Source organism: Vitis riparia, chromosome 12 (assembly GCF_004353265.1).
Source record: "Vitis riparia cultivar Riparia Gloire de Montpellier isolate 1030 chromosome 12, EGFV_Vit.rip_1.0, whole genome shotgun sequence".
Taxonomy (NCBI): Eukaryota; Viridiplantae; Streptophyta; class Magnoliopsida; order Vitales; family Vitaceae; genus Vitis; species Vitis riparia.
In genome coordinates this window covers 399727-542669 of record NC_048442.1, presented here as the reverse complement: position 1 = coordinate 542669, position 142943 = coordinate 399727, and the positions used below count along the sequence as shown (strand labels likewise).

Below are 142943 nucleotides of genomic sequence, written 5' to 3'. Positions count from 1 at the left end.
AGATTTGATTTTTCGTAAACCATCTTTTCCAAATAAAGAGTCATACTTAGAGTTTTCTTTTTTATTTTATTTATTATTTAAAAACAAAACAAAAATAAGTGACAACTTCAAATCATTTTTAAAAAAATAAATCATTTTCAAATAAAAAACGAGTTCGCTATCGAGTAAAAGCACATGAATAGAAATGCGAGGTCCACAATTTTATTTTTAATCATTCCTCATATTAAAAAAAAAATGAAAACAACTAATATTTATATTTTTAATTTGTTTTTATTTTTTTGTTAGAGAGAATATAAAACTATTATCGAAAACAATTTCGAAATAAGCTCAATTCGTTTATCATTTTTGTGGTGAAACATATTTTTTTTTCCTTTTTTGTCCACCGTGAACCATCTTTTTGGTTTTTTACACGACATAGCTGACATAAAACTATTTTGAAAAATAGTTTTCAAATCCGTCCTAAATTTAAAATTAAGAAATAAAATAAAAAATAAAAAACATTTTCGACAAAGATAGAGTGATGATGATGGAAGCGTTGCTTTCAATTTTAGTGGGCGTAGTCCACCGTGTAAAGTTGATATGGGAGCAAACGAATTAATGACCCATCCTAATAAACAAGTGGATGTGGCTGCGTGGCACATGTGCCTAAAGTGGAAGCAATGGCTCCTTATTTTAATAATTTTTGGACACCCCATAAGCTGGTCGGTCCAATTGTAAATTATTCATTTTTTTAAAAATAATTTTATTTTTTCAGTTTTGTGATTATTTTTAAAATTATTTTAACTCTCATTAGTGAAAATTTTAAAAAATCGAAAGAATAATTTTCTATTTTATTTTATTTTTAAAACTTGTTTCTAAAGAATAATTTTATTTTATTTTTAACATGATAAATCAATCATTGTTAATATATATTTTTATAATATTTATAAAAAGTATAATATTATATTATTAATATTCGTATTTTATTAAAAACTATTTATTTTTAATTTATTGATATATATTTTTTTACGTTAATTAAATTTACTTTACATTATATACAAAATCAAAATTTATTTTTTAAAAACAACTAATCTAAAAAAGTTTTTATTAGCATTTAAATTTTTGAAAAGTATTTTTAAAAATAACTTATATTAGATAATCAAGTGGAATTTCATTTCCATTTGAATTATTTTCGATTTCATTCTCATTATCATTTAAGTTATTCAAACACGAAAATGAATGAGATGTCTATTTCCACTCTTTATTATAGTGTACCAAACATGCCCTACGTTCAATGTCAAGTTCATATATCAACAAAGACATTGTGAATTCTATGATGGTTTAAAAATATGAAAAATAAAATAGGAAATTAACTATGATATCTCACGGATAAATGAGAAAGTTTCTGACATTATATAAGTATGAACTCTTTTTAATTCTGTAAATGTTTTTTAAAGCTGTGAGGATCCTTTTGAGCCCATAGCGGATAATATCTATAAATTGGGTGCAAGTTGTTATAAATAGTATTAAGCCAATCTTTGACCCCATGTGTAGAGTTTGTTTGACCCTATATATGATGTTTGTTGTTTGATTTCATAGAATACAACAGAGATGTGATGTTTGGATGGGGGGTGCTTGTGATATGATAAATGAGAAAGTTTCTCGTACTATATAAATATAAACTTAGACATAAGGGTCTATTTGGGATCAAAGCGAACAATATCTATACGATTGGTTCCAGGTTCTTACATTAACCTTCAACAAATCAAAACAAAATAGATCATAGAAAATTGACTAATATTAAAAAAAATTATTTTCTCATATTTAGTTTATTATAAAAAATAATTAAAAATAGTCACAAATTATATATTTTAAGTGAGTTAATATTATATAATAAAAAAAAGCAAATAAAAAAGAATGTAAAAATAATTTATTAACTTATTTTTTATATTATTTTTAAAAATATTTTAAGAATAAAATATTTTTATATATATTTAAAACTCATTTTACTTGTATTTTAATTTTCCATATAAAAATTAAATAAAATTTATAACTAATTTTAAATATACGCAATCTTAAAACCACGTTTCTTCGATGTTTTCCTTTCATTACTTAAAATAAAGGAAATCAAGAAAAAAAAAAAAAAAAGAAGAAAAAAAAGAAGAAAAAGCATTAGGTGCGAATCGCACCGTACACGTGTCAGAAAACCCAGAATCACACAAAGTCCCTGAGCCCACCCGTCACTACACCGCCAGAGGTACAGTTGTGTGTGGCTGTCTCGATTTCTCCGCCCCCTTTTCCAAATGCTGTTCACCTGCCATTGCTTCTAAATGCCCCGTCACCTTCGTCATTTCCAATGCTCCGTTCCCGTCTCCTTCATTTTCCTTCCTCCCAAATACCCCCTACTCCATTGATTGATCTCTCCACCATCTAATACCCATTTGAGTTTGCCTCGGTTTTCCATCACAGAGATTCACCATGCCTCCCATGAAGCTCAAGCAATCTCCCTCGCCGCAAACCCTAGCCACATCACAGGATGCGCGGTTGCTTGCTCGAGAAACGCTGCGCATCAGCGCGAGTCTTGCTTCATCGCCGGCGCCGTCCGCGGTTGCGTCGTCTCCGGAAGCTCGTAACCTTGGGATTGTGGATGAGCAGTTCGTGGACGCGAGTCTGAGGTTGATTTGCTGCGAGGAGATCAATGGGCGGCGGTGGAACTACGTGGTTGATAACGAGGGCGGCAATGGTCAGGGCAGAAACGGCTCTCTGCGCGCCGTCTGCTCGCAGACTCCTCAGGCTCCGGTTGATGTAATTCTGAATTCGATTGCTTTTCATTTTATTGTTCATTTCTTGCTTTTAAATTTGATTAATTTATGTTGCTTCAAGATGTTGATGGGTCTGATGCTGGAATTTGAGTATAGAATCTTGAGCTTTTCACTGTTTTATGCAGGAAAATTATTGAATTATTGATTATGGTCATGCATTGCTTACATTCTAAGCAATTGTGAATATAAGAAAACTGAAAAATTTTCCAAATCTTTTTCCCTGCAAATCAGTATTTTTTTTGGCATGTTATGGTCATTAGTGGTTAATATATACATTTCATTCATGATTTGATTTCTGTTGTGTTGCCTACATTGCCGAAGATGCAGATGTGCTAATAGGTTTTGATCACCCGAAAAAATTTATGCTTTAGTAATGATTAATCATTAATATAAATCAAGATTGGTTATTACATATATCAATGCAATTTTTAAAATTTCGGGTAGCTCTAAAGCATGGGTAGCTCTAAAGCATAATAAGAATGCATGGTCTATAATAAAAATAAAAAAAATCATTTTTTTTAAGAAGATCATCTATTTGATTTGGGGTTTTGTAATTGTTAATTTTATTCATAAATCAATGTCTATTTAATCATAAGAAGAGATTGAGATTTTGGTATCAAAAATTAGGGAGAGAAATTGCGGTCGGTTGGAAACAGGGACACTTGGGCAATGTATGATATTTCCAATTGTATGGGGTGGACAGGTGTATGTTTTGTCCTTTTCTGTTGAAACACAATTACATTTTTTTGTTTTCTTCGGTTATCGGAAGATAGAGGTTTACGTTCATGTGCAGCTTGTGAAGTCAGCAGTAATGTGGCTTATATGCTAAATTTGGTGTGCAGGAGTTGATGTCATTCATAAGATCCTATGTGGTGCCCGAGGGATTCCCGGATAGTGTTACTCCTTCATATGTGCCATACATGTCATGGAGAGCTTTAAAGGTATTCTCTTACGTTTGGTGCTATACCATAAAGGCGGGCTTTTTTAGGAAATGAGAGCCATCTCATATTTGGAGAACACGGATATTATGAATATTACAAAACATTCTACGTCTAATTTATGTGAAGTGGGGTTGCTGCCCTAAAATACAATACTGATGAATTTCATGTTCATTGTAGCACTTCTTTGGCGGAGCAATGGGTGTTTTCACAACACAAACACTTCTGAATTCAGTTGGAGTTTCTAGAAACCGATCTGCTCCTGGGGCTGTTGCTATCAACTGGATTCTCAAGGTGCACATGACATCTGTACATTTGAAATTAGCAAATAATCTAATTTCATTTTCAAAAAACAAGTTTTGTTGGTCTTCTAACATGTTATTATCCTTTTTTTGATAGGTACTAACATGTTATTATCCTATTGGTCATGCTATATTAATATTAGTTTTTCTAGGAATGCCCTTGTAACTACAATTTTATTATCATTGTGGAACTATTTTTGGGAAGCCTGATTGCTTGCCTTATTTTTTTCCTGTGGAATCTGGCAATAGTAATCTCATAAAAGAAAATTAATTGATGCATGTTTAGTGTTTATTCCCTTATTTTAATGGATAAAGAGTTGAAAGTTGAAAAAGGCCAAAGGGGCCACAATCAATGCATACAGAGAGTATTCTCAAACTGTGCCATATCAAGACTCCAAAGAAAAGCAAGAGACAATAAGATTCTTTCTCCCAAAGTATGACCCAAGTTGCTGATGGAGGCACCTCCCCCGCCTGAATACCCTACCTCAGGCCATGCTTATACCTAGTGTAGTAAAACTTCCTTCAACTTGGAAATACAATTGAAAGTTCTGATATATTCTCTCTCCAGATGCAGCCAGCTGGAAAAGGAGGGATGGTACCCCTAAATCTTTCTCCTGTTTTTCTTCATTGATTTACCACGTCAACTGAGGCATAGCTCCTCCTATGGCTGTTTTGCTTATTATCATTTTTTATAAATATTTCCTGGTTATCATTACCTCTCAACAACTTGTGTAATTTAGTTTCCTTTGTATCTTTGGCCTTGTTGGAAGATTATATCATCTTGGTCCCTTGTAGAGGAGAGTATGGTATCTATTATTCTCTTCCGATCACAAAGAATGATTCCACTTTTAGTCTGCTATTTTAGGACCAAAACCTTAATTACAGTGGTCCCGCCTGCTCCAACTCAGCTCCAGTATGAGATGGGTTTTGTTCATGAGGAGAGGAGCTCTCTTATCCATCATGGGTCGGAATAAACTACTGTTATTCATCTGCACCTTTGCTGTCTTTATTTTTATCTTTTAGTTTTTCTGATTCAACTGAACTCAATTCACTAAAACCATGACTCGGGAGATGAGCCTACAGGTTGGGGTTCATAGATGAGCTTCAGGAGATGTTATACTTGTATAAGTTTTTTTGTTCCTTTTGTATAGCCCTCCTTGTATAGTGGATGTTTCTTCGAGTCTTTTGACCAGTTTTGTATATCATGGGGAGGATTTCTCATCCTTCTCTTGTTTTTATTCACTTTTAATTAATACATCTATTATTTTTTATCAAAAGAAAAACAAAGAAAAAAAAACCTTGACTTAGCTACTTGGGTTCAGTCATGTGAATCCTTTCTCATTTATCTTCATATTGAGCATATTGTCGTAAATCCTTGGCAATCTATGTCTCTTCTCATTACTTTGACCCCCTCCTTTTAGGCTTCCTTTTTATCATTTCTTTTTATTTCAGCTTGAATCAATTACTCCTCCATGTTGGTGTAATGATGGGTCTTTGTATCACATAGCCAACTATTTTAGATGGCTGTATCTCATGTTGTCTCAAAAGTGTCACCTTGAATTTCTAGTGATGAATTTACTTTTGTTCTAATTTTTTCTTACATTGCCATTCATCCATATTGATGTCCTATTTTTGGTTAAATTTATGCTTAATAGATAATTTTCTATAACTTTGAATTAGATGTAGGCAATGTTTTAAAAGGTTATAGGTGGTGTTGAGGTGTTTTGCCCAAATGACTTGAAGCATAAGCTTTGAGGTGGAACAAGGTGTAACCGTCCACTTAAAAAAAAAAAAAAAAAATCAGAAAAATACTAATAAAATCACATGAAAATTAAATAATAAGAAAACCTTATAAATCATAATAATCAAATTAATTATAAGTAATTTTCAATTTATATATATATATTTTTTGATAAGTAAACACGACATATATTAACACAAGGCAAAAAAACCACATAGCATACATGGAGTATATAGAGTGGCAAAGGCCTCACAACCAAAAAGAGACAAAAAACATACCAACCCTTACTTGGAGGCTAACCACTCCAAGAAGCCTATTAGGGAGCGTGTCTCCACTCCACTATACAATTTTGCCCAGCCTCACACATTACAAACAAAAGAATTTTTAAGTTTCTGAATAGCTAATCCCCCCCTCCTAAAAGCTAGTCTATTCCTCTCCTTCCAAACCGTCCAAAAAATAAATAACGGAATGGATCTCCAAATTTCTTTTCTTTTTTTACCCACAAAAGAGCCCTTCCAGCTGAGTAGAACCTTCTTTACACTTTCTGGAAAACCCACTGGGCACCGAACAAACCAAGAACAATCTCCCACAACACTCTGACCACTGTACAATGAATGAGCAAATGATTTACATTTTCCTCTTTGCTACCACATAAAAAGTATCGATTAGGAAGCTGCCACCCTCTCTTTTGAAGTCTATCAAGGGTAAGAACCTTCCCCCAAACGGCTTCCCACGCAAAGAACGCTAGTTTAGTTGGGACTCTATCCACCCAAATGCCATTTTTGGGGAAAACAGAGACAATGGAGCTGATCAACAAGCTGTACGCATTCTTGACCCCAAACTGCCCGTTTTTTCCTCCCTTCCAAAAAACCAAGTCTTCCTCCAAGGTAACCCTTTGGCCCCTTAATGCTTGAAGTAATTCACCTACCAAATTCAACTCCTAATCGTTGAAATCTCTGAAAAACCTTAAATTCCAGCCTCCTTGACCAGAATTCTGGTCCCACATTTCTCCCATTGTGGCATTCCTATGGACAGCCACGGCATAGAGCTGAGGGAATCTTAGGGACAGCTCAGCACCCCCACGCCAAGGATCAGTCCAGAATCTGATTCTGGTGCCTTTTCCCACATTGAAAGCCATATTATCCCAGCACCAATCAGATTCCTTCAGAATTTCCTTCCAAATCCCGACACCAAACGCCCCATTTGCCTTCTTAGTCCTCCAACCAAGGCCCTCTTGCCCATATTTCGCCATGAGCACTTTCTTCCATAGCTCGTCCTTGGCCCGAGCGAATCTCCAAACCCATTTACCAAGCAATGCTTTGTTCAAGAGGACTAGCTTCCTCAAGCCAAGCCCCCCCTTCTCCTTACCCGCACACACCACCTCCCAATTTACTAAATGAGCTTTTCTTTCCATATTTCGCCCTCCCCACAAAAAGTCTCTTTGCAACTTTTCTAGCCTTCTTGCCACTATCTTAGGCATACGGAACAGGGATAGTTGATACAAAGGCATACTAGGCAACATACTCTTTATGAGGGTGATTCTTCCACCTTTGGAGATATACTGCCGTTTCCAAAGGGCAAGTTTCCACCTCACCCTCTCTTCCACCCCATCCCACACGGAAGATGCCTTATTTGGCGCCCCCAAGGGCAACCCCAAGTAGACTGAGGGTAACTGGCCTACCTTACATCCAAGCTCCACAGCCATCTCAATAATCTCTTCCACCTCCCCTACTGGAATAATTTCACTTTTAGCCAAATTAATCCTCAACCCTGATAGCTTCAAACCAACATAAGATCCAACTCAAATGAGTCAAGTGGTCCTTCTTTGCCTCACAAAAAACTATTGTGTCATCTGCAAAGAGAAGGTGAGAAATATTGGTAGCTGACCCACTACCCCGCCTGATGTTGCACCCAGAAATAAAACCCCCTCCACAGCCCTCCTAATGAGACCACTCAACACTTCCATTCCCATGACGAACAAGTATGGGGATAGGGGATCACCTTGCCGTAGCCCCTTAGAGCTAGAGAAAAACCCAGCAGACACTCTGTTTACCAGAACTGAAAACTTGGCAGTTGAGATACAACTCCACATCCATTCCCTCCACTTAGACCCGAACCCCATTTTTTGCAAAACCCTCATCAAGAAATGCCAATTAACGTTGTCATACGCTTTCTCAATATCCAATTTGCAAATTAGGCATTTCTCTCTCCTTTTTTGCCAAGAATCAATCACCTCATTTGCAATTAATGAGGCGTCCAAAATCTGCCTACCCATGACGAATGCATTCTGATCCGGGGAAACCACTTTTCCTATCACTTTTTTAATCCTATTGGCCAGCACCTTAGCCAATAATTTGTACAGCCCCCCCAAAAGACCGATAGGTCTGAAGTCCCCCAGTTCTTCCGCCCTTCCTTTTTTGGGTAAAAGAACCAGAAACGTGTTATTGAGGCTCTTGAGGAAAGAATTTTGCTCATGGAACTCCTCAAACATCTCTAGAATCTCCTCTTTCACGAACTCCCAGTAGCATTGCCAAAAGGCCACAGTGAAGCCATCCGGTCCTAGAGCCTTGTCCCCATTCATGTCCATTATAACCGAATAAACTTCATCCTCAGAGAAGGGAAGCTCTAGAATTTCCGCTTCTTGCTGACTGATCTGATTCAAGTTTATCCCCCCTATATCCGCCTTCCACTCCGAGTCTTCCGTGAGCAACTGTTTAAAGGCGTTGACAATCCCTGTCCTTACTTCTTGCTCCTCTGACAACCACACCCCATTGATTTTTATTATGTCCATGGAGTTCCTCCTTCGGTGTACCATTGCCATACGATGAAAATAACCCGTATTTCTATCCCGTTCCCTTAGCCATAACTCCCTTGATAACTGTCTCCAGTGTATTTCCTCCAGGTTTACCCACTTAGCATAGCCCTCTTTGGCTTCTTTTTTACTAGAGATTTCCTCCTCACTTTCCACCTGATCCTAGTATTCCACTTGCTGAAGAGTTGCAGATTTATAACATTCCAGTCTCCCAAACACATCCCTATTCCAGGTTTTTAAATTATGTTTAATCACCTTCAACTTTGTAGCCAACTTATAACTAGCCCTTCCTCTGACCGACATCCCCTGCCACCAGCTCCGTATGAGGTCTTTAAACCCTTCCACTTTAAGCCACATATTTTCGAACCTAAATGGTGAAGGACCTCTTCTTATGCCACCCCCCTCAATTAGAATAGGAAAGTGATATGATATGGCCCGAGGCAGTCTTTTCTGGATCACATTGCTGAACTGATCAAGCCAGCTGGGAGACACAAGGAATCTGTCCAACCTGGCCCAGGATTGATTATAGAGACCTCCACTCCAAGTATATGATCCTCCTTGCAGGGGGAGGTCAACAAGCTCGAGATCATCTATAACCTGAGCAAACCTCCTCATAGCTGAGGTAATCCTCCCTTGTCTACTTCTTTCCCCTTGGGATAGAATAATGTTAAAGTCACCCCCTACATACCAGAGTTCTCCCCAAATTCCTCTAATTGCCCCAGATTCATCCCGCAGGCTCTCCCTTTCCTCTTTGGTGAAAGGACCATAGACTCCTGTAAACACCTAGACTACCTCGTTTTCAACATTCCTGAATTTACAGGAGATCGAGAACTGGCCCTCCTCCCAATCCAAGATCTTCAGAGATCTTTTATCCCAGCAAATCAAGACACCTCCTGCCGATCCAGAAGCATCTAAAGCTCTCTAGTCTAAGAATCTTCCCGCCCTTAAACTTCTCACTACCCCTTCAGGCAGTAAATGAATTTTTGTCTCCTGGATACAAAACAAGTCCACCTTCTGTCTTCTAACCAAAGACTTGATTATTTTCCTTTCAGAACTGTCATTCGTTGACCCCCTCTGCCCTTAAGATGACAATTCTTCTTAATTTCCCCCTCATAATTGATTGAACTCTCCAGCCTCTTAAGCTCCCTTTCGAATTTCGATTTCACCAAATTACCTTTGCTGTGTATCCTTTCCCGCCTTTTCCTGATCTTGATCAAAAAACCCAAGATTTCATTTTCCAGGCCTTCTGTTGGAAATCCCAAAAGTTACTAAATTTGGCCAGACTGCTTTCCTCCCAATTAATATCCTTCCCGCCTCTGATTTCTTAGGGCTCAGCCCGAGCCGAATTCCACTCCAAGTTGTCTGCCTCGTTTGCGGCACAATTAACCTCAACCAAATCCTAGCAACCCTTACCACTCAATGTGGACCCTTCTGCAACTGCCAAACTTAGCATATTTCCTTCCTGAAGATTCTCCATCCTCGCCCCAGAATGGTTGTAAACACTCCCCCTCTGGAGTCCGACCAAAAGAAAAAGGAGAAGAATGAAAAGGCCTCGAAACCCTTAAACCCCAAGAGTTTAAATCAGACCCATACCTTGAGGCTTCTTCCACTAACGCACAGTCTGTCATTGAACTTTGGGATTCCAGCTGCTGCTTCCTCCTTTCATCCTTCTCTTGGCACTTTAAAAATTCCATCTCCAGGTTACACCCAAAGCAAGCCAGGTGGGCTGGGGAACAAAACTTCAAAGGGAGCCCTCTGTCATGGGGTTGGGCCTGAGAAGCCCCAGGACAGCCCCTAAGCAGGACTGAAGGCCCACAAGGCGAAATCTTTGACCCATCGGCGGCCCACCCCTTAGATGGCCCAACACCACTAGACGCAGCCCCCTTTAAAATAGCTAAAGGGCCTTGTGCGGGGGGGAGGGGGCCATCAGCCCACTTCAAACCCACGAGACCCTTAGCCAGGCCCGACTGGGTCAACCTAGCACCCGAAGATCCAGAATAAAGGCGGGTCACTGGCTCGGCCCGATATGGGCACGGTGTTCAAACTCTTCACTACCCGCCCCCCAGTCACATCATTTGAGCGAAGCTGCTCCTCGGGCCCCGTAGCTGTCATTTCTCCCACACGCAACCCAGCGCGTGTTACACCGTCATCCCTAACCTCCCCATCCTGTCGCCCAGGCCAGACTCGACAGTCCTCCGGTTTCTTCCTCAGCGACGGTGAGATCTCCCACCACAGAGACAAGGAATAGATCCCTTTCTCAACCCCGATCTCCAGCGAACTCGGTAGGTCATCACCACTCATTTTTACTAGAATCCTAGCCCACTCAAGCTCCTCCATCCTTTCCGTCTGAGGATCGACACCTAAAAACCCACCGCACGCTTCCCTCACTCTTCTCAAAATTGACGGAACCCACAACGAAATTGGGAGACCTAGAATCCTTACCCAAGCTTCATTCCTAGCTTCTCTCTCAGTTGAGCACCCTGATTTTGGACTCCATCTCTCCAAACCCATTTGAAGCCCTCCCACTGATCTCTTCCCAGAGGCGAGGACGTTTCTAGCTTCCTCCACAAATTCAATCTCCAGAAGAACACGTCCCTTTCCCAGCCTTGCCAAACTTAATTTTCCTTTCAATCCCCACGCATCTGCCACTAACCACCCTAATCTCTCCAAATCTTCTTCTCGTGCTGAACTAGGGTTCCAATTTCCTACCAAGCAATGTTCCAATCTGCTCAGATTTTTACTTATTTCCTCCCCCTTTACCTCTACTCTAACCCTCGTAATATCCCTGCTCCTTGGTCCCTTTGCCACTTCCACATACGACCTTCCCGTGGCCCTCTCTTCTTGCCTATTCTCCTTTTTATCAAAACAAAATCCCATATTTCGTAAGGACTCCACCATGGAAGCCCATCCCCCCTTCTCCCCCTTGCCTTTCGGAATGAAGATACTAAATCTCCTCTTCTCCATGTCGGTAACCCCTAAACGAAGGAAACACCCTGCCCTGTTGGCTTCTCTCACCAGGGAGTAACTTCTCCCTTTTTCCTTCCATCCCCTTTCCCATCTTCCTTCTTTCCCGTCCCTTATGCACTGTATCAAACCTTCTGTAAAAAACCTCACGCTCGCCGGCCCCAGACGGACCCAAGACGAGACCCCTCCCTTGCTTTCCACAATGTTAACTTGGATTTTGCCTTTTCTCTCCTCGACTCCTACTTCAAACACCTTCGATTCCACCACAAAGCTACTCCCCTTCCTTTTCCCACGATTCTCCGCTCGGCTTTCACCCTCATTGCCATCGCTCACTTGCTCACTCTCACTCTCTCTCATCGCTCGTGAATATTTTCTAATTTAATTCCTCTTTGTCTCTTTTACTCTCTCATGCCTTTATCGAATAATTTCAAAAATGTCGTCATTATCACTAGTAGTATCCTCCAATGTAATTGTTTTATTGTCCTCTCCATCAGTGTTAATGTTACAACTCATTTTTCTTTATCATCCGTTAATTATGGTGTTCCTTTTTCCTTTATCTATTAATAATAAGATAATAATCATATATAAGCTCAATCACTACAATGACCTATCCTTTGTTTCTTCTTCTCAATCTTTTCTTTTCCTTTCCATTTGAAGGGTTAATTGGTAGCCAACTAAGCCTTTATTTGTTAAAAGGTCTAAACCTTAGTCTTAGATGCAAGAGAAAATTTATAAATCTAACCAAAATACTGTAAAAGCACAACTCATTGAAACCAATGAATATTAAGGCTTAAAACTCTTATAAAATGTATGTAAAAAACCCATAAAAGCTCTAAACCCATCAAAACCTTTTGAATATTTGAGGCTTTAGCCTTAATAGCCTTGAGGCTTGAACCTCAAGGCTATAAGCCTCAACAAGGTGAGGCTTAAGCCTTGATTACCCTATACTAAGGCTATAGCTTCAAGGTGTAAGCCTCTATAGCCTTTTAAAACACTGGATTATAGGTCACTATCAAAGTTGTCCTGACATCTCATCATGAAGATCTGAATCATTTTTATAAATGATTCTTGTTTATGGGTTTTTGTATTATTTGCGAGGTTTTATTTTGAACTTCCTATCGTCCTTGACCTCAAACATTTTACTACTTGTATCTAGGAAAGAAAAATTTATCCCTAATCCACATTTATACTGACTGGCCAGTCAACCTGTTGTGTAGGCTTTTGTCAATGGTCCTTGACCGAAAAGTGTTCTATAGTAGACTCTGGCACTGTTCTTTTGTACCTTGCCTTACTTTCTCGGCATTTTTTGTTTTGCTTTATGGCCTTCTTTTTTCAGTTTGACTTTAGCTTCATGGAATAATTGCATTTGAAATGATATTTATTGAATTTAAAGTTACATTATATGTGCAGGATGGTGCTGGTCGTGTTGGGAAAATGCTTTTTGCCCGGCAAGGGAAGAAGTTTGATTATGATCTAAAACAGGTAAAATTAGTCTAAGCACTAGTTGATTTTGAAGTCAACTTTTACTGGACTGAATTAACATATATTATTCATTTTCTTAAAATTTGTGATGTGTTTCAGCTACGATTGGCGGGTGATCTCCTTATGGAGTTGGGTGCTGGGGTAGAGTTGGCAACTGCAGCTGTTCCACACCTTTTTCTGCCTTTGGCTTGTGCTGCAAATGTTGCCAAGGTTTGATGGTTTTCTTAATATGCCAGGTATATGTTGTCAAGTTACCACTGCTGCTTCATATTCGTATTTGTTTAATTGTAGAATGTTGCTGCGGTAACGTCAACATCAACCCGCACACCAATTTACAAAGCCTTTGCTAAAGGAGAAAACATTGGAGATGTCACTGCTAAAGGAGAATGTGTTGGCAATATTGCTGATCTGGTACGCTTGTTAAACTTTCAATCTCCAAAGATGATATGCATATATCAAGGATATGAATACGGGTTTGGGTGTCTGGAAAGCAAAATGACATATGACATGCTTTTGGAGCCTGAAATAGTTTTGACACCAGAATGTCATTGCGTGTGATCAAAGAAAATGTATGAAGATTTGTGTATTCAGAACCTAGCTGATGACTTAAACATTCTAGAACAGCTCTGTAAATGTGTATGGATGAAAAAAAGACTGAAAATTTTTCTAAATTTCAAATTATAGGAACCATAAAAATGATGTTGAGATACAGCTCAGAGGATTTCTTTCATTTTGATTTGGGGTTTGTTGTGTTGTTTGTTATACACACAAGCACATCTGAACACACACACATACAAGCTTTATTAGGTGATTAAATCCCAACCATTGTACTCATTTCATATAGGTTTAAGAAATAATTTAGGTGGCTCATGATCCCCTTGGTAAATCACCAAGTGTGCTAATGTGTGATTACGTCCAGTTACATGCCCTTTCTTTTTTCTTTTAGAAATAAAGTGTTCCTGTTATATTAATTGAACTGTTTCTATGTTAGGAATTTATGTTGTTGAGGAATTCTTTTTTTTTTTTTTTTTTCCTTCTGAGTACTGTTGTTTAAATCTTTTTGGAAATCTCTTTCTATTTTAATAAATAAAAAAATTGGTAGTCTGAATTGTTACTCTTTTTTTTTTTTTTTTTTTTTTTATCTTCCTATAAGAAATTTGTCATAGAACGTTTCAAAAAAAAAAAAAAAAAGGGAAGAAAAAATTAAGAAAAGAAGTGAAATGAGCTAATTATGCTTACAGGGAAATTTAATAGAAAGACTCAAGCTCAATTCTTGTTAGGAGTTTTGGGATTTTTTTAATCATCTTTAGTGCTTTTCGATACTGGTGCTGCAAAGTTGTTATTGTTATTAATTCTATTTATTTATTTTTTTAAGTATGAACATTGTATCATATTTAACATGTGTGTGTGTGTGGTAGATTTATTAGTGTAAAATGTAAATATTTACTTTTCATTTCAACTATTAAGACAATCTGTTTGAACTTGAAATTGCTTTTGGTAAGAATCTTATGTGTTTCCCTTGCATATTCTTCAATTTGAGTTCAGTAGTGTGATATTTTTTTGAGTGGAATGACAAACACTAGCGACTTGCCTTCACTTAGCTTTCCATGTGAAAAGGAGTGGCAGTTATTCTAGGAAATATCAAAAGAAATAATTGTTCTCACCTTTTCAGTCAAGTTCGTTTGTGTCAGGAGAGCATTGCAATGATGGTTAAAATGATTCAATGCGTGGGAGAAAGTATGTATATGTAAGATTGATTGAGAAGAAACATATGAATTGAGGATGACCTTGATAGTAATTAGGATTATCGAATATATACTTAACATGAAACATATGCACACTACATTTCTTGGGAAATTAATCAACATTGTAGCGCTCTTAATCAAACAACTATTGTGTGTAGTGTTGTGTGGCTTTGTTGGTTATGTTTCACTTGATGGAGGAAATAAAATGCAAACTGAACCAAACTATGAATTGTGGATTAATGTAATATTAGGCTGGTAATTATATTCTGTTCTCTGGTGTACACTCTTAAGCATGATATATTTCTAACTCGAATTTAATGTGAGTAACCCTTCTGTTTTGTGAAGCTGGGAACTGGACTGAGTATCATGATCTCCAAAAGAAATCCGTCACTGGTGACCACATTTGCACTCCTTTCATGTGGATATGTCTTAAGTTCTTACCAAGAGGTTTGATTTTGTATGAGCAGTAAAATTCCTTTTTCTTTTTTGTATTTTTTACCAAATCACTCCCCCCCCCCCCCCAACACACACACACACACACATATTGAATTTCTAATCTTGTTTGTTAAAAGTTGATACTTTTGCTAACAGCTAATTGCTTCCATATGGTCTTTTCCAGGTAAAGTCTGTAGTGTTGCATACATTGAATCGTGCTAGATTTTCTGTGGCTATAGACTCTTTCCTTAAGACAGGTTAGGATGGTTTTTTTTTCCCTTAAAGATTCATTTTTCTCCTTAAGTTACCATGGTCTTATGGTTCTTTGATTAAATTCTTACTAGAATTCCTATACGTGAGCACTATATGGGCATTTTCATTAATCTAATGGCTTAATTGTGCTATATTTCCTTTTGCAGGGCGAGTACCCTCATTGGAGGAGGGCAATATGAAGGAAAACATATTCAGTTTTCCATGGTTGGAAGATAAACCTATTGTTCTTGGTATGTATGGGAATTACTGTTTATTCTTTTCCTTGTGAGTCATGATGCTTTGTTCTCCTCTGATTCGGTTTCCATGCATTCAATCTAACGTTTTGGCAGGATCCAGATTTAAGGATGCTTTCCAAGATGCTGGTTCATATCTCTCCATAGAGCCTCTGTTTGAGGTATACTCCTTTTAGGCACAAATGTATCTCTGGAATGGGAACCTCTCTCTTCTCTCTCTCTCTCTCTCACACACACACACACAGAAGGACTGATTCAGTAAAATCCTCTTTCTTAAATGTGTAATTTCTGTCACTTTCATGTGGAATGTGTATATCCTCTTTGTTGGTTGGTAGAAAGAGAAACATCTAGTGACATTTAAACCCCTCTCCTCTCTCTCTCTCTCTCTCTCATGTGCGTGCACACACACAGATGGATTGAGTAATATCCCCTTTAAATGTGTAATTTCTGTCACTTTCATGTGAATTGTTTATATCCTCTTTGTTGGTGACAGAAAGAGAGATATCTAGTGACATATAATCCTTCGAAGGGTAAAGTGTATGCGTTACTGAAGGATCAGGCAAAGTCAGATGACATTCTAAAAGCTGCTTTCCATGTGAGCAATTTGTAGATATACATTTTTTTTTTGTTTCCTATACATATTACAGTGATGAGTAAAAATTTTTCTTCACATATTTGGAATTAAGATGGATTTAACTTCTGCAACAGGCGCATATGCTTCTGCATTTTATTGTTTCATCAAATGGGAGTGAATCTTTTCCTACGAAGCAGCAGGACTATGATTCTACACATCTTATGCCCTCAACTGCTGATCTTGCAGCTCATATTGCGGAATCATGTAAAATGGTCTCCACTTCGTATGGCCTTTTCAAGAGTAAAGCTGCTGAACAGGTAAGTAGAAATCAAGATGTCATGATCTTCATTGTAGAGTTATGTGACTCATAGTTAGTTTGTGGCTGTGTCTATTCCCATTGCCAGCTTACCGTTGGGTGTCTTTTTTGATGATGAGCTTTCCGCCCCACCTAATAGGAAGCTTACTCTTGTGGTACCTTTTCCTATATTTCTTTTGGAAGTTTATGACAATTCCTGACAATGTCAAATATGGCATTTATGCTGTAACTGAGAGATTGTGAAATGAGTGGTCCCGGTTGATATATAGCCCCAAATAGGCTTCTAGAAATTACTGTAGCAGTCATAGTACCACTGGATTAAAAAGTGTGGAAGTAAAAAATAAATGTGTCATTTTCTATTCAATATTGCAGCATTACTATATGGGTGGCTACAGAGAATATGCCCATACGGCCTGTTAGAAGTTATCCTTTGAGCTGCCTGGAGATAATGCCCAAATGACACCTAGGCACCTGGGAAATAATTGTGTCTGGTCATTGTAGTTGAGAAGCATATGGCTTCTGGCTTCAACTGGGCCAACTTCAAATACTAGCCTACTTAACACCAAAGCCTCTTCCCATCAGCAAGCCATGAAGCTTATGTTTTGTATTTCAATGTTGCTGACATTACTGGACGGGTTATGTTTTATGATGATTCTCGAAATGCTATAAATGGTTATGCCTTTTTTCTAACATTCACTTTATCTGACTTCTTGTAGGGGTGGACAATGTCGGAATCACTTCTTAATCCTGGCCGAGCTCGGCTTGTATTAACTGGTTAACTGGAAAGTTATGTTCAAAACTCTTAAATTTCCATTCCGAGTTGGGCATGCCATACCAAGTGCTGAGACTACCACTGATACTCTCAAACTGTTCCACAAACAAAATCATGAAGGCATGGAATGAAAGTGCACATTACACCAATGGGACCATGGGAACCATGGCATTATAAAGCTGGTCAGTTCTCTGTATTGAGCACCCAATTCTGTCTCAGTTCATGCTCTCTGCTCAATCCAATACATATTAACTGCTTTTGCCTGCCTCCTATATGCCGCCACAACTTCAGACGAAACAGGCTGTTATTATGAATGTAATACTACACAAATACACATCAACTTCATTTGGTCTTTTGAATAGGTTTTGGAGGTCTTCTGGTTTGTGCCCTTCTTGTTTTAGGGTTTTGGGGTTTTAAGGTTTCTATTTTTGCCAATTTTCCTCCTTTGAAGTTTTAACCCACTTTGCCTTGTTATGTTTAGAGAGCAATGTAACCTTTTTTCTGATATCAATGATATTCTTCTTTACCCAAATTCCAAAACTTGATTTATAGGATTGAAATCTCAAGATGGAGAACTATCTATCCATGATGTGAGACACTGTTATCCTAGAAGTCTGAAGAAAAGGCCAAAATGCTACCCTCCATAACGCTAAGGACAAGGGTCTCACGGCATGGACAAGGGCTTCAAAATAGTACTCCCATCAGTTCAATTGACTTACACACAGTCACATCCACTCTTTGTCCTAGCTGTCTGCTGCATGCCTATCACACTGTGTGAGTCTGTTTCTATACTGTGAGGAGCGGTTAATCCTCCTTTATTTTTTAATCAGCACCAACCACTGATTTGTCTTCTTAAACTACCTCATCATTGTGCTTCTCCTACAAAGATTTGGGTACTTAACTCTCTGTTATCATTTAAATGTTGGTTTGAGATGCTCTCTCTTTGTGGAAGATTGTAAGGTAGTACTTGGGGTTAAATGTGAACCCTTCAATGAAGGTACAAACAAATATAAGTTTAAGGTATAAACAAATAATTTTTTTTTTGATAGACAAAGAGATAAAATTAAAACATGTCAAAACAGGGGGCACTCCTACGTATACAGGCAGTATACAAAGAACGCCAAAAACAAAACAATAAAAGATAAACAAATAAAATTAGACTAGAAAGAAATGTAATTCGGTATAAAAAATGAGATTAAATTAGAAAATAAAGAAAATGTGATTCACTATGGGTGAAATTTGGAAGTAGGGTACCTTCATTGTCCATGGCCTAATAATTGGATCTATATTAATCATGTTTGGAAGTACTTTGATGGAATTACCTTCCAAATCATGGAAAAATCCAAAAGAGAAAAAAGGAAAAATTTATTCTCCTAACCTAACTAGTGAGGGAGGGAGTGTTGAAGTTTTGGAATTTTGGGAAGGCCATGTTAAATCCTTGGTGACAGGAGTGTCATAACAAGGACCTAGAACCATGGAGATTGACTTGACCATATACAAAAATGTAGACATATACTCACATTATTATATGGTTGGTTCGAGTTTAGTGTGACATTTATCCAATTTTTTGGGGTAGATGTAGGCAGATGAGTCATTTCAGGGACAGCAAAGGTGTATTAAATATGTCCTCAAGGGCATATTAAATATGGGCTCAGAAGATCATGGTTCCATATTTAATAGGTCTCTTAAATGTTGGAGTGAAACTGAATCTGTTTTTGTAGTGTAGATATAGGGTAAAAAAGTTGCAGAGGTAAAACCAGTCTCATTCCCAAAATAATTGTGGGGGCTTTGGGGTTCCTTTTTCCTCAATTTTCACATCCTACATGGTAGCTGGTAATTTAAGATCCCTATTTGTTTTCCTTTTTTTTTTTTTTTGGTAAATTATTAATTTCAACAACACATGGCGTGTGAACCCAAAAGTTCACAATGGAGAATTGGGTTTTTATTTATGTATTCATCTTGGTGCAGAGAAATGGTATTCTTGTAAATTTGTAATATAAAATTACAATTTATACCATCATAAACATGGGTAGTAAAGCTATTTGATTAAAAAATAGGAATGAGGAGTACTCTTCCCCTTTCGTCTTAACTTGAATCTATGACATTGGAAAAGATTTTCAAAACAAAAATAGTTGATTTAAAATTATGATTTATATCATTGTAAGAAACAATGGGGAGGTTTTCGGGTCAAAAATGACAAATGGGAACATTTTCCTCCTAAGGAGATTTCCTAAACACAAATGGGTCATATAAAATTACGTTTCATACCATTACAAACGACATTGAAATTGTTTGATTCAAAAATGACGAAGAGATATATTATTTTCTTTTGAATTTGAGGAGATACCAAAATACAAACGAAGTCATATAAAATTACAGTTTATACCATTATAAAGCTCGACAACAAGCTTTTTGATTCAAAAATGATAAATAGGCAGAACAATGTAGCACCACCTTGTTTTAGCTTGAATTCCTGACATGCCCTAGTTAGAGGAGATTCTTCCCATAACTTGATCATGGCCTATTGAACTTAGAAGCCTGTGAAGTAAGGCCAAGGCTATTATAATTGAAAATTATCTTGTAGATATACTTCTTCTATGACCAGACAAAATAACATTAGCTATCCATGTGAAAAAACACAGGAGTTATAAGACTGGTAGAGTTAGGCAGGGTCTTAAACCTCATCCATTCAATGAAACATGTGATGATGATACAGACATTATTGAGAAACTGATCATGAATTATGCCCACACCAGACTTTGTACACCCAATAGATTGTGTCGATTCGTCGATGAATGCAATTATTAGCACATGTCGTGCATGTGAGTTAATGAATATCATTTGTCATTTGCAGATCAGACTGATGAAACATAAGTAAATCACCATTGCAATGCTTCATTGAGGTTTTAGTGAATTCTTATGCCTAATCATTGCTAATATTGGATGGTTTCATGCCATTATTATTACTATAATTGAACATAACTTGATTAATTAGCATTGCCCGCGCTAGATGCTTAATCCTATATTAGGTGAAAAGTGTAGTTCAAGGTACTTAGTGCTGGTGTTAAGCACAAGTAATTTGGGGGCTTAGGGTCCATCTTGATTAGCAAATTAGGATTTGGTGTGAAGGAGAAGTTAGGGAGTTTGAAGAGAATTGAAAGGGGGGAAGAAGGGATTAAATTAAGCTAAGAAACTTTTGCCTAGATTACAATATTAATACATAGAACAACCTGAAAGAGTATTCCAATCCATTCCTACAGTGAAGGGATTGGACAAGAACATAACCCACAACTGAAACCCAATTTGCCTAAAGCTACATTACATGGCCCATATTATTTTTTTTTTCTTTTCCAGCTCAAGAAACAGATCCAAATGAGAAGGAAATGATATTAAAAGAGGAGGGAGAGAGAGGAAAAAAAAAAGACTTTTGAGCTAGGTAGCTAGTAGAGGAAAGCAACAGATAGTAAGTAAAATGGAGAATTTAATCATCAGAGGAGGGAAGGGGGGTCTTCTTGGCTAGGTTGTGCTTGTTGTTGTGCATCCAGACCTTGAGGACTCGTCTTTTGACACCAATCTCTTGGCAGAACTGTTGCACCACGGCTTCTTCTTGCTTCTGAATTTTCCAACCAACTTTCTCTGCAAAGCTGAGCATTTTCTCTTTTTGTTCCTGGCTGAACTTTGTTCTGAACCTTTTCTTGACAAGTTGGGGAGGCCTGGCAACAATACCACCACCACCATCTTCTTGTTCATCAGACTCGGAGGGGAGGGACCCCATGTTGTAGGACATTATCATCTGGTGGGGAGGAGGTGGTCTGGAGGAGATGAGAGTTCCAGTAGGGTAGCCTAAAGCTTCTGGACCTATGATATTTTTGTGGTGGCCCAAAATGACTTTCCTCCCGACTCTGTTGAGGTGTGGGGAGTGGAAGCAGTCACAGGAGGATCTCTCACCTTCAACTTCTTTTCTGTGGAAGTTTCTGTGGCAGTGGCAGGCTGAGCAGTTGAGGGCTTCAAGGGTACCTTCCTCCCCACCAGGCATGAACTCACCACACCCATCGGTGGCATTCCCTCCCATGGCAGCTGCATGGTTCTTCAGGCATTCTCTGTACCTCACAGCTTTTTTGTAGGGCACATGGTCTTCCAGAGTTGAGGGTATGGGCGGGCCATTGGAAGGTATTTGGGGTGCTGAAGAATGAATTATGTGGTTGTGGGGAGCAGGATCATGATGGATCATGTGCCCATGTCCATGCCCATGCCCATGTCCCCCACCACCTCCATATGCACTGTTTATTGGAATTGGGATCTCCCCTTCTTGACTTGTTAGTTCCATTTCTCTCTCTCTATAGCTACACTACTTCCTCTCTTCCTTGTTCCTTGTTTTTGTTTCTGTCTTGTTACTTTGTTTGGAGACCAAAAGAGAAGGGAGGAACAAGACACCAAAAGAATTAGAGGGCCTTAATCATTAAATTAAAAAAGTGGTTGCCCTGCTAGCTGCCCCAGCCCTTAAATTCCTAGGAGTTCTCTCTTAACAAACTGCCCACTCTTTTAGGAGCAAAAGAGAAACCCACAGTTATGAGGACTCATCACTCCATATGTCAAAACCCCTTTTCCTCCTTCCAAACCCCAAAAACAATGACCCACTCTAGCCACACAATTTCAGACACAAGCTTTGGTCCCAGACAATTGAATTGCAGCTGCTTTGGACATGTGAGAGGGAGAGCTGGAGAGACCTTTTCTTTATGGGGTCTGCTGCACCCAAAGGGACACTCCACAAGACCAGACCTTTAATGGAAAGAAGAAAGCAACATTAGGGAGTTCCTTCAACCGCCTAGATTTTGAATATCCATCTTGTTTCCTCTAAGGTCAGTGACAAAAATAAAAACTAACTAGAAAATTCAGCCAGCAATGTTGACTGGAGCTGGCAATGAGAACAACACCAAGATAAGGAAACAGACTAAACTAGCTAGCTCCTTCTCTCTCTCTACACTATTACCATTGAAAGGGAGAGAGAGAAGGGTGGTCAACACAACAGACTAGCTAAGAAAAGAAAATGATGGATGGAGGGGAGATGACTTGTGGAAAACCTTCTTTATTCTTTCCCCAACTAGAAATAGAAATGAAGACAGAAGGAAGAGAGAAAAGAAAATGGCATCCAGACCATTGGAAAACAGCAGAAAGAAGATTAGATTACCCAACACCGGCTTCACTCTGATACATAGTCTCTTGCGACCTTAAACACCTTCCACAGCTAAAGACAAAGGTGGTAAGTGAAGAGAAGGCAAAGAGTTGGGTTAGGAGATGCAACCAACAAAATGACAAGTGGGGGTGGTGAGAGAGGAGAAGGGAGGAGGAGGGTGTTAACGGAGGAGGATGTGAACGGAGGAGAGAGTTTTGGAGGTGGGTTTTGCTAGTGAAGCACTAAACAAGAGCTTATAGTAGTAGTGAGGGCCAAAGAGAGAGAAGAGAGAGAAAAAAAGCAGGGATTTTTTTTACAGACAAAGAGGAATACAGTGAGTTTTAGGGAGGGAGATAAAAAAGGTGGGGTGCTTGCTTTGCTTGCACTATCAGGCATCAAGTTTACGCCATATAGAGAGCAGTGTGTCAGAGAGTGGAGAGGACAAAGGAAGAAGAGAGAGAGAGAGAGAGAGAGGAGTACCCACAACATAATTCTCCAAAACAAGTGGCCTTGAAAATAAATCATCAAAACCCTAAACCCTCCTTCCTTGAGTAAGTTGACTAACCTCTAAAAACAACCCATTTGAGTGGAACATCTTTCCTCAAAACTACCTCACTTCTATCATTATCCTCCCACACTCAGTCCTTGGTATACAGATTGATCATGTTTTCTTTTTTCTTGGCTGGTTGGGGATGAAGCTATATTTCTTGAACCCATTTGAAGGGTTGGTACTTTGGATGGATATACAAAAACATTAAGTGTCATTTCATGTGATTCTGTTTGTTCTTGAGCATGAGTCAAAAATTCAATCATTTTTCTTAGTTTGAATGTACCTTTTATGATTTAATTTCTAATGATTTTTTCTGAGAGGAGTTTTGGATGATAAATGATAAGATATAGAAAAATAATTAAACTTAATGTTGTACACTAATGATTCTCTGATGAAAAGTTCAAAGACTCGTACATTTTACATGTGTAGACTTCTTTAAATAGTTGAAATGAATATAATCCAACACTATTTTTATAAATGTGTGGATGAAGCCTTGTTAAAGATGATGAGAACTGACCCATCATATAAAGTTTGTTAATTTTTTTTAATTACTTTTTCTATTATATATTCTAATATCATTTTGAATAAAAAATTCTTTTAAGTGTTTAAGTAATTTTGGAGAATAGTTTCTTCACACGATAAATCAAACTCTTTGAATTTAATTTTTTTGATATTTAAGTGATGTAAGATAGAATAGAAGTCTGGCATTATCTAAACCCGAGCATCCATAATATTTTAATGATGTAAAGTAAAAGGGAAAGTTAGATCCATATCTCTCAAGTTTAAGCTATGTTTTAAGTGATATAGAATAGAAATGATTTGCTTCACATTTATCATGAAAAGAAGTACTTGTGAAAGAGAATTTGATCAATTATGAAGATAAACAAATAAGGAAGTAGTTGTATAAACATTAAACTCATGGTGAAAAGGGCAAGATAATTAAGTCTTTAGCTAAAAATAGAAAATCGTGGTTAGTGGGTTCTCTTTTTCTTGCTAAAATTACACCAAGGAGTTTTCAAGAAAGGTCCTTATTTTTTGGTAAATTCATGAGCATATCCTCACCTTCTCTTGTTGTAATTATTAGAATTGCTATTCTTTTGGTGGCTTGCTCTTCTCTCTCCCCTCTCTCTCTCTCTCTCTCTCTCTCTCTCTCTTTTATTTTTATTTTCATTTTTTTTTTTACTTGTAGTGTTGTATAATACTCAATATGACAATGATGTTCCATTGGAAAACCAAGGACCAATTCAGATTCATCACATGAAAAGGTTAATAACTTGTGGAAAGAAATTCAAACAGAGAGAGAAAACTCAGGGGAATTGTGTGTGCATTTGTGCTTGAGATTTATCAAATTAAAGGGGAGAGAGATTCTCTTCAACTATTTAAAAAAATTCGTTGTAATCCCACATTCGGCAGATTAATAAAAGTTTTCATTCTTTCAAACACTTGCTAACAAACATTTATCTGACTGAACTACAAGATTTACAAAGATACTTATCATCAGTCATTTTATGAAATATTTGCAGGTGGGTCATATTATCAGATTTTGTCTAGGTATTAACTCCATAGAAATAAAAGTAAGGTTTGAATTTATTTTGATGGGGAAATGGCAGGAAAAAAAATCTTAAAGGTGCCCTCAGACTTTTGTTTGGAGTTTTAACATAGGATACTGTTTGTGAAGAAACCCTTCTTCTATTTATTTATTTATTTTTTTTTTTGTGAGATGAAATTCAGAGAAATGATTTTTAGGCCTGCCCCTTTATTAAATTATTATCCAAATCACTTTATTCTTCATTATCCTTTCCTTTATTCCACCCTCCACACCTTATTTAAAGACTCTTTATCCCTCTTTAGTTTTTTGTTTTTATCCCTCTTGTCTTTTCTACTAGTAATTCTCTATGACCTCCCCTTTTTTTGGCTTCTTTTTTGCCCTTTCCCAAGTTACAAAATTCATTTCAAATTGGTAAAGATTATTCCATTTTTTTCAAGGTTTGTAAATTGCCTTTCTTAGCCTTTTTTTTTTTTTTGGGTTTTCTCCCTATAAATGCAGCTCTTTAAAGGTAATTTCTCTTCATATTTTTTTTGTGCTTCTTCTCCTCTTACTTTCACTGTTGAAAAACAATAAAAATATTGAGGGAGAAAGTGAAAAGAGAGGGAAAGAGGGAGAGATGTGTGTGTGTGTGGTTTAATTATGGTACTGGGCAAAGGGGCCACAAGAATAAATGGTGTTGATGACACAGGGAGATCACCATTTTCAAGATGTTGAGAGCCAAAAAATTTTATCATCCTTTGAGAGAAACACACATATCCTTCCATCCCAATCACTGCCAGCCCAAATTATCTGTATGGCTTTTGGGTCTTGAGCCTTACAAACTTTAAAGTTTAAAGATAAGATGTGCCCTTTCTCCTCTCTTGTTGATAAATGGTGTACATGGGGAGGCAACAACACTGTTGTCTTCTTCTCAATTCTTATCTTTACCTCTCCCCCCCCATCTCTGTATCATCAACTTGCATCAAATCTAATAAATCCGGGTTTTATCGATATACCCGTCCCTCTTTTTATGTATCAAAGTTGATGGAATGATAATTAGTATAGATGATAATGCTATAAGCTGCATATTTACTATAATCAAAATTGGCTTATCATCCTTACTTAAGGCCTGCAGGGTTGGGTTGAGGCTGCCAACTATAGTAAAATGTAGAAGTTTTAAGGAATTCTTGGACATAGGGTTGTGACACCAATGTTGGATTGATCTTAAACTAGCCTTTTTACAGCAGAAGCATCAGAAATTGCCCAAAAAAAAAATCAAAATTAAGGGGATATACTAAGATTTTTAAAGAGAACTTTTAGTCAACCCTCTTTGTTTTGTTCTTTACAAGAATATACTTCATCATCTCCATTGGTTGCTTTATACATAAAATCCCTTTGGTGGGTTATCTTAGATTCTATTCACCGAAAGAAGGATTAAAAACAAATGGCATAATCACATGCAAACAAATTTATAGACGACATGATGCGTTATCAAAAATTGTTAGAAGCTTATGATGAAGGATGGGATTAGGCCAATTAGCAAGGTCGATTACGCTCATGAATATGCTTAAGCTAGGACAATTTTGTTAGCTAAGAAGTAAGCTTTTTTGTTTTTTCCTTCTGTATACTAAGGTGGATTTTGTTGGTTTAGGGGTATAATTTGATAGGATAAAAAGGGCTCCTCTCAAACATCTACTTTCAACATTCCAACCTTGGCTTGATTATCTCACCAATAACCTTATTTATCCCAATTCCCCTGTCTTAGAAAAGGTAGCCAAAGCTTCCTTTTTTAAAATGCCAATCATTTCCATTTGCAAATGAATCAGCTCTCTCCCTCTGCATGTGTTATGGGACTTTTTAGTTATCAAACAAATGATGAGGTTTTATGAGGAAAATGGTTTGAGAAAGAAGATTGTCTTGCAGCCAATTGTCCCCTCTCTAAGCCACAATATGGTTGTATTGTTTTCATACATTTGTTGACTTTTAACATGGAGGAACACCAATTATGCTCTGGCACAGAGAGGATGCTCACCCAAAAAAAATGAAATATGCTTACAAAATCATATCATCATTAAAAAAAATATTATGACTTGCATAAATATTATTTGATTTGAGTTTAGTAGTTTTCATGGTTTTAAAATAGTTTACACAAATAAAATAAAATAAATTCATTTCATATAGGTACATAATATCTACAAGGTTAATGATGGGCCGACTACAACTAGTTCTATTATTAGTTGTGATAAATATTATCCATTTGAACTCATCTTTATGATTTTAAGACATATCTATTAAGATAAAATAAAATTTATGAGAATTATTTTATTTTTCGTAAACACTACTCTTGTATGATTAAAGGGTGAACAACATTGAAACACGTATTTACATACAAATATTTAAAACTTCATCCCAAATATTATGAAATTTAATGTTTTTTTTGTTTGGTTTTGTTAATTGGAATATATATATATATATATATATATATATATTTCTTGTGAAGGCGGCAAACACAAAAAGTTTTCCATTTTGAGTGATATTAAACAGTAGATCTATATATATATAGAAGTTGCTTACAAGAGTCCCATTTAGGCCATAGCTCTTGTTTGACAACTATTGAGCAACAATATGACACTGTACTAAAATATTTGGTAACAGTACCAACAGTGACCACTGAGCCCCTACCATGGCCATCATGCTTGCTAACTTCATACTCCTGTAGCCACTTTATATTTCTTCTAAGTTTCTAGTGTCTTTTTTCCCCCAACATTTCATTTCATTTCTAGTACTCTCTCCCCAGTTGTGGGTGGCCTCATTTTTTTTGTACTTCCAAGAGTTAATAGCCAGGTGGGCATTGATTTTTTTCTTGGTTTTCAATATATATATATATTTTTCCAATTTTTTTCTTGGGTTTGAAATGGTGAAACTGTGACAATCTCTTTCCTTGCACTGGTGAGATATGAAAACTGTCAGACTATCATTTTAGCTCATATTGCACTCATGGAAGTTGAATGATTTTGTTTTTCCTTTTCTCTTTGTCTTTTGAAGTTGTTTTTATATTCTCAAACTTGGACTATAATTTTAGTTCTCATGCTTCTATTCAACTTTTTTTTTTTTTAATTATTTATTTTTCAATGAAAAGACATGAGATGCACACATGGGTTTTCAAGAAAACACATTACTTATGAGTAGTGTTGCTTGCCTAGGGTTTGAAGCTTGTTTTGCAAATGTATTTTTTGTATTGTACCCAAAGCAAGACACCTTATTTGAAGGCTTTATTTTTTCTTGGGTGTCAATGTGTCATATGCATGCATACTTGAGAGTGTTTTTCTCCTCTTTTAATCTACTTTTGGCAGCAAAAGTGCTTATACTAATGATTGATTGAAGTCAGGGTTTATAAAAAATAAGTCTCTTCTATTACATTCACTACTAATTTGACTGAGAAAATTTAGATTATTATTTTTTTTTTAAGTCAATCTTGATTTTGACCTAAACAAATATTTTGGGGAGCTTTTATATGATGCTTATTTTGATGATAAACCTAAGAAAAAAAACAAGGGTAATGAGTAAAAATATGCAAAAAACAAGAGGGGAGAGTGGGATAAGGGAAAAGCTTAAGATTGTGGTGGCATTTTGCAAGCTCAAGTGAAATGGACATGTGGGTAGGTGGTGCTTTATGTCTCCTTGGGGACCTCCTCCTCATGTGATAGAATCTCTATATACTTAATTTTGATTTTTTTTTTTTGAAAAGGGGAAAGGAGTAGCCGTTGGGATTATTCCCGCCACTTTTAAAAATTTGTCTCAAGCCACATGAAGAACCCAAAAACAAAGAAGATGAGCAAGGCATGAGATTCAAAGCAAAGGCCAAGAAAAGACTGCCTTTCCTTTTACACAATACGTTAGTATCCTTCTCTCTCTCTCCCTCTCTCTTTCTATCTCTCTCTGCCCCACCACTAGCTTCTAAAGTTGTAACCACTCATGATGATTATTGAGAGGAGAATGTCATCACAAATTTTAAAGGAAAATCAAAAAGCAACTTGCATGCCTTGAATTCTCTGCAATTTCCCTACTTTGTTTCTTGTATCTGAATATTCCTTGCTTCATTCCCCTCTTATCTTTTTGTACTACTCACAAAGTTTGTTACATTAATCTTGATCTCCTTTTTCTTTTCAAGATGGGAAAAAAGTGCATCCCTCAATTGCATGGTTGATCTTGAGTCTTGACCTACTTCAATGACAATTTGGGGATAACCTAATTGATTAACTTTGTGCAAGGCAAAATCAATTTGATTTCTTTATGGATAAAAAACTTGTTATGGTTGTTTTTATTAATTGAAGAAATCATTAGACAATTAATTTGATTTAAAAATGTAAACCCGTTAAATGATGGTATACTAATAAAGAATATCAAGTTGATATGAACCATAAAGCTAACATTCCATCTCACCACAACTTTCTTTGGACTTGAGAGTAAGTTCAAGAACCTTTTGTAAAACAAAGTTTTAATACTATAAGAAGTTATCAATTGACTTCTTTTAATTGATAACATATATAAAAATAATATGAGTTATTATTTCAAGAGATGTGACAACAACGGATTGATGTTGTGTAAATATAATGAATTTTTCTTAATTATATAAACTTATTTTAAATTAACGTATATTTTGAGTTCAATCAAATAATATTCATATGAAAAGAAACAAATTGTTACATGGTAATAATATCATCTCCTGCTTGATTGAAAGTGCATTCCCTTCGTAGGGCTAATTGTTAGATTTTATAAATCCTATTTAAAATAGGGATGACTTGATCACATATCGCTTAGGGAGAGAAGTTTTGACACGTGATATAATGAGGTTCTATTTATCACCTAAAATAAATAATATTTATATTAATAAAAAAGGACGAAATCCAAAACATATTTAATCTAATATTGATTAGAGAAAAAAATATCGATAATTTATATAATTAGGTTCTAATTATTACTTGAAATATACAAAAATAGAAAAAAGGCAAAATTCACAACACAATATTTAGCCGAAAGAAAACAAGTGGTTGTAGGATTCCAATCGGGTCTATTTCAAGTTTTGATCAAACTAATATATTACAATCAAATACAAATTGGTGTGTTACAATCAAACAAAAATAATTGAAACCCACTATTCATAGGATTCAATTTAGCATATCAAGTGATGTGAAGTTTAGATGTTTGCACTCCCATAAGCCCTAGGCTGACAAAATAGAAACTCAAGTAGTACATACTAGATGAATACACCTTACAAAAACTTTGTTGAGTTTTGGAAATTTCTACTTAATGTACAACACAAGATGGGGAGCATGAGATTGGCAGCAGCAGCAGCAGCACAAAACCCCATACAAAACCAATATGACAAGTGTTATATTAAGAGAATATTGCTTTGTTTATCTTTTCTTTTTCTTACTAACATGATGTCTTTCCTTACATTCTCCCTCCTCTTTGTTCTTCCTTTACCAGACCTCCTAAATGGCCCATGATAAAAGAGAAGCCGACCAAGCCAAATCACAAACTTCAAGGCACTTGTCAACCCCATTTGGTTTTTCATTTTCTTTTCTCTTTGTGATTGTTATAATTATAAAAGGAAATTTTAATTTTCTTTTTCAAGGCACTAGGTCAACCCCATTATGTTTGTTAAATGTTTAATAAATTAAGTGCAAAGAAAATAAGTAGAAGTACAAAGAAACTTGTAGTGGAGGCAGTCTTTGTGTACATGTTGACAAGCATATTAAGTGTATGCCTCTTTTTCATTGACTTTGTTTCTACATATATACTTTGCATTAGCACTTTTTCTTTTTTGGGTACAACAGAAACAGTCTACTATTATGATTATTAAGGAAGGAGATGTACATGGAAATATGAATAATTTTTTTTTTAATATCTCAAAAGCAATGATGAATGTAAATATTATAAGTTAATGTATTAACTCGCTTGAGATTTGTTTTGGCCAACCTTGTAAGTAGTTGCTATTTGAGATTAGTGTATTTTTTTTATTCATGGAAGCGAATTGCCACATGCTTTCAAAAATATCTCTGAGTGTGCTTCTTCAACATACTTAGTAACGTGTTACGTAAATTTTTATTAAATCTTATCTAATTAGAAGGCTATTGGATCAAATTCAAAGATAACTTACCTGATCGAATTAAGAGGTAATCATAGTCAAGATCACTTTCCACTTTGATGAATGAATATTATTCATTTTGAATTTATTGATCTTTTAAGACTTTAGAGGATTGAGAATTTCATCCACCCATAATTCATAAAATATAAGATTAAGAACATTCATTTCATTTTCATTCTTTTATATGAGCATGACATTCTCATCCATCCATAATTTACGAGACATTAAATTTTGCATATTTTTGATAGGGAATTAACTCCAATACCATATATCAAATCTCTACACTAAAATAACTTTCTAACATTTTAAAAACAAGTTTACACATTTTAACCATGTCACACTTTACATATCGTAGAAGTACGGAAACAATGACAATAAACATATAGAATTTGTTCCTTCAAAGTTAGGAGTGGTGAGGGCAAAGTGCAAATGCAAATGAAATTAAATGATTAAAGGAGGTTGAAAAGGACAGATTTGGGAGGGAGAGACAGAGAGAAGCAAAGTTAGGCATGCTTGGTTGCCAGCATGAGTCACAGAGAGGGAATTAGCTTTACGTAATAGTGGGGTCCTACCCATGGCTCATTTCCCCTCTAACATATTATACAGCCCCTTTTGTTTAGTCCTGTTGATTCATGTTTGTTTTTAGAGGGGAATAAAAAGCTTGTGATTTTCCATCACTTTGAATATTTATCTCAACCCCAACTCTCTCTCTCTCTCTCTCTCTCTCTCTCTCTATTTATATATATAGGCAGAGATAGATAATATGTATTTTCTCCTATTTTCTACATTAGCTATCATTTCATATAGTATTAGGTGGTGAAAATAATCATGTGATAACATCAACTATACTTTTGGCTTTCTATCTTAAATAAAGGTTTTTTTAAACTAAATCCATGGGCTCGGTTATAGTTAGAATTAAGTATTTGTGATAATCCTTGCAAATATTGTTATCTTTTATGTTAAATCAAGTTTTACAAATTTAAAATACATTTATAATTATGAGATGAACCTGTAGGTTGTTATGATGAATTTATCATTTATAACTGTTATTTTTTTTCTTAGATGACGTAGCATATCACATTCACTCTTTTATATAAATATGTTCTCATTGTGATCTAAAGAATTCCAAACTCATGTGGAAATTGATTGCAAATCAATCTATAATACCTTAAGCGAAAGTAAGTTATACCTAAGAGCATCATAATCAATTCACTTATTAGGTTGAATGCCACATTATAAGAACAACAATGATATTGTAGATGATATAAAATCTTATTATAGGATTATGATATTCCTTCCATTAAATCGAATTTTGATTATTACATCAGAAAGTGAATTAATGTTCAATGAATACAAGTCAAACCCTTTATGATATTCGACATTATACTTCATGAGCCTATTTTAAAAGTCATTATTTAAATGATATATTTTTGAGTTAAAAAATAACATTATTAGACCTAAATACTTTCATTATGAAAAGCTTGAATGTTAAATCTGACAAAAGGGCAAATATTTGATAAAATGAAACCATGGTCATCATAACCTATATTATATTGAGAGAATTTTTTATGCTAATAAGTAAGATTCATCTAGTATATGCATAGATGTCTTTTGAAATTATGAAGATCTCTAGACTGAATATCTAAATTGCTTTGTTTATGTGAAGGTTTGATGTGACAAATATCTTTGATTTTTATAACACTACAAGACTGGTAGATATTTTTCTGAAAAAAAATGAAGAACAATGGGAAAGAAGCCATCATTTTTGCAATAAAATACTAATGAACACCAAATATCCAAAGTGGTTATGTGGGTTTCTCCTAGAAGCATTAAAGAGAGAAAAAGGCACCCACTGAATCCCAAAAGTGGAAAGGAGTGATGCGGGCAGTGCTGCTAGCCTCTGCTAAAGTGACAGCAATTGCAGGTACTTGGAGGTGCTGAGCTGAACCATGTGGGTAGAATATATATGCATATCTATATATCTATATATCTATATATCTATATATAATAATAATAATGAAAAATGATAGTAGATGGAGGGAGGGGGTTGCAACTTGTAAGGATAGTTGTGGCGTGTAAGAAAACCACAAAGAAATGAATGGAAAGTGTGGGGTTCCACTTCCACCAGTACACCTCTGCAACAGGGGCAGCAGGCAGCAGGCAGAAGGCAGCAGGCAGCAGGAGCAGCTACTTCACCTATATTCACTCTTCCACCCACTTTGCATGTTTCTGTGATAACAGCTTTCTTACCCCCCTGCTTTCCTCTTACATTAACCCCACTTATACTCTTGCTCTTCACCCTTCTCTAGGCCCCCCCCCATCCATCCACCTCACTTCTCATTCTTCACATTACATTCCTCTCTTAACAAAAATTAAATCAAATTCAACTTCATTTAGTTATCATATTTCAAAGATAATTTGATTAGATTGCTTCTTCAGGTCTCATGCATCTTCTTGGCAAAGATATATTGTTATAACCCTAATACTACAGTGATGACTCAAATTATAACCAATTTGAGTCAAATAGACAAGTCAAACTTCTGTTGACTTTCAAGATCACATCCATCCTAAACCCATAATAAAGCTCTGTTCTTATTTCTTGAATGGGTTTTGATCATTTCATTTAAAAATCAATTGGTGTTTTGGACTTGTTTGATGTGTCAGCCCACCAGGGTCAACTAAACCCAACCTTCCTGACCTAAACTTGGGTGTTATCGTTCAAGGATTTAAGGCATTAAGTCCAATGGTTGTGGTGTAGTTGGGTCTGAAAGTTTGGGTTTGTGGGTGAGGAGCAGACACCAACCCATACTAAAATGTGTTGAATTTAAGCCTGGCCTGAATGTGCAACCCCACATTACCTACCGTTTCAAAAAATTCAACAAGGCTCCATAATTTCTTTGAATTGAAATTGAATAACAGCTGAGTATGCCTTTGCAGATATTTCTAGCTATTGTCACATCAACATCAAAAGGCAATCCTTGCTGCCTACTTGCATGCTTCACATTTGTAAGTTTGGAGGGCGGTTTTCAAATTCAAATCCCGTCTTTGATTCTCCAAAAATTTGAAGAAGAAAAAAAATAATGAGGGAAAAAAAAAAGGTAATTTTTTTTTCTTATTTGGTAATTTATGAAAATATAGGGAAAGAAAAATTAAGGAATACAATTTCTCCAACTTGAGTTTGATTCTTGAAAAATATTGAAAAAAGAAAAATAGTAAAAAAAAAAAAAGGGGGGGGGGGGGGGGGGGGGGGATTTTATAAAATGCTTCTTTTTTTGGTTTCAATAGAAAAGTTGAAAGAAATAAAATAAAATAAAATTACTAAAGAATGTACCATCCCAAGCTTTTCTCATCTTTGTCTAAGAAAAATCGGAACAAAAATCTTTCACTACACTCGTACATTGATATTTTCTTAGCATCAAAACATAAGAAAACAATTTTCTTTTTATATTTTACGAATCAAAGATAATTTTTAAAAAATGTGAAAAAATTATTTTTAGCACTTTCCATTTTTTTAAAATAACATTTTTTTTTTCATTTTTTTTCTATGATATCCAAATATAAGAATATAATTTTCCCTATTTCTATTTTCTAGGAATTAAACATGTAAATACACTACCTGCTTTTTATTTCTAAAAATAGAAAATAACAGTGATTTCTATACAAGATATAAAAACTTTTAAAAGCTTGCATTGAAAGGGTAGTAGTATTTGATAATTGATTAAGAAAATCGAGGTATTAAAAAGATTTTATTACATCAAATTTAAAAAAATTTAAAGTAATTTTTAAAGATATAAAATAAATCTATGCTTTCTGAATACTGGATTTCCACTTTCTATTTTTAAAAACAAAAAAATAGGAAGTGTATCCAAACGGAACCTTAGTCATTTTCTGCTTTGAAGTGAGTTTTACTTTGCATGGCAATTTCATTTCACCCCTACATGATGAATGCTGGGAACATGAAAGGTGTGAAAGTAGCAATCTAGAAAAGGAAATGAGCAAATGAGACATTTAAGGCATGGCATATGCACTGCTCTTTCTTTCTCTTCCTGACTCAATTTAATATGGATTTCACAATGAAACAGACAGAAACATCCAACCGTACCTGAAGCCTATAGTCATCAATGAAATGCTAGACCAGGTGGGGCTCGCATTCATATTGTTGGATACAAGGAATTTCTCCTGTTGTGATCCTGTCCTTTCCCGTTTCCGAAAAGTCCATTCCAGACCTTGCCATAACCTTCCGTGGAGCTGCCATGTAATTCACCAAAGTCATTAGTTTAGTAGCATGCTCAAATAGATAAAACAGAGAGGAGCTGCATCAGATACATACAACTTCAAGATCCTGAATATGCATATTTCACTTCGTTCCTGACGGACACAACCTGCAGCAGATGATAAGATTAGAAGAGTTAGTTTTTGTTTTCTACTCGAGTGAGCCCACATCTTGGTAGATAGGTAGCTGAGACATCCAACTCAAAAGAGCATCAGCAGGACCTGGTTGGAACATTCAATTGGGCAATTATGGCAGTCTGGTCAGAGTGCAACCGATTCTTTCTTTATGCCAAAACAGGCATTCATTTCCTGGTCATAACTGTGTCGACATTGCAAATACAACGTTTAAAGGATTATATTGTCATTAGGGGGTTTTTGTACATTGACATAATACTATGATAATGGTGAGTTAAGCAAGAAACAATCTCAGCTGGTGTTTTACATGAGCCTCTAATTCACATCCATATAACCTTCACCATATTAATGGTACGCTAAATATAACTAACTCTTTAGGAGCATTTTCCTGAACTCGTCATTAGATTTTGGCATCTCGTCTGTCTCTTCCTCAGTTTTCTTTTTCTTGTCAATCCAGCCAAGGGGTCTGACATTTCTTGGCACTGCAAATGTGTTTCTTCCCTTGAGCTGGAAATTGTCATCTCTACGTGCCTGAGGTGCCTTGGACGAGGATATTTGACCAGATTCTTTTGAATCAGATTCCCCAACTGTACCAGTTTGATCATTAGAGTGCCCTGCTCCTTTACCTTCAACAGTAAGAGAGAAAATTACTAGGGAAGAAAGAAAAGATTCAGTAGCAAAGCTAACACTACATTATAGTAAATCACAAGTGGTAGCATAAGAGGAAAATTTTGATTCGCCATGCTTTTTCATGTCTAATATTTAACATATTTCTTCACCATTTGCATAAATATTCTAATCTTTGTCCCAATTTTGGTATTGTGAACAGGTTGTAGAAGGCAAAATCTCATGCTATGATGCACAATATACACATTAAGTTTGTGATGTAGATTTGTCATTGGCATCAAGGAGGACAGACTCACTGCACACAGATACACATGGAGTAGATATGAAACACTTCCAGTTATCATAACTTGTCCGGTGTGGTTGCTGGGATCAGCTGATCCTTTCTTACCTTTTTGCTTTGGATCTGATCGTGCAATGCTCAATCTCTTTCCCCGCAGCATCTTCTTGTTCTTTGCTACAGCCGCAGCAAGGCGGGCATCATCTGAGAAATCCACATATGCCAGTCCCTACAAAGTCCATAGATGAATGTTAAGCATCAAGACATGCATCAACATGTAAAAAATAAATTAGATTTTTTATTTTTATTTTTTTGAAAAAACAGAAAGAAACAAGAACCAACTTTTCAGCCAAACCATCATATCATATTCCCTTAAAAGTACTCATTTTTGGGAAATATTATTGAAACCCAACTACTTTCACATGTTTCCGTTGTCATTTTCAGTTTTTCCACTTTCCAAAATAGAAAATAGTTATTTTTTTGCTACTAAACAGACACTTATGGTTCATAGGACCTGAAACATTGATCTGTACAAGGTATCCAAGAAGTTTCATATCCCAGTTTCTTGTCACCAGATGTAAAATACCACAACTATAAACTTAAGTGCAAGATGGAAGTGAATATAGCAGCTTAATTGGCCAGTTGAGTTCTCATTGACATGTGACATGCACAGGGGAGACAAAAATAACCAGAAGAGGGGTGTGTGTGTGTGTGTGTGTGTGAGAGAGAGAGAGAGAGACCCTTGATTTTCCAGTGAACTTGTCCTTCAATATTCGAATAGCTGTGACTCCACCAACATCACTGAAGAAATCACGTACATGTTCATAATTTGCCTGTGGAAATCAGTAGTCATTGCATCATAGGTTCTGATATCACTGAAGTATATTGCACTGCTTGTATGTGTATGTGTTTTTGTTTGGGCAGGGCAACAAAGATTCAAACACAAGGGGTAAAGGGGGGTCAACTTGCCTCAAGGTCAAGGTTTGATATGAATGCAGTGCACTGGTCCAAGTACTTGTTCTTTTCATGGCTGGGGCCTTTCATTTGTCTTTTGTTCATGTCATCTGGCTTGTCATCTTTAGCTTTAAGCTCTTGCTCTTCATTTGATGCAACTATGTTCTCCAATTCAATTCTGCCTTTTCCATCAACTTTCTTTGGGTTTTGAGCAGTATCTTTCTGCCGCTTGGCTGGAGGTTGTTCATCAGTTCTACTGGAGCTTGACTTTCTCTTCTCACGGGCATTTTTCTTATGGGGATTCTCTATCTGATCTGTTGATGCAGCTGTACTTTTAGACTCTTGTAACTTAAATAACCGTAGCTCTGCCAGACGAGGTGTAACCTAGGAAGAGGGAACAGCATCAGAGCATCTTTAATTGACTATCAATTATTCTCCAATCTCTTTCTAGCAATGGATACACAGTTTAATATATTTAAGGTTGCCTTGCTTCTGTTAGGGTACCTCCATGATTTATTGATTGCTTTAAAAGAAAACCAACAATTCAGAAAATTCTGAGGCAATGAGAACTTAAAAGTAAAATTATTGGGGATCATTCAGAGATTGACATAGCCATCCACTTCTCACAAGGAGCTAAACATATCTAAACCATTTATTGCACACATGAAAAAAGTCCAGTTGGACAGGTTAAGACATCAACCAATCATGGTTGGATTTTGCTGAACTCTAAAAATCCCAAATATGAAATAAGATTTATTTAGTGGAACTTAATAGTTGAGATAATACTAGAGTATCTTAGCAAGTGAGGAAAAATTCTAGGTCCAAATGACAACCACAACACAATAAAATGGAATTCTTTCATGTAAAAAACAGCAGGAAAATTCTAATAAGGGGCTTCAAAGTAACAAATTTTTTTAGAGACCCAACATCAAGTTCTTTATTCAAATATGCACATGGACTTAAATTCACAGATTATTCCAGAGCATTCAAATTTACTAGATTGAATGGCCTTCCTATTTCACCGATTAAATAATACTTTTTGTTACCAGTTCCTGTCTTTCAAGCCTATAGAATGGTAGAAAATATAAGATTCAAGAGAAATATTCAAGAGAATAGGTTCTCATTGTTATATTTCCTTTTCTATTAAAAATGAATCTAAGAGAATTTCCAGCAAATGTTAGTTCTTTTTGGCACACTTTCTTCCATTAATATAATCATTTGGTTCCCTAAAAACCATGGTTATGCTGATCACATTCAGGTGCTGGGAAATGCATGCACATCTGAATTGCCAGTATCCATTAAAATGCATTAAATACGTCAAACAAAAACTACACATGGTAAAATTGGTAAGCAACGGTTAGAATATGACAGCAGCAGGAAAGCATACCTTTCGTACAGCATGCTCCAAATCTTCCAGTGTGCCAAATTCCCTCTCAAAGCGCAACCAAGAATGACATATGTCCTGAATAATTCTGTTTTTTAGGAAAGGAATGTATCATCTAATCTACAAAATATTACATACCATTTGAACTGAACCTATATAGAAGTAACAGATCTGAAAGGGCAATACTGCTGACAGGAGACAGTTTATTTGAAATACAATAAAACAAAAACCGACAATATTGAGTCACTATAGATGCCATTGAGACACTGAACTTCAATGAATTATATAAAGCTCTATTGAAGTGAGAAACTTGAGAAGGCAATAACCACTAACATGTAACAGTTTCTTTAAAACAGAATAAACTGAAAATAACAATGTTGAATTGTTTTAGTGGTTGGTTTCAAACTTCTATGAATTTTCTTTTTAAGGTCCCTGCTTCATAATTGACAAAGTTCTGGCCCAAGCATTGGTTCTTCAATTTTTTTTTCTCTTGCTATAATAACTCTAATGCAAGCTAATCAAAACAGCCCAATTTTAATAGTAAATAAGCTATTTCAATTTTTTGACAAAGAATAACAAGGCACTTTATGCAAAGGTAATACTTCAACAAAGAAGCAAGAAATATACCTCTGAACCTGTCCCAGCAAACCTTTTACTGTAGCATCTCTTATATATAGATCTAGCTTCATTTATATGGCCTGCTTCAAGTTCCATCGCAATATAGCCTTGCCAGGCTCCGAACATTGAACCACTGCATGAACAATTGAAGTAATAAACAAGCTAATAAAAATGAAAGAGATCATGCTAAGTTTAAAAATGTTAGAAGGAAGATAGAATCACACCTGTTCTTAAGTAAGCTCTCCCAAACTCCACGAGCTGCAACTAGATCTTTATTCAGATTTAGCTCTAAACGAGCCCAATAAGCATGCAATCGCACCAAATCATCTGTGCACTTTAGGTGTGGTGACAAGTAATCTGATGCATACTGGAATTAATGCAATACATAGTTACAATTCAAGTACATGGACCAAAATGACCTGCTTGCAAGCCCAAATACAAGAAGCCTACATAATTCAACTGAATTGGAACGACATAAGGGTTATTTAATTATGCACTGATTTTTTCAATTAGGCCTATCTAGCATGTATTCCTTCTTTAATGAGCTTGTTTTGAGTTTTCCATTCTATTGAAGGTCAAATTCTTTAAATTAGACTGACTTTCCAGACATGATCTAAATATTTCACCCACTTATTACTGAAAGATGGGTGATTCACAATTCAATCTTTAGGATCAATTTGGAGGTTTTTTTATTTTATTTTATTTATTTATTTATTTTTTATAGGCAAAAGAATATATCAAAAGTGCCAGTCAGGAAAAGAGGTGCACCCCTAGTTGATAGTCAGTATACAAAGGGGCCTAAAAGGCAAAAAGAGGCACAACCAAAAGCCCAGAAAACATTTTAACCGCTTACAGCACAACCACTCGATGAAACCTAGAAAGCACAACCATCAAACTCTAAAGCAGACTAGAAGGATTTCATTGAGAGATTCCTACTCTTACTAGCTTTACCAGAATATCCTCCTCCCCGTTACATGTCCTTAACACTTGAAGCTTCTGCAACAGTTCCTCAATTCTATCCATCTCCCAATCTTGGAAATATCCTTGGAAACATGGATTGCAAAAGACCTACTCACCCTCTACCACCCTAAAAATAGTCATCCAGGCTTCTTTAGAGTTGCAAAGGAGAAAAGATAAGGAAAAGAGTCCTTCAAAGGAGAAACAATGCACCAAACATCTTATCATATCTTGATTCTTGTCCTATTGCCTACCACAAATCTTGTTTTGGCCTTAAAAGTTCCCCATCCTCTTTTAATCGCCTTCCACAAGCCAATACCATTCCCCTCCCTCCCAATTGACAGCACCATCCTCCTTGCTCTTCCCTTAACTTTCCCACCATGGTCCTAGCCCGAAGGAATCATCACTCCAAAACAAATTTCCAGCACCATTATCCAAGAAAAGCTTTATTGAGAGAGGTCAATACTTTAATACTTAGACCCTCCTTTTTCAATGTATGCAAATCAATGACCATTTCACTAGATGAAGTTTCTTCTCAAGAACCCCTCCTCCTCATAGGAAATCCCTTTGAATTTTTTTTCAATCCCAATGCAACCACCTTAGGAATAACAAAAGGGGCATTAAGCAAATAGACAAACTACTCAGAGTGCTTTTTAGCGAAGTGAGGCTTCCTCCCTTTGAGAGGTATTGCCTTTTCCATAGAGCTAATCTTTTAGAAAAAATCTCCTTTACCACATCCCAAACAATTTAAGATTTGAAAGAAGCTCCCAAAGGCAGGCCTAAATAACTAATAGGAAGCTTCCCTACCCGACAACCCAACATTAAGGCAGGCTCCTCCATATTAGGCACTTCCCTTGTTGGAATTAATTTATTTTTATTAGCACCAATTTCTAGATTGTTACACCCCTCTTTATTAGTTGTCGCTCAACCAACGGATTCAATTATGATTGCGAGTTTCTGCTCTTGATTTATGAAATCCCCTAAAGGGGGAGGAGAATAAGAAAAAGAAGGGGGGTGGGGGTGTTGGTTGTTGGCTTGGGGTTCAAATACATAGTCCAAGTAGTGTAATCCAATCTTTAATTCATCCAAGTTTTAACATTCAATTGATTTTATCAATGCTGCAAGATCAAATCAATCACACATAAGAACACCGGATGTAGATGAAAAAACCACTTACAAGGTTTCCTAAAAACTACATACATGTAAAAAACCAAGAGTTGAATGACGACAATGAAATCCATTAAATATGAAAGAAGGTGTACACAATTTTACCTTATGCAGATGCACCTATTTTCAAACTAGTTAGCACTTACATGTCTTTTCATGTCCTCAACGTGACACTCCATACTCCTTATCGAACACCTCAACCTCATGTTGAGGCTAGTAGATCATCACACTCTTCTTCACCTAAATTTCTTTCAAGATCATCTTAAAAGCTTTGAGAAATGGAGAACTAGGGTAGAGAGAATGACTATATTCTTACGCCTATTTTTCAACTTTGAAAATTTTACATTTATATCAAAACCCTAAGAGAGCATTTTGGAGAGATTTTCCAAAATTAAAACTACCAAAAAACCTTTAAAAATGTGAAAACAGGCTAAAAATATGTAAGCAAAAGACCCAACATTTGTATGAGACATTTGGACGCTGGTGGGGTATTTGAATGGCCCACAGTCAGATGTTTGAAGGTCCCCCAACTAGATGTTGATCATCTTATGAACATTTGAATGTCCCATGCATGGCGTTCTAACATCCATGCCCCAAATAGCACTTTTGGGTCTGTTTCTCAATATTCTTTCTAAAATTTCATCTTGCACACATTTAATAGTCATTTCTCATACTCTAACACATCTAAAGTACAAATATCTTAAATATGAATTGACTCTAAAGCAACTCGATCTCGATTCTAATAAAAAAGACCCTCATAAACATTGGACTCAATGCTATAATAGAGCAAAATTGTCAACCTAATCTAATAAATCTAGAATGATGCATCGCCTTTCAACATGTTTGGCATTAATTAAGCTAGTTGATCCAGTTACCTATCTTCTTCTCCACTGGATTGCTAAAAGATGAGCTGCAATAGTTGGTCAAATTGCAAATTTTGGACTCCATGGAAGTGGGAAGAAATTATTGTTATTGAGGAAGCCCCATGGCTTCTATGACAGTGTGGGGATTCAAGCTGTTCTTTTTCTTCTTCTAATTCATCATAGTAAATGGTGACTCCTTGGATCCCACTGCATTCAAAATTCCATCAAAAAGGTATACAAAGAGAGTGCATAGAAAAATGTCTTTGAACAAGTCAATTTCCAATCTCTTTTGATGCTATCCACAAGAAAACTAGCCTATGAATAGTTGAAAGAAATAAGACAAATAGAAAATCTAGCAACTATGAAAGTTCCTAATATTTTTTCAGGATAAAGATCCTAGGATTTTTTTTTGGAACAAAAGGAGATTGACTAGAGATTTGTAAGAGAATATTTGCTTTCTCACAATCCTCTGGATGTTGGTCACCAAGGAGTTTTCCAAAGTCTCATTAAACATTTCTTTTTTGGATTGGAGATTTGCTTTGCCACCATAGGAGAGTGGTGGAGATTCTTGTTGAGTGAGCTTCTCCACCTCCAACTACTCTAAAGCTCAACTTTGATGAGCGTTCCTTGAGTAACAATTAGATGGATATTGGCGGACTCATACACAAACATATAGTTAAGTAGGGATTATTTGAACTTTCTTTAAGGTAGTTGCATTTGAGCTAGATATTGAAGCAAAGAGACATGACTGCTTGGGCACCTGATAAAATGCAAGGGAATTAACTGTCAAAGGACAGCTTTGCTGTCCACACTTCTTTCCTTATTTTAGCCCACAATTGTTTCCTTATTTCTCCATTTATTATTCTGTACAATTAGCATACATTATTTGACAGATTATAGTTTACATATATAGGGCTAGAATCATGCTGGAATTTATTTGCTTTTATTTGCTTTCCATGTATAGCATCCTTGTAAAGTCTATATATAATATACAAAACTTAAGGCCAAGGTATTTGGCCATTCATACAATATTTTGACATGGTATCAGAGCTTGTGTTCTAAACCTAGAGTTTACACGATTTCTAGTTTTTCTTTGGGTTTTCTCGGATTTAGCCCTAAGGGCTCTCGGATTTAGCCATAGGGGCTCTCGGATTTAGCCCTAGGGGCTCTCGGATTTAGCCCTAGGGACTCTCGAACTCTAGCCCAGCTTTTGGGTTCTTTTTTTTTTTTTTGTTTCCTAGGCTATTTCTGTCTTCATAATGTCTGGAGAATATTCTATTGTTCGTTTTAATGGCAAAAACTATCTTAGTTGGGAGTTTTATTTTAAGATGTTTGTGAAAAGTAAGAAGCAAGACAGTCTCTAAGTCATCTACGAAATATGAGTACCGGGCGATGTCTTTTGCTTGTTCTGAAATCATTTGGCTTCGAGGTTTGCTTGCGGAGTTAGATTTTTCTGAGACCGATCCTACACCTCTACATGTTGATAATACAAGTGCTATTCAGATTACGACCAATCCTGTCTATCATGAGCGCACAAAGCATATTGAAGTGGACTGTCACTTTATCCGTGAAGCCTTTGAAGCTCGTGTTATCACTCTTCCACATATTTCCACTGACTTACAAATTGCTGATATCTTCACTAAGGCTCTCCCTCGTCATCGACATTGCTTGCTAAGTAGCAAATTGATGCTTGTTGATCAACCTGCATCAATTTGAGGGGGGCTGTCAAAGGACAGCTTTGCTGTCCACACTTCTTTCCTTATTTTAGCCCACAATTGTTTCCTTATTTCTCCATTTATTATTCTGTACAGTTAGCATACATTATTTGATAGATTATAGTTTACATATATAGGGCTAGAATCATGTTGGAATTTATTTGCTTTTATTTGCTTTCCATGTATAGCATCCTTGTAAAGTCTATATATAATATACAAAACTTAAGGCCAAGGTATTCGGCCATTCACACAATATTTTGACATTAACGCCTCTAATCCTTTGCTTGGGCTAGATTCAATGATAGATCTTTCTTAGGTGGTTCCACTAGAAGAGAGTCATAGAGATATGAGCACCAAGTAATAAGAATTGCGGGTTTCGTAAAGTTTTGGGATGTTCATTCTCTTGGAACCCTAAATCAACAAATCAAGAAATATATAGGTTGTTCGGGAAGGGAGCCATCTCCGTTTTGGACTACATTGGGATCTCATGCCCCGTGAGTTTGGTAGTGGATTGGTCTTCCAAATTGGGAAGCCTAAGCGGTTTTGCAAGAAGCTTCCCTTCTCTTTTTTGGACTAAATTGGGATCTCATGCCCCTTGAGTTTGGGTGGATCGGTCTTCCAAACTGGGAAGCCTGAGTGGTTTTGTGAGGAACATAGCTTTCCTTTTTCACATGACTAGTCATGATTCTTTCCTCAAAGATCTTTTATCCTTCTTTTTACATCTTTCTGCTAATAAAATATCAAGTTTGGTTGCTTATCCAAAACAATCCCAAGATTTTTAATCGATCATTAAGAAATCTTTTCTAGTTGAGAACCTCAAAATTTACACAGCAGGAATATTATATTAGATAAGTGACACTGATAATGGTATGTGAGGGACATAGAGACTCTTATAAAATACATTTGTACATGGAGACAAACCTGAAAAGCGTCCCGTATCAATGCATAATCTAAGACCTCTTCTTGCCCAGGTAGTGAAATTCTCCTCCTCAAGCCATCTACTCGAGTGAGGAATAAATCGAGGTACTGCAACCAATCCAGTGTCATTTTAACACTATTTAAATGCAATAATAACAATCCAACAGCATTGCAAAACAACAATGAACTGAATACAACCACAAAAATTTTTAAGCAGCAATGCAAGAATTCAAAGATGCAAAAGGTATCATATAACACAACTATACTCATGCTGTGATCATCTCACCAGGGAAAGTCTGAGACTGATAGTCAACCGGAGGAAAGGTAGTAAATTCAGAAACAGATGTTTCTATTGTTGACAGAAACTTGAGAGAGTTAAACTGTAATTGCTTTTACGGTTAAATCCCACAAAAGGATAGGGAAGTGAATTATCTGAAAAGAAAACACAAAAACTAGAAAAATGAAAGAAACCTAAAGACAATTAAGGTGTCATCTATAGATTTAGCCACATATTATATGACTCAGAAAATAAGAAACTAATTCCAAGATTAGACTACCATAGGAGAAACTTTAATTAAAATTTTCCTTTTTCTTAAAAAAATCATAACTTTGAATATCATTAAATGAAAGAAGTACAGGGAAGGACAAAGTCTCCTTTAAGCAAACCAAAGATGGTAGAAGTCCAAAAAAGGCTGCTACCAGAAAAACAAACTTTGAGATAAGAAGAATATTTCTTTTCACTTTTAAGTTAGTCACAACAATGATAGCTACATCTTTGGATGCTATGAATGCATATAAGAATAAGATCAGAGATTGTGGAAGTAATACCTTCATGTTTCTTTAAATGCAGGATAGTAATTTATTTATTTTTATCAGATATATGCAGGATAGAAATAATTTATGTCCAAATTGAAGAATGAGCCCAAATAAAAATACTTGTATAAGTATTTGAGGATGTTTTTATGTAATTCAGCTATTTAAATCTCTAAGTATAATTCTTGAAATATTTTTTTGAAAACTAATATGAATTAACAGATATAAAAGTATGCCATATAATTTTTCACAACATCAAGGGCATTTGAGCACTACATTTTCTCAGAAAGTCTATCCTAAAATATATCATTCCTCATACTTTTTGGGCACTTGTAATAGAACTTTTTGGGCACCCTGTGATTGAATCTAATTCTCAATTTATTCTATGACAACAGTGACTCATTTTGGTTATAAACAAAAAGCATGCCTGCATAAACAGCCAAAAGTTAATCTCTTACCATCTATAATAAATCCCTAAGGACCAACAAGTCAGTCCCAAATGATTACAGGTGCACACACAACAATGGATATAAAATAAATAAACAGAGCCCACAACAATGACCAACAACAAGGAGATTGACATAAAAGAAGCAAACACATATATAACAAAGAAAAAAAGTATGCAAACAAAGATTACAACAAATGACAATAACTATTGACATCAACGACCATCAAGACATGAATGTGTATGTACCTCCTCAAATCTTGAAAAAGTGCATTGCAAGGACTTGTCAAAAACCTGAAATTTAAGAGAAAATTTAAATTTCAAATCCACTTGAGTAGCCAAAAGTAAAATATAGAAACTCCCTACACCCAACAGAACAGATTTGGATACTGCAAATGGAATCCTTGTTCTTTTTAATCAATAACAGGAGAAAATATTACTCACATGAGGAAAAGCAAAATTCTGCAGAGGCTATTCTATGTTGACACCTCAAATATGTCCAAATTCTCATGTTGGCACATGACATATATCTAATAGGCCTACTAGTTGTGCAGTACAAATGGGTGAGTCCAACAAAGGAAACACCAAACAATATTCCTAATTCAAAGTATGTTACCTTAGAAACTCCAACAATATGTTCCCTTGTCGCATGGATATTTGCAACAAGTTACTCTAAACATGTTGGGGAGTCACTGGAGCTACCCCTCTGCAAATCATTCCCTTGAGCAGCTCGTTCCAAGACAAGGAATTGACCCCGTACTCCGGAAAAGAGGGCTATGGGGTAAAGCTATAATCCATCTTTCTATATAAATTAAAGATTTGGTTTGGCTAGAGCACTTTGGAATCAACTTGATCAAAGTATGATCCCATGAGGCAAGCTTCTATCAACAAGAGGCTGATGATAGCATCAATAAGAACAGGTTTCCCGACCCAAGCTGTGGCAGACAAAGGAAAAGCATTAACAACTGACCTGCAACTGGTGATGACTTGGTGAAGGTTCTCAAATAGGACTTCAACCAATGTAGAGCCAACGGGTTCAGTCGAACAGTGTAACCATTTGGCTGACTGTGTGTTGTATGTGATGGATGGCATTTCTCTGACAGGAGCACTGTACTCACGGTCCACAAACTCTAGTAAAGATGAAATTGGGGGAAGCAAAGTCGATAGACTTTATTGAGATTAAAACCAAGGGGAGGATGGACAAAAGACAGGATATTAATAGAATACCTCACCCTTTCATTAGTTGTCTTGATCCATCAGTTTATGTTACATAGATACCTCGTTTTGATGTGGGGGATGAAAGGAGAAAAAAAACGTGTAGTTTGATTATCTAGCTATGTTGTATCCTACAAACTGTGGGATGCACACCTGTACCTAATACTCACGCATAAGCCATGCAACATAGGCAGAGGGAGAAAAAGAAATAAAAAGAATGAGCAATGTGAACCTTCTAGAACATCATGTGGGACATTCAGTCATACCCAAGTAACCAATAAGCAGGGCAAATAATACAGATTTTTTTTTTTTTTTTTTTTGATAGATAAAGAAGCAAATTGTATTAAAAAGAGCAACCCAAGGTATACAAGAAACAAATCTCCCACCACCTCCAAGGTAGAGCAAATAATACAGAAATGATAGGCATAGGTTTTAAAAATAGGTCTAGGGACATCAGAGTGCCAATATATACTTGTATATGGATGTGTATGCACATTTAAGCTAAGTACAATCATTCCTGAGAGAGTGTCCTATGTGAGTTGCATTCACATAATAGAGGCTCTGGTTTGCATTTGGATTGTGATTCAGTGGTTTCTCAGGGTCATATTTTCATTCATTGCTATAGCTCCATCCAAACACATTCTTCAAATAATGATTCTTGTCTGACTCCAAAAGTGAAATATCAAGTAATCAATGGCTTAAAAGTATAGTTTATATGGGGCTGGAATAGATTGTAGTTACTCCTATTTCCATCTTATATAATTGTCTTTCTAGACTTGCAAAAGGATAATTATCTATATTTTATTAAGATTCCAGGCATAAGATTCTGCAATCCTCTTGCCAAAGAGAAAGATACATTTGGCCCTATATTGCAGTTACATAGGTATGCTATAGGTATAATTATTGCAAACAAAGTTGAACTATATCACTCATTATTAGAGGTAGCAATGATCGAGTAAAACATACTGTTGATATCTCTCTCTCAGAAGCACGTGCACGTTCCAAGGAAAGCAAGTACTGAACCCAAAGCTCTCCAACCCAGGGACAGTTCTTTACAGCCCTGGAATATACATCCCTAACAACATTGGCTACCTGAAGTATAAGAGAAAAAGAATTATTCAAACTGCAAATGGTTAAGCCTCAACAGACTTAAGAGAAATTAGAAAAAGAACCTTCAATGTTTTGTCCAAGTACTGAGTATAATCAAGCCAGAGATCCCTTGACACTGGAAACTCGGTAATAGCACGTTCATACAGAATTTGAACTCGAGCTGGATCACCAGAAGACTGTTCAAAATTCAAGTAGTTCTGCACAACATCATAACCATCATCATTTTCAGGAAATTAAAATGATAGCATAAGCATCAAAGTTTTTGAAAGGAAATTGAAAGACTTTAGAAGGGGAAAAAAAGAGTTTACAAGAGACTGAATTGAATAAGATCAGAAGAAAAAAAAAAGGAGAAAGGCTTCAATAAGACAGAAGCAACACTTAATTGTTATGAGGATCATCATACTACAAAATGAAAACAGAAACTCTGCAAAAGGTTAAAATAGAACGAAAGAAAAATGTGAGGAGGATACGTAACAAATACCAAATGATAAAGATCATAGTTAGCATGAAAATGTGAAATATTGACACTACTTGCCCTTTAGTAGATAGTGAGAAAAATGTGAGGAGGATAAGTAACAAATACCAAATGGAAAAGACCATAGTTAGCACAAAGTATGTTTCACGTTTTCTTTTTAATAATAAGGACAAATCCATTGATATGGAACTAAAATGGACAGAGAAGGATGACAAAAATCCTTCCAAACTACACAAAATCATATCAAAGAATGGAAGAAGTATGAACTATACTCTAACCTGAAAGCAAAACAAGCTGCACAACTAAAAGAGCCTCCCAAATCTCTAGCAGTATTCATGGACCTCTTCCCATATTTGCACCAATGCAATGACAATAGTGGAATCACCTCCATCTATAGATTAGAGGTGGCCTCAAAAAATGTAGCATCTCTATTGGATAGCAAAACCCTCTCCAACAGGTTTTGAAACAGTAACTATCCATGATAGCATAACCACTATGCTACAATAATTTCTAAGAACTCCAATTCTTATCCTCACTATCCTAGATTCCCATCTTTGTTTGATATTTCTTGTTGAAAAGCTTGGATACCTGACCATGGTTTGTTGTTTCTCTTATCCTTCTACTTGCCTTTTGGCGCTATTTGTATACTCCGTGTTTACGTTGTACACCTTTCCCAAAAGCTTTTAATTCACTTGCTTATTTACCTAACAAAAAAAAAAAAAAAAAAAACCGATTTTTGGGGGCAAATAGCAAGCCATGGTCATTGGTACCCTCACTTTTGGGAACTCTACTAGACAGTAGACTAGGAAATGAACATAGTTCAAGATTTTTTTTTTCTTTTTATCTATTTTGTAGTTCTAAGAGTAAATTGCTCAAATAAGTTGAGTTAGAGGTTAGCAAAGAACAGAAAATTCTTAAATTTTTTTATAGGTTCTTGAACAAGACCAAACAAGGAATCTTTCCTGGTAGGGAGGTTTGGATACCATGGGCTCCTACTAAAGTCGGTTTGCCTGCTTGGGAGTTGATTTGAGAGAAAATTCTTGCCTTGGATCAGCTTAAGAGACGAGGATGACCTTTACCTAATTAAGAAGGATGAGGAGTCAACATATTATAATAAGATTCATTGTGGAAAGGCTTGCATTTCGTCACATTTGATATGTCCTTTCTTCAGTTTTCTTGGGTGCTACCAATGTTGCATTTTGGTAGTTGGCCTTTCTTTGCTTGATTTTGTCTCTTTGGGAAAAATGAAATATAAAATGTTTTCAGAGTGTGAAGAGTTTAGAATTGTGATGAGAAACTTGATAAATTCTTTGTTTAATTGGGGTACCAAATGTAACTTCAACACCATTCTTAATTTTGTACTCTTTTGGTAGGAGTTGAAATGTTCTTATTGTTTAGCTTCAATACTCTTATGCATACTTCATGTGTATTAAGGTTTTTTTTTTTTTTTGATAAGTTTCATGTGTATTAAGGTTGTTCCCCCTTTCTTTCACTGAGCACCTTTCATTAATTATCTCTTGCTAGTTACCCATAAAAAAATTTTAATTTTATAGAACCCATGGGAAATGGTTTGTACATAGGTTGTATTTCCTATCAATCTTCTTGCAACTACAAATGAAGTTCCAATCTAACGAAAAGAAGGTGAATGGAGTACCCACAGAGATTTTAGAGACAAATGCTGATAAAGAGGATAAGAAATGTACCAACCTCCTTATTTTGCTCAGCTATCTGCTAATGTTTTGTTAAATTTAGGTTTCCAAGCAAAGCAACATTTTTACATCTCTTCAAAGGTCAAAAATTTTAAATCTAAAGGTTAGATTTCCATGACATTCTCCTCCTTTAGGAACTACATAGAAAGATACTTGTGCCAACCTTCATCCTAAACCAATGTTATATGGGTTTTGGATCCAAGTGTCGAGTGCAATTCTTTGTCTAGTGTATGATCCTTCACATCTCAAGATTCAACCAAAAAATGATTTTGAATGATACTTGGATATGATAAAATAAAGGTAGAAAATAAATTAAAAGCAACAAATTAACATATCCTTGAAAAAAGGACAAAATTATCTTTCTTGTCTCTTTTATCCTTACTTTTAAAAAAAGAGGAAAAAAATTAAAAATAATAAAATTTTCAAGCAAATAAGAGTATCTGAAAAGGATCCCCACACCCTTGTCATATTGTGTCTATGTGGGTACATTTGGTTACATTGAATGGTTCAGGTATCATGATTTGATAATATACATTAAGATGCCTTTACCAAATCTTTTAACAAAGCATGATCCACTACTTTAATAGCCAAGCCAAACTCCATACTAAAGCTCAAAAGAAGCCATCTCTTGCCTCCTCTTCCAAACAGAATTATTTACCCCATATTCAGCATCCAATTTCATAATTCCACTCTAATTCAGTGCAGCGCGGTATAGATATGAGACACATCACTAAAACCCCCATTTTGATCAAGAAGCCATCCTCCTAATTAGATCTCAAGAAAGATCCAAGATCTCCACATCCAATGATTTTAAAGTAGGGGTCATCTACATCTAAGACTAACTAGTCTAACCTAAGTAGTGACAACAAAGAAATCTTGTTAAATGAAAAGATATTAAAACCCATAGCTATAGCCTCTCTAAAACCCTCCAACTTAGCTAAATCTCACCCCAATAACTGCTCACCCTTTTTGACATTGGAAACAAAGAACCACATCGTCATATCTTCTATAAGAATACCTCAAATACCAACTCAACTAGGATTACCCCAAAGAAAACCTATCAAAATTAGGCCTTGAAAGGCAAGTTTGCTTTGGGATGGGGTGTAGCGGTGATACAAAGTGTATGCGCTTAATCCTCTAAGGCAAACACCACCCAAGCCATCAGAAGGATGCTAAAGGAGTTCCATCAAACTCTTTGGTGATTGACACCCAAAGTGTAACGACCCGCACCCAACCATATAGATATTGTCCGCTTTGGGCCCAAGGGGGCCCTCACGGCTTTAAAACGCGTCTACTTGGTTAAGAGGAGTCTCTACATATATAGCGCCAGGAACATTCTCCCCTATCCGATATGGGACATCACAAACACCCCCCTATGCAGACACAACGTCCTCGTTGTGTCCCACAGGATTGCGGGGTCAAACAGACAAACACCCCTTACGGAGCCAAACAAACCCCCACATCGGGGTTGGGGATCGGCTCTGATACCATTTGTAACGACCCGCACCCAACCATATAGATATTGTCCGCTTTTGGCCCAAGGGGGCCCTCACGGCTTTAAAACGCGTCTACTTGGTTAAGAGGAGTGTCTACATATATAGCGTCAAGAACATTCTCTCCTATCCGATGTGGGACATTACACAAAGAGAAGTTAGAAAAAGAGTCAAGTCCTAAGATTATCCACCAATTCAAGTAGTCATTAAAGATCTTCGCATTTTTCTTCATACAAATTATTCAAATTACAACTAAAATATTATAGGGCCAAAGGACCACATTTTTGTACATCAACCAAAGCCTCAATAACCATCATATATCTAAAATCCCTTTCCAATAGAAACCATCATATTTCAAATTTCCCATAGGGCCACCAATTAGAGACCGACATAGGAGAACAACCCCTAACAAAGCGCAAGCAAAATAAGGCAATGGATGAATAGAAGATCAATAGTTTTCTCATTGGATAGACACATAAGACACCCATTTGTGCAAAAGGTTTCTCATTTGTGTTTACCTTATTAAGCCTAGTGGCTAACAATTATGGACTATAGAGCTAAAGTATCATGGTTGAGCGCCAATCTCAAAAGGTTCCGATCCTTTGCCTTGCTTCATATTAGGGAAGAAAATTTAAATATGCAACACTAAATATTTTGATAAACAAAGAAACACATGCACATCTACAAGTACAATTTGATATAATTTGTAGCATGAAAGATTACAAGAAAAAAATGCATATAATCAAATTGCTAAGATAAACCATTTTTTATCAAAAGACCCTAGTTAAGTCACATACTAGGAATTGTTGATGTCTTTCTGAGTCAGAAATATCCTGCCTCACTATTTGTTCTTCAAGATGGGCACGAGCATCATACATATCCATCGCCTTCCGGTATGCAGAGGCAACATGAGATGAAATCCCATCCATACTGCTAGAATTTACATCAAGAACATTGCCTTGTTCCACTTCCCAAGCCTTGAAGGCAAGAAGTGTTGACCTCATGTTAGCAAGGGGAACAGACAATTGACGATGGAATATGTTTCGGATGCGCTGGACCTGCTTTTCTTTTGCCTGCAAGAAGGAAATAGCACACAAATGTAGATCTTTAAAAAAAAATCATATGCCATTGCAACGTCCTTTTTCATTTTTCGATAGGATGATTATAACTACATTCCTTTTCCTTTTCTTTTCTTTTTTTCTTTATCAAAATCATTATAATTCCTTTAGGTAACAAAGGATTAGGAACTACTAAGGAAAATGACAACCATTCCTTTAATTTGATGGCTATCCACCGATCATATAAACACTTCTCCGTTTCATCCATTCTATTCTAATTCTATGGACCAGATCCACCAATCTCCTTTCCTAGAGGATGACCGATCTACATCCACAGCTTTTATGATGACACTACCAAATCAACACATACTTTCAGTGCTAACTCAATTGATCATTAAGATAAACTAATACAATAAAAACCACCATTTGCTCTTGTTGGCTTTATTGGAAAAGTAACAATTTACCATTCATTTTAGTAGCTAATATATAGGCATGTAAAGGTTTTAAGAGAAACTTAACACTAAGAAGGTTGTAAGCATGGTGAGTGGTTTGAATAAGCTCCTGCCTAAGGTCTTAGCCAATAGATTGAAGGTAGTAGTGGGAAAAGTGGTCTCCCAATTCTAGAATGCTTTTATTGAGGGAAGACAAATACTAGATGCAACACTTATGGCTAACGAGACTTCACTCCATGCAGAAGTGAAGTTGCAGTGGTGTTATTTGTAAACTTAACATTGAAAAGGCATATGACCATGTCAATTAGACTTTTTAGTTGTCTTAGAAAAGATGGGATTTGACCCAAAATGAATTAGATGGATCAATTGGTGCATATCCATAGCGAAATTTCAATGCTTGTTATTGGACCCCTTCTGTTTCTTTTCAGAGCTCTAAGGAGTTAAGACAAGGAGACCCTCTTTCATAGTATCTATTTGTGTTGGCCATGGAAACTTTTGAGTCGTCTTTTGGAGAGAGCCAAGGAGAGTGGTTATTTGTCGGGATTTAGGGTGAAGGGAAAGAACAAAGACGGTGTGGGGGTGTCTTATCTTTTGTTTGTATTAATAAGGATTCTCAAGATCGGATGGTTCGCTAACGTTAACTAGTTATGTGGTTTGAAGCAATTTTAGGGCTGAAAATAAACTTGGAAAAGAGTGGATTAATCCCAATTGGAAGGGGGGCGGGGGAGTTGGTGATAGAGTTGAATTACAAAGTGGAAGAGAGGTTTCACAAAAGATTGTTGATGTGGAAGAGATAATATATCTCTAAAGGGAGAAGACTCATATGTTCTGAAGCACATTATGCATGTCTATTTACTCTATGTCTGTATTTTTCATTCCTAGAAAGGTAAGGTTAAGACTAGAATCACTAGATAAGCTACATATCGTAAGATGGCATATTGTGTACATGGACAGGAGCAAGGGGGCCTTAGGCCTTAGAAGTCTGTCGCCTCTTAATCAGGCACTTTTGGGTAAGTGGAGTTGGAGATTCGCGTCTCAAGGGAAAGCTTTTTGGAAACAAGTCATATAAGGAAAGTATGGGAAGGAAGAAGGGGGATGGAAGTCTTGTGTAGTGGGACAAGGGAATGAGGTCGAAGTTAGGAAAGCCATTAGGCGGAACCTCCTTCATAGTAAGGTTGTTTTTTAAGTAGGTAATAGTAGAAGGGTTAGGTTTTGGGAGGACATTAGATGTGAGGAGGTACCCTTAAGGGTGTCATTTCCTCCCTTGTATGCTTTAACTTTTCTAAAAAACACTTGAGTGGTAGATATATAGAACGAGACCAGGACGAGAGGTTATTGGAATCTATGTTTCTCTAGACACTTAAATGATTGAAAGTTGGGAGTTGGGAGTTGGGAGCTTGCAAGACAAGTTAATGAAGAGGATTTTGATCAAATGATTTGGAAGGAGCCAAATAAGGGTGTTTTTTTAGTGAAATCCCTATACTCTCTCCTAGAGTTGGGGATATCAATCCCCTTCCCTCTAGGCGTTGTTTGGAATTCTTAGGTCCCTACTAAAATGAGCTTTTTTGCTAAGGAAGCCAATTGGGAAAATTTTAACATTAGTTTAGCTTCAAACACGATGATGGTTGTTGGTGAATATACCCTTGTTCTTCATTACACCATATCAAGGGTTCTATGACAATTGTTATTATCCTTGTTCAGTGTAGTTTGGGTGCTTCCTTCCATAGTAAGAGAAACTCTTAAGTTGATATGACCCTTCTTCATTTCCTTGTATTTTTATTTATTAAAATAAGAACACTAGAAGTCAAGGAAAAAAAATAGGTGGGAAAAAAATGCCAAAATAAGAGATACATCAATAGTGTGCATGTAAATTCTGACCTCATTGTCATTTTCATCTATAGTAAGAAGGATAGCTTGCTCGAATTCCCTGTATACTTCCCATATTTTACTTCCTTCAGCAACATGCAGACCAGCTGCTGTAAGTGCACGCTCAAACAGGTTTCTTGCCTTCAAAATCCCTCCAGATGAACATTCGCGAACTGCTGGATCATGTTCTTGAACAAAATTTAAGTAGTCGCACCAAAGAGGGACAGACTGCATAAAGAAACAGCAAATCAATTGTCTTATTTCTCAAAGCAATACCTAAATCAATGTCTGAGTTCTGAGCTCCATATTCCTTTAACACTAGACCTTTCAGGAAATCACACAGAAGTATGATAATCTGAAAGTTTTCATTCTGATTTTTACAAGGCAATAAATGTAAAGAGAAATCCTCCCCATTAAGTTCGAAATCCAAAATACACTCTCAAACCCCAAATTATAGGGAATTTTTCATCTCGCAGAATGGCTTGTAACCAGTTTACTAAGACCCCACATGATCGCATTGCACTTCAAATATCCATGGTAACCAAACAAGAGGCTTTCATTTTACTCAATAGCTTTAGAGACGGTAGAGTGTTTTGTGTTAAACACTAGGGTTACAATAAACACTTCATTCTCTAACTGATGTGTAATAATTATTCAAAAAAAAAATTTATAATTTCATATATTAAGAAGCAAAAGCCAACCAGGTAATCGAAGACTCCTTTCTCATAGAGCTTCTCAATTTCAAGAAAAGCCTCAGGCCTGCAAAATCACAGCAAAGGCATTAGGTTTAAAGACTGACATGTCCACTTCAACTAAAACTGCACAAATTCGCATTTGCATTTGCTTTCTTATAATCCTCCATTTTCCCAGCAACCAAACAGAAACATAAAATACAAGTACCGAGCCGTTCGCTCATCTCGAGCCCATTCCTGCCACATGAGAGGGGTCAATGGATGGAGCGCGCTCATGGCCTCTCTGGCTTCTCTAAGCTTCTCGATTTCGCCCAATTTGCGAAGGCACTTTATGTACTGTCGATGAAAGAAATGGAAAAGGCAATCATCAGCGAAGAAAACGCAATGAAAAGAGAGAAGAAATGATGGTGAGGAGAGTACTTCGACATGAGCGTCGTATTTGGAGGGGTCGCTGGAGACTTCGGATTCTAGGGTTTGGAGTCGGAGAAGCTCTTCGGCTTCTCCGACGTCGGAGTCGGAATCGGAGTCAGAGGAGCTAGGGTTTTGAGCAGCGGAGATGAGAGCTTCGTTCTCCGGAGAGCCCATTTCCGAGTCAGAAGCTTCCGCCATTGTAGCCCAGTTTAGCTTCTGTCTCTCTTCTCGTCCATATAGAAGCTTCAAGCTTGATGGGCCTGGGCCTGGGCATAGTCACAGTCCACCCTGAATTTTGGTGGTGGACCCCAGCTGACTTGTATATGGGCTGGGCCTGGACTTGGATATGGACTAAGCTCTGCATGGGTTTGACTTGTATTGAAAATAATGTTGACCAGCTAACTGGGGCATGTAATTGGGCCGAGTTACTTTTCATATGTAATCAAGTCCATGGAGAAAATTCTATACAGTAGTTTTGCAAATGATATTTTTGCAATAATGATTTATTATTTAATTTATTTTGTGAAAAAAATAAAAAGTAATTATTAAGGTGTCATTTGAATGCATTTATTGTTTTCTATTCTTAAAACGCTTTAAAAATGATTTCTTAAAACAACTAAAATACAATATTAATGTCATCGTCATCCATCACCCGTCACCTATTACCTGTCACCCTATTAATAGTTAATAAAAATAAAATAATAAAATGATATTTAATTGAATACTTAATATTATTAAACTATACTTAGAGTTAAATTAAATTAAGTTATATTTAAATTTAAGTTTAAAAAAATAAACAAAAACAAACATCACCTTACCCAAAAATTAATTTTTTTAAAATAATATAAATTAATTCCATTTTGTTATATAAAAGATATTGTGTTTTATATAAAAGTCTATTTTTAAAAACAAAAAACATTCACTTCTTTTTAAAGAAAATATAAATTCAATCAAACATTTAAGAGTTCGAAAAGCGCTTCTATCTCAAAATACTTTTTGACAAAAAAATATATATATCGATTTTTGACAAAATTTAAGAAAGATTTTTAATAGATTGAAAAATCACTTATTGTGACGGGTAATTCTTTTAAAATATATATATCCAAATAAAACACTTATACTTCAAGCATTTCGAAAAGAAATACCGTAAAAAATATTCTAAATATTTTTCAAAAACACCTTTTTGAACTAAAAGTAATTTTTAAAAGCGTTATCAAAATAAAGTCGGAGAGAATCTTATGGAGATGACTCTAAATAATGTAGAGAGCCACTTTGATCCAACTTTAATTTAATTGGAAAATAAATGACTGAATCTGAACAAGATGCATAAGAATGGGATACGTCATAGATTAAGACATGAAATGAGATTTGGAGAAGATAGCATCCACCTTTCGGCTCTGAAATTGGGGCATCACATATCTGTAAAACGCGTTATTGCGTCACCTTATTTAAAGCACTCTGCTTCAGCCTTTAATACTTTAGAAAACAACTTCTTTTTTCCTTTTTCTTTTATTTATTTATTTATTTATTTTAGAATTAAATTATGCACTTTGTGCTTTGCATACTCCTTTACAGTCTTACATAAAAAAAATTAAAAATAAAATAAAAATAAAAGGACAAAATTTAGTCAAATGCTTGACTTTATTCATGTGATATGTCTCAGATAGTGCTTAATAATTTAATGCATGTGTTAAGTAGTAGAAGAAGCAGGGTAGTAATTTTGAATTTTTATAATTTTTAATTATGAAAAATATGTTTATTACATTGTGACCAAGGAAAAATAAGACCTGTTTGATTAATTTTGGAAAAAAAAACTTAAAAAGAGTTTGATTTAAGTAATTATTTCATATTTAATAAAAAATTTCTAATACCAATGTTTTTTTACACTTTAGTTTTCACTTCAATTTTCAATCAAAAGGCAAATATTAGAAAGTTATCTTAAAAGGATTTTAGATATATTATTTTCAAACCGAGTTAAATACACTTTCTGTACTACCAGAAAATGAATAAATAACTTACTAAATTAAAAGGTGAAACATATGTTATCGACGTTTAAAATTGTCACACTTCGTGGTTGCATGAGAAAGTCATAATTTGTATGTAAAAGTCATGAACAATCTTAAAAAAAATGATAATTGTGATTGTCATGTTTAAAAAATATTTGAAAATTTTCAATTCAAATGTGATTTCCACCAAGATCTCTTTTATAATTTTATAATGGTTTAGAACCACCGGTAGTTGAAAGTTTAGGAAGTAAAATATTGAATTTTGAATACGAAATTTCGGGTATTACTTATAGCATATGAGAAACTATTTCAAACTAGCTTATAAGTTATAACCTATTGGAATAATTTATTTTCTCAACTTTTGATGATGAAAATTGAGTCATTTAATTTGGGGCTGTAAAGGGAGAATCTTGGAATGAAATTTATAGAAGAAAATAACAAAGTGATTTGGAAAGTACCAGCATTGGTTGAGGCATGAAGGATGGTTGGTTGGTTGGTTCAATAGTGTGATGAATTAATAAGATGTGATGATTGCTGCACTTGGCCTTTGATGATTGCTACCTATTTGGCCAACATTCTGCCTAACTAGATGAGGTATGGATTTGTTCATTTGAGCTCAACTCCAATTTAGAAAAATGAGTTTAATCTCGGATCGATTATTTATTAATTCAGGTTGAGGTCAAGTTAATTATCGAACCAACCTAACCCACCAAGTTGTAGCCGAAGTACAAACAGATACAACAAGTGAAGTATAAAACAATGAAATCAAATTATATGCATGATATATTGTGATTAATTTCGCTTTTCAGTGGATGCTAATTCGATTTTATGTGGGCCCTATTTAAAAATAAATTGTCGATATTCTAAAGCAAATTCTATGGTGTCATTATACATCCAAAAACTATTTTCCCACATGCAATAAATTTGCAATGGGTTCATAAAAGGTCTTTTGATTTGAAGGATCACTAACTAACGCACTTGGTAGGCTTTTGGGCACGTTAGGGTTCACATTTCCTTTCTAGTAGAAGCAGGAAAGGTTGGATTGAACATTTAGGTTGGTAATTACAATTAAAAAACATTAGGTGATGTAAGTTGGTTAATAGTGTCTCTATGATTGAAGATGTGAGTTATTGTGTGTTCAATATGCATGCTTTAAGGAACTATTTGGAAATGTTTCCAAAACAGTTACTAGAAGATGGTTTTTTAAAATAATTTGTAAAAATAATTTTTAATTTTTTTTAGGAAGAAAGTTTTACTAAAAAACTCATATATGAAAAATCATTTTTTTTTAACTTATTGTTGATGAAGTTATTGTATACTTACGCATGATGCAATAATTTTCAAAATATTCTTCATCTTATTGATCATTCCTCAAAATAATATATAAAAAATAATTGAAAGCACATGAGATTTGTTCTAAAAAACAATCCATTTGCAAAATAAGTTCTAGAAAAACTACTTTCTACCACGATTTGTCAAATATATTCTTTGAGTTAGAAAAAAAAACCGTTTTTTGCTCTTTAAGAATGGAAAAGTATTTTTAAAAACAATTATCAAGCAAATTCTAAAAGTTTTTTTGAGAATTTTTTTTTAGACTAAAAAACATATTTTTTAATTTTTTTTTTTTGACAGAAAAGAGTTTCTTATTTTGAAAAATAAGGTATATTTTGAAAACAGTTTTAATTATTTTCACTTATTTTTTAGGGATTATTTTAAAAAATAATTATACAAACATAAAAAATGATTAAAAATAAAACACTATATATAAATTTATTTTTAAGAAATACATCGAAAACAAACAAAAAATATATAAAAAACATTCTAAGTTTCAAAACAAACTTTTATTTTAAAAAACATCATAGAATTATTTAAAAATATATATATTTTTTCTTTTGAAAACATTCCCAAAAAACAGATCCTAAATTTCTTTATACCACTTTATCAATATTACAAAAATATATATATAAATATTACAAAAAAAGCTAGACAGATATAGCATGTACAACTTGCATTTCCCAATTAAATTGGGGATGGATTGAACGAGTCTCACCATGCAAGATTAGGCATGTGATGGTGAATACCATGTCTTAATCAGTTGGGTTTTGTGAGTATGGACACCTTAATTGATGTGGTCATTTTGCTTACTCTATTTTATGTCCTACAAGTAACCCTATGAGGACATATGCCATGTGTGTGGCTTGTCATTTTGTCCCTTTGTCTGCCCCACCACTCACTCACTCATCCCCACTCTTAGATGTTTGGCCACGTAAATTATCTATTATGAGCTTGTACTCCACAAAGAATTCTTATCATTTGCTTCCTCATTGATATCAACTTCAATCCTTGTTGCCAAAATTCACAGATCAAATTCAATCCCACGATTTGTAAAACATGTTCAAACCAAGAAAAACAAACAAATAGCTCGTATGATGGTTCAATTAATTGTCTTCACTAAAAATGATTGATGATTCGAACAGCTCAGATGGTAGAGATGAAGTTAATGCTAGATATGCATCCCCCGAGTGAGATTCTCCTCAGGGTTAAAATTAAAATTTAGGCACTCATATTTGGAAATTCAGCCATAACAAGCTTACCTGTTCACAAATGGACTTAAAGAAAAGGAGTGGTGAGTGGCTAAAAGCAGAAGTAGTAGTAAAAAAAGAGAAAGGAGGGAGGGCAGGGCAAAAAGAGAAAAAGAAGGACAGGGATGGGAGGTGAGAGGGTGGCACGCAAGACTAAGATGCCGCGGCATTGGGGTCAGAATCTTTCGCTTTGGCAACACCGACACGCGGACTCATGACTCATTACTCATCACCATCGCTTGATCCATCCTCTTTAATTCACTCGTACCTGCCACCAACCCCCTCCTATGCCCCAATCCCAATCCCAATCCCAATCCCAATTCCCACCTCTTGCATTTTTATATTTCATGCACATTTGATGTGTTGTGTGTTTATATTTATACCCCACCTTCTTCTTTAGTCTCTACTTCATTTCAAGGCCATAATGGTTTCTTTACTCAGGACAAGGTTGTCCCAATTCTCCCTTTTCTTTACTATCTTCTTCTTTTTCATTTCTTGCAGTTCTAGTACATTTGCTAGCAGTTCTGATGAAGAGGCTAATCTGAAGCTTCTTCAGTCTCAGTGTTTGGCGGTTCCTTCCTCGGCTTTCATCAGTTCACTCAAGTCCACCATTGATGTACTTCGAGAGACTATGTCAGTTGTGTCCCAGTTCACTAAAGTGTTCAATGATTTTCGGCTTTCTAATGCCATTTCAGATTGCCTTGAGTTGCTGGATTTTGCAGCTGATGATCTGAGTTGGTCCCTTTCTGCCATTCAGAATCCTAAAGGTATATACAAGTATGGTACTTTTTTTTCTGTCTTTCCCATGTTAGATTTCTAGTTCAACTAGCTAAAAAAGTTGATTGTAGGTAAAGATAATGGTACCGGCGATCTGGGGTCGGATTTGAAGACATGGTTGAGCTCTACTTTCACTAATCAGGACACATGCATAGAGGGATTTGTTGGTACAAATGGAATTGTCAAGACAGTGGTAGCAGAAAGCCTGAGCCAAGTAGCTTCATTAGTCCACAGCCTTCTTACTATGGTCCATGATCCAGCTCCCAAAGGCAAATCCAGTGGCGGTGGTGGCGGTGTGAAGCACGTGGGCAGCGGTGATTTTCCATCATGGGTTGGCAAACACAGCAGGAAGCTCCTTCAGGCCTCATCAGTGTCACCAGATGTTACAGTAGCTGCAGATGGAACTGGGAATTATACTACTGTGATGGATGCAGTCCAAGCAGCCCCTGATTACAGCCAGAACCACTATGTAATCTACATCAAGCAAGGCATTTATAGGGAGAATGTGGAGATCAAGAAGAAGAAATGGAACCTGATGATGATCGGAGATGGGATGGGCGCTACTGTCATTACTGGAAACCGGAGCTACATCGATGGCTGGACTACATATGCATCTGCAACCTTTGGTATGAGTTCATTGAGTTGTGTCTTAATTTTTGGCGTGCCATTTTCTTCCACCATGACCCGATGCTTTTGAATATAGAGAAATAGAAATTAATGCTTTGCATTCAAGTTTAGGATGCAAAAGACTAGGAAAAATCTCTGCCCAACTACCAACCAAGCTGGAGTCAACCTAAAAGTTTTAACTAATTTGGCATAATGAAATGCAGCTGTTAAGGGCAAAGGATTTATTGCAAGAGACATGACATTTGAGAACACGGCAGGACCAGAGAAGCACCAAGCGGTAGCATTGAGGTCCGATTCAGACCTTTCGGTCTACTACAGATGCAGCATGAGGGGATACCAGGACACACTGTATCCCCACACGAATCGTCAATTCTACAGAGAGTGTAGAATCAGTGGCACCGTCGATTTCATATTCGGTGATGCCACGGTGGTCTTCCAAAACTGCCAAATCCTGGTGAAGAAGGGCTTACCAAATCAAAAGAACACCATCACCGCCCAAGGCCGCAAAGACCCTGCTCAGCCCACAGGCTTCTCAATACAATTCTCCAACATATCAGCAGATTCTGATCTTCTGGCTTCAGTGAACTCCACACTCTCGTACCTTGGCAGGCCATGGAAGCAATATTCGCGTACCATCATCATGAAATCCTACATCAGTGATGCCATTAGGCCAGAAGGATGGCTAGAGTGGAATGGGGATTTTGCTCTGGATACACTCTACTATGGTGAATATATGAACTATGGACCCAGTGCAGGCCTAGGCAGCAGGGTCCAGTGGCCAGGTTTTCATCTGTTGAACAACTCCGCTCAGGCCGCCAACTTCACGGTGACCGAATTCATCGCCGGAAACCTGTGGCTGCCGTCGACCGGGGTGAAATATTCAGCAGGATTAGCAGTTTGAAGCAGTGAAAAGAGTATATATATATATATATAATGATACTATTGAGTTTGCAACTTCCAAGTCTCTAGTGTCTAGTAATTAATTGATTTCTCTTGCCATGTTACCATATATTTTTGGTAAATTTTAATGGTCCCAAGGGTCTTTGTCTCCTATAATCGGACCCCATCTCAACCACATTCAATGCTATCATGTGATTTGTTCTCTGAGATACATGCATTAATTTCTGTACTTATGAATAGAGTGATGGTAGAAATAGAGCAACTTGTGAAACATGTCTACTTGTTTTCAAATTTAACCCATGGTGCCTGCATTCATCTCTTTGTTAATAAATTCAACCTAGAATAACGCATAGCAACTTGGATGGGTTGGTGGGTTGGTCCAAACCAATCTGAACCCATTTCAACCTTTCCATGAGTTTACAACCGTAATATTAACTTAAATTACATCCTTTTTATTACGTTACTTATAATATCACCAAAACCATAAAACACAACACACCATCAAAATCATCATCTTCATCATCCAAGGAAACAGCGTCTTCACATCTCACTCTTGGTAGCCATAACATCCTCGCCACTGTTGGTTTCTTCCGCAATGTTAACAACCTTAGCCTGCTTCTTCCTGTCTTCTGCCAGCTTGGGGATTGTGATCCTCAACACCCCATTCTCAAGATGTGCCTTAATCCTATCCAAATCAGCATTTGCAGGCAACCTGAACTGCCTCCAGAACTTGCCCGTAGCGCGCTCGGAGCGGTGCCATTTCTCTCCTTCCGCCTCCCCCTCCGCGGTCCGCTCGCCACTGATTCTCAGCACTCGGTTCTCTTCGATCTCGATCTTGATGTCTTCCTTCTTCATGCCCGGCACGTCCAGAGTGATGATGTGGGCGGAGGTGGTCTCCTTCCAATCAGAGCGGGCAAGGGCGATAGTTTCGAGCCCTTTGGGGACGGTGATGGGGGAGTGTTCGAGAATTCTGAAGGGGTCGTCGAAGGGGAGGACCATGTCCCAGAGGTTTCTGGTGTAGGGCATGAGGCCCTCTGCTGGGATGGGGATCAGCACTGCAGCCATGGCCGCTAAAAACAAGGAGATTGGGATGATGCTGGGCTTAGCCATGGGGTCAGGAATGGAGAGGAAATCTAAAGAGATGGATGAATGGAATTAGGAAACTGATCTTGGGTAGTTGTAGAGGAGACTTTGAGGGTCGTATTGGATTGTTTTCTGATGAAGAAGATGGAAGGGTTTTTATAGGATTGGATGGTGTTTTCTGGAGTGTTCTTCTGCCTTCTTTCTCTGGATAGTTCCCTTTTCTACGTGGATTATAGAGGTTGCATGGGTCTAGAGGTGTGTGGTGGTTTCTAGATATTTCCTTTGGCAAAGTTAGGAAATAAATTAATAATAAATAATCATACGTTTACTATTTATGGTTTTAAAAATAGAATTTTTCTTTTTCTTAAAAAAATAAATTGAGAGTAGAAACTTCTAACACTCGTGTATTAAAATATTATATTTGGTTTTCAAAAATTTTGGGAGAGTACAAAAAAAAAAAGGAAATAAAGAAAAAAAATAAAAGAAAGAAAGAATAAATACTAAAAAAAAAAAAAGATTTTAAATTAATAAATTATATTTTATATTTCTTTCTACTTCTTTAACTTATTTTTTCTCTTTGATACAAATATCAAATAGTATGAAAATACATAATTTTTAATTAATTTTTATTATATTTAATTTTCTGTCATATTTTTCATAATAAATTAAACTTTTTACACCAAACATAACTTAAAAACTTTATTACTTTTTGCAATCTCTCAAATATTTAGGGTTTTTTTATAATTATTTTTTTAAAACAATTTAAAAAAAAATTTATTTTTATAGAACAAAAATCTATTTGAAAATTTAAAATATTTTTAACCTGATTTTAATATTTTTTTTAAAAAATAATTTTTATATCTAGTGTTTTATTTTTAATTATTCTATATGTTTGTATAATTATTTCTTAAAAGAACCCTCAAAAATCAAATAAAAATAATGAAAAACAATTAAAGTATATTTTTTGAAAATGCTTTATTTTCCATTCTTAAGAACTGAAAATAGAAAATAATTTTTTATTATCAAACATGTTTTTAATGTTTTTTATTATAGAGAACATAAGATCATACTTTTTGTATGTACTTTGTTTAATTGTGGGAAAATTGGTTAGATTAGATTTTTACCAAACTCAAAATAACAACCAACAAAGTGATGTTAAATACACTCATCTAATCTCTCTCATACCCACTAATTGTTATATATATATTTATGAAAGGATAGAAATACCTTCAAGCTCTTGTCTTCATAATCTTAATTCTACTTATTTCAACTAATTTATACTAAAAATCTATTTGTAAGAGATTTTGAGAAGGTTAAAACCACTTCCAAATATTTGAAAGTGTTTCCTAATGGAAATTAGGACCCATTTGGAAACATTTTTTAAAATAGATCTCAAAAAAAAAAAATTTTAAATAATTCTCAAAAACAAAATTTTATTTGAAAGCTCAAATATATATATATAATAGTTTTTCATGATATTTCTAATGCAAAAATTTAAGTATTTTTTGTATTTTCAAATTAATTATTACCCCAAGAGTACTTTAAGAAAAATAATTAAAAATATCTAAAATTTGTTATGAAAAACAAACTATTTTCATTACAAATTCTTAAAAAACTATTTTATTTTAAAAGTTTATCAAAATCATTTTTTGAGTTAGAAAATAATTTTTTATTCTTTAAAACAAAAAACCATCTTCAAAAACAATTTTCAAACAAGATTTAGATATTTGACAAACTTTTCAAAATCACTAGAGGAATCACTTGGAGATGCTTCTCCTAAAAATCACTTACTTTTTTATTTTTTAGCATATTATGGAAAAAAATATCCCAAAAAAATATTTATTTCTTTATTTATATATTAATAAATGATATCGTAAAAACCATGATTTTAAAAATTGGATTGGATCGGCCGTGGCCAGTCCAACCAATTCGATCATCGATCGGTCACGATTTCGGTCCGATGCTATCAATTGAACTAGAAATAGGTCAAACCAGAATCAAATCGGTGGAACCAACGGTCCGATCCGTTTTTTTTTTTTTTTTTTAAACCCTCTCCCGGCACCGCAGACCCTCAATGAATGAAAGGACCTAAAACAAGTAAAAGATAGATACCTCTGTGATTCGCCGAGAGAGAGGGAGAGGGAGAGGGAGAGGGAGAGGGAGGGGGGGCGGCGGGGGGAAGAGGTGGGTAACCTTATAATAATAACAATCCTATAATAATAATAATCCTTGTGTTGTGTGCCCAAAGATAATGATAAGAAGACAAAATTCATTTTGCCCAAAAAGAAAGATTAAAAAAAGACACAAGTACCATCTTTGTGAACTTCGTATAATAATGAAATTCAGATTTATTATTGCACCACTTCTTGATTCAAGTATTTTGTTTTTTTTTTTACTTGTTCCAAGCTTCTTCGTATAGTCATTCAAATGAAGATCAAGAAATAAATATGATTTAATAATAAAATAAATATTAAAATTTTAAATTTTAAATTAAATTATGATTTTAATTAAGATTTCTAATTTAAAACTAATTTTTTTATTTTTAAATAAAATTTTAATTTTTAAATAATATATAAATTATTATTTTTTTTATAATTATTTTAAATTTTAATAATTTATAAATTATATATTTATGACATCGGTTCCACCAATGAACCATAAATCGGTAACTTTTTCGATTCAATAACCAATCCGATTCAATGACCGATTCGAAAATGAAAACATAAATAAAAACACTTTAATAAAAAACATTTTCACCACCGTCAAATACCCTTAACAATACATGTAATAAAAGCACTCCTGACAAAAGCACTATAAATTAAAAACCATTTTAGCCCAATCACTCCCAAACACGCTCTTAAGTCTCTGACGCCATGCATGGCATTTCTATAGGGAGAGAGGAACCTATAAAGAGATCCAAACTCATTACCTCCCACAGATTAAAATTCTGACAATATATTAACCAATCAATTTGATCCACAAAGAATTCAATCTTTCAAGTAATGGTCCTTCCTAATGGCTAGCTCAAACAAGAACACTACTAACAACAACAAAGATGTAAGCTTCAAATATTAAAATATTTTCATATTAGGCAGTTCTGGTATCCATAACAAGAAAAAGGAAGAAAATAAAAAGTGAAATATCAATGAAGACAATATATAGTTTCATTAAGATATGGTTTTGAGACTATCAAGATAGAAAGGTGAGAAATATTTCAGCATAGTATGATTTGAGAATGTGAAATAGGAGGCAATTGAGAGGACATTGGGCTGTAAAGTCTTCAAGACAGTCAAAGTATGAGATAAGACGGCATTAACATACCAGTGGTATGGATTAGAAAAATCTCACATGATACTGAACTTTTGAGCTTGTAGAACTGGTAATAAGATTGGTTCATTTCACGACACCTAAGTCGCGAAAACAATGAATCAGATGTTGTAGAGCAATTCAGTTACTGAATTAAGTCTTTGAATTTGATGATGCAATCTAATGCCTGACCAAATTCGCTGTCTTCCAAAGCAAAGGTGAAGCGACAATAGCCAGGGATTCCAGTCCATGAAGCACTGTTGATACCTAAGCCAGTGGCCCTCAGAATGGCTTCCCTGATGTTTGAGTCATTGATCTTGATTTCATAGGCAGTGGTGGTTTCAGCGCTGCCTCCGTCTTTTGATGGATGCTTGAGCTTGATGACCTTGTTGAGGTAGGCAGATGGCTTTGCCACCATTGAAACACCAGCATGGGATTCAAGCACCTCCCAACCACAGCTCTCAAGTGTCTGTAGCAAAAATATCCCACAAAAAGAAATTAAATAAGAAAAAAACCAGGAGAAATTACTCATGACTCTAGCCTGCAAGCAAGCTACTTTAGGAGAGTTACAGGTAAGCTCACAGTATAGGGTGCAATGAAGTTGAACTAACAAGAATAACTAACAAGAATGACGAGCAACAAATATCTCAATGATTATATCCAGTCAAACAAGTATCTCAACGCCAGAGGGTTGTCTACTGTGGAATTCGAAGGTGTTGGATAAGAAGGAGAGTTTGTGGAAGAGCTTCTCAAGGAAGAATTGAGTGCTGCAAGTAGTATGTGAGAGGTGGTGCATTAGAGAGAGGACTTCTAATCGTGTGGTTTCCAAGAGAAGAAAGCCAGTGTTAGGTTTCTTAGCAATGAAGGAGTTTTCAAGTTCCATGAAGGATTTCTCTCCTGCAGATTTGCAGCCAAAACAAGGGCTATTCACATGGCCAAAAATTTAGGGGAACTCTTCAATCCTACATTGGTCACTCTCGTGTAATGTCATGCTGGGAAAAGCTTTTTTTTCTTTGGATATCAAGTAACACATGCTCCTGAGGTTGAGATAGAATCATTTTTCCAGTTGCTGGATATTTGATGTCTATGTAGGTGAAAAACTAATAGTAGATTTAAGAACATGTGGATGGAGGAGGGTGGTTTCTAGTCAGTGGGAAAGTCATTTGTTTCAAGATTCTCATTATGTACTTGCCAAGAAGCTTAAAGCATTAAAAGAAAGGAATAAGAGAAAATTAGAGAGTACAAAGTAATTGATTCTCAAATTGATGCAGACTCTGTCAAGCATGGTCTTTCTTCTATGGGTGGCAAAGAGTAATTCAATCTCTTTCTTTGACTTTGTTGATGATCTTGGCTATAAATGAGTAGTAGGTTGGGTGGTGGTTGGCTGGCCTTCCATTGGTTTCATGGTTTCTATGGGTTAAATCATAGGAAGAAGATGATAGATGGAAATCCTTCTATAGATATGATCATATAAATTCATACCTGCTTCAAATGCTTAGCTCTGCTGCATAAAATTCTTTTATGTTCTGCAACAGCATCCAGTAGGCCTCCTGCTTTCTGCTCTCGTAGACCTAGCAACTTCTTTACAGTATATTTAACAGTACTATGAGGTTTGCTTAATCCTGGAAAGCTATAAAATGCATCAATCAGAAGAGGCTGGTTTAAAACCAAAAATCCGCATGTAAGCCCTCCGGTAAGCATCTTCAAAGAGAGTCCTCCAAGCAGTGATACACAAAAAGACGGTTTAGAAGAGGAATACAGTCTCACCAAAATGCCTTCCAAATCCCAGCCACCACAACCCTCAAAGTCATATTCCAGTCCGGAAAATGAAGTGTCTAGCACAACTTTTGCCCCAAATTTAGCACAAATAGATAATATATTTTCCATCTCTCCATTGCTGTATACCAAGCCAGTAGGGTTGATTGTTGGACCAGAAATGTACAACCATGGGTTATTCACACTCTCAAATACCCCAGCAAGTGTCTTCTCAGACAGCTTAAACCCAAATTCAGAGTTGGTAGGGATATTCACAATGTTTGCTTTCAAAAATTTAGCAGAAGATACATGGTTCCCATTTGAGCCAGCTGGGAAGCACAAGGTACCACCTTCTTGGATGCAGCAAAGAACCAGCTTATTGAAAAGGGCTAGTGAGCAGTCCGCATATATAAATTCTGTTCCACTACTTGTTGGGAACCCGTAGTTGCTCTTAATAAATTGACTGATGCTGGTGGTGATATCAGTTTCTGACTCAGCCATGTTCTGTCTTGAAAAACTCTCGAAGATAGAAGCCTTGACTGAAGATGGAAATGGCAAGAAGCTTTTATCTACGTCCATGTGGATCACTGATGAGTTTTCTGTCTCGGTAATTGACAACTCAGCATTATCAAGGACAGAAAGGGCAGAACTAGCAAAGCCAATCATCTCAGCAGGTTTTTCATTTTCACATACCCTCTGAAGATCATTAGTAAAAGTCAATTCAGATATAAAATTTGTCCTCTTGAATAATAAAAAAGCGAGGTGCTTGCAGTGCTTGCGAGGGTAATGGCATGTAGCAATATTAGTCTTTTCAGGTTTCATGCTGCAAATCATGACCCAAACATGGGATGATCGTGATCAAATGTTGACCTGATTCTTTCCCAGGAAAATAAAATATCATGCTTGACCAGAAACGGAAAATAGATATAGGATGCTAAAAATGACTTGAGAAAGAGATACTTTTGTTGCCTTCTCTAATATAATATCGTTGACAGAGAACTGGCTTTCTTTCTTGGTCATGATATTGACCACAAGCCACATTGTCAAATGGAAGGGTTGATTTATCAAATATGTGAAGTTTCTAAAACAATCAGATATTCAAATGCATATTAAATGCAAATAACTTCAAAAATAAAAGAAAGAACAAACCTCTGCAGGTGGATGTCGATCAGCAAGCTGAAAAGCCAGAAGCTCGCGGAAAAGGCAACCATAATAATACTGACTAATGAGTGCAGTATTCCCTTCCAGTAATTCCACGGTTTTGGACAGTGCCTTAAAGATGGCCTCCTCTTCTGAAATGACAAAAGCTACTTCTAGATCTGAATAAACCTGCAAAGAGTATTTAGCTATCAATAATAAGGAAAAGGAAATAAATACAACAAACTAAGGTATCAACTTGTAAGACAATCTTGGGATCAATTTGTGACTCCTTGTTTGATTAAATGAAAAGAAAAATGGTCAGTACTTCTAACATTCTGACTCGGTATGTTTATAATACCAAAATGAATAAATACCTGATTTTTTACTAGGCCACATATAACTGCTGCATGGGAGGGCAGAGGAGTTCCTGACAGATATTTTAAGACTCCGTTGGAACTTGGAAGGCTGGATAACTCAAAGTGATCAGATATGTCTAAGAAAAGGCGAGATCCAATTTTTCCAGTAATATTTAAAAGGTGCTCAAAAGCTGAGCTAGTGACAGCCTCAAAATGAGCAATCCCAGTAACCACCACCTGTGGCTTCAACTTTTTGATGAGCTCTATCATTAAATCTGACTGGCGTGGGGCTTCAATCACTGTGAGTACATCCTCTGAAGGATTATCTGTTTCCGCACTCTACAATAAACAAATATTTGTAATCATTGTTTGCATAGGTAGCATAGACAGTCAGCAACTTATAACCAAGCATTGAGGTGATTTCTATTAAACTACCATTTGCTTCAGAAGTTTGAGTTAATAGGGAATGGACTGATATTGTATCTCAAACTAACACTCTAGCTTGTTACAGATCCAATCAACAGGCGGAGAGGCAGACAACCAATCATAAACAAATAAATGGGGTACTAAATAGATTGAGAGAGTTTGTGTCTCCCTTGGCTGATTTTGGCCTTTGGCACCTTGCATACACTCTGTATACTTTTACGCTCCTTTTTGTTAGGCACTGTTAATTCAATTGATCTTAACCTATCAAAAAATAGATAGAGAAAATCCAACTCAAAGCACCTAGGAACTTGACTCTATACCATATTAAACTACAGTATGCGCCAAAAGCTTAGGCTGTTAGGGAATGTTCCAACAATGCATATCAAACTAATATCCTCCACACACAATGGGTTACAACAACAACTGGCCAAATTAACAGACTAAGAAGGCTCAACTCAAGATCTTTAGAAACTTGGCTCTAGCACCATGTTAAGCTACTTGCCACCTCAAAATTTTAAGTTGTTGAGGAATGAGCCAAATAATATATTAAGCTAACAGTTTTGATTCCCCATAGACATTGCATGTTCCACTAGTTTTCTTTAGCATTTAAGGGCACAGATTTCTTCCTCCATTAATTAATTAGGGAATGAGAAAAGGCATCTTAAAGAAAGTATCTTGAAGAAAGTTAGAGCCATTACCAAAATAATCATCCTATAAATAATGTTAAATGAACACATTCCAATTACTAGAACACATACTAAAAAACATATCAGGACAACACATGGATGGAATTGTTAAAAGATGAGAAAAGTACAAACTTACATGATTAATGGTTACTAATTAGTTCATGTCCTTAACTAATGTTTTTTGGTAATGAGGGAAAGACAAAAAATACAAACTAGAAATGCAATAAAAATGAATGAAAATTCACTGTTTATCAAGACAATATGAGACGGCTTTTAACTGATCCACACTAAACAAAATTGCATGTTTATTCAAGATTTTATTGCCTTGGACATGATTTTGAGAAGTAGAAGATGACCATGATGACCATATGTTGATATTTTTTAAATAAATGCTTCCTGTCATATATAATTAACCAAGGACCATTAAGCTGTCCCCTTATATCGGGGACATCAAAGGCATGCAGCTGACCATTAGAGATCCTGGAATCACACGTGAAGATTAGACCATCTGGAGGGATATTTGAAAACTACACAACATCCATTCCTCTTCTCTCTCTTCTAAAACTGAGACATCTTGTTGCCTAATTAATTTCTATTCATAGAAATGACGCACCAGTTTACTACAGAAATTTAAGGAATCTTACCATTAACAAAAACTTTCCACCTCTAGAGAAGATGTACTCCATAGGAAGCTTACATATATGTGAATGTGCAATCAATTTAGTAAAAAAATTAAAATCATGGTGAAGCTTGGACATATAAAAATACAAAGTATAAGAGTATAACAAATTAGGGCATACCTCAATTTTCAAGGATGTTAACCACTGTCTTGGAAGATGTCGTGTCAGATTTTCATCAACAATTGCAAGACGGGGTGAGAATAATCGAAGAGCATTCTCAATTGCCACAGCCCTTGAAGGAAATATGACAACATTCTTGCGCAAGAATTGAGAAAAACAAGTCAGAAATGAAACTTGCTCAACACAGTATGAAAAAAAAATTCAATACTAACAGATAATGAAGATTTTTAGAACTCCCTAAACAATGAAATTGTACATTTAAAGTGGACTATTCTACAAACTAGGGCAGCCGATTCCTGCTCTTCTGCACTTCAAAATATGTTTTGTCTAAGTGATAAATGTGGAATTGATACATATCTGAACTCCAATATACTTTACAAAATTCTTAAGCCATCTAATTGTTCAGAATTGAAATTCTGAACACCTAGAATAAACAAGCAGTTAAATAAGCACTTGCTGGCTCTGCCCAACTGATGGAAAACTATGTGAGTTTGTTTCTTAGCATAGCTTCTCTAGCATTCACGAGCCAATACACATCAAGCACATTCATAAGATTCCACAGCAATAATGCAATAGAAAAGTGATACCATTTTACATGAGCAAAGAGTATCAACGTACACATCAAAATATCACTAAATAATATCTTAGACTATGCACTATAAACTGAATTTCTTTTTGATAGGATATAGGCTGAATTTCTCAGACCATGCCCACACTAACCACACACATATAACCTGTTAAGACATAGAACAAATGGATATTATATTCAACCTTCAATTACAAGTTTTACTCACATAAGATGGAACACTGAACCAAATATCATATAGCACAATTAAGGGAGAATATATTGGACAAAGCTAGAGCAAATGGACCTATGTATTATTGTTTTATAGAGGTCCACTACACCAAGTAGAAATGGTTCAATCAATTATGCTTGTTGAATAGTAGCTATTGAAGAGAGCAAAAAACAAACATATACAGCAGCATGGCTAAAGACAACAAATGATGAAGGCTTCTTACATCAGCATTGACTGGAACATGGTGATATGTTCTCATAAAGCCTGCAATGAGATTACGGAACCGTTTGCTACCAGCTGGGGGCTCATATGGGAAGAATGAATTCCCTTTCAAAACACTGGCAAGATAAGCTAGGAATGGAATCTTTTCATCAGCAACAGAATCATCTTCAAAGAATAAATCTAAGGAACTGCTGATCTCATGGAAGCCATTTTTGAGAAACTCAAAAATTGTTTTCACCTGTTAGTGTATTCCATTATTATCACTATACTTTCCTGCCCCATCAGTTGCAAAATATGTCCACAGGTAAATATGAAAATGAATTTCAAACCTGATTTGGTTGACGAAGTTGACAGCTGTAAACTGATAAAGCATGAGAAATGCGGCCACCAGCCTTCCCATAGGCCCATGCTGTTCGAGCACAAATGGGCTGATCTCCAGCAAGTCCCATGAAGAACTCAAAGCGGTGAGGACTATTCTTCTCGATTTCGACTAAAGCAGAAATATCTGTATCAGCAGCCTGTAATAAAATTTCATGAGGAAAGCATTTTTGGTGGAGATATAATCTTCACTAAAAGAAAGGTTTACTTGCCTGAATAACTTTGGTCTGCCAAAGCCTAGTAACACGGAAACCACGGCGCTCAAACAAGCGTTTACAAACACCTTGTCCTGGTCGACCTCCCATATTGAAGATCATGATGCCCATTGGTTTGATGACAGCTATTCCTTCCTCAACTGCTCTAGCAATTAGACCCAATCCAAACTGATCCTCGACAAAACCCTATAGAGAAAAAGATTGTGAAAAGAAAGAGAGAGAGAGAGAGAGAGAGAGAGGAAAAAGAAGAAGAAAAGGCAACAAACCCATTGTAATGGATAACAATTTTTCCCTTTGGAAAATCTTAACTTAAAGAAACATAGGTATATTGTCATCAGGAGCTAGAAAAAACACAAATAAGCTAGCATACAAATCCACTGCTATAAAATGGGTAGATCATTCAAATTCCATCAGAATCTAGACCAGAGTATTGCTGTTTTTCAATTGACAAACACCTGGGACCTAAGGTATATTGAAGCTGGAGTTCACTGAAGGTTTTACATTTTGTAGTGCACATGTTCATTATCTAAGGAACCTTACAAATACATGACAACATCAAGTAAAAACATATTAGATATTTAGAATTGTGGGACTAAAATTCTAGCATGAGAACAATTCTCTAACATACATCAATTAATTTCAAAATAGTTAAAATCTCTTCCATCCTATCAAAAAAAAAATCTCTTCCAACCTGAAGTGCACAATAATTACTCAGTGAATATAGAAATTCCTCGCTGGCATTTTCTGTAATCATCTTAGACATTGCATCAGGATTTGGGTTGAGAATCTGCAAAGAGAACAAACAGGGGAAACAACAAATAAGTCAAAAAGCTGATACCAAAAACATAAGAGCTGATGATGAGTGGTAGTTCAATATTTTATCAGAATTTGGCTTCCTAAGGGTATTGGGTTCAACCCTCTCTAAGACTATTTATTTTATAATCTGTTGTTAATTTGATACCTACTTTTGTCTGGCTTTCCGCTGGTGGCCTGACACTACATGTGATAGGAGGTATAAGCCTGGTATATATAGTTGGGCCATTTCCTAAGCGCAAGCCACACACATGAGGAAGAGCATTATCTTGATGTAGTGTTTTGATCCATTCCCTCAATTTAGGCCTTCAGGGCAAGTTTGTGATTTAACACTAGCTTTGCAATCAAATAATGTTATAGAATAGTTTATAGAACTTATCATGATATTTAAAAAAGAAGCAAAGGTAAAACTTTTGTCAATGAAATTATCATAACAAATGTAATAATTTGTGACAATACCTGTGGTATGCATCCAACAATCCTTTCAAGTTCTATACCACGATCTCTACAGTAAGCTAACAGATCAGATTCATGAAACTCCACCCTGTCCAGTAGAGTTTTATTTTCACCATCATAGATAGGTTGACCATTATCATCCAAAGCATTTAGATACAAGTTTATCCACGAAATCTTTACTGCTCTTGGATTAATATCAAGGCCATACACCTGAAAAAAGTTAGGGGACTGCTTAGACATTTCATAGATGTATAATAGCATCAGTCATGGTCCTTAACCAACTAGAAGGACCAGAGCAAACTTTAACCATCTAAGTATTCACCAATTTCCAAAAAGAGATGACATGCAATTAATTGACACACAGGACCACAAATGTTTTTAGTTCTAGATAGAAAGATGAATCATCAACAAGCACTGGTGAGAGCAGTCTCATCCTACCATAATGGGCTAAAGAAGAAAAACCTTTAAAGGTGACCATTTCTCAGCAATGGCAATAGATATCCATCCATTTCCACAACCAAGCTCCGCAACAGTCTTGTCCTTGAAGATAGAGTCAGGATGTCTGTTCAGACCTTCATAAAAAGTAAAGGACCAGTCTTCTGGGATAAAAATGCTAGGGATCACCATCATTGTCAATTTCTTCCTCCCGCAGTAGCCTGCAGCATGTAAAAGAGAAGTGTCAAAACAGTTAATTCAAATCGGACAACAAACAACCACATCAGTAATCCTTAATCATCAGATAAAACAGAAATAAAATAGTTAATATTTATGGTGCAGAGTGTTAAGCAAAGAAACCATGCTTATATGATAAATGTAGCAAGATCTACATATTGACACTGGCAGAGCCAGCATGTGATGTGCCCAGAGGGGGCAGATGCCCCCCCCTGAAAAACTAAATTTCCAAGAAAAAAAAGAAGAAAAAAAGGCTTAACATTAAGCCAAATTTAGATCTTGATATCACATTGCCCCCTGTCCTCATTTCTAGCTCCGTCAGTGCATATTGAGATGAACGAGCGAAAAAACTAAGAAAAATAAAAAATTGTAAAGTATGCATTTCAAAATCCAAGAATAAGTTGCATTAACAGATAGAATAAGGGGCTAGCAAGGCAGTGGATGGTTGAGATGGTTAGAACATTTCCAGTGATCCATGATGCTTCTGAAAAACTCAACAAATAAGAGCCTTAATCCCACACCTTAAATGAACTTCCAGAATCTTATCCTCCCTTGATGCCATCTCCACTATTTTCTTAACAATGCATTCATTAATATACAAAGCAGTGCAAGTCAAGGGTACTGCGACCAACTCATTGGTTCATAAGCTGACGGTGTTCAAAAGGTGAAGCACCATAAAAATGGATACAGGAGAAAAAAAAAATGGAGGAGCAACATTTGAGTTGCCAACAACAAATAATAGGAATAAGATGCCATTAATCATGATTATCATACTAAATTTGTAAATGGCTTAGAATTGTAGCACTGAATCAAAACTAGAAGTAAGCTAAATTCTCAAAATCTCAGACACTGTAGATTCTTGACTTTGACTAAGGCCCCATTTGGACACACCCTTAAAACATGGTATTGTTATTTTCAAAAGAGAACAAAAACAGGAACGGCAGAGAAAACACGCCAGGTGAGAAAAAACATGATAACAAGGGCAAAAAGGGAAAAAAATCAGGACCCAGCGAGGAAATAAACTTAACTTAAGAAAATAAAATACTTAAATAAATGAAACCCCACCTAACCAATGAAATATCTTGGAACCAAAGTAACAAGAAAACTCGGTACTTTCCCCAGGACTCCTAAAATGGAAACTGAGCAACATGGACATTACGCGCTAAAAATATTCACCGACGCAGAATAAAAAAGTTTCTTCCCCAAAACTAGAGCTTTTCAATTTCCTCATCTTCCAGTTTTGCCAAGATATTACACTCTTTAGGTAACAATTTCAATCGATAAACAAAAATAAACAATCCAAACCAAGTTCCCCTGTTTGGTCACCGAGAAACGGGAGGAAAAGAAAAGTCAAATCGCAATCTTACTATCTCCGCTGTTTGACTAACACAGGAAAAAAAAAATATCTCAGCTTTCTCGAGAACCAAATAAAAGTGAGAAGGAATTGAGAAAACGACCTTCGTACTGGTCCAAAAAGATGTCTTGGATCCGGAAATGGAACGTACTGAGGCATTGCTCGGAGGCCTCTCCGGAAGCGAACCGCTTCTGGAGATCGGACAAGAATACCCTCGCCGGAGCTCGGGTGGTCGGATCCTCGAGCTTCTCGAGGAGTGATCGGAATGCAGTGTAGGCGGAGTCTCCGGACTGCCTGCACTGATCCAAGAACCCGTCAACAGACCAAGCAGAATTCTCCATCGCTGAAATCAGATTTTCCGGAGAAAATTGAAGAGAAAGAGGCTACAGATATTTGCAGGGTAGAAGAGCGGCAGAGCACTCCCGAATTCTCTTATAAATTTATAATATTTGGTCGAGCGGGCCGCGGCGCTTTACAGCCCTGTGGGGGTAAAATTTTTAGCCACGTGGCGTTTTCTTGTTGAATTTTGTTTTTGGCCGGTGTTCTATTAATATCCCGAACATTTCGGCAAAAACAATTTTAGAACGTAAAATAAGGAATAGGAATGAGAAATCAATTTAATTCTTATCCGGTCACTAGTTGAATTAATTTTAGGACGAGAATAGAAATAAAAAAAATTATTATTATGTTAGTAAAATCTTATTTTCAGAGCTATTTTGGTTCCTTTCTTTTGTCAATATTATGATTTATTTTATTTCTATTCTTATTCTTATTTATTAAATATAGCGAAAGTGGCTTTTTTAAAAAGATTTTTTTGGTTATTTTATTAAAAATAATAACATTTTAAAATTAATTCAAGTTTCATACCATTATAACTAAAAGTTAATACTAAAGATGATCAAAAGTAATACTCAAACATGAAATAATAATTATTTTAAAATGAATGTTTTAAATTTATATATTATAAATTTGGATTCTTAATTTATGATTTTTTTTATATGAGTATAAAAACATACTTTTGCCTTTTCCTTAAGCTTAAAATATTTTCCTTAATGGACGAAGATTTTATTTTTCATAAAAAAAAAATGTATTAAAATATTTTCAAGATTAGAAGTACTTTTTGTCAAATTTTTTAATTTAAAATTATTATGAAAGGCACTCTTAATTTTAGAAAAAAAAATTAATCTAAAAAGTGTTTTTTTAAGAAAAATAAGTTTCACTCAAAAAAGTCTTAAAGTCAAACCCAAATAAGTTTTAGAGTCCGTTTGATAATGATTTTAAAAAATGATTTTAATGGATAAAGTGTTTTTAAAGAAAAAAATTAAGTGTTTGATAAAATTTTAGAAACACTTTTAAAAATATAAAAAATCACTTGCTGAAAAATCATTTATAATATTTTCTAAAAAAATATTTGATTAATAATTATTTTAAAATCACTTTCACTGAAAACATTTCAAATAAAAATAATTTGAAACGCACCCTTAATTACAATGAAAGGATGATAACTTCTATCATCATAATCATATAATAGTTTTAAAGTAACAAAAAAGAAAAAATAATAAAAAAAAGTTTTAAAATTAATAAACTATTCGTATATATTATTTAATTTTTTTTTATCTCTGTATAAAGATTAAATAATTTAAAAATCTATAAATTTTTTAATAACTTTAATTATATTTTATTTTAGTAAATTAAATATGAAAAAATACATTTTTCTTAACAATTTTTTTTCTTTTTTTTAGTATTTTATGAGAATCAAACTTAAGTTAACAATGGATGGTAACATCTTTTAAATAATTTTTTTAAAATTATTATTATTATTATTTTTAAGTAAGAGGGGCATGATGAAAAGTTGGATTTGGATGGTGGGCTCACTATAGAAGATTCAAGAAAATAAAAAAAGAAAAGAAAAAGGGGAGAATGTGGGGACCAACTCACATTATCATCACACTAAATTTCTTAGGTTTGGGGCTTCTTGAATTCTTGTTGGGATCTTGTTTGCCATATGGAGGACATGGAGCATTTTACAAGTTCCATTTTCACCCTTCCCCCTTTGGTTTCTTCCTAGGACTTTTTAAAAAAAAATAATAATAATAACAGAAATAGTTTTAAAAGTAGTCTTAAAAAAAAACCAACTAAGAGGATCTAGAAGGTAGAAAGTAATAAAATAGAAATACAAGGAAATGATAGTGATATTTCTTTTTATTATTATTATTATTATCTTTTTCTATGGTACTAAAAAAAGGTATCATATTCCTACAATATTTGAAATAATATTTAAAAATAATTTTGTTATGTCATCAATTTATTGTTGGAAAATATATTTTAACATTTTTTTTAAAGGCAGGATAATTTTGATATGTTTAAAATTTTAATTAAAAAAATCTATTTCTTTTATTGTATTTATCTACTTTGAAATTGCTTTATTTATCAAGAAGAGCCATAAGATAAACAAGAAACTTCATGACAAATGGCATGTTTAATAGTTTTCTACTCTTTAGAATAATAAAACATGTTTGACAAATAGAAACTGTTTTCTATTTTTATTCTTAAAAACAAAAAACAAAAAAAATTGTTTTCAAATAATATATTTTAGTTGTTTTCTATTATTTTCACTTGTTTTTAAGGGCTGTTTTAAAAAATAATTATATTAACATATAGAATAATTAAAAACAAAGCACTAAATATAAAAATTATTTTTAAAACATATTTAAAAATATTAAAAATGGTTTAAAACTATTTCAAGTTTCCAAACAGATTTTTATTCTACAATATATCAAAGAATAAATTTAAAAAATTGATCTTAAAAATTAATTTTTAGAACAGTTATCAAACAAGACAAGTAAGTTTTGTTTTGTCCTTTTGTTTGTTTTTTTTTTTTTCCTTTTTTTGGGGGGAATTGAGATGAAGGTGCCAAAGGGGTTGTCCATCAGTTGAAGTGTATATTATATGTTAGTTGAAAGTAGAAATTGAAAACCATTTTCTTATATTTTATTTCACTAAAGAAAATATAAAAGAAAGAAAAATATAATTAAAATTAATAAAAAATTTATATAAATTTAAATTATTTAACATTTGCATAGAAGATGAAAAATTAATAAAATGAGTTTAAAATAATGTAAAACAAAATTTATTAACTTTAGATTTTTTTTTAATTATTTTCACTTTTTTTCCTTCTACATTTTCTTTCTTTATTTTCTTTTCCTCGAATTTTCCAAGAATCAAATATAACCTAAAAATCTTGAAAAAAAATGGAAAAAATACAATTGTTTTTAAATTTGAGATATACCTATTTATATCTTTTTAGATGTTGAAGTTCATCCATTTGTTCACTTGTTTAAACTTTTATATATTAAACTCTTGTAATTCACCATATATTTTTACACCAAACTATCAATATTAGTAAAAGCCCATTAAAAGGAAATTTAAAAAATTAAGGTAATGATTGTGATAATACAAACCCTTTATGAGGGAAAGGAAAAAAAAAAGATAAAGAGAATGATTTATCATAATTATTTTAAAAAAATAAAATAAATAAAAACAAAAACTATAGACTTGGGTTATGATTGCTACTCATGCTATTCAACTTGGAAGACATCTCATGACATATTTCACTTTAGGGAAGGATGTGGAGTCCCTTCCATGGTTGAAAGGGTGAGGTCCCCTGTTTCCATGGAAGGTAATGGACCCTAAAGAAAAAGCAGAACTAGTTTTAAAATCCTCTTCAACTTCAAAGTAAACAAAGTTAACAAAACAAGTACAAAGCACATGCACCAAGGGTCCAAGACTCAAATTGATGTGCCATTTTACACCCTCAAATGTCAACCTTTTCCTTTTGGGTCTTTTCATAGGATGGAATAGTGGGCATCTTATGAGGCATCTTTTCAATATCCTATCAAAAAGAAAATCTTAATCCCATATTTAAAAATATAAAAAAAATGATGGATATTAAATATTGTATGTAGATAAAGTCTAGATTTTTTGTTTATTATTTTTTATATATTCTATCATAGAAAGCAATAAGTATGATTGCTCCTCATGTTTCAACTTGGAAGACACCTCATGACATTTGACTTTATAGGGAGGGATGTAGAGTGAGTTCCTTGGTTGAAGGGGTGAGGGTAATGGAACCAAAAGATAAAGTGGCAAAATAGTATAAAAATCCTATTCATTTCAAAGTAAACAAAGGTTATTCAACAAGTACAAAGCGCATGCACAACACCCAATTGATGTGCAATTTTCCTATAGTATTGTTGACTTTGATTTTGTAGCAATATGACACCATCAAATACCAACTTTTTCTTTTGGGTCTTTTCATGATGTGGAAAATTTGCTATCGTATGAGGCACGACATCTAATGAGAAAATTTTCAATATTGTATCAAAAAAATTAAGTAAAAAAAAAAAAGTGTTTTGATGTACACTTTTAACAAATAAAAAAGTTATTATTTAAAAATAATTAAAATTTCATGAGCTCCCGATTTTGGAATTACTTTAACTTAAAAAGTACATAAAATCTTAATTATTTTTCAATAAAAATCAAAGTGGTCTTGCAAAATGGAGTCACATCAACAAGAATAAATGACGAAAATATGGAAAAGAAAACCAAATTAAAAATAAAAATAAAAATGAGAGACTTGACAAAAGAAATGGGAGCAAAATCTATAACAAAAAAGAATTGATTTATAAATGATCACATGAGGAAAAACATCTTTTGTATTTTATAAATGATTTTATTATTTTATATCTAGTTCTCATTTGTTGTGTAATCTCATAACAACCCACAGACTTAGTAGCATCATTAAAATTGTAATGATTTGCGTTAGTAGCATCAACCCACAGATAGTCCATAACAAAAAATGTGGGATATACTCTTATTTTATATATTCCACCGACCACCCACTTCCTTTTCAAGGATGTTGTTCAAGAAAAAGGCATACTTTCCATTAATAAACTTTATTGAATTGGGGAATATGCTATCAGATTCCAATGGGTGTCACATATTTTGATGAGACTGGTTGACTTGGGAGGGGATTGGCTGATTTTTCTAAGGGTGTTGAAGGCTTAGGCCTAAGGGCTCAAAACCCAATGGAGGGTTGTATGGTGGGCTTCTTCCAGATAGCCTTATCCCTATTCCCCATGGATAAACCCTTTTCCCTAGAAAATGGATAACTGATACTCGGCTAGAGTTTAAACACTCTGATTTCTTTGAGCCACCTCTTGGCCCTAAGAATTCATTCCGAAGTGATTTGATTAAGTTCTTAATTCAAATAAATAACTGTTTTCATTATAAATACTTTTTAAAAGAATCTTTTTATAAACTAAAAAAATGATTGATAATATTTATTTTCTTTACCTCAGGTATTTCTTGAACTAATAAATAGAGGAGAATTTTTTACATTTTCCTTTATATTTTTCTTTTCCTCAAACTTTTTGAACCAAAAATAATGATACTTGGGTGGCACTGGCACTCCATGCGATGCAAGTGACAATAAATGATTAACTAGGGTTCTTGACATCACATGAATCACGTATGAAACAAATGATAAGTATGGTTGAGTAAGAAGAGGAAGAGATATAAAGAATTTGCAAGTTAAAAGGAGACATGCAAGTGTAGTTCTATGAAAATAGAGGTAATGCATGCTTAGGTCTATTCTATAAGATCCTCCTCACCAATATACACTGTTAGATGCTAGGAGGTCAAGTCTATTATTAGCCCATCTCTTTGGCTTTAATAATTTTTGCTTTATTAATAGAGTTGCAACCATATGGTTTGCTCAATTCTTAAAGCAATTAAATTTTTAGTTGAGAGCTTAAAGCATCAAGTGCAGCTATAGCACTAGCAAGCTTAAAACACCAAATGTAGCACTGACAACACACCAAATTGACAATTCATAACTTCAGGCTCCTAGAGATTACACAGAATAAAATTACCAGGCCTCAAGTCCATGTCAAGAAAGCTTTTATTGAATACCCCACCCAGACAGAGAGGGAGTCGACTTCAAGGTCCAAATTTTGCTCCTTCCACCGAGCATTCGCCTATGTCATCATCATAGAAGAAACAATCAATTCCAAAGATAATATAAATTTTGTATGGAGCAGAGAAGAAAACTAAAAGAGAAGAGAAATTATGTTTTGTTTGTTTGCACCAGCTTAATTTGTCAGGTTCCCAATCAAGTCAAACCCAATAGAGCACGTTATAAAAGGTCAGTATGGCTTTCAGATGAAAAAAATTTCCACAAAATATCACAACTGCCCCCTCCATGCTCTATATTGCTTGCCTTGACAGAGGACCAAACAACCGACTCTGGTAAACCATGCTTCACAGGGAAATGGAGCCCTATTAAAGACCCCAAATCAAATTAAGAAACCAAAAAATTAAAAGAATATCAGTCCTTCAACGACTAATGATATGAAACCACTGATGGCATGATATCATGCACTTGCATCTTTTAATCTTCCTTGCAGTTTTTTGTGGCCTTCGGGTTGAATTCATTTCATTCAGATTAATAGAAGTAATCCAGGAGGTAAAGAACTCCATTATGTGCAGAACCTTTTTTTAATAGGTTAGGTGAGAAAGAAAAGTAAAAAAATTCTCACCCTCTGTATGGGAACTAAAAGGGGATTTAAGGGCTTTAAACAATCACGAAGTGTAGAGGGATGAGCAACTACCAATTTCCAAACCACTGGGCTAATTTGGCACTGAAACATGCCTCATAAGGTTGAGGTATTAACTGGGTTAACCACCCATAAACGGGTAAACAAACAAGATGCTCCAGAGTAGAACAGTGCATGAACCCCAATATTGGGGTCATGTGTGGAAAGGATGGTAAAACCATTGACTACTTAAGTTTAGTATCACTGAAGAAACGAAATTTATGATAAGTGAATGAGAGATAAAAGGGAAGAAGAGAAATCCTTGATAAAGGGAGAAACAAGTGAGGGGCTCTAACAACACTGCTTGCTAGATTTGGTCAACAGGTCTTAATTTTCAAAAGTTGGCATATTGACGCAAACATTAATATGAAAAATTATGTCAACATGTCACATGATGTATCAAGGTATATGTTATGCAGCAAGGTTAATGTTCAAGAGTTTCTCTTAATAAGGGATTGACTATTTTTTTTTTTCCCCGATAAATAAGAGTGGGCATGAAAAAGCACAACTAGCGCACAAGAGTACACAGGTCGTATACAATAAGGGATTGATCTATTTTAACCCACTGCATATCCTCACTGGTTTTTACATTAAATTTGCAATCTAACCATCTTCAATTACCTCCTCTTGTTCCTCCATTCTACATCTTATCTCTACAAGCAGTCATATTCTCCATTGACTCCTCAATTTGAGAATGCAATTCATCATTTGCACATTCCTTAAGAAATTCAATCTAAAGGATGCTTACTTTTTCTTTTTTCTTTTTTTTGATAGACAAAGGCATATTGAATTAATAAACGCCAAAAAAAAGGGAGCATACCCTATGTATACAGGCAATATACAAACAAAACCCAACCAGCCTGCAGAAAGGAGAAACAAGACCTACAATAGGGAGGAGGAGGCTAGTCTCCATTAAGGACACCCAAAAATTCAAAAATCTAAAGGATGCGTGCAGAATCAACAATCTAACATTGACCAATTAATCTTTCATGCTTTGTTTTTAACGATCACAAACTTAACGACTAAGCTAATTCAGTCCATATATGTGCCTCCTAAAGTTAAGACAATCAATAAAAAAGCACACTAACAACACATCACAAGATAAAAAGTACACAAAGCTTTGTCTCCTAATATCTGCATCATGTGTAGGAAGGAAGGCCATGTCATACACTGCATAAAACACTAATTTGACAAAACAAATGAAATGTACTAAAAGTATGTGAGCCAAAAGATGGGAAAAACATGTAAGAGGCTCTAATACTATTATGTGATTACTGGATTTGGTCAAAAGATCTTAATTTTTTTAATTCTGTTCAATTTTATGCTACAGTAGTTCTAGTCAACATCAGAGATGTTCTCTAGAAAAGAGAAGAATGCATCTATCCATGCTAAAAAGGTGAAGGGATTGAACAAGACTATTGTTTACCTTTTCACAATATAACACATGAACTATAGAAAACAAAATAAAGAAAAACATAGAACCTTTTTCTTTTCTTTGATATGCAACTACATGAAGAAATGAAGGTTTTCAAGCCTGTCCAGATGCAGGAACTTGGGTTTCTGGTACAATCTCCAACATAAACCTATTGAATTATGTTTCCATGTGTATGACAACAATGTCCACACCCACATAAAAGGACAAAATAAATAAATAAATAACATGAAAAAATGCTCAAAATTGCTTCAAAATGGTTATAAAAGTTGGTAAGTTTGAGGCAAATGGTAGTTTTATGATAAAAGGAAGATGTTCACAACATTTTTATTTTTCCTGCTATGATTTACTTATTCCGTCTTGGCCTACTCTAATTAGAATGAGGAAATGGGAAAGAAAAATGATAACAAGAGGTCTCCCTCATTACTGCATTTTATTCTAAAGGCTTTAAGCTTCATTATCATTCGAAATAGAAACACAAGATACAATTGAATTTTCTAATTAAAATTCATCTCCCACTCATCAATTGCAGCATGCACCAACCTTCTCAACTAGCATCATCACATCCCAAATATTTGGACATAATGGAATTCATTTGACTTTGTCCCCATTCTTCCCATTTCACACCCAAGGCTTTAACATTTACTTCTTTAAACACATGTTTCTATCATCGGAGTACCTGTGGAATTTTTACTAGTTTGATTGCCACCCCTCTGGTATATGTTTGATTGTTCTTAAGAGGAAAAAAGTACCCATTTCACATTGGAAGATGGCAGGTTTGCATTGAGGCAATGTATAGCACAAAAAGAATGTAACAAGCCTGTTTTCTCCTGGGAATGAGAGGTTAACCAGAACATATGACTTAATGATTAATTACAATCAGTCTCAGCGTGCTTGACAGACTTCTGTGTAGCTTATGCTAAACCATAATCCAAAACAAACAATTCATATATGATATAAAGCTTCAAATTTGATCATGCTAGACAACTGTAACCCATAGTTTCAATACATCCAGTGGAAACTGCATAATCATACCATTCAGATAGGAATTCAGAGAGAACATCCAACAAGAATCTTATATCCGCATTCTGCTCTAGGTAATCAATTGACCAAGGCTATGTTTGGTTCCTGAAAAATGCTAAGTAAAATATATATGCATGCTAGGAAAACGATTTTCTTATGTTTACAAAACGAAAAAAAGGATTAGTAAGGAACTCATTTTCCCAAAGAAAAGGTAGATAAAATTTCGCAAAAGTGCAGAATTCCTCCTTTCATGACAACCAAACAAGAGAATTTTATTCCTTGCCGTTTTCTTTCCTTATATTTTTCCGCCCCATCTTCTTTATCTCAAACTTTCCGGCAACCAAACATATCCCAAAGATAAAAACACAACCTTTATTGCCTATCATGGTAATCAGCCCCATTTCAATTCAAGGGAAAAAAAACCCTAGAAGCAGATTACAATTTGATCACATATTAAGAAATGAATGAAACCGTAAACCCTAAAGGCCCTATCAGAGAGGATTAGAAGATCAAAAACAATAAAAGACACAAATCAAATCGGAAATCATAAAGAGATGAAAAAGGAGCCCTAATCGGAGAGTAGACAGCGGACCTCAGTGAGATTGAGGAGAGGTGTGGGAGTTAGAATGGGAAGGAGCGTATAGCTTGTTGTAGGCGGCTTCGCCTACGAGGTAGATGCTGAAGGCGACGATGGCGATACCGAGGCCGGGAGTGGCGTGGCGGAGCTGCTTGTTGAGCATGGGGTGCTTCCTCCACTCGTCCCTCCTCCTGAAGAACTCTCCCGTTGGTCCCAGCGGCTTCCCCATCTTCTCTATCTCTTTCTCTCTCTACTGATTTTCTGATCTGATTTGCAGTTGAAAATCCTGTTTGGGCAGCCAGAAAATGAGCCCTTCCTATATCATATGTCAAAGCGGGCGAGTTCACTCGTTGAGTGACACAGGGTTTTCGAGTTGCCTTATTCAGTTTTTTTGGTTAATTTAAAAAATGATTAATTTCACCAAAAGTTTAAAAAATGCAAATGAAATTGACCATTTTTTAAAAACTCAAATATAAAAATTATTTTTTTATTAATTTATTTTCTTTTTTCTTTTTTTTTTGAAGTAAACATACGAAAATTTCATTAAACATCATAATGAAGACAAGAAATAATACATTGCGGGGATGTATAACCCCAAATGTGTAGACTAGTAAAAGAACCTGCACCCTTGGCTAAGCAATGGGCAGCAGAATTAGCTGATCTACGGGTTTAGTATTAAAAATTTTCAAAATATTTTCCATATTTTTAATTTTTTCTAGAAGGTTCTAAGGGTGCCTTAAAATACCTTGAATTTATTTTTAATAATCTATTTTCGAAGTAAGCTCTTAAAAAGTTATTTTCCATAAAAAAAAAATAATAATAAATTAAAACAAGTTATCTAAGAGGAAAAAATATATTTTATGTTGTAAATAACATAAATAATGAAACTATTTTTTAAAATAGATATGTTTATAAAAAAATTTTAAAAATAAATTAGGATATCCGACATAGATCAATGAGAAAGTTTTTTTAATTATATAAATATAAACTCATCTTAATCAAATAAATGTATTTTAAAGCCATCAAAGTTCATTTCCGTTTATATGAGACAATTTACGCGATTTGGATTGAGTCAATATAAATGGTATTGAAGTTAATTTTCAACCTTAATACAAATGATATTGTGTTTACATATGACTTTTCAGATAGAATAGAGGAGTAAATTATTGACACTATATAAGCATAAATTTTTCTTAATTAAATAGATGTATTTTAAAAGTGTGAGAGCTATTTTGAATTCAGAATGAACAATATCTATACGGTTGTAATACGTCTATATAAAATATACTTAAAATTAATTATCAAAATAATATTTTATCTTGTATTATCTATTTATAGTTTAAAAGTTACACATAAATTTCTTTCCTAACTTTTGATTGCAAAATTTCACAATAAATTATTTAGAAAATTAAGAAAAATATATTAATAAATATGTTAATAATATCCTTAGCATTGAAAGTTAAGGAAAATATATGGAGAAAAAACAAAGGGAAATGATAAGATAAGAAAAAAATCTAAGGGTACGTTTGATAATTGTTTTGAAGAATAGATTTTTTTTTTCATAACAAAAAACAAAAAAAAAACACATTTGGTAACAAAAAAATGTTTTAAAACAAAAAATGATATGTTTTTAGAAAACATTTTTTTACTATTTTTTTCGTTTGTTTTCTGGGAGTTCTTTTAAAAAATAATTGTACAAACATATAGAATGATTAAAAATAAATCATTAAATATATATATTTTTTTAAACATATTTAAAAATATTAAAAATAGGTTTAAAATATTTTAAGTTTTCAAACAACTTTTGTTCTATAAAATATTTAAAAAAAAAAATTTCAAAAACCTTTCTTAAAAAATATTTTTTAAAACTATTTTCGAAAATAATTATCGAATAGATAATAAAAATTTTCATTGTTTGGTCATGCATAGAGAAATTTAGAGAAATGTTTTTTTTTTTTCTAAATATGCACTTTCCATAATTGATTAATAAATAAAAGATGAAAAAAATAAAATATATACAAAATGATTTGAATAACAGTAGATAAATACCATAATACTCAAATTAAAATGCTTTGAAAGTTACATTTGAACTAATATTAGAAATATCATTAATCTACTCTCAAAATATTAAATATTTTAAGGTCTAATATGGAAAAAACTTTCTATTTATTACGTGCTTTGAAACTTGAAATTGAAACCAAAATCACATTTTTTTTTTTTTAGAAATTAATCGTTTTTATAATAAGTGATATTTTTTTAAAATTCTTTTATATATTTGAATTGAAAATTTTGATAAGAAAATATAAGAGAAAGAAAATATTAAAAAAAATAAAATTAAAAATTAGATTTAAAATCAAATAAATTATTTTTATTATTTAAAATTCATTTAATTTATTTACGTCTTTTATATAACGATAAAATAATTTTAAAATATATAAATATTTTATTTATATTAATTATATATATATAATAAAACCAAACCCGAGAAAATTCTCCTTTTAAGTTTTAAGTCAAATGATATGAAATTATGGGTTTAAATTTTCACATATGTTTTATGATCAATTTATTATCTTTTTCCTTGTTATTTATTTATTTATTTATTTATATTAGTTTCATTTCCAAAATAACATGTTAGAATACTGTAGAATTTGCCTAGAAACAATTTGGCATATCCAAAGAAGATTGAAAGCAGGCCAAAAGGCAGAGCCGCCATTTCTCAGCAACAGCAGAAGGAGAGAGAAACATGGGAGTCCTCAAGCTGGACATTGCCTCCTCCTACTCTTCTCCTTTGCTGTTGCCAACAATTTCCCAGATTCCTCACAAGCCTCTTGCTTTCCTTTCCACTTTCTCCCCTTCCAAACTCTCTCCTTTCCCAGGCAAGTCTCACTCATTCCCTCAATTTCACCTTCTGTTTGGTCTCTAAGAAAAGAAAGGGAAAAAACCCAGAAAAATTAATTAGATTTTTTTAGTACATCTAGAGCAGTAGTCTTGTCTCATCCATTCCTCAATTTCACTTTCTGTTTGGTCTCTGAGAAAACCCAGAAAAATTGAATAAGAACGAGAATTTTGACTACATCTTAAACAGTCAAGCCAAAAATAAATTTGCGAACTATGCAATCCCATTCCTTTCCCGCATTTTCTGATCTACCGAACAGTGCATAATTCTCCTTTTTATTTATTTATTTTTTATTTGGGTTGTTCAGGTTGTCAAATTGAAGTGAGGAAAAGGGGGAGAAGTGGATCATCAAAGATAAGTTGCTCTGCAAATGCTGGGCAACTAAACGAGGTTAGAGTTGGTAAATGTTTCATGTCATTGATTCAATTCAATATATAAAAATTCTGAATTTTTTTTTTGTTTGTTTTTTTTGTTATTATTGATTGGGTTTTATGCAGACTGATTTGGTTGTGAAAGAGAAGAGTGTCTCTGTGATTCTTCTGGCTGGAGGAAAGGGAAAGAGGATGGGTGTAAGTTTCTGTCTTTATATTTATATATAGTTGATATAATTTTGGCCAATGTTGCTTTCTTCAATGTTTAGGAGGGTGGGTTTTTTTTTTTTAACTTTCTTTTTTTCTTGATTATTATTTGAAACAATGATGAGTTGCTAATTTTCTCAAAAGCTTAAGCCATGTTTAGTTCATGGAAAATTTGTGGAAAAATGTGGAAGAAGAGGAAAAATAGAAGGAAAGAAAATGTGAAAGAAAATAAAAAATGGATTTGAAGTCAATAAATTAATTTTATATGCCACTTTCAATTTTAACTTCTTTATATAAAGATTAAATAATTTGAAAATAAATAAATTTATAACTAATTTTAATTTTATTTGATTTTTTGTTTCATATTTTTCATAGTATGAGAAAATCATTATCCTTAATTTTTTTTAAAAAAAAAACTCTCCATAGTACTTTCCTACAAACATAGTGAAGATTATAGGATTTGAGTTCATGATATATGTCAAGCTAGACAACACTGGTTGCAGATAAATCACACATTTATGAACACAGATAATTAGGCCGGTAAATAATGGGGGAAGGACTCGAACTTGAGACCTTAGGGCTCACAATGTATATCATACTCCATCAAATGACATTATAAGACTTTCACTGATTGATTCATTTAGGCTCAGTACAAATCAACTCTTACCATGAATCTGCCAGATTTTTTGTTATATTGTAGGCCACTGAGTTGTTCTAACCTTTGTCCTCATGCTTGCAATTGGTTCAACCTTAATTGTAAGTACATCTGAGAATCCTTTCTAATTTGTTGGTTTTTCTTAATAGGCAAGCATGCCAAAGCAGTACCTTCCTCTCCTAGGCCAACCAATTGCTTTGTATAGGTAATGGCTATAACTAAACTCGAGATGATACTATACCAAATGTTTGGGGTAGGCTTTGGACATTTTTAGATGACTTCTGGAAACCAAGGCTATGATTGGTTCTTGGAAAATTTGAGGGAAAGGAAATAAAGAGGAAAAGGCAAATGAAAGAAAAAGTGAAGGAAAATAAAAAAAATAGATTTAAAGTCAATAAATTATTTTTATATGCTACTTCAAACTCATTTAGCTTATTTTAATTCTTTTATATAAAGATTAAATAATTTGAAAATATATAAGTTTTTAACTAATTATAATTGTATTTAATCTTTTGTTGTATTTTTGTAGCAAAACCAAACATTAACAAACCATTTTCCTTAACATTTTTTTCATTCCTTAGCATTTTCTGAAAACCAAACATAGCTTGAGTTTCTCAATAGCAGGTTGCCATAGGAAGGGACAATAGGTGTTATGCTTTTACATTAATCAATGAAAATGATGAGATCTGATGCTTTGACATTCCCACTTGGAAAACACTCATAGGCCGGATAACAATGGAGTAGGCTCACTGTAGCAATGCGTTAAATTTGTTCCTTCACACCTTCCAGGTGAACATATAATGCATAATAGTACCTTAGCCCATGTGGGTGCATATGTGATAAGCTGGTTAGTATCATGCAGAACAGTCTGCTTGATGTAAAAGGTCTCACAGCTGGGGTTATTGAGTGTGGGCATGATGTCTCTAAGGTTAAAACAGATTTTACCTGGCTCATATCTCATTGCTTCTTGGTGAAGTGGGACTAAGTTTTGACCATCACATTTAGCACATTCCTGGTTTTTCTTTTCTTCTCTTTCTTCACTTATTGATATGGTATCTTGTGTTGTCTTAACATAACTATATCCTGGTTTGCTGCAGTTTCTACACTTTCTCACGCATGAGTGCAGTGAAGGAGATTGTTGTAGTTTGTGATCCCTCATACAAGGATATTTTTGAAGGTTTGCGGGTTTTCTTTTCATGTATTTGATATTAAGAGCTTGCATATGAAGTGACATCCTTTTGAACAAGTACTTGCATTTTAGCTGCACAAGTGTACTTGCTGGGTTTTATAAAAGTCTTTTTAAATGAACATGTTGGTTTTGTTCTTAGATGCCAAAGAGAATATCCATATAGACGTTAAATTCACATTGCCTGGAAAGGAGAGACAAGATTCCGTCTATAGTGGACTTCAGGTGCGTGAAAAATGTTTTAATCATGAAAGTCCTATAATTTTTTTTTTTTTTATTACCATGTTTGGTTCCAGGAAAGTTTAAGGGAAGGAAAATGGAAATGAAAAATGTAAGGTAAGGAAAAGGTAAGCAACATTTATATAATTTTTCTCTTGCTTGGGTATCTATGTAAAAGTTGAAGGAAAATTAAATTGTTGAGGAATGCATTTTCCCTAAACTTTCCTCAACTCTATCCAAGTAAAATAGGGAGGAAAATCTTTTAGTATTTTACTTTCTCTTTCCCTTTATATTTTTTTCTTCACTTTTTTCCATGATATCCAAACATAAGAAAATTATTTTCCGTATCATTTTTGTCCATTTTCTAGTACTTTTCAAGAACCAAATATAGCCAATAAGAAACAAACTTTATTGAGAAGAGATCAAAGAAACTACCAAAAACGAGTGCCCCCTAAGCAAAAGAAAACGAAGGCAACGAAACTACTATATAAAATATTTTGTCTCTTCTCAGAAAATGTTTTTGGTTAATTGTCTAATTGCTGATGCTTCAATAAGTATTTTGCTTGCATTTCTTGATGACACACATTATTAGGTTTTAAGAGTGTGAGATGGCCACACTATCTAGGTTCTGCTCTTAGGGTTCAAATTCATTGATATTCTCTAGGATAGGCTTAAATGGATTACAGGAGTGATTGCATACAGAAACAAAATAGCAAACTTATTCCTAAGGTGTCTACTCTTACATATTCTTTTTATGTGTGCTCACATTGGTGTCGTATGCCATATGCAACATGCCATAAATTTGTATCTGATGCAGTGATGCTTCTAGTGATATATTTGCTCAAAATAGAAGTATGACTTGTACTTGCTTTACCTTGAATAAAGTTTGTATGCATAAATTGACTCTCAGTTTTGGTTCTTATTTTTAGTTGATGTCTCAGAATTGTCAAAAACCATGGGCTATGTTTGTTTCCCAGAAAATTTGACGGAAAATTCTAGGGAAGGGAAATAAAGAGAAAAGGTAAAAGAAAAGAGAAAGTGAAGGAAAAAAAAAAAAGATTTAAAATCAATAAATTATTTTACTTCAAACTTATTCCAATTATTTTAACAACAGTATATAAAGATTAAATAATATGAAAATGCATGAGTTTTTAACTAATTTTAATTATATTTTATTTTCTTTCGTATTTTTTATGATAAAACCTACACTAGGAAAATTATTTTCCTTAATTTTCTTTCTTTAATACTTTCCTGGAACCCAACATAACCTAAGAGAATATACGTTGCCATCATCTATAATTTATATTGGTAGTAGGTGTAATAGACTTCCTCATCATACTTTCAAGTTTGTTTTCTTATTGTTGAATGCTACTTTTGTGTACAGGCAGTTGATTTGAACTCCGAACTTGTTTGCATCCACGATTCTGCAAGACCTTTGGTATCTACAGAAGATATAGAGCAGGTTTGGGCTGAGGAATGTTAATGTACAAATGAATCTAGTTCATAGGATTAAGTTGTTTCTTGGAGACAGCCATTGATAAAGCAAATTTTTCATACTTGATAATCATTACTGTGTGCTAGTGTGTTTCCCATTACCCTTTAGGTGTATTACTTAAATTATCCAGAATGCTTTGGATGTATAGTTTTCGGCTTTTAGACAGCTATACCTAGCCAGTTTTGAACTACATTCTTACTGTGATTTCCCAAGTTAAGGCTGATCAGGTATTTCTCTTTTTTGTTATTAGGTCCTTAAAGACGGACGGCTGAATGGAGCAGCGGTACTTGGTGTTCCTGTTAAAGCTACTATCAAAGAGGTAAGAATGCACTTGGAAAACATTACCAAAGGACAAGAAAATTAATCATATAAGCTCATTCTCAGCATTAACATAACTCTGATAATTTTTTGAAAATAAACTCATGGGTATGATTTATGATAGAGTTCTGGCTGATGAAAACTCAACAAACTGAAATTTGTTCAAATTTTTCTGTGCAGGCAAACAGTGAATCTTTTGTAGTAAGAACTCTGGACCGAAAAACACTTTGGGAAATGCAGACCCCACAGGTTTTCTGTTGAAGAGTTTAAAGAACTTGATGTTCAATAAAGCCTTTTTGCTGAAGTAGCTGCTATATTGATATTAATATCACTATATTACTACTAATTTTTGTGTAGGTCATCAAGCCTGAGCTGCTAAGAAAAGGTTTTGAGCTCGTAAATAGGTATCTAACCATTCACAATATGCTATTTTACGGGCTGTGATTGTTGTGCACAAGAATTGTTCAAGGAATGCTGAAAGAACAAAGAAAACTAAAACAAAAGGTTGAACAATAGCCTTAGCAACAACTAGGAACAATTCAAACTGTTGATTCGAATTGGAAATGATACAGAAAAATTCCCTTCTCCAATAAGTCCTGCAACCAAATAAGCTCAGCAGAGCAGGCCTCCAAACTTTCCTTTTCCCCTCAAAGACAAATCTGCCCTGCCAACTAGACAAAGAAACCTTCATAGACTAAGGCACCCATGGGATAACAAATGAGGATAAAAGTGAAGACTCACAAACTATGAGCTGTTCCATAATGGTTTAGTGAGTGATTTGCAGACTCCTCGCCAGGATCCTACCCTTCTGATGAATTGGTTGACAGCCAGAATCTTTTGTGACTCTACCAATATGTAGGAAACCTGATCACAGAGGGAGTCTTTATCCTCCCTACACTGAAAACAGCCAATTCAAAAAGATTGAACATAGAAGATTCCACCAACTCAAGCTCCAAATCATATAACCTTCTGTGAAACCTAAGATTCCAAGGCAAAGATTTCCATACCAAACATCAAACCAAAGATTTAATGCGAAAGCAATAACATAACATACAATAGACATTATACAACCAATTGAATTGCCCTTCTCATGGACTCCAGAATTACAGTGCTTTGTTGAAACCGGTGATGCAAACCCTGTTTAATAAGTTCAAATCTACATTTCCTGAAAAAACTCGTGGAATTTGCAACTTTGTGGAACTAGAAATCTACCCTGTTCACCATCCTCAACTGAATTACAAACTGTCGACCAGTTCTCTGGCCTGGAAGGCAATTCCTTGACTGGTTCCAGGGGAGGAAGGTCTTAAAATGTTCATTTCTTCAACTAGAAATGATTTTACCCTAGAGTTTTTATAGGAAACAATGGAAGCATGTGGACTTAATATTTACTAGTTGTCTAGTACTGAACCATTCTCATCACTGTGAAGTGCCACATGGTTCTATGCATGAAAATGAGACAAGGGAAGGCTGAGATGTCAAAAGTAGTGCATGAATAAGAGGAAGGCAATTGAGATGAAAGCCTATGATTCTAAAAAAGATGGCCCAATTGAGGAACAGGGTGACAAAGGATTCATATGACCTCCAAATAGTTGGAATAAGACTTTGATGAATTGAGTTTTTCTTTAGCTAGAATTTCTAATATAGGCCGACATTGCCATTTCTATTCATATGCATTTTATTCCAATGTCATTATTGTTTACTACTATGATTAAAAAAAACCCAAGTATAGGAAACAAATTTGAGTATTCATACTTTTTTCTACAGAGAATGCCTTGAGGTCACCGATGATGTGTCTATCGTGGAGCACCTTAAGCATCCTGTGTTCATCACCGAAGGATCCTACACTAACATCAAGGTAGCGGAACTCTCTACATTGATCGTATTCAAAGTCTATTACATGCATGATTCACCAAGCATTATTTGAATTACAAATCAATGTGCCCTAATTCTTTGATATGCAGGTCACTACTCCTGATGATTTGCTACTTGCTGAGCGGATATTGAATCTCGACTCTGGAGAGGAGTAAATTTTGTTCTTCGTTACCTTGTTCCATTTTGTAACTATAAACTCCAATGAGAATGTAGTCCATTTTTTTGAAAAGCTAAAGCACAATTATGAAGGATTCTAGCAGAGATGAATGAAGATTTTGACTGAATAATGTAATAAGTTATGTGGGGGGAAAAGCTGGATTCTGAACCGAACCGATTGTTTTCTATGGTTTCATAAGTGCTTCCCTACCACGGGAAGCAACAAGTTAGCTAAGCATACTAGGCATCTGGATTTAGAATCTGCTTTCAATGGCATCTTACTTTGGCTATGTTGAAATATCAATTTTTCAAGAAGCTTAAGTTTATAGGATTTGAACCCGATATTGTATGTCATGCACTTTAACACCTTCCTCACACGTGACCCAAAATCCACACGTGGAGACACGATCCCATAGGCAAACAACCACAATCAACCACTTTTGGGCTTACATGCAAGCTTAATTAATTAAGATAAATATTATGCAATGAGGTTCCAATGGATGACTTCACACCACACAAGGGTTTTGATACCATGTTTAATTACAATTTTCACACAAAGTTTAAACTTTAAAAAAAATTGATTGTCCAACATGGTGTCAAGACCTTGTTTTGACGAGAGATCATCTGTTCAAATTTCAATCCTTCATTTATTAAGCCTAAAAGAGGCTGATTGCAGATGTTTATCTGTAAGTCTACCCATACTTGCATATGGGATTGCACGTGAAGAAAGATGTTATTGTGGGCCCAAATCCTTTTGGACTTAGCAACTTAAGCAATGCTTATTAAGGTTTTTGATGCGCAAAACCCCCGTTCCGGTCGAGTTGAATCTTGAATCATAACACTCCATTTCTCCTCTTAGTAACAAAGCAAGAGTCTGAATTTGCTTAACATTGTATTCTTCCCTTCTTCCTGAATACAAACATGGGGATTAACATCTACATCTATGCTGTAGATGTCTATTTTTCTCTTCACGATTCAGCCATCAATGTGAAATCATGCTCTAATGATCAATGAGAAAGTAATAACACCAAAACTCGAGACAAAAATCTTCCTGATGTTGGCATACAGAGTTGGTTGTAGGCAGTTTACAAACCCTAATTCAACAAAATGAAAGAGCAATTGAATACCCAGTCTTGGAACAATGCCTAGAAATACATGAAAATCTAGCAGCGACCCATGTTGATCTGAGAAATGCTTGTAGAGTCTAGGATCTTTTAACCTTACCGTCTTTTCTGCGAGCCAAACAAGGTCAGAATAAAACTGGTCTTTTGTTTATTGAGGCCTCATTGATGGAGAAAGAACAGAAGAAAATATTCAAAGTTTTTTGCTGTCCCTCTTTTCCTTTATTGATCCCAGAAAAATTGGCTGGATCTAAAGAAATGCAGAAGGCCAAACACATTACATTTACATTAATTTTCTTTTTCCCCCATATTCCTGAAGAATGGCTAAACTGGAAAAATAAATACAGAAGAATAACTGAATTTTCTGGGTTATGTTTTGAATCTGCTGTCTGTCTTCCTTGATTTCCCACACTCACCAAAGCATGGGAATCGTCCTCGTCCAACTTTGGGTGATGGAAGAGGAGGCCGTTGTTTAATCTGGTTCAGATACACGAAAAAAAGGGTATGCTTCATCAAAGTGAAAGAAATTTTCTTAGATACAAGGACAGCGAAAATATACGAGCAGCCAGCCTACCTTTCCCCTTTTAGGAGGTTTGTCGTTATTCCAACAGAAAAAGCTGTTGCAACCTACACTTCCAGTCCCTGATTCATATCCCCTAGATACAAACACAATGAGCAAGCGCATTAAACAACAGATAGATCTCCATATACTCACACCTAAGCATACCAATGTTTCCATAGAACTCTACAGAAGAGTACACCAGGATATACTGTGTATAAACTTTTTAGAAGTAAATCTCATGTACACCTTCAGCTGGTAAATCAGCAGACTGCTAATAATGAAATCATGAACAATAAAATGAAAACGATTGTGACAGAACATGTTAATGGAATAAGCTGATGTTGGAACAACCTGAATACCATCTGTTGCAAGTATTTCAATCTCATTATTCTTAATTCAAATATAATGACAATAGTAAACATTCGAAAATTGCATGGTAAAAACCTAGTTCACATAAATATTTTTTTATGTGAAGCCCATGAACCTTGCAATATTTTCCTTGTAGAGGAAGTTCGCTCACTTTTTAGTCCGGGATTTTCAGGATTTTATATTGCATCTAATACAAATGCAACCAAATCTAGGGAAGCAGCTAACCTAGTCTATTTTCCAAGTTTCAAGCAATCATGTGGAAGAAATTTGAGGGTAAATAGAAATGATTATGTCATGAACAATCATCAATAAATAAATGTGGCAAAGACTTACATGCTTTCTTTGTTGAAATTGGCCACAAAGCTGCTATCATGAAGTGAGCTTGGAGATATGGGATAATGATCGACTCTTTTACCAACTGGGTCCTTCTGAAGGGCCCTTCTATCATTGATCTTCAAAACTTTGATTTCATGGTTTAGTTCATCTTCCCATTTCTGAGAGGGCACACCTACTGAATTCATGGATTCAACTTGATTTTGACGATAGCTACCATCTTGGGGAAGGATTTGATTCTTCTCAGGTTTCAACCGACTCATCGACCTAGGTGTGCCTTTCTCTGCAACCTGCAACCATGCAGTTTCTAATCTCTGTTCGCGAATTATGGAGTCAATCCTATGCATTGGAATCTCCTGATTCCTCTCTTTTGTACTACTTCTTTCAATGTGCCCTTCAGCCAATTCATCTGTAGGTCCAAATGTTCTATCTAGCAGTGGAGAACAATTAGAAGGATCTCGTGATCCACCTCTCAGCTTACCTTCAGAATCATTAAAGCTTCCTCTGGATACTTTAAGCAGCTCCTGATGTGAGGAGTCTAGATCTGAATCTATTCCTTTCATGCTGAATGCTTTTCTTTCCCCTTCGACTGCTGCAGTTGTTTCCCTTTGCTTCAGGCCCAAAGTATCTGGCAACCCAACTGCTTTCATGTTCATAGAAATTTCACCATCTGGCAAGAGGATTATTTTAACTTCTACATTACTTCTCATAACTATCTCAATTGAGTTTGTGATACTACTCAGAAACCTCTCAGCTCTACATTTAATATCTTCATCCTGAAATGCAACATAAGCAACCAGACCACCTGCAAGCAGAACCATATTAGACTAGAGAGCCCAGGAGGCAAATTATTAGGAGTAAGCCAGCTTACGTAGCAGGTTCAGAAACAATAAAAACTTTGACCCGATTCAGAAATTCTCCTGGTTTTTGACAAGATATAAACCAATTAAGGCATAGACTTTCAGTTGAAGAAACCACTCTCTGATCATTCACATTCTTGTGATTTTACTTGGTACAGTGTTTAGACCATTTTTTGCCCCCTATTAAGCTATAATTGACTTTTTAGACTCAACACCAAAGCCTTGGCATAACATTCTATCTATGCTACTTGTATGTGCAATAGAGTTGAGATTATGTGCTTAAATTTACAATAAACGTGAAGGATGTGGAACATTGATATGCTATAAATTTACAATCTTTTCTTTTCGTGAATTTCTATCAAGATGTACACCTTCCCTTGAGCTCTCCTTCAAATTGAACTGCATTTCATGTGTAAAAGATAAACTCACTTAAAGGAAGGGAGGAAAAGAGAGAAAAAAAAACCTAGCAAATTGACCAAAACATTGAAACAATCTTTTTCCAAATATTCAAAAGAAGTCAAATTCCCAAAAGTTCAACAGGTACTAAGTTTCATTTGTGGAAGCAGGATGTGCCAACCTAAGTTAGATATCAATTAAATGCAAGATGAACTCAAGCCCTTGGCTTGGGAACCATGTATAATCCATAGTTCAGTAGCTTTACAACATCAAGGTCCCTAAGCTTAAGACCTTGTGATCTGTAATTTGGGACTCTCACAAACTAATTGTTTTATTAAGTGCCAGAGCAAGAAAACTTCAACAGGATTGGTCAACATCCACTTTTCACAACTGTGAAATCCAGGCTACTCATACTGAATATAGAAGATACATACATGCATACCTAAATAAATAAATAATAACTAAGTTTTCTTATCATGAAAATCACTTGGATCTAATGTCTTACTCCAGAAAAGTGAAGAAATAATGAAGCAATGTATTGAGTTAACAATCTCATGCCAAGTACTTGTCAATCATTCACAGGAATGGAAAATATTTTTTCATAGGAAGATATGGAAACAAATATCAACATAAGTTCATAGAAAGATATGGAAACAAATATCAATATAAGTTCCTAAAATATTTACCACATTACAATTTGAAATGAAATCAGCAGCAAACAACTTCTTTCTACCCTAGAATAGTGAAATGAATACTTATTAAAGGTTAAAACTTCTTCTTGCCAAGTTCTGTTTTTCAGTTTTATTAGTGAAAGATGGGGCAAATAGTCTTATGGGCTTACCTTCAGCTTCAGAGATTGATACAAGCTTTCCATGAGCGTGTAGCAGCTGCCTCAGTGTCTTTGAATGGCACCTCTCAATACACCGCTCCCAGATATCATCCAACTTATCTGCATTAATGCATCTAAAGACCATATTCCCCATCATAACATCATCATGTGAGGAAGCAGAGGCACCACTATTCCTAAATTGACTGTGCACAGGCTTGGCATTGAAATTAAAACCATCAACTAGGGACAATAAATCCCCCTGATGGGTGGAATTTTTTTCAGCTGATTTAGGCATGGAAATAGGAGAAAATGATTTCCGAGGCATATGGTGAGCATCAGGCTTCTGCTTGTGAACAATAGTAGCATCTCTAGAAGCACTTGATGGATCATCCTCAGTTGTCTTTGAGCTCTGCCTCCTACTGCTGCCAGACAGAGTAGGATCAGGTGAAGGGGAACCAAGCTGTAAGAGAGTTGCCGTAAACCATGTTGAACGTTCACTTGAAACCCTTAGTTGTTTCTCAGCCTCTGAGAGAAGCTTCAAGGCATGCTTTAATCTATCCATTTCTGCCTCTGTCACTGTCAACAACCCAAACCACCCATAGCAATAATTAATACGAATTGAAAGGAGAAAAATGACAATATTTTGCAAATATATTTAGGATTAGCATCAGAAGATTCAGAAAACTTGAGGCGAGGAATTTCTAGTTGATGGCAAGAACATTAGAACTGTTTTTGTCTAAATCACATTGTAAACTTACCAGAATTTTTCCAATGATGGCATAACATGTGTAAAAGTGTTGGAAACAGAAAAAAATCAAGGAAAATCAATATCAACCAATTAGAACATAATACTGAAAGATGGGCTTAAAAAAATAAAATAAAATGTTATTCATTTATATTAATTGTATATATATATTGTAATATTAAACTGCAAAGAAAATAAGAATAAAATAAGCTCGTGTATTTAGTATATAGGCACTAGCAAAGAAAGCAACTAGAGGTAATTTAAACTTTTTTAAGTAGAAAAGAAGTGCTTTGAACTTTTAAGCAATCCTGATACATGAATTCAACAGCTGAAGCAAATAGCAGAAGAATTATAAATTTATGATAGTTAAGGAACAGGGAAAAGATGGACACTTATATCTGAAAAAAAAAAAAAAAAAAAAAAATAGATGGTCACTTATACTGAAATAGCATTAATCACAAACCATTCAGCAGGTGAACAGAAATCTGAGCCCTTAATGGTTTGAGAAGCCTCTTTTACTTTAATAATAGGCAGAGAGCAAATAGTATAGACTAGAGAAATGTCAAAAGGAGTGCAACCAAGTACAAAGAAGGTACACTAGTATGGTATGGGTAACCTATGGGAACCAATTAAACTCAGGACCTGTCATCACCTAATTGAGCTCTGAGATTACTCTTAAGGCAAGGGACACTCACACAGATGAAAGCAATTAGGAGGGCTGGCTCCACTAGCTCTCTAAGACCAGCCACACAATGTGTAGTTGTAAAGGGGAAGGTACTTTCTCAATGTTATAGCTTCCAGTTGATCCAAAGAAAGAGCATAAATCTAATAATAATGTTTCCCTCTGAGATTAATTGATTATGGTTGCATAAGACTCTTTTTTTCGTTTACCATTATAGCTATGGAAATTCATTTAATAGAACAAGAGGGACCATGGGAGGGCTACTCCAGTACAATATTTCAACATGCTACACTAATACTTTTAAAGAATGATGATACTGAAAAGTACTATACTCCACCCTAAGCCTAAAGCTCGATCAGTAGCTTTGTTTCCCTCCTCAAGATCATGCCAAAACAATTTTATTTTATATTTATCACTTTTTGACTCCAATTATAAACATAGATTAAAAAGTTTTTTTTTTTTTTTGATAGGTAAAAGAAGTAGTGTATTTAAAAAGGTATACAGGATGTATACACATACAAAAAAACCAATGGGGGCGGGAACGCACAAAAACGACCGCACCCTATGGGGACCCTAACCAATCCACAAAATCTATCAAAGAAGTAACAATATCCCCCGTGTACACTCTAACCCAATCCTAAAAGATACTCATGCATGAGGAAAACACTAAGTAAACAAACAATGTGAGCAAAACAGATAAGTAAACAAATAGTGTGAGCGAACACATAGGTAAACAAATTTAAATGTAGAAAATAAACAAGTTCAAATGGTATTAAAATTATTTTTTATTTTTTTGATAGGCAAATAGAAATTCATACAGAAGGCGCCTAATAAATAATATTAAATATGTTTGACAAGTTATCGTAATTGTTTTGAATGAGATCTCTTGCAGGCAAATTACCCTTGAGAGACCGGTAAAACATGGAGGAGAGAGAATCTGTATCATCTCATGATACCTAGTATAGATGATAGGAGAATCAAACTTGAATACAACTATATGTAAAACCTTATTGTTCAATTTATTAAAAATTTCTTTTTGTGGGCTCAAACTTTACTAATTACTCAATCTGCTGTTTTTAATTGATCAGAAAGGAAAAAAACAAGCTATTTAATTTTGCAATTATAGAGTCTGCAGTGTCATTATGACATCAAGGCTGACTGCAACCCAGTAACCTGGCCCCTAAACAGATAAACCAGCATTCATTTTGAATCTCTCAATCCCAATAAGCATGCTTTTAAGAAATTATTGGTGATTTCTGCTCAAGAAAGAAATTGTTGAAGATTGGAACTTTTTCTTAGGAAAATTGGTGGTTCTATTTTTTTACAAAAGCCAAAAAGGACCTAGATTGAAGGGCAGGGGAAGAAGAGGGGTCTGCCTATGATTCAACTAGGAGTAGAGATAGATTTGAACAGAAGCCAACCCCAAAATGTAGATACAAGACTTTATTGAGTACAGTAGAGTTTCAGCTACTAACTTAAAGACTTAAATTATGATGAACCTCAAAACAATTACTCGAGTATCATTTCAATAACAAAGATTGAATTTCTAGAATTACAGATCCTAGCAATTTGTTTTTATTAATTTCAAGAAAGAGACAAATTTAGCAGAGTTGTAGATATTGTTTATACAATGAGACCAGATTCATTCCCTTATTCCGAACCTAATGTCAATGACCATTATATCCACCAGCTATGTTAATGACAATGCAGACAAGGCAACCACAGAATAACTACCAAAGAAACAAATTTGTTGCTTCAGAAAATTGTGAGATCTTATCCAAAGGGGTTAGAAATGACTGTGCCATGATTATAGACTATTAATTAAGTTTCCTTAAGGTACTTACAAAGTGTTTGAATTTGCCATGGATATTAATTCATCCATTGAGTTTCATATAGGATTTGAAATGCATTCAGTGAACAATCTGCTGGATTTAAAAGAGTGTTTATATTTCCCACCATTGCTCAAAATATGGAAATTTTCACAATAGGCCCCACTTCCAATCCATTTTATCCAGGTGTTTACCGTGCAGCCCCCATATTACACTACCAAATTTGTATTTAAGGATTTCTAGGACCTTTTTATAAGCTTAAGAGATCTGTAAAACAAAATAGACTAATTCATTTAAAAGTATAGATCTAAAATATTTGGCCATAGGAGCTTGACTTTAAAAGAAACAACTATATCATAGTCAAGTGGATTATACTCACGACTTCGTCCCCCAAAGAATGAATCGCTTTGTTGGGCATCAACAATGTGATATGTTCCAGCAATGATATCCATAATAAGGCTGGCCAATTGAGACATCAAAACTATTGGATCAACTCCAGAGTCCATTAGCTCTCTGGCTCTTTTCACTGTTTCTGCAGTGTCTGATGACATGGCTAACTCCAAAAGTTCCAGTAGTTTCTCATCTGAAACAACACCCACCTACAGCAAAGAAAATAAATAACATAAACAAGTTTGAACCAATTCACCTTATGGTTAAAAGGATCTAGAAGAAGTATTCAGCTAGCTAAAATTTGCTAAAAAATGGTTTTTTCCTAGTTCTCCACCAAGGAAAAAAAAACACTATAAGATCAGATCAACAATCCAACTCTTAGCTCAAGCTAAAAGGCCAAGGTTTTTGGTCTTCATCTACTAAATTCATATCAAGTACACTGTCTCAAGTGAAATTCAACAGCCAAATCGAACATTGTAAGCTGCAAGGAGGATAATGTATTTGGAGCTCTAGCAGGAAACAGAATTAATCACAAAAATAAAAATGGTTTAAAAATTGAACCAGACTGTGTCATGGAAGCATGGTCGCAAACTCACAAGGTCATTTACAAGAGACGTAGTGATTCTCTTCCCCAGCAAACTCAATTGGTCTAACATAGTTTCTGCATCTCGAAGGGAACCATCAGCATTTAAGGCAATCAACTCCAATGCATCTGATTCAACATCCAGATTCTCGTCATCAGAAATTTTCCTCAACCTGGCAACAATATCACCTTCTTTGATTTTGTTGAAAAGGTATTTCTGACACCGTGAAAGTACAGTACGAGGCACATTTTCAAGATCAGGTGTTATGAATATGAACACAACTTGTGGTGGCGGTTCCTCAAGAAATTTGAGAAAAGCAAGCCAAGTCTTAGAGGGCAATAAATGGCACTCATCAATAACAAAAACCTTGTATGGTGAAAGAGGTGATGGAGTTCCAAATGGCATGGTTTTCAAAAGGTACCTCATTCTGTCCATTCCCTTCTTATTGGTGCCATCAACTTCCCTAAAATGCCTGCTCTTTCCAGATATGAAGTCACTGCATTCCCTGCAGATCCCACATGGCTTAGTTTCTCCAACTGCCAAACAATTCAAAGCAGCAGTGAAAATCCTAGCTGTGGATGTTTTCCCCGTCCCACGGGGACCCTGGAAAAGATATACAGGGGCAATCCTTCCCCTGGAAATGGCATTGACAAGGGACTGAACAACAATATTCTGACCAATCAATTCATCAAAGAACATTGGCCTATATTTCTGACTCAAGCTACTAACATTTTCAGGGCTACCTTCCTCTTCCCTCTCCCCATTTAGAGCCACAAGCTCCATAGCCTCTTGACTCCTACAACTCGAAGACCACCTCCTCCCATCCAACCTACTCAAGGCCTCTAAATCTAGCTCCCCAAAATTTGTAGAAAGCTCATCATCACTTCTCCCAGTTCCCATAGATGACCCTCCATGGCCATCACAACTGTTGGTCAGCAATGGGAGCAGACCCTGAGGAGTCATTGAAACACTTCTCCTCTTCTTGGAACCCAACGGCAGCCCATGGCGCCTGGGGTATATGGTCTGACTCCCACACAACATGCTACTTCCTTTTCTCCTTATAGTATCAGAAAGCGAAGGGGAGTCACAGCTCCCACTCCCACATATCCCTCTGTGTCTTGGTGTTGACCTCCTAGACCAGTAACAAGGAATCCCACATCCCTGCCGGCCCGGCAAATCCAATTGATCATCTACCTCATCATCCCCATCATGTAGGGAGGCTGTAGTCCCATCCCAGGACTCAACAGTACTGGGGTTTCGATTGCCATACGGATTATAAGAGCTAGTGGACAATGCAGGCGTACTGTACGAATAAGAAGAGTCATCTTTTCGTTTGCTCCTCAGCAATCTAGATGAGGACCGAGACCAATTCCTTTGCCTCAGCCTTGACAGCAAGGGAGAGGCCTCGCAAATTCTCCGAAAATCCTCGGAATTGTAGTACTCTTCCGTGTCATCCGACTGCTCCACTGAGTCGTCCCGCCCTAAAATCCCCTCCAGCAATCGCTTCGAATTGCCGGAGCGAGCAGTGTTGAGCTGCTGCTGCTGCTGCTGGTGTCTCAACAAAGCAATGGAGTGTACATTCTTGCTGCTCTTTTTCTTCTTAATCCCACTAGGTCTGCCCATTGCCACCAGATTCGCATCTCTGCATCTGAAGATCATCGAAGCGTGGTGCCGCCGGTGCCGCCGGCCGCCAATGTAGGTGTCGCTCTTGGAATCCACGCCATTCCGCCAATCGCTCAAGCTGTCATCCACGCTCGATCCATCAACGCCGTCTTCATCGTCCTCGTTCTCACCGTTCACCGACGATTTCGCCTTCTGACTAGCACTCCTCCAATTGTATAGAAACACTCTCCTCGACTCCTCCGGTGGCCGGGGCGGTGGAGGCGGCGGCTGAGGTGGCGGGGGCGTCGCAGCGGAGAGGGATAGAGATCTGGCGGTGCTGAGCGGAGACCGCCAGGAAGACGTGGTTCCTGGATCTCGCAAGACCCGAGCTGCCTTGCGAATTTGAGTAAGCTGCTTCTTCTGCAAGTGGAAGTTGCTGGGATCCATCACAACCATTTCTGACATTTTCTCTTCAACCAATCAACCTTGTCTCTGATTTTGCATTTTGCAAAACGTATACGAGAAATGATTTCAAATATGAGATTTATTTAGATCAACTACAACCAATCTTTTTACTATTTCTTGCCATTTCCACATCCATGATGCAAATCAAAATCTAACATAAAGAGTGATTTCAAATAACAACCACAGATTAATCTCAAATGTGAAATGCAACTCCTACAGAAAGAGAAAGAGAAAGAGAAAGATCGTATTAGGGTTTTGGATGGAGATGGATGTTTAGTTAATTGCGATGGATTCTTGAGAGCCAAAAAATCGAACTTCCCTCCAAACTCCAAGTCCAAGCCTGGTGTCCCGGGATTTCCTGTCCCTCTGTTTTTACCTATGATTGTCCTCCGAAAATTTAGAAATTATACATTTTTCTCTTTATTTTGCTTATTTATATATATATATATATAATTTAGAAATAAATACATTTTTAATAATTTTAAATTTTATTTACTAAGAAAAATATTTTCTTACTTTTTTGTTTTTTTTCTTAAAAAATTAAATTTAGCATAAATTGCAAAATTTCTGGTGGAGTTGATTTTGAGGGCCAAAATTTCCTCAAATATTTGGATATGTTTCTCAAAATGACTTAGAAATTTCTTTTGTGGGTTTGCCTTTAGGTGGATATTAATTGAGTATGAAATTCAAGATTGATCATGATTGAATAAATATCAAAATTATTTGATTCCAAAGGAAATTAGTGGTTGTCAATGCCTTTAGAAAATAGACTTAGATATCTTATCGTTAATCATGGAATGTCGCTTGGGTTTTTTTTATTTATTTTGATTTTGTCAATAATTTCGTATCTTTTATTAATTTATGGTCTGTTTGATAATTATTTTTGAGAATAATTTTTTAATATCTAAAACAATAAAAGTAAGAAAACATATTTGGTAATCAGTAATTGTTTTTATTTTTTATTATGAACAATGAAAATAGGTTGTTTTTTTAGGACAGTTGGATATAAAAATTATTTTAAATATATTTAAAAATATGTTAAAATTATTATAGATTCTGGATTAGACCTTTATTTATAAAATATCAATGAATAAATTTTTTAAACTATTTTTTGAAACCGTTATTGACAAATATTTCTTAGATTTTTCTTAATAAAATTTGCATGAGTAAGTTTTTTTAATTTCCTATTTTTTTAAGCATTATTATGTTGGTTTGGTAACGGTCAAATCAGGAGTGTCTAGTCCAAGAAATTCTCTTGAGTCACCCTCAAGAGCCTCAACATCATTTATATCATGGGTTGAATTTCACCCAAAATTGAATTATTTGTGATGCAAAGAAAAATTTTGAATTGTGAAGCAAAGGGGGGAGGGTTGGTTTCAACCTTCAATCCATATCCATATGCTTTTATGCTCTTCTTTCTAAAATGTGGGTTTGGTTTGAAGACTTATGATGGTAAAGAAGGAACAAAAAAGAAAAAAAAAATTCAAACCTTCCCTTTTAAAATATTTGAAAAAGAGCACATGATGAGGCCACCCCCCCACCCCACCCCTTTTGAGGCCAAAAATAAAATAAAATAATAATAATAGAGACCTCTCTCAATCACTTCTCTCCCTCTCTCCTCTCTTCATCTTTTGTCATTCAAGTATATGTGTGGTTCTTTATTCAATATGGGAAAATTTTTATGATCATAAATCAATTTTAAAATATAATTTAAGCCTTTGAATATAAAAAAAGAAAAAAAAAATACTATCTCAACCATGCTTTTGACTATTTTTTATCGTTTATCATCATATATATTCTGCGTTTTTTCACTTTTAATATCATATCATGATATACATAATTCGAATTACATTATTTGTATCTTTCTCATATTTTTTTCACGTGTATTGAAAAAATATTATGTGTTGATAAGGATCGAATCATTTTTTACGATCAATGATTGTATATGGAAAATAGGTTAAAAGATGAGTAAAATCATATCATATTTTTTTTATGGTTTTTATTACGTTCTTTATACTTTAAAGCATGTATGAAAAATGATTGGAAAAATATCAAACATTGTAAAAGACGAGGATTCTTGATGGATGATAATTATATTTATGAAAAGCAAGCTAATAAGAAGTGAAGTTAATATGATTTTTAAAGGGTATAGAATCTATAGATATACATTGCACCAAGTACAAACAAATTTCACATGGTCATTTTTTGGCCTTGGCCTTGGCCTTAAGCCTTAAGCCTTTTAATAATAAGAGGCCCCATCTCCATTGAATAATCACAACATAACATGATTGGCACACAACTAATTAAAGACTTTGCTTTAATTATCAATGAATAAATTTATACCAAGCTTTGAGAAAATCAATGCTTTTTGGAACTACTTCAATTCATTAATTTTAAATACGGGAGATTTTTGGAGAATTATTTTTAGTGCCTATCTATTTCTTTTTTGAGAGGTAAATGCAAAAAGACCAAAATGCCCGCTTGTTACTTGTCAATTGTAAAGCTTCCCTTTCACCTTCTTCCGTGAAAATGTGAGGTTAAACAGTGTCTCGAACAAGGCAATTATGCACTCAAATTAGGACATCCTAGTAGGCCTAGATGAAAGGGGGGTGTTTGGCACATGGGATTTATGGAGAAGAAGAACCCAAGGGTATCTATCTGCCATTGGGCAGCCTCAATAATAGGGGAAGGTCCACGTTGTCTGGGAATTAGGCTGAGCCAGGGAGGCCAAAGGCACCCTTACGGGGCTAAGATAGGGAGGTCCATCTCTGCTTTTCATTGTGGCGAACCATGGGCTTCTGTTGTTGGAGTTCTTCCAAAGAATGGCGACATGTTTGGCTCGTCTGCATCCCTTTGTTGAGATTAAACCAAATGAACATTGTTCCATTATCAACCCACAAACAGCTTATCTAATTCTAGACATGGGTGTTAAAGATTGAGCAGAAATGGCTAAGGAGAGGGGTCCATGAATGAGTGGAACATGATCCCACCACCACCAGGTTGAAATTAAGCTAGACGACGACAGTGAGCATGGCCCATATAGGCTGTGTGTACCCCCTTCTCTCTGGGACAGGTACCGGACCTTCTTTAATGCACCTTTCTTCGTAGATATCTACAACGACTACAACCCCATTTCTAGTGGTTCCTATCACACCAATTAATTCACCTTAGCTACGTATTTTCCTTAAGGGACCGCTATCGATTCCCCCTGTGGACCACTATTAATTCCAACATCATTACGGGTGGAATAAGAAGGGTGATTGATATGTTCTCCCTAGACATTTTTTAAAATCGTGAGGATATTATGTTTATGGGTCATAATAGACTATAATGAATTTCGACTACTCATGAGTCAAATATCAACTACTCATGAGTCAAATATCTTTATGGATCATGATCGTTAAGTCAATTTTTAGTTTACAAAGGAGAATAAGACGGTTGAGCAACCTTATTCCTCCTCGATTAGGAAAAGAAATCTCTAACATTATATATACAATAGGCTTCATTAGTTTTATGGACGGGTTTTTAAACTGTGAAGGATCATTGGGTTTAAAACAGACAATATGAACGTAAATGAGAGTGTCTTGTAAGACAATGAGAAAATAGTATCAAATTGACATCCAATCACGAAACCCTAACCAAAACTCTAAATTCATATTTTAATTGATCCTGAAATCTTATATTCATATAGATTAAAAAAAGAAATTTATAACATTATGTACGTAGTAAACTCTCTTTTATCGGGTATTTTACCTAATAGATCCCTACACCCAATGACCCAAATCAATTGAAATAATTTATACAGTAGTTTCAGCACAATCCTCCTCCAGCAAAGTTTCCACCAACCCCGTTGAGTTGGCTCATCATCTTTCGCCTTTCTATCCTACTCCATTGTAGCATAGATCATTTTATCCATCCGACAGAAATGGTCTCACTCGAACGCTTATCTGAAATCGGAAATAGAAGCCAAGGGCATGCCGCCAATATGTCACCCAAGGGCATGACGAGTCGAGTCATCACATATTGAGTTGCCTTTTTTAGAGATGTGACAGTTACTCTGCCTCTGCATTGAAGTTACCTCCCAAACGTGGCATGCTATATGTAAACGACAAATGTTTTTGATGGCTGATTTTTCACTGAAACTCGTGGGGGCATAATTGGTTAGCGGTCAATGAAAAATTCTAGAGTAAATTTTGGTAAATGTAGCCTAGCTTCAATGCCAGTGTGCTTGGGTATCCATAAAACCCCAATTGGTTACCAAAAATTTGAAGGGACACACACACTCACAAAAAAAAAAAGAAGGAAAAATATACTTTTAAAAATAATAAATTATTTTTATATATTATTTAAAACTCAATATATTTATTTTTTTTCTTATATAAAAATTAAATATTTTAAAAATATATCATTTTAAAAGTAATTTTAATTATATTTATTTCTCTTTTATATTTTTTATGATAAATCAAATATAAAAAATTAGTTTTTTTTATTTCCTTTTACACCTTATAAGAAAATTATAACATGTAATTACTACTTAAATTTTTGGGTTATTTAATTAAAATAGTAAAACTCAATTGTGAGAATCTAACTCTTCCTCATTTTGACAAAAATATTCTCATATTTTTTATTTTTTATTGTAAAAATAAGCATTTCTTTTAAAATTTACATGTAAATACTAAAAATAAATAAGAATATTTACATTAAAAACAAATTACTATTAGAACAAAAATATGAAATAGGTTAAATTTACAAATATAAAGATTATTTCAACCATTTTAACGGAATAATTCTAAATTTTATAATACATTTCCAATAACGGATGCCAGAAGTTCTTTCAAGTACTTCTTTGGTAACTTAAATTTTTCGATAGCTCAAAGGGTTTTTGATTCAAAGTTGGAAAATGTACAAAATCGTTGACATTAAGCTTGAATTTGTGGACAAATTTCAGTACACCCACCATCCTGAAATGTAAGGTGTTGATAGCAGTGTGTTAAAGGGCAAATTTACCTGAAAATATGAGAATGGTGAAGTTGATGTGATGCTAGAGTTGGGTAGCATAGCCTCCAGAGTAGGCAACTTCAATCATCTTAGGCAGCTCCATGCACAGATCATCCACAACTCCCTCCACCACCACAACTACTGGGTGGCACTGCTCATCAACCACTGCACGCGGCTCCGTGCGCCAACCCACTACACCCGCCTCCTTTTCAACTCCACCCTCAACCCCAATGTCTTTGTCTTCACCTCCATGCTCAGATTCTACTCCCACCTCCAAGATCATGCCAAGGTGGTGCTTATGTTTGAACATATGCAGGGCTGTGGTGTGAGGCCTGATGCGTTTGTGTACCCCATCTTGATAAAGTCCGCAGGCAATGGCGGAATTGGATTTCATGCTCATGTGCTGAAACTGGGTCATGGCTCTGATGCCTTTGTTCGGAATGCGGTGATTGATATGTATGCCAGGTTGGGTCCAATTGGGCATGCCCGGAAGGTGTTTGATGAAATTCCTGATTATGAAAGGAAGGTGGCGGACTGGAATGCCATGGTCTCTGGGTACTGGAAGTGGGAAAGTGAAGGGCAGGCGCAGTGGCTCTTTGATGTGATGCCTGAGAGGAATGTGATTACTTGGACTGCTATGGTTACAGGGTATGCCAAGGTTAAGGATTTGGAGGCTGCCAGGAGGTACTTTGACTGCATGCCTGAGAGAAGTGTGGTGTCCTGGAATGCAATGCTCTCGGGTTATGCCCAGAATGGGCTTGCAGAGGAAGCGTTGAGGCTGTTTGATGAGATGGTGAATGCAGGGATCGAACCTGATGAGACGACGTGGGTCACTGTCATTTCTGCATGTTCATCGCGCGGGGATCCTTGCCTCGCAGCCTCACTTGTCAGGACGCTCCATCAGAAGCGGATTCAATTGAATTGCTTTGTCAGGACAGCATTGCTTGACATGTATGCGAAGTGTGGGAGCATTGGGGCTGCTAGGAGGATTTTCGATGAGCTGGGTGCGTACAGGAATTCAGTAACTTGGAATGCTATGATTTCTGCATATACGCGAGTTGGCGATTTGGATTCAGCCAGGGAGCTCTTCAACACTATGCCTGGAAGGAATGTTGTCACATGGAACTCCATGATTGCTGGTTATGCTCAAAATGGGCAATCTGCCATGGCAATCGAGCTTTTCAAAGAAATGATCACAGCCAAGAAGTTGACACCAGATGAGGTGACCATGGTGAGTGTTATTTCAGCTTGTGGCCATCTTGGAGCGTTGGAACTGGGCAATTGGGTTGTGAGATTCCTAACTGAAAACCAGATCAAGTTGAGCATATCAGGACACAATGCCATGATTTTCATGTACTCTAGATGTGGGAGCATGGAAGATGCCAAGAGGGTTTTCCAGGAAATGGCAACAAGAGATGTGGTTTCCTACAACACGCTGATCTCGGGCTTTGCAGCTCATGGCCATGGAATGGAAGCCATCAACCTAATGTCCACCATGAAAGAAGGCGGCATTGAACCAGACCGGGTAACATTTATTGGAGTCCTAACAGCATGCAGTCATGCAGGATTACTAGAAGAAGGCAGAAAGGTCTTTGAGTCCATCAAGGATCCAGCTATAGATCACTATGCATGCATGGTTGATCTGTTAGGCAGAGTGGGTGAACTAGAAGATGCAAAAAGAACGATGGAAAGGATGCCAATGGAGCCGCATGCAGGAGTTTATGGGTCTCTCCTAAATGCTAGCCGCATCCATAAACAAGTTGAACTTGGGGAGCTAGCTGCTAACAAGCTGTTTGAGCTCGAACCTGACAATTCAGGAAACTTCATTCTCCTCTCAAACATATATGCTTCAGCAGGGAGGTGGAAGGATGTTGAGAGGATCAGAGAAGCAATGAAGAAAGGAGGAGTGAAGAAGACAACTGGATGGAGTTGGGTGGAATATGGCGGTAAGCTGCATAAGTTCATAGTAGCAGACAGGTCCCATGAAAGATCAGATGATATTTACCAGCTACTGATAGAACTAAGGAAAAAGATGAGGGAGGCTGGGTACATAGCTGATAAGAGTTGTGTGCTGAGGGATGTTGAGGAGGAAGAGAAGGAAGAGATAGTGGGGACTCATAGTGAAAAATTGGCTATTTGCTATGCTCTTCTAGTGAGTGAAGCAGGAGCAGTGATAAGGGTGGTGAAGAACCTCAGGGTGTGTTGGGATTGCCACACTGCTATTAAGATGATATCAAAGTTGGAGGGAAGAGTAATCATTGTGAGGGATAATAACAGGTTTCACTGCTTCAATGATGGACTATGCTCTTGCAAGGACTATTGGTAATAAGCATAATGACAGGTTCTTTGCTATTGTGTTTTGTTTGGATAGGCAAATAAGACACCCTCGTAGAAGGGAAGTATAGAAAGAGCCCAAAGGCAAAAAGGCAAAAAGACAATCAAAAGTAACGACATTTACAACACTATTTTGAGCACAACCACTCAATAAAGCCTAGCTTGAAGAATCTGGCAAGACCAATGCTAAAAGCTACAAATAAGGAAATCTTCAAGAAGTTGATCCGAGTGTTGCGCCTGTTCAAAGGATCTTTGATTATGCTTCCATCAGATTGTTCAGAACAGGCATAGAGAAGCTTTTCTCCAAGCCAGCCTTTTTCTTCCTGCTCATAGAACCTGAAAGCCAACAAATTAGCAACTCTTTCACCAAAGGAGGACCCAAGAGATGCCAATTAGAAAGAACAAAGAGTGGCACAACCCCATGGCTTTCCCACAGTGAATGAGGATGAGCATGCTTTTATGACTAACAGAGCATGATGTTTCATACACAGAGAGAACAAAAGGTACTATGCTGTTTTTTCACTAATAGAAAGGTGAGCATCGAATATTGTGTTGAGGTTAGTTGAGATGGCAAATCATACAAGGGAAAAAAGGGGATTAGCATTGCCTTGATGTCTTTAGCTTACCTCTCCTGTTTCCAAAACTTTTTACAAACCAAATCATGTTCAGGAGCATTATAACCAACATATAATCCATTCACAAGCATTTCAAATCATTTGGTCTTTAAAGCAACAACCCTCTCCACCACCTTAGAAAGGCAAATTACTGATTTCAGTTTTGACCCACCTACCAATATGGAGTGTAATTGTGGCTTTTCCCTAATAAATTGTGATTACAATAAGAAAACCTAACAGTAAGCACATGGATTACAACAAGATGCAACACGAAATAAAGACTTGCTGTACTAGCTGACATGCACCAACTTCTACACCATGCTCAGATAACATAGAAGTAATCAAGGAAATTTATGCAGAAATCAAATGATATACATCCAAATCAAACTAAGAAGAGATGCAGGAAACTGTTATATATCATGTCTTGGTTAAGAAGTATTTGAAAACACAATTCCCAATTATCTCATGATAAAGCAGATAACAGAAAAGAGTAGCAAAATAAAAATCCCATCTGCAGGCATTCTAATTCGTAACTAAAATGGAGCACTGTCTTGTCTTTCCTCACTTGCAAATAGTATCCAAAAAGTTTCTAACCCTTAGATGTCTTTTGTTCAATTGATGTTTCTCTCCAACCTCAAAACCTAGATTTTAAACTCTAGCCCTTTTGTTACTGCAACCCGGGCACTTGTATTGCTTGATATGCTCAGCCTTTGCAGGTGTAATCTTAACACATTTGCCATGGAACCATTTCTCACACACGTCACAGCAAATCCAGAATTCATCATTAGCATAGTTATCCCCACAAGCTCCACAGATGGCTCCTTGTTCATCATCTTCAGCATCTTCGTCCCCACTCTCGTCTTCTTCCTTGGATGGGGGAGACACCTTTACTCCCTTGGTCTGGGGTTCAGGTTGCCGAGACTGGTTAAAGCAGCCAAACAAGCAACAGGTAAGTAACTTGATACAAGTAATGATAAATGCAGGAAATAAAGAAAAAGCAATTATGTAAAATTGTTTGCTTCTTACCATCTTCCCACTTGATTTGCTTTTGTTGCTGTTGTTGTGATTACCAGACATATCTCTTTGTTGCTTAACTCCTGTCACAACTTCAAATATGGTTGGGAGCTCGTTTATCATCTGGAAAAGCCTCTTCCTGTAAATTGCAATTTCGATTGAAATTAGAATCATGGAGTATCAAAAGACCTTCTGGATTTGGTTTTGAACTTTAAAGAAACCATATTTCTTCAGTAATAGTTTCTTCCTTTAGGGTATGAAAGGCTTCCAATATCTTCAAGGACTTCAGGGATGTTTTCTAGTTACTCTTTCCAATGTGGCCCAGCATTGGCTTTTGTTCAGGAATATTTATGCTTCATGGTTGATTTGATTCCAGAGAGTTCATCCACAAGGCATTGAGCACTTGATTCACAATGTGCTGATTTATGAGAAATAGGGGTAACATATTTTGACTTAAAATGAAGCATGACGAGTGATGCTGTCAGCATTGCAATTTACACTGTAAAAGAGAATATGCCCAAGTAAAGCAACATAAGTCAATGCGGCCAAACATAGATAAGTCACTGGTTCTCTATCCTCAGAGAGCTTCAAGGAAGGTCCCTCCCCAGTGTGTATCAGGTTGGAAGGAAGCACAGAGGTGGTGGGTTCATGTCTGAAAAAGAAATAAGATGATGTGGAAACTGGAAAGAATGCACATGGAGTTTTTGGTATTGATCACCATGAAGCCCTTTCAGATAAGGATATAGGAATCTATAAGATGAGTACATGGACAGGTAGCAAAAATGAGCTTAGGTTATTTTCTGATTTGGGGGTGGGGACCAGCCAAGAAGGCTGGGATTTAAGGTGCAGAATGGGTGGGCAAGCAGGGTGTTCATTTCTGGCAAGTGCAGTGATCAGGTTGAGGGTATGGTTGGGGGGGAGAATGGGTGAGTAGATATGCTTATGTTGGAGAAGCTGTTGGATTGTGGACCTGGAACTATAGCTCATAGCAGAATCAGATGAGAAAAGGAGAATACTGCCAATGCTGAAAAGCAAGGGTGGGTAACGGTGGAGGTCAATATTGAAGCTCAAAGTGAATCTTCAAATCTATTGAGGCATTAAACAAGTATTTGGGAATTCTCCTTCAAGAGCTCTGAAGAAGAGGATTCTCAGTTGTTCTTTGGCTATTGAGCAGTGATGGAGAGATAGGGGAACATCAAGTGGAAAGAGGGAAAATATCAGCTCAAGGAAAGATCAAGAAGGAAATTGGGCAAGCTCAAGTGCCTCATCAAAAGAAAAGATTGGAGATGTTGAGAAGAGAGTAGTAGGTGGGAAGGGAAAAGGATAACTAATTTCTCCATGAAAATGTAACTTCTATGTTGGAAGGTTTGTGTGTTAAATGTGCAACATAGCAAAGTAAAAACTAAGATCACCTTAAAGGAATGAGAAATAGATATCTCACTCTCCAAGAAACAAGCTAGAAAAGACACGCCAAGAGGTGAGAAGAGATTCGTGAATGGCACCTTTGCCTAAGGGGATTGTCATGGGGCTGTGACTATTTGGGACAAAGGATGCAACCTTTGTCAACACTATGAATGTAATGATTTTTTAGAAGTAATAACCTTTTTGATCCAACTACAGTGAAACAATCAAGGACACATCATCTAGACTGGACAGATACTTTTCCCTGAGAACCTAGAGGCACATTTTCTGAGAGCTATTCAATATCTATTAGCAAGACCTTTGCCAGATCATTCACCTATTTCTGAGGGTTCTAATGGTTTAGCAAATAGGAAGAATGCTTTCTGGTTTGAAAACCTGTGGCTCAGGAAGGTTTGTTCAAGGTGGTGGAGACCCTTTTCCTACAAAAGCTAGCTCTGTTTCTTCAAAGAAGTTGAAAGCATTGATTTAAAAATTGAAATAAGGAGATTCTTGAGGTGTCTAAACTCTAAACAGTTGGAAAAGACTGGGTTGTTGGGAAAAAAGGAGGGGGGCCCTTGTAATATGGCCAAAAACCTTTAGAATTGTTAAAGTAAGGTGTAAAGAAGAAAAGGAAAAAGGAAAAAAAACACAGAAGCAAGGAGAAGACAAGAAACATGTTGTTCCACTTTTTTCAACAAGTAGGTGAATGTTTAAAAAAAGAGAGAACATGACATTCAAACAACTTCCTAATGCACAATGGTGTTCCTTCTAAAATAACGATATAACATAATTTAATGCTTATCCATCTCCACCATTTCCTTCAGTAGCAAATTCCATTTTTAACACACCTAGAAATATACAATAATACCACAAGACCAATACAATAGCCGAAACATACAAAATTTGCTACTACATTCTTGTATAGTAGTTGGATTTCACCAGAATCCCAAATCAGTATCAATGCTGCAATAAAAAGTAATAAGTAAAAAAATTAACAAAAAAGAAAAGCTGTCTTTCAGAATTCCATGAAAAGGAAAAGATCATGAGAGAACTTCCAAGCAGATTAAAATCACTAAACCCTATAACTTCGTAATCAAAGTGATGATGCACTTAGGTTCCCATCCTCAAGCTAAAAAATTTAACATCATCTTATCACTGAAAGTGGGCGCACATTCTATGGAAACTTAAGTAATAATGCATTTTCAAGATGACAACCATCAAATGAAATAAATTAATTCAAATTAGAAATAATGAAGGAAAAAAAAAAAAAAGCAGTGAAGTGTTCACAAAAGGACCATTTGGTTATCACAGAAACAAAAATATCCCATTTTATTTAATTCATATTTAGAGGTACAAGTGAATGGTGCCAGTATACAAAGCAAAAATATTACCAAAAAGGTGGAAATGAAGTGGCATCACATCTTAATGGGATTGGATAAAGGTCCAAAAATGAATGAACATGTACCTTCTTGCACTAATTATACATGGATTAACCAAAACAGTATGGACATAACGAAATACATATTCAGGAATTAAATTCCACATGTTCACATTATCCATGTAACTAAGTTTCATTGAGTGGAAAAAAATGTTAGGTAAAACATAAAAAATAAATGTATGGAAGAGAGTCTAGGAGTAGCAGAAAGAGTGTGAAAAAAGAAACTGACTGATATTGTTTGTGCATTCTTAATTAACATTGGAAGCGAGACTAAGGCACTGACAACACTAAGTGTGCTGCTGAAAGCCAAATGTAGTGGAATTGTTAGGACTGCTGAAAATAATGCACAGTTCACATGGGGGAAAAAGTAAACAATAAAGCCTAAAAAAGAAAGTAAGGTTTCAAGCAGATGGATAGAGAACTGGAGATACTTCACCACCATGACTCACAAAAAAACATTTGAAATTTGACATTGAGAAAGACAGGAAAGTTTCAGTGAAGTTCCAAAAAGTATTACCTTTCACTCTTACCAAACCCAAAGCGGGCACCAAAATAGAATGCAACAGCAAGCAACCATGAATCACTGTGCACAGCAACCAGTGATAACCAGTCTTTCTCTTGCATCCCATCCCTAGCAAAGTTTATACCTAATGCTGGTTCTGGAAGCTCAGGAGGTACCTCCTCAACAGGCAGGTTAACTTCCCATGTCTCATTTGGAAGTCCATACAGACACAAGTTCTCCTTCTCTATAAGAACAAATTTACAAACATCCAAAATAAGCAAGTTGCACTCATTTATGCCAACATAAGATATATATGGATAATGTAAAAAGTGAATATAAAATAACCATAGAATGATCCCCAATCATAAAAAGTACTTGTTTACATTACATGAGAAATGGGGAAAGCACAAGATGGTAAATAATTTCAGACTGATTTTGATTCTTCTATCACCGTGTAAAAATACATTAAATAATAAATATTCCAAAGTTAGGTAAAGATGTGAAAACTTAATTATCGCACTTCACCACTCAAACTGGTTATCATAATTATGGTGTTAATTAATCATGTCTTTTAACAGCTAGAGAGGCAAGAATCGAGGGTAAAAGAAACAGCACGATCCAGGGAAACAAAAAATTAAAATTTAAAGTTCCAGCAATTCCTGAGAGAAGCCCTAGAAAACAGCTATATGCAAACCAAACATTGCATTGGTGCGATGCAAGGAAGCAAAAAATAAAAATTAAATGGGTTGAACAGCATTGAACTGACACAGAAAATCTAAGTAATACACCCTTAATAACCAAATCTGGGCAGATTCATTTAATTCCATCCTCTGGAATCAAAACCCCAGATCACATATGGTGGATTCAAATTTCAAGAACATGGATTAGTATAACCTCTGAAGCATGGACATGGGCAAGAGATGTAAATACAACATAATATAAAGACATCAATACAGAAAATCCTAAGAAATGTACCATATATACAGCCAGAAGAATAAAGAAATAAGTATGAAAATCAAGAAAAGGTGCCAAAGAGCATAAACGGATTAAAAAAGTGATTCTTGAAACCCCAAAATGGAAGTTAAACAACAAAGAAAAAAACTCAAATAACCTATAACAGGAACCATCAACAATATTATAAAAGGCTTTCTTCATTCTCTCAAAGCTTTGATATCAAGAAGTAATATTATGACTATTTATTATTTTGACATTAATAATTAAAAGAATAATTTGCAACATGAGAAAATACTTATTCACTTTCATTACTTGCCTTTCCAATAACATTACAATAAAGAGTCTCTCACTTACCACCATTCTTCTTTCCAAAATTTTATATCTTGTTTATTCTGCACTCTTATAAATCTTACAACAAAAATTATATATTATGGAAATGAATAAATTCCCCCACATTGTAGACAGATTGGCCACATGTCCTACATCAAATAAGCTTTGTATTCCCATTATGAAAACAATGAATACAAAATAAACTTCATATCCCCTCTAGAAGATAGAATCACATTTCTGTTTAATCAACAATTGCAATCACCCAAATCCGAGGGAGCCATGCCAACTACTTTACCAAATACCAAACAAGTAGTTTCTGCAATTATCCATTTAGCTTTGTGGAAGATTGCTGCCTAAGTAACCAATTGTCGCTCACTATGAATGCTAACCAATCTAACAAATGATATCTTTCCCTATTTGGAGGACAAGCATTTATCATATGACATATATTAATTACATTTATTTGAAATCAATTAGTAAAACAAAGAGTACAACTGAAGAAAATGTCAACACCACAAGACAACTAGAAAACAAGCACAGACAGAAAATCATAATCAATTCGCAAAAAATATAGCTAACATTCATTCTGAAGTCCCTGAATAATTCAACCACGTGGACCCTATGATCGCAGTTGCATTTCATCAATAATGCATCCACATGTCCCCCATGTTCATGATTGCAGTGAATGCACTCTCCCTTAAGATGCTAGGGTTTTAGACCATGAAGAGACAGGGGAACCAAACTTCAATGATCAAGAGGAGGGTGTTGTTTGTGTGCTTGGAAAACCAGAAAAGTAAGAAATAAAGCCTTCCAAATACTGAAATAAAACTTTGAAAAACAACACACAACATTGGAAAACCAGTCAAAGAATGCTCTAATCAGAGAAACACTCAACAGTAGAGAATCAGAAAACACCCCACAAAACCAGTCAAAAAATGCTGTAATCAGAGAAATACTCAGCACAATCATAAACAGTGGAGAGTCATAAAAAGCACCATAAACTAAAACTCGCAATAAGGAAAACCCATAAACTAAAAAAACTATAACAAGTCCCATAAAAATCAAAATCAAAATCAAAATAACCCTGGAACCAGAAAAAATAACTTACCAGGATCGCACTGCTGGTAGAACTTTTCAACTTCTGCAATACCCACAAACACCCATTCAACAAAATCATCAAAATACGAACAAAACAAGGGAAAAACACAAAAAAAAAAAACAGAAAACCATATGCATATATATACACAGAGAAGAGAGCAAACGAACCGGTGGTGAGGGCCTTGATCAAGCCGGCACGTCTGCCTCTGTAATCGCTGAAGACCTCTTCAACAGTTCTGGGTACCGGGTGTGGTGGCAGTCCCTCCATTCCTCTCAACTTTGGGGCTTATTCAATTCCAATTCTTACAACACACAATTCAGACAAACCCTACCCCTTTTCTAGGGTTTCTTTCTTCTTCCCGTTTCACAAACAAATTTGGGGAAAAGGGTCCCTCTTCTCACTATCAAACAATCAATTTGTTGTGAATTGAAGGAAATGGAATTGGGAAATTTGTATAAATTTGAATGAATTTCCTTTCTCTTTTTTTTTTTTTTTTAAATGATAAATTGGGTTGATTTCTCCTCTCAATTTCTCTCAATTTTTCTCAATTCTCTGTAACCCTCACCCAACCCCTATGCCCACTATATATACATGAATTCCTTGTTCTTCTTTCACCACACTTGGCATCTTTTCATTGGTTGTCCCACGCCTTGTGGGCCCATACTTGTATCTCAGGGCTGTTTGGTTTTAGTCCAACCTTCTCTCTTCCAATGGAAAATGGAATTCAATAAAGTATTCTATTAGGTCATCTAGGGTTCCTCTCAAATATTTTTTCAAATCCCAAAAAAAAATATTGAGGGAATGATTTGAAAAAAATTAATGAAATTTATATATTAAATATATTTTTGAATTTAAATACCAATAAAATTCACATGCATAATGTATTGTATAAATTTTTCCATCTATTAATGAATTATATTAATAAATATAAAATCATCTTAAATATGATAATAAATAAAATATTGATTGTTGTTACATATTCATAAGATTTTGAAATGAGATTTTATCTTCCTTATTTCCAATGAATATCGAGAAAATAACTAAATGTGGTATCATTGAAATATTTTTCGAATCTAACATATTTTTACGTTAAAATTACACTATAAAACTTTGTTATATTAATTTAAGATGGATTCATCGTTGAAACAACTAGATATGGTATAGTTGAAACAATTTTAGAATCTCAAACTCTTTTAGGTTAAAAAACATTATATGAATTTGATTTGTTCAATTAATTTACGATTAGAAATACTTTCAATATTTATAACTATTTTACAATATATGACATTAATTAATTGAAGCGTAGATTAATATGTTAGGTTTAAACAAAAAAATGGTTTTCTTTAAATTATGGTGTCTATTTAAAAATAAATAAAGTGAAAAACCATATTTGCAATGCTTCTATTCATAAATAGTTGTTTTAAGTAGACTTAAAATAAATTAAAAAAAATGGATTAAAGATGTTTGATCAATTAATTAGACAATATTATGTAAATAGTGGAGTTATCATTTGAATAAATACATTTTTTTCAATAATTAAGTAATGGTCTTTAGGGAACTTTTAGGAGCCATTATTATAAGTTTATTATTATTATTATTATTATTATTATTCAATAATTAATCAAGTCATATATGATGTCCTTATGTATATTTTGCCTAAACATCACCATTAGTAATATTTGAAGCCCCTTAACATAAGGATTTGGCTAAGTAGAGAAGAATATTCTTCTAGTTTTCATTTTCAAATAATTCATACAACAATTTTTATTTTTATTTTTAATTTAGATGTGAAAATTTTTTATATGCATTTAATGTAGTTTATTTGATAAATTTTAAGATTCTATTTGAATTATGAAAAGTAATAGAAAAAGAGAGGAAAATGATTGAAAAATAAATTCGATTTGTCTTGTTTTGTTGATGGTACGATGTGTGAAATAATACCTTTTATTTTTTATTTAAAAAAAAAGACGAATCAACTCAAATAATTACATAAGGAAAATCTGTCTCGAGTTTAAACTTATATCTTATTTTTTTTAATCTTCTTTTTATCACTTTTTCCCTTCAACTTTTTAAGTGTATCAATAATAATGTTACTGCCTAATGATATCATAGAAACACGATATATGATGGTACTTTGTCTTGAAACAAAAAGTCTAATTCTTTTGGTATTAATCCAATGACAAATTTTTATTATTTTCTTTTATTCCAAACAAAAATTTGGTAGACTAATTATGAATGTTGGCAGCATTTGAACCATCTCTCTCATCCCATTACTATGCTTTAAAAATATATGGATCTTGTGCTGTTTTTCCTAACACAAATCATTAGGATGATTCATGGTAAGAAGAGTTAAAACATTAATAATAAAACAAAGTATTTTTATTTTATAAATTTCAAGAAGCAAAATGGTTAAGTCATGTACAAAAACAAATAAAATTGATAATATTTCATTCAAGTACTTTTATAATAACAGTAAATAAAATTGTAAAATATTAGAGAAGAAATAAGTTGGAAGTTATTTGGGAATTATTTTTTAAAATGGTTTTTTGTTTTTCATAATAAAAAATATGGAAAACACATTTGACAACTAAAAACTGTTTTCTATTTTATATTTTTAATAACAAAAAATAAAGTATTTTCAAAAAATATATTTTAATTATTTTCACTTGTTTTTACGGTGATTGTGTTACTAAATAATTATACAAGCATGTACAATAATTAAAAAAAATATTAAATGTAAAAATTATTTTTAAAAATATTAAAAACGAGTTAAAAACATTTTATGTTTTCAAATAAACTTTTGCTTTACAAAAATTAGACAACAGTTTTGAAAAATTGTTGTCAAAAATTATTTTTCAAAATTAATTTAAAAAATAGTTACAGATAGACTTTGTAATATTTATGTCATCCACATATCTTTAGCTTACAAATTGTTAGAAGATGATTTATTTATTTATTCGCACAAAAAATTATAATATTTACTAGCATTCACAAGTTTCATATTGTAACAAATTCTCATAACGCAAAATTTATTTATTCATGGTACCATAGATAAATACATATCTCATTTGAAATCAATTTTTAGGGAAGCTTAATTGCATATTGTACCAACTAAGATTCAGAGTACTTGAATAAATCTTAATGTAATTAACGAATTGAGTAGTGGAAACTTAATTTTTATAAAAAATTATTTTTCAAAATTTTATACCAAAAACACTATTTTTATTAAGATTTGAATGATGCAAATCATATGATGTTATTAATAAATTATAACAATAAAAAAATAAAAAAATTTATATTGTGACATATATTTTTGTGAAAGTTTGATATAAATGACTTTTAGGTGACCAATAATTTTCCTTACTCCATATGTATTGAAAAATATATATTTTTTGTTTACTTGAAAAAGTTGAGAATTTGTACATAGAATATCTTTAATTTTAGGATTATTTAACTGGAAGGATGAAATACTTTCAAATTTATAAATTTAACCATTTATATTTTTTAGCTTACAAACATGATCAAACTTTGACAAAAATATCTTTATATTTTTCTTATAAAAATAATATTTGACAAAAATAGCATTATTTCTTTCTAAAAATGGATTAATTTTGGATAAAAACATCTTTATATATTTTTTATAAAAATATTATTATTTAAAAAAAATATATTTTCTTTTAAAATTTATATAAAAATAATGGAACGTTAAAAAATATTTTATGTAAAAAATGAATTAATTATCAAGTTCAAACGAATTGGATTTATAAATTTGGTATATTTTCATCATATTTAATAAAAGAATTATTAATTTTATATATAATCAAATCACACTTTTCTTATTTCATATTTTAAAGACAAATTATTTCTAAAATCGCTATTAGAAACGGCGGCTTCATGGGTTTTAGGCACTGAAAAACCCTAGTAGTGGACTGGAGAAATTAGAGAAAGCGTTTCCTTCGCCAGAAAGGCAGAAACTATAAGTTGTAGCTCAACGAAGCCTCTCTTCTCCCTTGCACCAATCCGAAACATTTGATTTTCGGCTTTTCCGTTTCTTGAACTATTTCGGTGGCAACGAACATACTGGTATATGTATGATTCTCTCTATCTCTTAGCAAAAAATTTCCACGTTTTCTCTTTCTGGGAAAGTTTCTTCCCTCAAAACAAACAGGGTTTTCAGTTTAGGTACTTTCCAACACTTTCTGATTCGTTTTTATGTTTGAATTATCAGTGGGGAAATGACATGAACTACATGCATCATCAACGCCTCGCCGTCTTGGCTCATCGGGTACTCGTAAAGCACGTGGTACTTGTAAACCATGTGGTACTCGTAAACCATTCTTTTTCTGCAACCAACAACTTCTTCTTGTATGCAAAATCTGATTTTCCAAACCCTAGGAATAACGGGTTTTCGTTTTTTCGAGCTTTCTCATTCGCGGCGGCCAACCGTAGGACACCGGACCCCGATGACCCATCCACCTTGATGAAGGAAGATGGGGTTGCTCTGTGCTCCCAAATGTGGATTGATAATTTTCGAGCACCGGATGCTACTGTGACCAATTTGACCTCTTTTCTCCGTAGATTTGAGTTGTGGGTATTGGCCTACCAAAAAGTTTGCGCTGATGAGATGGGGGCTTATATGCCCCGGAGTGCGATACAAAGATCAGCGCTTGAAGACTTGTTAGGGCTGCGCAATGCAGTTCTTGATTCTAGGTTTAAGTGGGGAGCTAGGTTGGAGTTCTTTATAAAATCTCCCAAGGACAAGACCGAGTATGAATCATTGTCTAAGAGGAAAATTAGGGCTATTTTGACTACCACGCAGCCTGCCCCATTTCAAGATAAGATAGTTCAAGAGGTTTTGTTTATGATTTTGGAGCCAATTTATGAGTCACGGTTCTCAGAGAAGTCATTTGCATTTAGACCTGGGAGAAATGCTCATTCGGTGTTGCGGGTCATTCGCCGAAGTTTTGCCGGTTATTTATGGTATATAAAAGGGGATTTGAGTACGATATTGGATGGGATGAAGGTGGGGTTGGTGATAAGTGCTTTAATGAGGGATGTTAGAGATAAAAAGGTGATTGATTTGGTGAAGGCAGCGTTAGTCACACCGGTGATCACAAGTCAGGTTGATGAAGGAGAGAAGAAGAAAAAGAAGAAGAGGAAGTATCAAAAGAAGAGGGTGTTAGCAGAAGATGAGCCAAAACCTGACCCATATTGGTTAGAGACCTTTTTTGGGTTTGCTCCTGAGGAGGCAGAGAAGCTTCCTTCTTGGGGGCATTGTGGGATTCTTAGTCCCCTTTTAGCTAATGTATGTCTAGATGAACTGGACCGTTGGATGGAGGGTAAGATTAAGGAGTTTTATCGCCCGTCAAAGAGTGATGTCATATGGAATAGTCCGGATGGGGAAGTAGAACAAGGGAATACATCTTGGCCAGAATTTGTCCCTACTAGTGGCCCAGACAAAACCAGAAAAATGGATTATATAAGATATGGGGGTCACATTTTGATTGGAGTTCGAGGACCTAGAGCTGATGCTGCAATATTGAGAAAGCAGTTGATTGAGTTTTGTGATCAGAAATATATGCTTAAGCTTGACAATGAGAGCCTTCCTATTGAACATATAACTAAGGGCATAATGTTTCTCGATCATGTGTTGTGCCGGAGAGTTGTGTATCCTACTCTTCGGTACACTGCAACTGGTGGGAAGATCATTAGTGAGAAGGGTGTGGGCACCCTCTTGTCTGTCACTGCAAGCTTGAAACAATGCATTAAGCAATTTAGGAAGTTGAGCTTTCTTAAAGGGGATAGGGATCCAGATCCACAACCTTGTTTCAGAATGTTTCATGCCACTCAGGCTCATACAAATGCTCAAATGAATAAGCTATTGTCGACTATGGTTGAGTGGTATAGGTATGCAGATAACCGGAAGAAAGTTGTGAACTTCTGTTCATACATAGTAAGGGGATCGCTTGCGAAACTTTATGCTGCAAAATACAAGCTCCGTTCCCGAGCAAAGGTGTATAAAATCGGTGCACGAAATTTGAGCCGTCCTTTGAAGGAGAAAAAAGGGCAGTCTCCGGAGTACCATAATTTGCTGAGGATGGGTCTTGTGGAGTCAATTGACGGACTTCATTATACCCGGATGTCTCTTGTACCTGAGACTGATTACTCCCCTTTCCCAAGTAATTGGAGGCCTGATCACGAAAAGGCTTTGCTTGAGTATATAAAGCTTGATGATTCTAAAACTCTGGAGGAGCAAAGGAGTTGTCTTAGAGAACATGGTCTTGTTTCACCCCAGGATTACATTTCAATGCTTGTTTGGAACTACAAAAGAAATGCAATCATAGTGGACCAGCTTTCTGTTGGGAAGAGTGGTGTCAGTGATGCACAAAGAGGGAAAGAATTGCTGCTGGGATCTACCCATGAGAATTATGATCACAGATCCAGAGGCGAGGAAGACAAGGAAGAAGGATTTCATGCAGCTCAAATTTAATAAATACATTTATATTCTGTGCTTGCCAGGCCAATTTTATTTTTTGTGCAAGTAGGCATTTGTACCAGTAAGAGGGGAAGCAATCCATGAGAACTATGATTGCAAATTCAAAGATGAGGAAAACAAGGAAGAAGGATTTCATGCTGAGCAAATGTAAGCTGTACATTTATACTCCGTGCTTGAATAGCCAAAATTTTCTTTTATAGTGGGCATTTGCACTGTTTAGAGGGGAAGCAAAATTAAATTATTGGTGCTTCTGCAATAATTTTGTTACCCGCTTTTGAAGTCAGAAAAAGCAGAGTAGGTTGTACAATTTCCATGATATTTATTTGATTTTAAAAATCCAGAGGATTTTATTTCACTGGCTGTAATTGCTAATTGTTTGTTTAACTTTTTTTGCATCTAATGCTTGGTCCTTTCAATATCTACTCTAATGCTCATTATTTTTTTGTTTTAATATTCACATAGAAAAGAAGAGTCCCTGTATGTACAAACTCTGCTGATTTTCAGTCTCTGTATGAACTTTGAACCTATCAGAACTGAGATCTATCTACTTTAAAGTATGGAATGTTAGGTTTTTTTAAATTTAGTTCTGTCAACTCCTTTTCATTTTCCCTCCCTTGAGGTTTCATCTGCTTAAGGTTTCAGCTTATTATTGCACTAATGGTCTTCTTTGTTGGTTAGATGAATTGTTAGCTTGGATTTGGAGCAATTAGCTTCAATATCTGGATTTTGGAGAGTCAATCTCTGTTTCAATAGGTTTACTAAATTCTCCGTTTCTGATTTAGTTAGGTAATGTTACACTTCTTAGTTGAATTGGATTTTCCTAGTTCAATCCCTGACTTGGATGCTGGGAAATAGAGAAAAAGAAGAGAATGAAATCTGAACCTCATTTAACTGTTTTTTGGATTTGAAAAACAAGAGCATTAACTCAACTAAGACAAATACCGTTGGCATTTGGTTCTTAATGGAAACCCTTTGTTTGTTTGCTTAGAGGACAAAGGGAAGGAAGATAAATCAAAGTTTTTAGTTTTATTTATTTTTTTAGCTTTTTCTGTTCTGGATCAGGGAAATTGAAAAACTCCATTTGACTGCAACAATGATTGTGTTGGATTATTTTTAGATTCAGTTTAATGGAGTTTGTAGTTTTTGGGTTTAATGATTATATATATATATATTTTTGATAAAGGGTTTAATTTTTTTTTTTTTTTTAATGATAGATAAGGAAAAGTTGTATATAAAGAAAAGATGGGACACCAAAAACAGTGCCCTCAAAGTTTATAGGAAGTATACAAAAGAAGCCAAAAGGCTCAAACCAGAGGGGGATGGATAAAAACAAAAAAATCACCTGCCCTTACTTAGAGTCCAACCAATTAATGAAGCTTACAAGCGAAAAAGGGCTCAAATCTATAGACACCCTAACCCAAAACCAAAGGTTACATACAAAAGAATTTTTCAATTTTTGGAGCGAAAGCTCTTCATTACCAAACGCTAACAGATTCCTTCATTCCAAACTGTCCAAAATATATATAAAGGGGCTGCTTGCTAAGCCTTTTTATGAGCTTTACCCACAAATGACCCATGCCACCCAAGAAGAGTTTCCTTCACTGAATAAGAAAGAATCCAAGACACACCAAAGAGGAAAAAAAGAAGATTCCAAAGAACCCGAGTTTTTGCACAATGAAGAAGAAGGTGATCAACCGTCTCTACTTCAAAGAGGCAAAGAAAACACCGATTTGCCAAGAAGTACCTCCTCTTTTGAAGTTGGTCCAAAGTTAAGACTTTCCCCCAAGAGGCCTCCCAATTAAAGAAAGCCACATTAGGAGGCGCACTCGATCTTCAAATACTACCACTAGGGAACAAAGGAGAATCTCCGGGTTCCAAGATAGAATAAAGAGACTTGACCAAAAAGGTCCCACACCTCGAAACTAACCAAATCACTCTATCTTCCACATCCTTGTGCACCTTAAAAGCTTGGATCTTTTGCAGAAAACCCTCCACCAACTCTAACTCCCAATCATTAAAGGCCCTTGAGAAAAGAGGGGTCCATCCACCCTCATCACCATTAAGGCTCCAAACATCGGCTACCCAAGCTTCCTTAGACTAAGAAATGGTAAATAAGAAAGGAAACGACTCACAAAGTGGCTCATCTCCACACCACTTGTCCATCCAGAATCTCACTCTGTGCCCATTACCTACTTGGTAGGCCAACCTACCACTCAAATAATTCCACTTCTTCCTAATAGCTATGCACAATCCCACACCATATCTGTCACTCACTTCGCGGGAGTGCCACCCCCCATCCTCTTCACCATTCTTTTGATTGATGAGTTGCTTCCAAGGGGCCCCTCTTTCATTGGCATACCTCCAATTCCACTTTCTTAAGAGAGCTATATTCATTAGAGAGAGATTTCTCACACCTAAACCACCTTTCCTTTTCTCCAAGCAAACCATGTTCCACCTAACAAGATGCGGTTTCTGCACAAGAGCTCCACCACCTAAGAGAAAATCCCTCTGAATCTTCTCAAATCTCAACCTCACTTGTCTTGGCATGCAAAAAAGGGACATAAAATGGATAGGCTTGTTAGACAAAGTGCTTCGAATTAGAGTGAGTTTTCCTCCTTTTGAGACTGTCTCTTTCACATTGTTAGCCTTTTTCGAAATCTCTCTTCAACGCTATCCCACACCGTCACTGATTTGAAGGGGCCCCCCAAAGGAAGACCCAAATAGCGGGAAGGGATACCACCCACTTTACACTCAAACTCCAAGGCCAAGTCCTCTAAATTAAGCACATTGCGCACCGGAATTAACTCACTTTTCTCCAAATTGATTCTCAAACTTGAACAAGACTCAAACCACATAAGAAGCCAGTTTAGATAAGTCATCTGGTCTTGAGATGCCTCACAAAACACCAAAGTATCATTAGCAAATAACAAGTGCGAGATCAAAATCTCCTCACCACTCCTACCTCTCACCCTCTAACCAGATAAATAGCTCCCACTAATAGCCCTCCTCAAGAGACAACTAAACACCTCCATGGCTCTCACGAACAAATAAAGGGAGAGGAGATCTTCTTGTCTCAATCCCCTTGAACTTTGGAAAAAACCAGAAGGAGATCCATTTACTAAAACAGAAAATTTCACAATAGAGATGCACCTTTCCACCCATTTAATCCATTTCTCCCCAAAGCCCATCTTTCTAAGCACTGCAATCAAGAACTTCCAATTCACATGATCATACGTTTTCTCCATATCCAACTTGCACAACACACTACCTTCATTGCTTTTCAAACTTGAGTCCACGGCCTCATTTGCAATCAAAACTGCATCTAAAATCTGTCTACCCTCCACAAAGGCATTTTGGGACTCCAAAATCATTTTTCCCTTTACTTTTTTAAGTCTATTAGTCAACACCTTGGCTAGCAACTTATAAAGGCTGCCCACAAGACTAATCGACCTAAAATCTTTCAGGTCTTCTGCACATCCCTTCTTAGGAACAAGAACCAGGAAAGTAGCATTTAAAGACTTTACAAATTTGCCCCCTTCATGGAATTCTCTAAAAAACCCAAAACCTCTACCTTTACAACATCCCAACAAAAAAGCCAAAACGCCATGGTGTAGCCGTCCGAACCTGAAGCTTTGTCCTTGCCTAGATCTGAGAGAGTTGCAAACACCTCTTCTTTCGAAAAGGAAGCTCCAACCTCTCAACCTCATTGCTATCTAGCACCATAAAGGACAACCCATCAATACAGGGACGCCACCCCCTTTTTTCTGGATAGAGGTTATGAAATTCCCCAACCATACTAGTTTTTAAATCATTCTCCTCGGTAAACCAGCAACCATTCACTTTCACCTTGGACAACTAGTTTCTTCTAATGTGAGCATTCACCATCCTGTGGAAGAATTTGGTGTTATCACCCCCCTCCTTTAACCACACTTCCCTTGACTTTTGTCTCCAAGAGATATCTTCCCTCAAAACCCAAGTCTTATAAGACTCTCTAGCCTCATTTCATGCTTCACACTCTTCTAGATTCAAGGCTGAAACTTTCTCCTTCTTGTCCTAATACACAACCTGGCTGAGAGCTTCTCCCTTTTTAGCCTCAATGAAACCGAACACTTCTTTATTCCAAGCCTTCAATACTGCTTTAAGGCTCTCAATTTTGCGTCTAAAACAAAGCTGAAAGTCCTAGTAAAATTAAAGCACACCCACCAATCTTTGAACCCCTCCACTTCTAACCACATGTTCTCAAATTTGAAAGGAGAGGGTCTCTCTTCATACCTCCTCAATCTAGCAGAATGGGAAAGTGATAAAAAATCGGTTTGGGTAAAACACCTTGCACAACCCATTAAACAGGCTGTCCCAGTTATCTGTCGCTAAAAATCGGTCAAGCCCGAATTGGGATTGGTTATTCAACCCACCCCTCCAAGTAAATGGACCCACCTACAGAGGAATGTCCCTCAACTCCAAATCCTCTTAACACTTCTGAAAATCTCCTCATTGTTGAAGGTAACCCTCCTCCCCTACTATGTTCTTCAGGAAATCTTATCATATTAAAATCCCCACCTACACACCAAGGGTCGCTCCATAAACCTCTTATTGCCCCAAACCCTTCCCAAAAGTCCTCTCTTTCCCTTCTACACACCAGTGAACACCCACAAAACCCCATCACAGTTCTTGAAACGACACAAAATTGAGTATTCCTCTTTTTCCAAGTCAACCAAATCGAACACCTTATTGTCCCAAAACACTAGAATGCCACTAGTTGTTCCCCTTGAATTGACTGCACTCTAGTCTAAATGTCTTCCCACCCTAAGGCTACGCACAAGCTCAATAGTCATTTCTTTAATTTTGGTTTCCTGCAAACAAACCACGTCCACCATTTGAGATTTTATCATTGACTTTATTATCTTCCTTTTATCTCTGTCATTTGCCCCTCTAACATTCTAAGATAAAATTGTTGTCTTCCTTTGCACCCCGACAAAGAAGCCCCAACAAAATTACCCAATTCGATATCAACCCTAGCTTTTTTATAGCTCACTGTCCACTCCAACTTCTTGAGTTCCCTAACAAATTTTGAAGGTAGTGATTTTGTCTTTCTAGATGCCCCATCCTGCCCCTTTTGATCAATTCTCTCCTCCATCCTCCTCAAAAGGTACAAAATTTCCTTTTCAAAACCTTATGTCGGCATACCAAGGCATCGACTGAATTTTGCAAGGCAGCTAAAGTTCCACCCTTCATCCCGCCCTGCCTTTTCCAGTTGAAAATCAGTCATCTCTGCCAGTGGCCTCAGTGGCCTCGCAAAAACCGACCCAATCAGGACAATCGCAAGTTTAGTCGCACCATCACTGCCTACCGAACCACAAGGAAGCTCTTTGCGGTCATCGAGGACCAAAGTATCCTCAGAAGACACTACTCACAGAGGATCCCAGTCCATAGCCATTGCCATTGAGCCTTTCGACCCACTGGAAGCCCCCTCCGACACTAATAGAGCTTCGTCAGGCCCCAAGAAAAGAGAAAAAGAAGATTCACCTCGAAACCCCAAAGAAACAAGTGAGCGGGAGTGAGAAACAGGGTACCTGGAGGCTTCCGCCATCAATGCCTTGTTGGTGAGCGTCGGTCGACCTGAGAGCAACCTCCCGGTGGTGAAGTCTTCGTAGGCCAGCACCACCGGCTCCATCCCATTGCTCTCACGTCGGTCTCTGGGGAAGCCCTAGGAGAAAAGAGCCGCCCAAAAAGGAAAGAAGGGGGATGGGCCTCTTTAATCTTAGGCCCAATAGGCCCCTAAAAGCCCTTAGCCAGGTCTACACCCATAGGATTGAAAGGGTTAGAGCCCACAACCCAGCTCGCTCCACCCGTGGGCTTTTCATGCACCCACTCACTTGGGCCTAAAACCTCTTTTCCCTTTTTCTCCACACAGCTAGCTGTCCTAGACCTAGGCCCAAGAAAATCCGAGTCTAGAACAGTACCCTTAGCCTACCTGCTGCACCAACTGCACCCCTACTCCTTCCATACTCTAGCTGTTCCTTTGACCCCAATTTCTGAACAACAGGTTGACTCTCCCTCACGCTTTCACCAGTGCGTGAGCCACCCACAAATTCATCCCTAACCTCTCGTCCTGCACTTCTACAAGACTCAGACCATGGCACTACTTGAGAAACCCATGGAGGGGCTTCCCACCACAGACGAACCGCAAAGCAAGTTTGACCGACCACCACCACCTGCAGTGACCCTAGCAAATCCTTCCCAGTGGTTCTCCCCATTGCAGTTGAGAAAAAAAAGTTGTTTCCTCATCTATAGCTACAAAACCCTCACAGCTCTCCCCAATCCTCTTGAAAACCTCTCTGCTCCAAAAATGGAAAGGGAGTCCTACAATCCTCACCTAAACTTCCTTAGCATGGCTCCCATTCCAAAAACACCCCACTTCAAGTCCTCATCTTTGCATCTGAAACTCTCTCTCATGTTGCCCCTTAAAAGCACCATATCAGCCTCACTTTTATTCTCAAACTCGAACAGCAAAAAGGCCCCACCCAACTTGGAGATTTTTAAACCCCCCCTCAAAGCCCATTGTGCATGTGCCCAACCCTTCAAGGATGACAACGGAGGAACTGAGTCTAAAATGTCGCCAAAACAACCAACCAAGCAACGACTTAACTGCTCTTCCCTACAAAGAAGTTCTCGATCCCCTAAATGTAGCCATAAAGACTCTCCTAGCTCCCCTGTCTTCACCCTTATAGCATCTGCATAAATTCCTTCCTCTTTCTCTTTGAAACTAGACCCAACCTTTTTAGAGATGGGAACACCAGGAAAAACTTTGTTCATTGCTGGAGTGGAGATTCCTAGGGCCCTCAACTTCTTATACCCTAATCCTTTGCCCTCTGGAAAAACAAGACAATACTTCTTAGCTTCCACATCTCGCACAGAGTAGAGTAAAAACCTACTAGCTTCATTCGATCGGCACTGCAACTTGAACTTTCTTCCCCCATCTTCCCAAACTTTTAGACACCTCGAACTTGACTCTCCTCTACACCAAGCTTCCACACCTTCCAACAAGTAGCTCAAACTTCTTTTTCCAAACCTTATCCAAGAGGGTAAGCCTTTGCTCCTTTCCAAAATAATCCCTCTAGGTTTACCTTAGACTACTTCAATGGAGATTTCAAAGGTCTTGGACTCCTCCGCAAACCAACATTTACCACCTCTCACCTCCGAAGCAACCATGGCATATATCCCAACAACCTTGATGAAGGGTTTAATGATTATATTTAAGATTTACTGAATTTAATTTTTTCCTTCATGGTCTTAGCAACCAAATGATGAATAATTACTGTCAAAATTTAGGGAGAGTTAAAAAGTATTTTAATGTATTTCTAAAGACTAGAGAACTCTTTCAAATGAGTGCATCATGAAACTTCATTTCTAAATTAATGAGTTTCGTATCTTCTGGGGTGGGATAAAACAAATTGTGTAACAAAATGAGGAAAAGAGTAGTTAAAAGATGCAAAGGTGTTAAAACTTCTTATTAAGCGTTGAAAAGATGATCTCTACTATGGTAGCTTGATTGCTATGATAAAATCAAATTAGCAAAGAAATCCCATGGATGATAGGATACTTCAAACAAGCATCATAATTACAAGGCTAAACTTAAAAATGGTTGCCAACTAACTGTCAAAAACTGTAGTTGGTAAAGTTAGACCTTTGTTGAAGTTATTCATAGTTGACTTTTGAAATCTTGTAATGTCCTGATTAAGAAGAGAGCTATACCTGCCACAGCCATCTGCTTCCAATTAAATTGTCTGTACTCTAGTAGGAACTGGGATAAGACATTTCAATCTAATTGGTTCAGTGTTTATGACTCAGAATTGAACTGGAATTTAAAATCTATCAAAAAAAAAAAAAGATCGCTGGATTTAATGGTTCTGAAAGATTCAGGTTTGTTTTTTTCATTGATAAAGTACATTCTAATTTGCTAGTGGGCTTGTCATAAGAGGTGGTACAAGAAATCCGGACTGAAACCCTCATCAGGTTTGGAGAGTTCATGCCTGGCTATAGTGATGGACTAACCCGCCATTGTGTAGGCTATTCACCATTGTACCAAAAAATTTGACATGTTTGGAATTATTATTCTCAGTTCTGGGAATTATTTTCTTCTTTAACAAGGGTTGTTTGCTACAGACAATGTAAGATCTTGTTACCATCTTGCTCTGTTGTTTTTCCTTCCTGTTCTGCTTATTGTTATGTGATGCTTGCTTAACGAAGTATTTTGTTACTACTAGTTGCTCTCCATCTTAGGAGTGACGTCAATCAGTAAGCTGAAATTCACTATGCAGTGTTCCTTGAAATGCCAGAATCCACATCTCCCATCCTTGTTGTGCCTGAGGATGCACATGGACTCGTTGTACTCTCAAGGTATGTATGGATTTTTATTTCCATGTTCTCATTGTAGTTCACTGATGTTACAGAGTTGTATTTATTGATGGTGTGGGCTGCACAATATTTCCATCGAACCCTGGCAGTTTCTGTGCAGTGTTTGGTGTTTCCAAGTTCAAGGAAATACATATTTGTTTGAGATCTTGCTCCTTGCCACAAATGAGAAATTGACAAGAAAGATGTTCTTGCATTTTTCTTATTTCTCATGGATTTTTGCTGTGAAAGGGCCAATATCTTTGAGATCTGTATCCAAAAATCTAACTGACAGATGAGAATGGAGAGGGGAGACAAATCTTTGTCATCATTATCCTCCCTCTCCCTCCCTCTCTCCCTCCCTCCCTGTCTCTCTCTCTCTCTCTCTCTCTCTCTTTCTCTCTCTCTCTCTCTTTTGTTTTAAAGAGAATAATGTAAACTCTGGGGGCCCTATATCCTCCACGGAACTCTTGTATGGGAAGGTTTTCTATAAAATGGTCTACCTGCTTCTCTCATTCATGGGTCATAACATTCTTGAATCAAATTAAGAACCTGCCTCATGCATTCTTGGTCCATGCATTGGTTTCTCATTTGACTTCAATTCCCTTGTAAGCTTGTTAACAAGAGGAATATCTCATACTGCTCCAAGCTCTTCATCAAACAAAGGGTTATATGGTTGATTTTGTCCTTGGCCATTTCTTTACCAGTTCTAGTATATCTACAATGTTGGATTGATTACCATCAACCATTCTTTTTTTTCTTTGATTGGTAAATAAGGATTGTATTAAACAGAATGCCATCAACCATTCTTTCCATTGGCATGGTCATTAACTTTTGATGCTTTTTTAAGTAATCTTACTTTCATATGAACTTTGTCGCGTGAAGGCTGCAATCTTGATTTAACTTGATTCATGGCCTTAGGATCTTTGAGGTATTTTGAGAAACTCGTCAAGAGCTATTGCTCAAATCTTGTGTGGGAGTATTTGCACTTTGTTGCAAGCCCAAAATCTCAAGGCTTCCATGTGACAACATGATTGGTAACCCTCCCTATCAATTCCTTTATTTTCATGGAAGCTTCATCATTCTTACTTGTTTTTAGGAGTATGCTGTCTTATCAAATATGCCATATATATGTGTGTGTGTGCGCGCGTGCACACACACACATGTATGATTATATATCTTTGTATATAACAGTATTATTAAAGCTAGTAAAGCTACAATGGACTAGGTAACACTTTTGAGACATATTTTAGGGAATTGCTCTAGTCCTAGTTGCCTCGAGGAAGTAAAATATATGAAGATTCATAGAAGTTGATAAGTTTGATATATGAGTTGAGCAGAAGGTTTTGGCCTTTCATCCAATTTATGGATGCTTGATATAATCATCAACAACAACTTTAGTTTAAATGTCTTGTCTTTTCTAGGGCTTCAGAATGCTAAATGTCCTTAAATGGAATTTTTTGCAACCATCAAGTGGCTTCCAATAACTAAATCTTTAGTCTGGATCATCTACACGTGGAATCACTTGTTCTCCAATCATATGGTGTAATCCTTTCAAGTCAAGTTTCTTTGTTTGGTGGATCATGTGAAGTAATTTCTAAAATTTTGGGAGAACTAGGCCTAAATCCCCCCCTTTACTGCAACCCCTATCACCTTTACCTCCTTCACCATTCCTGCCAACTCACTATTACCACCACAACCACCATTATCCCACCATTTAAATTATTTGGAACTTAATATGTATGCTCAGTAACCAAACTATTAAAATTTGGTTAAGATTCTAAATTCCAGGATTTGGCATTTTATATTCAAAATCATCCAATATCTGATCCAAGATGTACCCTCAGAAACATGTGCTTTTTAGTACAAAGTTTAGTTACGGACCAATGGATGGAAAACATTATAGGATAAGAAATTAGAACAAAATAGAAAGGATGAAATAAATCCATAAAACAAACAGTTTCAGTTCCCTCCGGAAGATTATTGTTACTGCTGTGTTATCTTTATTGTCACTAGAAACACCAAGGATACACTAGGTGAGGTGCCTTTTTTCTTTGAACTGAAATAAAAGCTATAGTTAACAAGTGCAACATCAATAACATGCACTATATGTGCATTAACAATACCTCAGGCAGACTGCAAACTCTAAACAAACCTATGAAAACAGGAAGTGTTGATGAGTGGACATATAGTGTTGATGAGTGGACATATAGTGACAAGTAGAGCAGAAACTATGCGCATTGGAAGCCAGAGGGAACATTCTTTCCGCAGTAATTCAACAGCAAGCTTAATGCAACTGGGTCGCTTAGGTTAATGCCCAAGATATTAGCTTTAATGATCATGCAAAGGCAAACAGCAGCTTCCAGATCAACCAGATTGTCAAGGAGGCTGCAGCATGGAGTTTTGGCTAGGGTTCCAACACCAAGGTGTACTAAACCATTCAATAAGCCAGCACATACACCCAACTTTAGGGTGTCCACAGAGCACGTGGGTGTAGCCGGTGAGTTGTGGAGGAAGCGTCTAGGATTTTCTCTGGGTTGTGGGCAAAGGACATGGTTAGAGCTGACCAAAGTAAAGAAGAGGAGGTTGAGGGACATGAGAAGGCTGGTTGATGCTATAACCTTTGAAGCCATCTTAAAGAACACCCGATAAAAAAAAAAAAGGAACACCCGATAAAAGGGAAAGAAAAACGAACCTTTGATTTGGTTTGTGAGTTGGGTTTGTATTTGGGATATTGCAAAGTGATGGTAATGGTGAAGGAGGGTTGGGGTTTTATAGATGGAGTCTGATCTGTTTGGGATATAAGAAAATACAGAGGGATTTGTGTGGGTGCACTGGATGAAACCACCTATTACAACCTGCCTCTGCATCTTGGAGGATAACATGGAATTTGTAGTTTGCTGTGTTGGTTATTTGTCTTTTCTTTCTCACAATAGAAACAAAATAAGCTCACTTTCCACAGCTGTCACAAGCATGCAGGTGCATAATATTAATTATATTTTTAATATCTGGATTTGGGATTTGAGATTCATACAGATGAATTTTATTATTTGCACGTAATTATATGTTAAATACCTGGATTTGTGATTTGAAAGCAAAAGACGCCAAATCCTTTCATTTGGTATCTGGCTCTTTGTTTTCTTGTGATGAAAATAAGCTATTTTAGAGAAGAATTGTAAGATGGGGCAGGGTCTAAAAGTGTTCTTTTCAATGGAAAAAGGAATTCCTGAATTTAAATCTAGTGTTTCATTTGAGAGTGTTTCTGTTAAACCCTGACTTTCACCAGTCCAATCTTGGTAGAAGTCGATGGACCAGAGACTCTGGTTCTTGAGGGATGGTTCTATCCAACCAGCTCAATCCTGGTCGAAGTTGATAATCTGAAACCTACGGTTCTTGAATCATAGTCCCATCCTAAAGAACTAGCTGTTTGGATTAAATGCTAATAATGTTTAGTTAAGAAATGTTATCTTACAAAAGGTATCAACAGGTTAGACTCCATGGATTCTAGTATTTTCTTAGATTTGTATTAGTAGATGCTCATTTCAGTAAGAAGCTTCCATGGCCAAAGTTTTAGGTTAAGGGCACAATTGTGGGTGTCTGCAATAAATTCCCCACTTAAGTAATTCTATTTTCCCATCTTCTACTTGTATCACAATCCATACTCTTAACTTAATATGCAGGTTAAATGTCCTTTTCGTCACTTGAAAAGGCCCAACTTACCTAGGGATATTAAATAAGCATTTGAGTTAATTTCACATAAAGCCAATTCTCATACCAGCAAGGCAAGAGAATGGCAATACAATAGTAGTATGTCCAACACACAAATCAACATATAGTGATGGTGTTGCTCTCTAAGACTATTTCCCGATGTTCTATTTTGCTATAAGAAAACCATATATTGTAAGCTATCCTAACAAATCTTCTATTGGACTGCTGCCATAAGTTTAGTACTAATATGGGTGGAGGGGATTTGTAGAAGGAACCTGTTTCTTGTTGTTTTCCTTTTTCCTGGATTTGGCATTTGGAAAATGTGGGCGTTTACAGGCAACTCCTTATTGTTGAGTTCCTTTATGTTAGCGGCTTTCTTACCTGAAGTGTTAAACTAATGTTACAAGTCTTGATCTACTTCAAGTGATCTTCTTGAGCTGGAAAATTATTAACTTAGACTCAACCTTTTTGGCTTTCTTTTAACCTCATAGTATTTCTTTCCTTAAGGTGTCAAATTTTCCCACAAAAAAAAGGGTAGAAACAGTCCTGGGAGCACCAACTATAGCACTAGGAGGTTTGTTGCAGAAAAAAACATGGTTTTGGAGAATGCAGGAATAGTCTGTTCATCTACATACACGACAGTCTGCTAATACACTAATCACTGCTCTTGATTTGCGAAACCTGAGTTGGATGGTATGAGCAGAGGCCAATGTGATGAATGCCCTACTGAAAAGCAATCAGAACCCAGATCCTTGATTTCTTCACCCAGTTCCTTGATCCTGCCTGAGTGTTAATTTCTTGCTGATATTCACAAACAAAGAACAACAGAAAAACTCTTATGCTTTTGATATCTTCTCATATGTTGCATTGATTCCTCTCATATTCACTTGTTCTTGCTTTTAGTACTTGGGTTGTAATCTTTGGAATGGAATTTAGTGTCGTTGAAAGTTCTCAATGTGTATAGTTGAGAATGGCATGGCTCACTCAATCTTCATATTCTTGTTGGCAGCTCATGTTTTGAAAACCCAGAAGCATCCCCGCCAAGTTGATAAAAAAATGGAGGAAGTTCATCTTATCATTGCCACACCAGAGCATCGGTCCGAAAATTAGGGCTGCAACTTGGATGAGTTATAAAAACTGTAACTTGGATTGGTAGGATCCGAAAATTAGGGCTGTAACTTGGATGGATTATAAAAACTGTAACTTGGATTGGTAGGATTAGGTTGGTGGCAAATTCAAACTCAACCCAACTCAACCCAATAGAGGTGTTTATCCATGTTCAATTGGATCTCTTTTTTATTTTTATTTTATTTTTAAATGTATATATATAAATTTGAATTGTAAGTGGGATAAAATATTTTTCTTTAAAAATCTGAAAAGATGATAAGTTAGATTTGGATTTGTCTAACTCAACCTTGAAAAGGCAATGTGGGGGAAAGTTTTTCGAATCCAATTTTCAAAAAATAGTTTTTAACAATAATTCTTAAAAATGGCCCCAAATAAAATTCTATTAAAAAAAATTTAAATATAAAAAATAATTTTCCTTCAAATAGGTTTCCAAATATTCTCTATATTTTCATTTCAAAACACCTTAAATTTATTCTAAAAAATAATATATATATTTTGAAAAAAATTTCAAAAAATTGTTTATTGTAAGAAATATTGTTAAATGTGTTTGCGGAATCATAAAACTATTTTTTTCCCTATGTTTTCAATAAAAAGTCAATTTTCTTTGGGTAGCATATGAAAATGAAACTATTTTTGTTATATTCATCCGGTATTGTATGGTACAAATTTTTCCAAAATTTTAAGTATTTGATAAAGCATAAATCATACCGGTTGAGACCAAATCTTTGTTATAGATTCCTTATTCTGTTTTGAAAATTAAAGTAAAAATATAATAATAGTTTTTATGAATTTATATTTTTTTAATATATTTATGTCTTTTCAAATATTTTTAGATACTTAATTTTTAGTTTTATTTCAATAATCTCATATTTTTAAACCTAAAATTTATTTCTTGGTATATCAAAATTGGAGTGGAAAAGCCCTAATTAACCTTTTTTT

The 142943-nt window shown here is 35.5% G+C and overlaps 13 protein-coding genes across 19 annotated transcripts; 5 read left to right on the top strand and 8 right to left on the bottom strand.

The window, feature by feature from the left end:
• Positions 1–2253: 2253 nt before the first annotated feature.
• LOC117926757 (protein root UVB sensitive 6) lies at positions 2254–17920 on the top strand. Its single transcript, XM_034846043.1, has 13 exons — positions 2254–2784; positions 3644–3742; positions 3920–4033; positions 12969–13040; positions 13140–13250; positions 13332–13451; positions 15131–15232; positions 15405–15477; positions 15640–15723; positions 15823–15887; positions 16220–16321; positions 16435–16617; positions 17333–17920. The coding sequence occupies exons 1-13, from the start codon at positions 2458–2460 to the stop codon at positions 17393–17395; spliced, it is 1515 nt and encodes a 504-aa protein (XP_034701934.1). The 5' UTR covers positions 2254–2457; the 3' UTR covers positions 17396–17920.
• A 2622-nt stretch (positions 17921–20542) lies between these two features.
• LOC117927339 (zinc-finger homeodomain protein 4) lies at positions 20543–22874 on the bottom strand. Its single transcript, XM_034846827.1, has one exon. It carries the CDS (start codon positions 21713–21715, stop codon positions 20870–20872), a length of 846 nt encoding a protein of 281 aa, XP_034702718.1. The 5' UTR covers positions 21716–22874; the 3' UTR covers positions 20543–20869.
• A 12452-nt stretch (positions 22875–35326) lies between these two features.
• LOC117926548 (squamous cell carcinoma antigen recognized by T-cells 3) lies at positions 35327–56618 on the bottom strand. The gene is made up of 16 exons (XM_034845674.1): positions 56426–56618; positions 56214–56341; positions 56015–56072; positions 55326–55541; positions 52735–53010; positions 48323–48457; positions 48117–48242; positions 46185–46229; positions 44681–44785; positions 39282–39424; positions 39067–39190; positions 38443–38517; positions 37071–37439; positions 36842–36934; positions 36213–36330; positions 35327–35823 (listed from the first exon to the last, which is right to left on the bottom strand). The coding sequence occupies exons 1-16, from the start codon at positions 56612–56614 to the stop codon at positions 35564–35566; spliced, it is 2460 nt and encodes an 819-aa protein (XP_034701565.1). The 5' UTR covers positions 56615–56618; the 3' UTR covers positions 35327–35563.
• A 4697-nt stretch (positions 56619–61315) lies between these two features.
• On the top strand, positions 61316–63537 carry LOC117926817 (pectinesterase/pectinesterase inhibitor PPE8B-like). The gene is made up of 3 exons (XM_034846106.1): positions 61316–61771; positions 61853–62407; positions 62612–63537. The coding sequence occupies exons 1-3, from the start codon at positions 61429–61431 to the stop codon at positions 63307–63309; spliced, it is 1596 nt and encodes a 531-aa protein (XP_034701997.1). The 5' UTR covers positions 61316–61428; the 3' UTR covers positions 63310–63537.
• A 78-nt stretch (positions 63538–63615) lies between these two features.
• On the bottom strand, positions 63616–64507 carry LOC117926818 (22.0 kDa class IV heat shock protein-like). The gene has a single exon (XM_034846107.1). It carries the CDS (start codon positions 64416–64418, stop codon positions 63849–63851), a length of 570 nt encoding a protein of 189 aa, XP_034701998.1. The 5' UTR covers positions 64419–64507; the 3' UTR covers positions 63616–63848.
• Positions 64508–67347: 2840 nt separating this feature from the next.
• On the bottom strand, positions 67348–78185 carry LOC117926799 (methionine S-methyltransferase). Its single transcript, XM_034846090.1, has 12 exons — positions 77871–78185; positions 76204–76397; positions 75745–75951; positions 75164–75259; positions 74470–74658; positions 74209–74397; positions 73881–74117; positions 72861–72995; positions 70967–71287; positions 70602–70781; positions 69180–70148; positions 67348–68166 (listed from the first exon to the last, which is right to left on the bottom strand). The coding sequence occupies exons 1-12, from the start codon at positions 78106–78108 to the stop codon at positions 67843–67845; spliced, it is 3279 nt and encodes a 1092-aa protein (XP_034701981.1). The 5' UTR covers positions 78109–78185; the 3' UTR covers positions 67348–67842.
• Positions 78186–83490: 5305 nt separating this feature from the next.
• LOC117925807 (NADH dehydrogenase [ubiquinone] 1 beta subcomplex subunit 3-B) lies at positions 83491–87772 on the bottom strand. Its single transcript, XM_034844892.1, has 2 exons — positions 87471–87772; positions 83491–83805 (listed from the first exon to the last, which is right to left on the bottom strand). The coding sequence occupies exon 1, from the start codon at positions 87682–87684 to the stop codon at positions 87472–87474; it is 213 nt and encodes a 70-aa protein (XP_034700783.1). The 5' UTR covers positions 87685–87772; the 3' UTR covers positions 83491–83805; position 87471.
• Positions 87773–90118: 2346 nt separating this feature from the next.
• Positions 90119–97128, top strand: LOC117926138 (2-C-methyl-D-erythritol 4-phosphate cytidylyltransferase, chloroplastic). Its single transcript, XM_034845215.1, has 12 exons — positions 90119–90331; positions 90659–90741; positions 90849–90920; positions 91734–91789; positions 92682–92761; positions 92913–92995; positions 94374–94451; positions 94735–94803; positions 94983–95051; positions 95160–95206; positions 96567–96657; positions 96764–97128. The coding sequence occupies exons 1-12, from the start codon at positions 90199–90201 to the stop codon at positions 96827–96829; spliced, it is 927 nt and encodes a 308-aa protein (XP_034701106.1). The 5' UTR covers positions 90119–90198; the 3' UTR covers positions 96830–97128.
• A 630-nt stretch (positions 97129–97758) lies between these two features.
• LOC117926897 (protein STICHEL) lies at positions 97759–107969 on the bottom strand. The gene is made up of 6 exons (XM_034846203.1): positions 105543–107969; positions 104936–105155; positions 101313–101876; positions 99216–100020; positions 98526–98607; positions 97759–98428 (listed from the first exon to the last, which is right to left on the bottom strand). Exons 1-6 carry the CDS (start codon positions 107595–107597, stop codon positions 98321–98323), a joined length of 3834 nt encoding a protein of 1277 aa, XP_034702094.1. The 5' UTR covers positions 107598–107969; the 3' UTR covers positions 97759–98320.
• Positions 107970–112432: 4463 nt separating this feature from the next.
• Positions 112433–115014, top strand: LOC117926553 (pentatricopeptide repeat-containing protein At1g14470). Its single transcript, XM_034845678.1, has one exon. The coding sequence runs from the start codon at positions 112636–112638 to the stop codon at positions 114919–114921; it is 2286 nt and encodes a 761-aa protein (XP_034701569.1). The 5' UTR covers positions 112433–112635; the 3' UTR covers positions 114922–115014.
• An 896-nt stretch (positions 115015–115910) lies between these two features.
• On the bottom strand, positions 115911–122804 carry LOC117926554 (PHD finger protein Alfin1). Its single transcript, XM_034845679.1, has 5 exons — positions 122449–122804; positions 122291–122323; positions 119914–120142; positions 116570–116696; positions 115911–116464 (listed from the first exon to the last, which is right to left on the bottom strand). Exons 1-5 carry the CDS (start codon positions 122546–122548, stop codon positions 116192–116194), a joined length of 762 nt encoding a protein of 253 aa, XP_034701570.1. The 5' UTR covers positions 122549–122804; the 3' UTR covers positions 115911–116191.
• A 3392-nt stretch (positions 122805–126196) lies between these two features.
• On the top strand, positions 126197–142159 carry LOC117926961 (nuclear intron maturase 2, mitochondrial). 7 transcript variants are annotated; one of them, XR_004653254.1, is made up of 5 exons: positions 126197–126370; positions 126510–128924; positions 137114–137174; positions 138090–138205; positions 141886–142159. XR_004653254.1 is itself a non-coding variant. In XM_034846304.1 (2 exons), exon 2 carries the CDS (start codon positions 126522–126524, stop codon positions 128769–128771), a length of 2250 nt encoding a protein of 749 aa, XP_034702195.1. In that variant the 5' UTR covers positions 126197–126370; positions 126510–126521; the 3' UTR covers positions 128772–129161. The 7 variants fall into 7 exon arrangements, 1 of the variants encoding a protein (XP_034702195.1); XR_004653251.1 differs by having other exon boundaries at positions 137042–137174; XR_004653252.1 differs by lacking the exon at positions 138090–138205 and adding an exon at positions 136739–136945 and having other exon boundaries at positions 137042–137174.
• Positions 139300–139822, bottom strand: LOC117926963 (14 kDa proline-rich protein DC2.15-like). The gene has a single exon (XM_034846305.1). It carries the CDS (start codon positions 139799–139801, stop codon positions 139400–139402), a length of 402 nt encoding a protein of 133 aa, XP_034702196.1. The 5' UTR covers positions 139802–139822; the 3' UTR covers positions 139300–139399.
• Positions 142160–142943: the final 784 nt, after the last annotated feature.

Coding starts and splice junctions, on each gene's coding strand:
- LOC117926818 (XM_034846107.1), bottom strand. CDS start 64,418: ATGGCTAAGCCCAGCATCATCCCAATCTCCTTGTTTTTAGCGGCCATG.
- LOC117926554 (XM_034845679.1), bottom strand. CDS start 122,548: ATGGAGGGACTGCCACCACACCCGGTACCCAGAACTGTTGAAGAGGTC. Junction 116,697..119,913: donor GGGTTTGGTAAGAGTGAAAG/GTAATACTTTTT, acceptor TGCAATTTACAG/GAAGAGGCTTTTCCAGATGA. Junction 116,465..116,569: donor GCAAATCAAGTGGGAAGATG/GTAAGAAGCAAA, acceptor TGCTTTAACCAG/TCTCGGCAACCTGAACCCCA.
- LOC117926548 (XM_034845674.1), bottom strand. CDS start 56,614: ATGGCGGAAGCTTCTGACTCGGAAATGGGCTCTCCGGAGAACGAAGCT. Junction 48,243..48,322: donor ACTTGGACAAAACATTGAAG/GTTCTTTTTCTA, acceptor CTTATACTTCAG/GTAGCCAATGTTGTTAGGGA. Junction 36,935..37,070: donor TATCAAACCTTGACCTTGAG/GCAAGTTGACCC, acceptor TGATTTCCACAG/GCAAATTATGAACATGTACG.
- LOC117926817 (XM_034846106.1), top strand. CDS start 61,429: ATGGTTTCTTTACTCAGGACAAGGTTGTCCCAATTCTCCCTTTTCTTT. Junction 61,772..61,852: donor TGCCATTCAGAATCCTAAAG/GTATATACAAGT, acceptor AGTTGATTGTAG/GTAAAGATAATGGTACCGGC. Junction 62,408..62,611: donor ATATGCATCTGCAACCTTTG/GTATGAGTTCAT, acceptor AATGAAATGCAG/CTGTTAAGGGCAAAGGATTT.
- LOC117925807 (XM_034844892.1), bottom strand. CDS start 87,684: ATGGGGAAGCCGCTGGGACCAACGGGAGAGTTCTTCAGGAGGAGGGAC.
- LOC117926897 (XM_034846203.1), bottom strand. CDS start 107,597: ATGTCAGAAATGGTTGTGATGGATCCCAGCAACTTCCACTTGCAGAAG. Junction 101,877..104,935: donor ATTCTTTGGGGGACGAAGTC/GTGAGTATAATC, acceptor GGTTGTTGACAG/TGACAGAGGCAGAAATGGAT. Junction 100,021..101,312: donor ATCAATCTCTGAAGCTGAAG/GTAAGCCCATAA, acceptor TTCTGCTTGCAG/GTGGTCTGGTTGCTTATGTT.
- LOC117927339 (XM_034846827.1), bottom strand. CDS start 21,715: ATGGAACTAACAAGTCAAGAAGGGGAGATCCCAATTCCAATAAACAGT.
- LOC117926138 (XM_034845215.1), top strand. CDS start 90,199: ATGGGAGTCCTCAAGCTGGACATTGCCTCCTCCTACTCTTCTCCTTTG. Junction 92,996..94,373: donor CCGTCTATAGTGGACTTCAG/GTGCGTGAAAAA, acceptor TTTTGTGTACAG/GCAGTTGATTTGAACTCCGA. Junction 95,052..95,159: donor GGGAAATGCAGACCCCACAG/GTTTTCTGTTGA, acceptor ATTTTTGTGTAG/GTCATCAAGCCTGAGCTGCT.
- LOC117926757 (XM_034846043.1), top strand. CDS start 2,458: ATGCCTCCCATGAAGCTCAAGCAATCTCCCTCGCCGCAAACCCTAGCC. Junction 3,743..3,919: donor TGTCATGGAGAGCTTTAAAG/GTATTCTCTTAC, acceptor TGTTCATTGTAG/CACTTCTTTGGCGGAGCAAT. Junction 13,452..15,130: donor TTGGCAATATTGCTGATCTG/GTACGCTTGTTA, acceptor TGTTTTGTGAAG/CTGGGAACTGGACTGAGTAT.
- LOC117926963 (XM_034846305.1), bottom strand. CDS start 139,801: ATGGCTTCAAAGGTTATAGCATCAACCAGCCTTCTCATGTCCCTCAAC.
- LOC117926799 (XM_034846090.1), bottom strand. CDS start 78,108: ATGGAGAATTCTGCTTGGTCTGTTGACGGGTTCTTGGATCAGTGCAGG. Junction 76,398..77,870: donor CTTTTTGGACCAGTACGAAG/GTCGTTTTCTCA, acceptor TACATGCTGCAG/GCTACTGCGGGAGGAAGAAA. Junction 68,167..69,179: donor GAGCTAAGCATTTGAAGCAG/GTATGAATTTAT, acceptor TTTTTGCTACAG/ACACTTGAGAGCTGTGGTTG.
- LOC117926961 (XM_034846304.1), top strand. CDS start 126,522: ATGAACTACATGCATCATCAACGCCTCGCCGTCTTGGCTCATCGGGTA.
- LOC117926553 (XM_034845678.1), top strand. CDS start 112,636: ATGCTAGAGTTGGGTAGCATAGCCTCCAGAGTAGGCAACTTCAATCAT.